Source organism: Coregonus clupeaformis, chromosome 20, assembly GCF_020615455.1.
Source record: "Coregonus clupeaformis isolate EN_2021a chromosome 20, ASM2061545v1, whole genome shotgun sequence".
In the NCBI taxonomy this organism is placed as follows: Eukaryota; Metazoa; Chordata; class Actinopteri; order Salmoniformes; family Salmonidae; genus Coregonus; species Coregonus clupeaformis.
The window spans coordinates 45119080-45233999 of record NC_059211.1 but is presented as its reverse complement, the minus strand read 5'-3'; the positions used below and the strand labels follow the sequence as shown (position 1 = coordinate 45233999).

Here is a 114920-nt window from a genome sequence, read left to right as displayed (position 1 = left end):
GCGCCCCTCATGGAAGGGAACAAAGTGAGCACCAAAATTGCACTTAAAATTAGTAGAGTAGTTTCATGTCTGTTTTCTATCGTTTCTCACTGAGCAGTGGTATTAAGACGTCATAACCACATAAGAAAATGTTTTCTGGATGCCTATTTGTTCAAATCATAAAACATCCTACTATAGGCTATGTATCTAAAGCTATTTCAGAAATTGTTCACAATAAAAGACTCAAGACAAGCATAGAGTATAGGAACACATTTTATTCCAATTTAAAACAGATACTTTTTCTTTCAAGGAGAAGGCTATGAAAATCATTTTCATGTTTGAATGAGGTTCAGGCAACAGTGGTTGAAATGAAACATACAAAAGAGAAATATGGCTAAAATACTGTAAATCAATAACCATTGGGACCCTTTTCTGGAGGGCTTTCCATTAATACCATTTCCTCCCCTTCCACCCCCAACAAACACATGCAATTAAAATGACATTTCTTTAAAAACAGCAGTTCATCATTAATTTTAAATACAGAATAAAATTGTCCTTTTTCATTCATTTTCATTTATTTATCTTAATCACATACTTAGTGTTTATTTGTTTTAAAAATTTGACCATGAAATACATAGGTCCTTTTTATGATTTTTCACATTGGCACTTGTTAAGAGTCTGGCTCTACAAACAAAGGGGATTGGCACACAACTTATTGTACATCATTTACATTTGGTATACTTAAAAAATAAAACAAAATACATTACTTTCAATTTATACACCACTAGACAAAGTTTATTTAACCTCTTATTTAAAAAAATCTATCATATTAAGTGGTCCTAAATACAAGTGTTCAGGTAATGTCAGACTTACAAAAGAAACAAAAAGATGCAAAGATAGCTTTTAGTATGTCTATGCATCAATCACATCAGTATCGATCTCAAGCAAAAGCATTAACCATCAAAAGTGTACACACATCTCATAGTACCGACAAACGTGCTTGTAAGTTGCATGAATGCAGGCAGTCCCATTGCTGCAGCGCAGGTTCAGTGCATTGACCCGGGAGAAATAAAATATTATAGATCAAGTAAGGGGAGAGAACAGCTGACATTCTAAAAAACACTATATTAATTAATTCACTGATGAATCCAACTGCTATACTATATTGCCCTTTCGGTACCTTCACTTGGCAAAGTATTACAATAAATAAAGCTGAAGTATAACAGGCTTATTTCAAGGGGAACTGAATGGAAGAGTGGTTGCAACTGTTTGTATATAATGCTATTCAGTCTACGGCATGAACTTGCTTCTAGTAGTGTATCCCTTCAACAAACCCCACAGTGCTGGTTTTAGTGCTGACAGTACTTCTCTTACTAGATATTGTGACGTTCAATTAGTGTGCTATTCAGGGTGGACATAACACTGAGCTACATACAACACACTGTCCATAGCTCACGTGGTGAAAACCAGGGTACTTGGTATAAACCGACACTGACTGTATGCCCAGAAAACCCATGGTAGCGTTCTCATATTTAACAGCAGGGGAGGGAGGCCTGCACTGGACTTTTTTTGTGTGTGTGTGGGGGCGGGGGGGGAGCTGAGTAACCACACAGCACATCATACACCTCAAACCCACTGGACCACAAGCTGATGCAGATGCCTACAGTGAAGAGAGTAAAAGGTCTACAATGAAACAAAAGAAACGCATATAATCACTTACTGGGGGGTTTACACACATGAAGAGAGCCCAGCATGAGTGTTGTGTGTAGAACTAAACCCTACTCTACCTAAGCAAGTAAACCACAGGTCAAAAGGGGATGGAGTGTGCTTCTTGAGGTAACAGAGCAGCAGAGAAGCTGTAACCACTAAAACAATTCAAAAACAAGCTGCCGTGGTGGAGATCTAAAGTACCAAAGGCAACATCATCTCAGTCCAGCCTGCCCTGGCAAGATACCTTCATACTCTTGAGAGAGAACTGACAACTTGCCCACAAGCTCAACCAAGACCATCCATTCTGGCAAATGCAATCAGGAACAAAAGTAAAATGTTCAAATGTCTAATTAAGTCGAAAGCCGCATCTGCAGTTCATCATATTTCTGCTTTAAACGTACACTTCTCAAATAATGCGGTATAGAAAGTATTGGCTGTGGGAACATTAATTAAAGGCCATCAAATGCAAGTTGTGCAGCACCAAACAACTCTCTACCATCTCACAAGCTCCCTTCACGACAATGCCACATTCACTCGTGGCTTGGCCAAATTACAAGGCATTACAAAATGTCCAACATGTTTTAAACTTTTGTAATGCAATACTTTCCACCTCCAGTAAAAGCAACATTTATAGATGTTTCCATTAGTTGCACCAACCATTCAACAACTCAAGTTTATGTTATGAGGCAATGTAGAGGGAAGGTACAATTTTGATTTTTCAGCCAGGCTAGTATACAGTGGACATATTAGTAAAGGGGACTGAAGAGTGCTCTCAGGGGAGACCCAAACCAACATTATGGGCAAAACATCCCTAGGTTGCAGTTCAATGTACTTGTAAATGCACAGTTAGATCTTAAAACAGAGCACAGACATAACTTGGCAGGGTAAGTGCTTGACATGTAGACTGAGAAATACTTGGGCACCCTACATCCCTTTCTGCCATTATTTTTGGCACCAAAAATACAAGATATGAACAACAAGTCTGTCATGATGATAACTCTAAAGTTTTTCTGTTAAGTTTCACCTAACCATTCTAACCCGAAGCTCTTTGGAGTGCAAATAGCACTGTGGCAATCAAATGTCTTTCTAGAAAATACCCGTCATGGTCATTCTTAGTGTACAAAAGGTCAAGCATAGAAACATGACTAGCAGGGGATGTAAATAAAACTATCCACAACAATGGAGTAAAGACACGCTGAAGAAGACATGATTCGTGACATGAGTGGCAGGTGGAAACGGAAGAGCACACTGAAGATTGGCTGAGACAGGCAGCTGTGAGATCCCCATCACCTTGTGGTTTTACTAAGCTCTGCTCTGGGCCCAAACAGGCTGTTAAAATTTTACAGGCAAATAGCCAGCAGAATTCATCCTCCAATGCTAACTGGCGTCCCTGGACAGTATGCACTCTGAACCTGTGGCAATGGCCTTCCACCTGGCGTCAACACACCCCAACACTGGCTCCCTGATTCATAAAACCACTTTAAAATTGCACCTATTGCTCTATATCATCCATATAGTCATTTCATTCTCTGTCAACTTTGCTAGTAGTAGCCCTTGTAATGAAAACTCACCTGAATTACGTTGAAGACAAAATAGCAAATCTATTGACATATTGTTAGCTATGGAATCTTAAGAACTATCAAGCAAGAGATAAGATATGGGATTAAAAAACAAAAAAACAATACCAGACAAAAATCTTAAATTACAAAAATGCAAGCATGGACCAGTTAAAACTTCAACCACTGATAAGTGTATTTTTTATTTTCCTATTTGCATAAAGCGCCAACCCTAAATGGAAATTCATCTTCTCAAGCATTTCAAAACTGAAACGGAACAGAACTGCAACAACAAAGTATGAAGTCTCTAAAGAAAGGTAGAACCCTCCCCCATCTGATGGACACACTTCGATGGAAGCAGAGAGGAAGAGTCAGACTATCAACAACATCTAGAGATCTGGTCCATAAATTAGACAAATAAAAAAATATTTTTTACTCTTAATAATAACTAGTTTCTCAAAATATTGGCCAAATAGGAAACAAATATCTAATACCTTTACAAAAAGAAGCTGTACTGACATTGTGTGTGGAGGACCAACTTGTGACTTAAGTTAGCTGGAAAGCGGTAGTAGCAATAGTAGTAATCAATAAACTAAAACAATTCTTAATATACACAGATCAATTTACTTCATCTCTCCCACCCTTGCTCTGTCTGTGTGTGAGCATCCACTTGATTGTATTACACACACTTTTTACATTCAACAGTGCAAGGTGACTTCCAGCCTGGGGTTAGGTGTGTTTTTTCCACACACCTCAAAAGACCATGTAAGAGTAGAGCTTCCCACCACAACTCAGCATCACCTGTCCCTGCTCTGATGAAATTCTATGCAGTTACCCACAACCCCCCATAGACTGGCGGGTCCCCAGCCCCCACTCCTACCCTGTAGACAGACCCTGCAGAGGGTGAAGGGGGGGACACCAGTTTTTTCCTGTTCTCCTAAACCTCAGCTCATTTCTCCTTCCTTTAAATCACACCAGCCACCAAATCAAAACAGACCTCTACCTACCCACCCCCAAGCCCCCCCCCTCCCTTCCCCTGCTTCTTTAAGAGGGGTGACCCAGAGGCCTGAGCCGCATCGGTTGACAAATGAGAGCTGTCAACCACCCAGGCAGGTCAGGGCAGCCTCCGAGCAGATGTGCGTGTGTATGTGTGTGCGTGTGTGTGCCATCAGGAGGGACGTGGGCTGCAGTGGGAAGGGAAGAGAGGAATGGGGGGGGATGAATGGAGCTGAAAAAACACACCCAATTAAACCATAGACAAGAAGCAGGAGGATGTTGGGGCCAGGGGTGGATAGATGTTGGGGCCAGGGGTGGATGGGCCTGGGATCTTCTACGTATGTGTGATCTAGTGTGTGTGTGTTTATATGTATGTTGGTGCATGAGTCCACGTGTGTATGTTAGTGCAGGTGTGCAGATCTGTGTACTGTTTAATTGGTTGGTGTATAGATGTGCACTCTGCTGTGCGTGGGCTGCAGGTCTCTCTCTCAACTTCTCTCTCTCACACCAGGTTGTACTCTTTGAGGTTGAGCTGCAGGATGGTGTCTTTGACTGCGGCGAACACAAAGCGGATGTTCTCGGTGTCCGTGGCGCAGGTGAAGTGGGAGTAGATGATCTTGTCGCTGTCCGGGTTCAGGTCCACAAACATCTTCAGGATAAACTCCCGGCCCGCCTGGGCATCTCTCTGGGGACCTGGGGGTACACACACACACACACACGAGTGAATGCGCGCATACACACACACTTATTCCAAAGCTACAGGCAACGGGTACACATCACTGTGTCCCTGTGCTACCGGCAAACACACATGACATCATTTCAAATTGAATGGAAGAGATGTTACACATGATCTCAAAAAGTAAGTGATTTAAATCCAAGAAAGAAAATAAAGTAGGTGGCCAGTACGATGCATAAAAACTTCAGTTAACTATTTACAGGTAATATATACAGAGAATACATATAGAAAGGGGCAGATCAGCCTATGGTATATCATATCAGGACAGACTACTAGAGTCTTCAGGCAGCAATGTGGACGGAAGCTGACGTGTCTCTAGAAATAGAGGTGGGGACAATGTAAACATTACGACAGGAAAATAAACTATATACAAAATACGTACAATGTTATCAAGTCAATGTATAAAGGCAACATGAATAATAGCGCACAAGAACATATACAAAGTGAGTGCATAAAAGGAGGGCCTATTTGAATAGCGTGCGTGAAAGGCAGCTTATGCACTGGTGTGTAAAACACATTCTATATAAAGACGCACATAATAGGGGTTATCAAAAAAGTCAGTGGAACAAGGAAAAACACAAGGCTATATGGAACAACTTTACTCATTCTGAGAAACAAGCCTTTAACAATCTCCAGAATGACACCTCTATAGTAACCCGCCCAGCGGACAAGGGAGTGGCTGTTACGGTACAAGACTACTCCGTCTTTAAGACTGAAATACTCAGGCAATGGAATGATCAGACATTCTATAAAAGACTTACTACAAATCCCACAAAACAGCTTTTGGCTGAAATTGAACAAACTCTCACTGAGGGCCTGCGCAAAGATGAAATCACCAAAAGAGAACAGATTCCGGCTCCACGCCGGTAATCTACACAGTCCCTAAAATACACCAAAAAAAATCTGAATCCCTGGACGACCGTGTCAGGCAATTACTCCCCTTTGGAACCAGTCACAATTCATGGACTACTACATCAAACCATACATACAACGTCTGTCCTCCTATGTGAGAGACTTGTCTGACCTTATCTTACCTGCAATAGAGCCCACCCAATACACACGTCGTCACTCTGGTCTCCTTTGATGTTGAATCACTGCATATCAACATCCACCAAAAATGTTTTGAAAAGGACTTCTACCTAAAATGAAAATGAGTTGCAATGGGTGCTGCTATGCATTTGAAAGATAGTGTTTGAGCCCCAAGTCAACCCTTTCCTACCGAACGTCATGGGTTGGTACAGATATATTGATGACATACTGATGCAGTGGACAGGTAGTGACCAATAAACTTTGACTTGATTTATAGAAAAGAAACCGAACAAACACATTACTATTGGTTACCAGCTACCACCCGAGCACACAAAACAAATCTCCGTCGGGCAGTTTGCTCGTCTCAGGAGACTGTGCTCGGACAGAAATTAGTTCATTGAAAAAGCCAGTGACATGAAAGTAAGGTTTACTGAGATTTTTGTGACAAATCACTCGCTCAATGCTAAACCTCGTTTAGATCTATTATTGAATAATGTGGCTATTGAGGAAGTTGAGGAGACTAAACTGCTGGGTGTAACCCTAGATAGCAAAATGTCATGGTCAAAACAGACTCAATGGCTGCTAAAAATGGGAAGAGGTCTGTCCATGATATGGCGTTGCTCTGCCTTCTTGACATCTCAGTCGACCAGACAGGTCCTACAGGCCCTAGTTTTGTCACACCTGGACTACTGCTCAGCTGTGTGGTCATGTGCAGCAAAGAAGGACATAGGTAAATTGCAGTTGAACAAATCAGCACTTATCGCACAGATGTACACGGACGGAAAGTTTCAGTAACATGCATGTCAGTCTCTCCTGGCTCAAAGTTGCATGACTATTGGTCTTTGTGCGAGGTATTGATGTGTTGAAGGTACCAAACTGTCTGTTCAAGCAGTTGGCACACAGTTCGGACACTCATCGGTACAACACAAGACATGCAACCAGAGGGCTCTTCACAGTCCCCAGGGTCCAGAACAGAGGCTGGGAAACGCACAGTATTAAATAGAGCCATGACCACATGGAACTCTGCCACCCCAGGTAACTCTAGGTAGCAATAAAACCAGTTAAAAAAACCAGATAAAAGAACACCTTGCTGCACAAAGGGGACTGTGAAGAGACACAGCCATTTTATATATCTTGTATTGTAATTTCCACTGTACTATGTATTAGACCTAGATATTGTGTACTGATATGTAGGCTGTGTGTGACATTTTAAATGTATGCATTTCAGTCCTTGACTAATAATGTTCTGTACTATGCATTATGTCATGTTTCATGTGGACCCCAGGAAGAGTAGCTGATGCTTTTGCAGCGGCTAATGGGGATCCTAATAAATACCAAATACCAAAATGTAATAAAATCAGCATACAAGAGAGTGCTGTATTCACACAGACATACTGCTACAACCAAGAAAAAAAGTATCCAATAATCCCCATGCCAACAAAATATGAGTCCTACACAAACATTGGAGTGAAACCTTCATTGATAAACCCCTTTGTGGTAGGCTTGGGAGGTATACCGTATACCAGGGTATTTGGAAATAGCCACGGGATGGTTTTTCAATACCGTCAAACCTACTTATTTGAAGTTAAATACATTTGAATTTTTGTAACTCCTTTTTAAGTTAATACCTGCAGTCAACTTGTGCAATACATTAGGAGATAAAGCAGATTGCGTTCATTTCACCCGTCACATTATTTTACATTATGAAGCTTAACACAGTTCCCCAGAACAGATGAGCCAGTTACGTGTTTGTTTGTAAATAGCACAACGGGAGAAAGCGGGAGCTGGTGAGTCCAGCTGTGTATTTGGTTTAACTTGCTAGTTATCTAAGTAAGTGGCTGAATTAATAAGGAGACGGGCCATCATATAGTGTTATCTTTCTGCCCTGTTTGAGAAGTCAAAGTGCTTTAGATGAGTTATCTGTACAACTGCCAATGCTATCTTGATTTCTTTGCGGGGTTTTTTGGGCCGCTCAGTCTGTTCCTCCCCCCTCTTCTCGGAGTCGCTAGGTCCGTTGCCCTAGCGACTCCACAGACACAGCGTGTACACATGCTGCTCCATAACCAGTGCTGTTCTTCCTTCAGACAAGCATGAGTCAAAACTTTGTTCATTTGCATAATGTATCTTGTTCACATTTGCTTGTAAATGTCCAAACTCACCAAAAATGACTTTCAGTAGCTACTACCTATACTTGTATAACTTTATGAGCTGGATTGCCTGTCTTTGCAATTAGTTTATTTTCGTTGGCACTCGTTAGCAGTTGTGCCTCCTGATATTACATACACAAACGTATATGAACACCCCTTCAAATTTGTGGATTCGGCTATTTCAGCCACACCCGTTGCTGACAGCTGTATAAAATCGAGCACACAGCCACGCAATCTCCATAGACAAACATTGGCAGCAAATTTGGCCTTACTGAAGAGCTCAGTGACTTTCAACGTGGCACCGTCATAGGATGCCACCTTTCCAACAAGTCAGTTGGTCCAATTTCTGCCCTGCTAGAGCTGCCCCGGTAAATTGAAAGTGCTGTTATTGTGAAGTGGAAACGTCTAGGAGCAACAACGGCTCAGCCACGAAGTGGTAGGCCACACAAGCTCACAGAACGCGACCGCTGAGTGCTGAAGCGCGTAAAAATTGTCTGTCCTCGGTTGCAACACTCCCTACCAAGTTCCAAACTGCCTCTGGAAGCAACTTCAGCACAAGAACTGTTCGTCAGGAGCTTCATGACATGGGTTTCCATGGCAGAGCAGCCGCACACAAGCCTAAGATCACCATGTGCAATGCCAAACGTCGGCTGGAGTGGTGTAAAGATCGCCGCCATTGGACTCTGGAGCAGCAGAAATGCGTTCTCTGGAGTAATGAATCACGCTTCACCATCTGGCAGTCCGATGGACGAATCTGGGTTTGGCGGATGCCAGGAGAACGCTACCTGCCCGAATGCATAGTGCCAACTGTAAAGTTTGGTGGAGGAGTAATAATGGTTCGGGCTAGGCCCCTTAGTTCCAGTGAAGGGAAATCTTAACGCTAAAGCATACAATGACATTTTAGACTATTCTGTGCTTCTAATTGTGGCAATAGTTTGGGGAAGGCCCTTTCCTGTTTCAGCATTACAATGCCCCGTGCACAAAGCGAGGTTCACACATAAATGGTTTGTCGAGATCGGTGTGAAAGAACTTGACTGGCCTGCACAAAGCCCTGACCTCAACCCCATCGAACACCGTTGGGATGAATTGGTATGCCAACTGCGAGCCATGACTAATTGCCCGAGCAGGTGTCCACATACTTTTGGTCAAGTATTGTACCATAGGCTTATCTGCTCCTTTCCATATGTAGTCTCTGTATATATTACCTGTAAATAGCTGACTGAAGTTTTTCTGCATCGTACTGGCCTCCTACATTACCTGCTATAATTTAAATGCAGAATAATTATAGACTGTAAAGCATGTTCTACCTATTTGGCTAATGGATGGTGTGAATGTGTATTGCACTGCAGTTCATTGTCTAGCCACATGGTGTCCCTATATACTAACAAAAGAACATTCAGGGCCGTTTTCATGCCACCTTTCCTAAAGACTGACATTTTTTTAAATGAACAATGTTACAATACAGAAATTACTACAATATGCATTATATTTGACAATTTGCCTCAGTAGCTGCCATGGTACTGGACATGGCCACATTGGCCAGTGCAGAGAGTTAGTAGATAGGATAGGATAAAGGTAAAGAGCAGTTTACCATCAAACTCAGGGAAGTAGTCAACCAGGTGGGAGTAGATTATCTTCTCCTCCAAGAGGTCCTTCTTGTTGAGGAACAGGATGACTGAGGAGTTCTGGAACCAGGGATATGTGATGATGGTCCGGAACAGAGCCTTGCTCTCCTCCATCCGATTCTGACAGAGAAAAAGGAGGGAGGGAGAGAGAGATCGGGACAGAGAAAAGGGGAATGGTCAGAACATGCTTAACCCTTTGATGCACAACCTACGGAACCTACACCTTTGCACAACGTGGGCCTTTTACTTGGTTTATAAAAATGTGTGGACAAATACTGACCAACATGATAAATGAGACCAATCAGACGGGTTTTAATGAAAAAACATATGTTTTTATATTCTAAGCATTTGAAAATACGCCAATTATCATTAGCATTTTGTTTCTCTAAAATCAACCAATCCATTGGCCCTAAAAGTAAATGTTCTCTTTTCCTATGAAGAAATTACCCTTTAAATTATTTAAGCTTGGCCATTGTGGAAATGTGCAACACAACTGCCCTGCACACCGCTATTTCAGTATCCAGAATCCACATATGGATGCTTTTTTGATGTCATTTATGAGCTCATACACTTCATGACCAAAAGTATGTGGACATCTGCTCGTCGAACATCTCATTCCAAAATCATGGGCATTAATATGGAGTTGGTCCCCACTTTGCTGCTATAACAGCCTCTACTCTTTTGGGAAGGGTTGGAACATTGTGGTCCTCTGTAGCTCAATTGGTAGAGCATGGCGCTTGTAACGCCAGGGTAGTGGGTTCGATCCCCGGGACCACCCATACGTAAAAATGTATGCACACATGACTGTAAGTCGCTTTGGATAAAAGCGTCTGCTAAATGGCATATTATTATTATATTATTATTGATGCGGGGGACTTGCTTTCATTCAGCCACAAGAGCATTAGTGAGGTCGGGCACTGATGTTAGGCGATTAGGCCTGGCTCGCAGTCGGCGTTCCAATTCATCCCAAAGGTGTTCGATGGGGTTGAGGTCAGGGCTCTGTGCAGGCCAGTAAAGTTCTTCCACACCAATCTCGATAAACCGTTTCTGTATGGACCTCGCTTTGTGCACGGGGGGCATTGTCTAGCTGAAACAGGAAAGGGCCTTCCCCAAACTATTGCCACAAAGTTGGAAGCACAGAATCGTCTAGAATGTCATTGTATGCTGTAGTGTTGGCTGAAATAGCCTAATCCACTCATTTGAAGGGGTGTTCACATACTTTGGAATATATATATAGTGTCTTATTCAGAGACACTGGTTGATTTATCCTGATGCTCCAGAACTTTTTTATAATTTCAGTCAGTAGTTTTGAAAGTGGTGCTCACTAGAAAAAACAGGTCCCCCTTGTGTGTACTACATCACATTGTGTACTAAGTCATCCATTTCATATGATATGTTACGTCCAATTCGTATGATATGTTACAAATCTAATTCGTTTGACATGTTACTCATTTGTTGTGATTAAGATCCTGGACTGCATCTTTAATTTCAGTTCTAACAAAATAGTCCATCTTTCACCACATTAAAGTGGATTTAGCCTGCATATCACTCAATTCAGTGTAATTTGAAATGCCTGACTGCTCGATAAAATCATAATGATACTGTCCAGTGGAACAATCATACCCTTACTGAAAAAAACAGGCTTCTGGCAAACAGTTGTGGCCAATCTTTAGCTAATTTGCTAATTTTCACATGCAAATTAGTTTTGTGGCAAACTGTTGCAGCAAATTTGAGGCGACTTGTGAACTTCTGGCAAACAATTCAGGGAATTTTGTGGCGCACATTCTACTGTTTGCTGTAAAGGATTATGAATATGCAAATTTATCAGGTTTTTAGTTACTTTGAGTATTAACAACATTACAATGTCTGATCTACATAAACCAAATCACATAACTTTAAATTAACTTTCTTTTCACAGAGAAAACGAAACATACCAAATATACTAAACAACATGTATTCAATGTATTAAAGGGATACTTCTGGATTTTGGCAATGAGGCCCTTTATCTACTTCCCCAGAGTCAGACAAACTCATGGATACCATTTTTATGTCTCTGCGTGCAGTTTGAACGCAATTACTAACTAGCATTAGCATAATGACTGGAAGTCTACGTCATGCTAGCAGATACCATAGCCTTCCAACGCTAGTTAGCATTGGCTCGCAAAACTACCATCAACTTCCTTCATACTTGACATAGACATAAAATTGGTATCCACGAGTTCATCTGACTCTGGGGAAGTAGATAAAGGGCCTCATTGCCAAAATCCTGAAGTATCCCTTCAACAGATAAAAAAAATCCAATACAACTTTATCCATCTCACAATGAAAACATTATGCCAAGTGGTACAATATTAACCTTGAAATCATCAGAATGTTAATGAATTAAAGGTCAAAGACTGAATATTTCCCAAATCTTTATTTAATCTTTGTATGTAGCTACAACATTTACATGAGAGAAATGTGAACACTATGGGTATGTTAACCTTAGGATGTTTAAAGGGGCAACTACAGAATGTACATAAGCCAAGTGATAAGTGAGCAATGAGCTTTCAACCAGTGGAAGTTCAAAAGAGAATGAACAAAATGTAAATAATTAAAAGATAAACAAAATCAAACCCAGTTCAGAACTATTGCCTTTTTGAGTGAACTTTGTAGATGGCGGCCCTTTGGAAGTCCTTTATCCAAATTGTTGAATGCATGCAATGAAAACACAAACCATTAAGATGTTGAAAGATATAATTTCTATTTTGGCATCTTTAAAGGTAGAGTCAGCGGGCTAACTGGCAGGTTTCTGCCTTGTGCTATATAAACAAATGATGTAGCTAGCATAAACTGGGACTTAGGCCTACTAAATCTACCTTTAAATGTGTGGCCAACTGTTCCTAGACAGCTACAGTAGTTTGCATCAACACAATTGATGCAAACGAATTAACTAATTAAGACCTTTATTCTAGACTGAGGATTTCATCATCAAGAGCCAGTGGTCTTCTTCCTGACTCAGATGTACAAGGCTTGGTTAGAAGAAAAGCAACATAAAATTGAGTTATGCCTAATATGGCAATTTACATTAATTTTGCAAAATGAATTATTAACTTACATCAAGGCCATGCATGAAAGAATTGATCTTGTGCACACATTTCTCTATCCTCAGTTTAATTGAAGGCCACAATATGTAACTGACTGCCTTGTAACTGATTGCTTCTAGAAAGAAAGCGGACTAACGATCAAGAACAGCTAGCTAATAGTTTAGCAATGATGATCTAATTGTTCCAAGGAATGAATGTATAGGCACATTTCTTTTGAAAAGTACATGCATTTGCTTACCTTATCAAGCTTAAAGACGATACACTCATTTATCACAAAAAAATTGTGTTTGAGTGAGTGCACCACAAACATCTTTCCAGGGTGTTGATGCATCCTCTTCCAACACCACGGGGTAGGGGAAGGGTATTCTTCTGCAAAAATGAAGTTTTGCTTTGATGTCAAGTCAGCTTATATTGTTGCTACCTTAGCTGTTGTGCTATCTAACATGCTAACGCTACTGAACTGTGACACTAGCATTATCTTCACCTAAAAATATAAGTGTTTAAGAAATCCAACAAATCATTAGTTAGCTAGCGAGTTATCACATTAATTGTGCAAAAATATGATAGATAATGTTAGCTAGCCAGCCAGTCAGTGGCGCTGACTTGTTGAAACTGATAAAGCAACAAAATGTTTCACTCTATCCTATAAAACATGACATATTGCTAACTAGGCATCAATTAGCTAAAGCAATTAAAAAGTTTATTGGGAATTTTAATTAATAAGTTACACTCACCGGACAACTTTGGTAGTTAGATCACTTGGTTTCCACTTCCAACAGATTTTTGTTCTCCCCGACTGGTCGTCAACAGTTACTGGTATTGGAACTCGTGTTCACCAGAAACTACTTCTGAGTGGTATACAACGAAGCAAGCGAGAACTACTCAGGCTTTTATAAAGCTAGCCAGCTTCAGCTAGCTTCACATTCCAGGTCAGGCTTGTAACTGCGCATGCATGTCGCACATGGATAGTTGAAAGCCGAACTCTTCATTAAGTCAATGCTGAAACATCAATCCATGAGCGAGTCAGTGCCACCTTTTCCATTTGTGCCGAAATCTAAATGCAAATTCAGGAGGCTATGATGTGAAATAGGCTTTTAGAAGTGCCGTCTTGATTTGATTACTTATCGTCATGCAGTCTTTGGTGTGATTTAGTGTATACAAGCACCTTTTTATCCACTCCTATCGATAAAATCATTGTATTAAGTCATACAAAAGTTTTACTGTGCATGAAGTTTCAAATGCAAAATCGGTCATTACTAAATGTGTAATGTGATAGGTATTTTAACATTACTTATATTTTAACCCCCCAAAAAACATTTGATTATATTTCAAATCAGTCATCTTCCTCAAATGAAGGGAATGAATATGACAATCTTTGCGAGAGGGAGGGAATCTGATTTCACTGATTTCATAAATGGAGTTAGCCACAAGTTAGCCTGCCCCAGAGTGGTTAGTTCAGAGCCCTATACCACGAATACAGTTTGAGGAGTTAGCGAGGTAACTTTGGTCAACTCTGAACTCAACCTGGGACAACCGGTACCACGAAAGCGGCTCACCTTTTAGCCAGGTATATTTCTATGACAACGAATCCTTCAGATCTAACCTCCACTAGTGACAATAAATACTGCATTATATGTGCTTAAGGTTTTCCGCAGATTCACCACTTGTGGCAAATATTTGCAAACTATTTAGTTTGCTGTAAATTTGCGGGACGTTTGCAGCAACAAATTCATTTTTTTAAGGGACAGCTTTCAAAATATCATTGTACCCTAGAGCCCCATTTACAAAGACACCCAAGGCATTTCTAGGAAATAAAGGTGGGTAGTGATGAGATGTATTACTCCCATCCCCCATTCTCCAAAAAGTTCACAATTCTGGGGGGGATGATTCAAGAAATATGCATAATTGGTGGCTTATGTGCATTTTAGGGTTAACTGTGCTCGTGAGTTAGATGTGGTCTGGTTTAAGTCTGTGAGAGCAGATCTTTGGCACCATTATATAATCCCATTCTCCCTAGCAGAGAAACACATCCTGTCTGTGTGTAAGGAGGAGGGCCTGTTCTGCTGCTGCTGTGACATGTTTACTGTCAGATCAGGTAGATCCAGTGGTGAAAGCAGAGCACGAGGGTGTGGTTATCTCTACCCTACCTGATACTCTGCTCTGCCTGGCAATGTAGCGCAGTGCTGTATGAAACTCTGTTTTATGACCCATCAGACAGTTTGTTGTTCCAAACCAGCTCCCTCCAATGACTAAACAGCCTGATCATATTATCCTAATTTAATCTGGAGATGCAGCCAAAGGGACACCAGCAAAATGGAAACCAAAACAAAATGCAGACTCGTACACAAACAAGCAGGATGTGCGGTCATAATATCAAGAAGCCACTACCTATCAAATTATTGTAAATAAGAGACTAAAGGCGTCCACATACATACAGTGAGGGAAAAAAGTATTTGATCCCCTGCTGATTTTGTACGTTTGCCCACTGACAAAGAAATCAGTCTATAATTTTAATGGTAGGTTTATTTGAACAGTGAGAGACAGAATAACAAAAAAATCCAGAAAAACGCATGTCAAAAATGTTATGAATTGATTTGCATTTTAATGAGGGAAATAAGTATTTGATGGTACATGGCGCCGTCCATCGTCCCTTTGATGCAGTGAAGTTGTCCTGTCCCCTTAGCAGAAAAACACCCACAAAGCATAATGTTTCCACCTCCATGTTTGACGGTGGGGATGGTGTTCTTGGGGTAATAGGCAGCATTCCTCCTCCTCCAAATACGGCGAGTTGAGTTGATGCCAAAGAGCTCCATTTTGGTCTCATCTGACCACAACAATTTCACCCACTTCTCCTCTGAATCATTCAGATGTTCATTGGCAAACTTCAGACGGGCATGTATATGTGCTTTCTTGAGCAGGGGGACCCTGCGGGCGCTGCAGGATTTCAGTCCTTCACAGCGTAGTGTGTTACCAATTGTTTTCTTGGTGACTATGGTCCCAGCTGCCTTGAGATCATTGACAAGATCCTCCCGTGTAGTTCTGGGCTGATTCCTCACCGTTCTCATGATCATTGCAACTCCACGAGGTGAGATCTTGCATGGAGCCCCAGGCCGAGGGAGATTGACAGTTATTTTGTGTTTCTTCCATTTGCGAATAATCGCACCAACTGTTGTCACCTTCTCACCAAGCTGCTTGGCAATGGTCTTGTAGCCCATTCCAGCCTTGTGTAGGTCTACAATCTTGTCCCTGACATCCTTGGAGAGCTCTTTGGTCTTGGCCATGGTGGAGAATTTGGAATCTGATTGATTGATTGCTTCTGTGGACAGGTGTCTTTTATACAGGTAACAAGCTGAGATTAGGAGCACTCCATTTAAGACTGTGCTCCTAATCTCAGCTCGTTACCTGTATAAAAGACACCTGGGAGCCAGAAATCTTTATGATTGAGAAGGGGTCAAATACTTATTTCCCTCATTAAAATGCAAATCAATTTATAACATTTTTGACATGCGTTTTTCTGGATTTTTTTGTTGTTATTCTGTCTCTCACTGTTCAAATAAACCTACCATTAAAATTATAGACTGATAATTTCTTTGTCAGTGGGCAAACGTACAAAATCAGCAGGGGATCAAACACTTTTTTCCCCTCACTGTAGGTTTGGTTTTCTCCTAGCAGAACTCTGCTAGGCAAAGTGAACGTCTGTGCTCTCATACTACCTTAAAATACCTTTGCTTGATAAACGAGAAAAATGCGGCAATATTACGGTTTGTCCTTCTTGAGACGCTGTATCAACAACATAGCCAGTACAATTCCTCAAATTAGTCAGAATTCATCTAAGATAATTTAAAAAATCTGTATTAATTCACTTTTTTTTGTGGGTGTGCGCGTTCCATCTCACCTCATTGTCAGACTCCACCAGGACCTGGTCATACTCGCTGAGGGCCACCAGGAACATGATGGACGTGACGTTCTCAAAGCAGTGGATCCACTTCCTCCTCTCTGACCTCTGACCCCCTACATCCACCATCCTGATTAGACAGGACCAGGATGGAGAGATGAAGGGCGGAGAGAAGTATTCAAAATTAGGCTCAATTCAGGCATTGATGCCATGTTAAAAAAAAGTTTTGGGTGGTAAACTAGGGCATCTAACTAAATCAATTGGTCAAAGTAAAGGAGATTGTAGGTTAGTCCTGTTATCACCTTTTCGGATTCATAATGCCCAACATCTAGCAATGAGGATGGCTAACTGTCATACAAAGCAAACGTATAATGGATATCAGGGAATTAAAAGGATTGTTAAATTGGGAAATTACTGCATTTTAGGTACAGTTGAGAACAGCACTCATAATGCAAAAAAACAACATCAGTGCAAAGAAGCATTCAAACACACAACTATTTAGAAAACATGACCATGAGGACATTATGTTCATTTCTGGTCAGAGGCCTCATTTATAACGGTTGCGTACATTTCACACACAATTTCACACAAAATGCGCCATTTCTGAAAAGTCTGTACAAAAATATTGATATTTATAAACTTGGCGCACGCCATACTTACGCATGTTTCCAGTTATAAAATCAGACCTGTCGTAAAACTGTGCGTGCGTGAACAAGCATTGAAACTCCGCCTGGAAAACGCCTCCATTTACCATTTATGGTGAAAATAACGCCCTTGATTTGCTGTATAATTTGGAACTATTGGCATTAGGACATGGCATGCAAAAGACGAATTGTTGTTCAATATTTAGTTTATCAATAGATTATTGGGTTTTCATGTCCTGCCTTTGTATAGGCTCTGAGATTAATTAGGCAATGATGTCACGCTCATATTGCACAGCAATACTGTAGCCTACCCATACTGTCAAATATTTTATATAAGCTAACGGTCTATTTACTGGCTTGGCAGAATGTTTGAATCTTTAGCAGTAATTTGCTGTATCTGGAAAAGGACTGTCTCCGTTTCTTAAAGAGAAAACAATTGCAAATTGTCATGGACCTGTCAGCAGAACGTTTGAATTCAACAATGTTTTGCATAGACTTTTCCTCCAACCTAAATATGATGGACTGCCTGTGAATTCTGAAACATTGTAGGGCAGGCTACACTTTTTTTCCTAAAATTACATTACTTACAGTAGTTAGTTCTATTTCTTGTGTGTTTTTGTTCTCCTTTACTTTTTATAGTAGGCCTACTACTGATATTCATTACTGCATTGTTGGGAAAGAGCAAGCAAGAAAGGCATTTCAATGTACTTGTGCACGTGACAAAAACTTGAAACTTGATACATAGGCCTACTTCAATGTATAAGATCAGCTGTTAAATTCGACTGTATACCTGTATTATAAACCGCATTGCCTATGATACTGCAAAACTTGAAACACATAGCCAGCCTATCTATTTACTAGGTCAAATTAAATGAGAGATGCACATGGTCCTTTGTTTTATGGCTCCTTCGGGAATATGAATCCATCACTACCAGAGCTCCTTGGGGGATATGAATCCATCACTACCAGAGCTCCTTCGGGAATATAAATCCATCACTACCAGAGCTCCTTCGGGAATATTAATCCATCACTACCAGAGCTCCTTCGGGAATATGAACCCATCACTACCAGCTCCTTCGGGAATATGAACCCATCACTACCAGAAAAGGTGAGGAATATATTCTGCAATGGTTATGAAAAAAATATATTTTAAAGATTCCTATGTCTAATTATTTTAGATTTTAAAAAATTATCTAAAACAAGAATGGTTGCATTCTTGTTAATCTGCTTTTAGGAATAAGCTTCTCATCATATCCCCAATTTGCACAAAATACTTACTTGCCAGCTTGCAATACAATAACATTTCAACCACTAGCAGATGTGCGTACGTATGGTCTAAAGTTTGCGGGGAGGTGAGCACATTCTCTTGTCAAGTATTTTTTTAAATAAATGCCAACCTTTGAATGATAACTGACGCATGCACATTTTGGGGTATATTTTGTATGTATGCACGGTTTATAAATGAGGCCCCAGGATTGTCAGTTAGGCAGTTATATGTTAACATACGAGAATTAAACATACTGTACATATAAACATGCACTATCCTGTCAATAACTCAACAACAATTCAGTTTGATAACTTCTTATGCACTAATGTAACTTGCAGTACAGTAAATCAAAGGTGCAAGGAGGGGTTAAACGACCCAAGTTGAACCAAAAAGGAAAGAAGATAAAAATGTGCACTGTGCAGAGCCATATCCGTCTCCCAGCCCGTTCCCAGCTAAGTGGATGCAGGTGTGCCGTTGAGGCCAGATCGGCAGGAATTCACCCTCTTGGAAGCAGCACCTAGTCAGCCAGTGACTGTTCAGATTCAGAGCACAAGCCTAGAAGCAGTGTGGGGAGGGTAGGCCAGCGGTGAGGAGAGGGGATAAGAGGTAGAAGGGGAGGATACAGAGGTGGAAGGAAAGAATACAGAGCGATGGGAAGAGTGGGAGAGCAGAGGGCACCTCTATGATGGCTGCCATGATCCCTCATCACAGATCAAGTAGGGGTACAGAGTGGAGGCAACGATTTGGGAATTCCGCTAGTTGTTTTTGAAACATTATTTTCATGGTTGTGGTTGAATTTTGCATCCATAAATAATCTGATCCATCAATTCAGCAATGATTTTGTTGATGGGAGAGATCTATTAGCCTTTATCCATGTTATTAGAGGAGGATCAGGGCTTTGTTTCTTTCCTAGCGAGCAGCAGCTACCTCCGTCTGTCCCTGGCTGGCGCTGCTGCAAAGTGAGAAGAGGGGCGTTGATAAATGGGGGCCTCTAGAAGCGCCTGCCTAAAATAAAGCTCCTTCAGGTCAGCTGACCTCCTTTCCTGTAGCAGGGATGAGTGACCTACTTAGCAGGATAAGCTCTCCTATGGAGGATGAGCCCAGAGAAATCATGATATTCTCAACCACTTCAAAAGGCAATTAAGAAAGGGAAGCGCTGCGGCCGAACGCAGAAGACGCATGTTTGTCCTCATGAATGCCTGCCTTGTGCAGCTGCTGTGAGTAGTGAGATACCCCCTCACTCTCACACACACACAAGGGGTTGGGGTGGAGAGGGGCTCCTTACATCACAAGTCTCTACCGATCTGACTAGCTAAATATTCTCAATGACATTTAATTGCGGATTCTCTGGGTTCTCTCTACAATCCTGAGGAATATCTCTAATATATTATTATATAGGCTGCATGTCCTTAAATACTGCTGTAGTGATTCACAACCTATTCATCCATCCAGTAGCAGCAGTAGGGTGGAGGATTGGAGAGATCCTCTTGAGTCCAACCTCATTGTGGGCCTGGGAGTTATTTCCAGCGCTGCAGCGCGTAGGAGGGGCTGACATGCTGGCTTCCTATCGATTTGCACACTTTTGTAAATTGCTCCCATTTGCCGGATCCATCTCCATCTCTCAATCTCCTCAACATCATCCTCTTTGAGGAGGAGAGAGCCGTTCTACACCGTGGTGCCCAGTGATCAGTCTCTTCCCCTGGCCACATCCAGGAGGATTCCCCCCTCCCCTCTACTGTCCTGGCCCAGACTACAGTAACAGGCAGCATGGCTGGTTATGTCATACTGATACCAGACTGGTTATAGTCCTGGAGTACACGGTTTCTCAACATCCCTGTTATGATGACCATTGCTTCAGATGACTAGCTGACATTTAGCTCATCATTTTACTTCATCCAGTATTGTACCATGCAAAGCAAGGGGCTGAGGTGTCATTCAGTGTACATCTTGAGGATCACATAGCAACAGCTGAGAAAACTTGATGAGCCTGAGACAATTATTATGGAGATCAAAGCAACATTGAGGAATGAAATGAAGCAGCAGGTGAATCAGTGATATAATTTGTTTATGTTGATCTTGTGAGGGAGAGGATGATCTCCAGTCATACAATCAATAGAACATAGAGTGATCAATGTTCTTGGATGTGATCACAACGCAGTCAACATGAATATTGAAAACAAAAAAAATATCATAGGGAAAACAAAACACTGGGGTAGGTAGGGAAGGGAGTTAGGAAAAGTGTGAATGTCTTTCTACCTGAAAATGATGCTTTGCAAGTCGAAAGGGTATTCAATGATCCCTGTGGTGGGGATGCGAACCCTAAGCACATCTTGTTGGGTTGGTAGATAGTTTGGTTCGGCAATACGATCCAGATCGCTTAGATAGCTAGAGACGGGGAGAGAGAGAGAGGATCGACAAAAAAAAGAGAGAGAGAGTGAAGCATGGAGGGAGAACCCATTCCTGAGAGCCCTGGGGTTTGACACCTCACCTGCCACCTCTAGCACCCATCATCTCTCAGAAAGTTAGTACAGTCCCTGATGGCATCTCTCAGAGATCTTGCCATAACCTTTCCCATTGCGCCTTAATTCTATTGGGTTCAAATTGAGCCAGTCCAGAAGTCTGGACTAAAGACCCTCTCATCTTTCTCAATTTTTGGTTGTAGTTAGTAGTTGTGATTTGTCCTAAGACAACCTCAGAGCTGCTGATCGTGAGTTAGGAGTCTCAGAGAGTGTGCTACCAGGACCCAAGGCTGTGCGGCCAGCAGCAGTGGCGGGCGGTGGAGACATTACAGTGGCGAGGTAGAGGCAGCACTTCAGACACCAGTACCTGAAGATTATATTCTCCAGGTCAAAAGGGTACTCAATGATGCCAGTAGTGGGCACTCGAACCCGCAGCACATCCTGCTGAGTGGGCACGTACCCCACGGTCGCTATTCGCTCTAAATCTCTAAGGTAACTGTGGAATGAAGGGGGACACATGACACGTGTGTGCCTGATGCTGCACAATCACCTGCACACATGCATACAGACATACACACACACACAATCTCTTTCTCATGTACACAGAACTATATACAGACACCACATGCAGCACATTTTTATACAGTGCATTCGGAAAGTATTCAGACCCGTTGACTTTTCCACATTTTGTTACATTACAGCCTTATTCTAAAATGAATAAAATGTATTGTTTCCCTCAATCTATACACAATACCCCATAATAACAAAGCAAAAACATGTTTTTAGAAATGTTTGCAAATGTATTAAAAATAAAAAAAACAGATACCTTATTTACATAAGTATTCAGACCCTTTGCTATGAGACTCGAAATTGAGCTCATGTGCATCCTGTTTCCAGTGATCATCCTTGAGATGTTTTTACAACTTTTGCCAAAAGGCACCTAAAGGCTCTCAGACCATGAGAAACAAGATTCTCTGGTCTGATGAAACCCAGATTGAACCATTTGGCCTGCTGAATGCCAAGCGTCACGTCTGGGGGAAACCTGTCACCATCCCTAAGGTGAAGCATGGAGGTGTTAGCATCATGCTGTGGGGATGTTTTTCAGCGGCAGGAACTGGGAGACTAGTCAGGATCGAGGGAAAGATGAACGGAGCAAAGTACAGAGAGATCCTTGATGAAAACCTACTCCAGAGCACTCAGGACCTCAGACTGGGGTGAAGGTTCACCTTCCAACAGGACAATGACCAAGACAACACAGGAGTGGCTTCAGATCAAGTCTCTGGAGAGACCTGAAAATAGCTGTGCAGCGACGCTCCCCATCCAACCTGACAGAGCTTGAGAGGATCTGCAGAGAAGAATGGGAGAAACTCTCCAAATACAGGTGTGCCAAGCTTGTAGCGTCATACCCAAGAAGACTCGGGCTGTAATTGCCTTCAAAGGTGCTTCAACAACATACTGAGTAAATGGTCTGAATACTTACAGTACCAGTCAAAAGTTTGGACACACCTACTCATTCAAGGGTTTTTCTTTATTTCTACTATTTTCTACATTGTAGAATAATAGTGAAGACATCAAAACTATGAAATAACACATATGGAATCATGTAGTAACCAAAAAAATATTTTATATTTGAGATTCTTCAAAGTAGCCACCCTTTGCCTTGATGACAGCTTTGCACAATCTTGGCATTCTCTCAACCAGCTTCATGAGGTAGTCACCTGGAATGCATTTCAAATAACAGGTGTGCCTTCTTAAAAGTTAATTTGTGGAATTTCTGTCCTTCTTAGTGCGTTTGAGCCAATCAGTTGTGTTGTGACAAGGTAGGGGTCGTATACAGAAGATAGCCCTATTTGGTAAAAGACCAAGTCCATATTATGGCAAGAACAGCTCAAATAAGCAAAGAGAAACGACAGTCCATCATTACTTTTAGACATAAAGGTCAGTCAATCTAGACAATTTCAAGAACTTTGAAATGTTCTTCAACTGCAGTTGCAAAAACCATCAAGCGCTATGATGAAACTGGCTCTCATGAGGACCGCCACAGGAAAGGGAGACCCAGAGTTACCTCTGCTGCAGAGGGTAAGTTCATTAGAGTTACTAGCCTCAGAAATTGCAGCCCAAATAAATGCTTCACAGAGTTCAAGTAACAGACACATCTCAACATCAACTGTTCAGAGGAGACTGCATGAAATCAGGCCTTCATGGTCGAATTGCTGCAAAGAAACCACTATTAAAGGACACCAATAATAAGAAGAGACTTGCTTGGGCCAAGAAACACGAGCAATAGACATTAGACCGGTGGAAATCTGTCCTTTGGTCTGATGAGTCCAAATGTGAGATTTTTGGTTCCAACCGCCGTGTCTTTGTGAGACACAGAGTAGGTGAACGGATGATCTCCGCATGTGTGGTTCCCACCGTGAAGTATGGAGGAGGTGTGATTTGCTGGTGACACTGTCAGTGATTTATTTAGAATTCAAGGCACACTTAACCAGCATAGCTACCACAGCATTCTGCAGCGATACGCCATCCCATCTGGTTTGCGCTTAGTGGGACAATCTTTTGTTTTTCAACAGGACAATGACCCAACACACCTCCAGGCTGTGTAAGGGCTATTTGAAAGAAAAGCAGCCAACAAGTGCTCAGCATATATGGGAACTCCTTCAAGACTGTTGGAAAAGCATTCCAGGTGAAGCTGGTTGAGAGAATGCCAAGAGTGTGAAAAGCTGTCATCAAGGCAAAGGGTGGCTACTTTGAAGAATCTAAAATATATTTTGATTTGTTTAACACATTTTTGGTTACTACATGATTCCATGTGTTATTTCATAGTTTTGATGTCTTCACTATTATCATACAACGTAGAAAATAGTAAAATTTAAGAAAAACCCTTGAATGAGTAGGTGTGTCCAAACCTTTGACTGGTACTGTATGTAAATGTGATATGAAAAGTTTTTTTTTTTTTTTACATATGCAAAAATGTCTAAAAAACAGTTTTTGCTTTGTAATTATGGGGTATTGTGTGTAGACTGAGGAGAAAAAAAAACAATTTCATCCATTTTAGAATAAGGCTGTAATGTAACACTGTGGAAAAAGTCAAGGGGACTGAATACTTTCCGAAAGCACTGCACATATACATTTCTAAACAAACTATGTTAGTAGCAATAATAACAATTCACACAAGCCTAGGTGCCAGACCATTTCTGCATTCAACAAGGCTACATGGCTGCTTTGCCAAGACAACGTTAAGCTGGCTAGAGCAAAGACAGACTGGCACTCAGGTTCATAGTTCACAGTGTGATAAAGCTGAATAAGGACGAGACCTGAAAACTCTATCATGTAACCTGGCATGTAATGTAAGAGAATGGATGTGGGAATCAATACCGTATACATTAATATAGAGTATTATAGCTGTATCTCCTTACTCCTCCCTGAACTAACGGTAGGCAGTTTTGGTTTGTAACAATTATCACTAACCGTAGTTTGGGGGAGAGAATTTAAAACGGAAGATGACTAGTAGCTAAAAAAACACGACAGTTAAGTAACACAACATCCTAAAATGGTCCTTGTAAAAAACATTTGGGTTCATTTTTACAGTCCTGACTCCTGATAACCTTTTCAGAGTCATACAAATATAGAGTAGTCTAATCACTACATTGATTGCGAGTCATATTACTTACTCTGCATTTTAGGGCTGAATAAATCGAGACCTACATCTACATAACAAACATGCCATTCTGGTCTCCACAGGTTAGTTCAACTAGAACTAAGGTGGAGCAGGAGGAGAAATGTTGCTGTCTGTTCTTTATCTTTCCATCCTTCTATCTTTCATTGTTCCCCCCCCCCTTTCTTTTGGTCTCCCTCACTTTCACTTTCTCAAACCACTATTTATCAGACATAGATGATATTCACTACTTCAACTTAAAAATAAATAACTAAAAACATTCTCAATCTCTCCCATTCTAACTCTTCTACATCTCTAACCACTGTAGCAGTTGTGTGTGTGTGTGTTTAAGTCAGGAGTAGACTTACTATTTGGTGGAGTCCGAGAGCTGATATTCACGCCTGCGGTCATAGGCCTCCTGGATGCCAGGGTCTGTCCACAGTATCTTTATTGCACTGATGTAGGGCTGTTCGAAAGAACACACCTTCTCCACGTCCACCTCGCGCACCAGCAGCGCGTTGGACTGGGGGGAGGAACAGGGGAAAGAAGACAACAGGTTAGGAACATGGAAGGAATGGTGGAAGGTGGAAAGCATCATCCACATTTACTGTAACAGAATTCCACAATAATTTAGTAATTTCTTTATTCAGATCGAAAGTATACAGCACAAGATAGGACATATAATTTCCTATTATTTGCATCAACAGCGATGTTAAAGGAAGATAACCTTGTGTTATACTGACAGAATGTTCTCGATATGATTTAGGGCTAAAGACAGACTAGTCTTTCAATAGATACATCCAGGCTTCTCCTCAGCAGTGACTTAGTATCCATACCAGGACAGAACAGATTGGAGTATTAGTCCATTATGTTTTATGGCATGGTTTACGGCCACATTTATGGTCTATTTGAATATGGTTTGCATTTGATGATGCAGACATACAAGCTGTGGCTGGACAATTCAATGCTGAGATTGCCAGCTAACAACGTTTGCCAGTTAGGTGTCCTATGAGTGGATGAGAATTCAGACAATGCCAGAAGGTAGTCGTCTGTAGCTTTTGGTGGAATATTCATGGCCTAGGCCACTTTGGTGAATTTGCGAGGCATGCAAGACAAGACATTGTGAGACCAAGACATATGAGGACGGTTCTTTCTGCTTGCCCCCTCCACTCTCTCCATCGCGCTGGCTCACCTGCTCTTTCTGCTCGCTAATGATGCGAGTGTGTGTTCAGTCTTTGGTCCGTTGCGTGTAGAATATCCTAGCCCCAGCATTACTGAATTGCCGAGACATTGCAAGCCAAGAAATTTTGCGATACAGCATTCCATTGCGAGATACAGCTTTTGATTGTCGATAGATAGGCCTAGTGCACAGTTCTGACTTTCTGCCTGCTGGCCAACCTGCCTATACAGTGCCCCTCCCCCCGAAAGGTTGCTGGTTCGAATACCATAGCCGTCAAGGTGAGAAATCTGTTGACGTGCCTTTGAGTAAGGCACTTAACCCTAATTGGCATTAACAGCGGCCTGCATGTGTGTTGCTTTTTCTGAGTTCCAGAAAGAGAAGTTAGCTGGTCGGAGCACAATTAGATTAACCCAAGGAGGGATTGCAAAGCCCAGTAGTCTTTTACCCAGTGGGAAACATGGCTATTCCAGTGCTGCTAGTTCTGATTAGATGGGAACAAAAATAGGCAAATGATTAGATGGACATTTACAGTGCCTTCAGAAATAATTCATACCCCTCGACTTAATCCACATTTTGTATTACAGCCTGAATTCAAAATGGATTAACTTAATTATTTTTCTCACCCTTCTACACACACAAACACTACCCCATAATGACAAAGTGAAAACATGTTTATAGAAATTTTTGCAAATGTATTGAAAATGAAATACTGAAATATCTCATTTACATAAGTATTCACATCCCTGAGTCAATACTTTGGCTGCGATTACAGCTGTGAGTCTTTCTGGGTAAGGAAGAGTTTTCCCACACCTGGATTGTGCAACATCTGCCCATTATTCTTTTCAAAATTCTTCAAGCTTTGTCAAATTCGTTGTTGATCATTGCTAGATCATTTTCAGGTCTTGCCATAGATTTTCAAGTAGATTTAAGTCAAAATGGTAACTTGGCCACTCAGGAACATTCACAGTCTTCTTGGTAAGTAACTCCAGCGTATATTTGGCTTTGTGTTTTAGGTTATGCAGTAATGTGTTGTATTTTATTTGCCCCAAACATAACACTTTGTATTCAGGAACAAAAAGTTAATTGCTTTGCAACATATTTTGCAGTATTACTTTAGTGCCTTGTTGCAAACAGGATGCATATTTTGGAATATTTGTATCCTTCTTTTCACTCTCAATACATTCAGTATTGTGAAGTAACTACAATGTTGTTGATCCATCCTCAGTTTTCTATCACAGTCATTAAACTCTAACTGTTTTAAAGTCATCAATGGCCTTATGGTGAAATCCCTGGGCAGTTTTCTTCCTCTCTGGCAACTGAGTTAGGAAGGACGTCTGTATCTTTGTAGTGACTGGGTGCATTGATATATTATCAAAGGGATATTCAATGTGTGCTTTGTTTATTTACACCTATCTACCAATAGGTGCCCTTTGCAAGGCATTGGAAAACCTCCCTGTTCTTTGTGGTTGAATCTGTGTTTGAAATTCACTGTTTGACTGCAGGACCTTACAGATAATTGTATGTGTGGGGTACAGAGATGAGGTAGCCATTCAAAATCATGTTAAACTCTATTATTGCACACAGAGTAAGTCCATGCAACTTATTATGTGACTAGCACATTTTTACTCCTGAACTTATTTAGGCTTGCCGTAACAAAGGGGTTGAATACTTATTGACTCTACAAATTAATTAAAAAAAGAAAAGTGGAAATTTCTAAAACATTATTCCACTTTGACATTATGGGGTATTGTGTGTAGGCCAGTGACAAAATAAAATCTAAATTCAATCAATTTTTAATTCAGGCTGTAACACAACTAAATGTGGAAAAGTCAAGGGGAGTGAATACTTTCTGAAGGCACTCCCCTTGACTATAAATCAGTCTCCTCTATTCCAAAAACACTGAATCTTAGGGGTCGATTCCTAGCGGAATCGAATCTTGACACTGAGAAATTGGAGTCGGCGTGCAAGGAGTTGAGGAATCAATTATTTTGGATTCGACTCTCCAACACTACGTCATCGTCGTTAACAGTTGGAAAATGGCAGAGAAAGGCAAGTGACAGCAGCAAAGTCCTGTATGGCAATTCTGGCTAAATAAGAAGGAAATGCAAACTATACAAGCTGGAATGGACGTACAGTAATGGTAGTACAGGTGCAATGCTTAACCATCTGAAAGGGACGCCGTGAGACCAAACCGATGCTTGCAGCAGCACAGCTACATTGTGAATACACGTGGTATTTTATGATTTTTTTGTGTCGTTTTATTGGAACATTGAGAAAAGAAAAAGTATGTTTAAACGTTTAGAAAAATTGTCAATTTGGCACATCCCTAGCGCATACATCAGCAGCCAATGACCCATTCAAAAACTACTGTAAGGGCCACTAACCATTTGCTGCTCACATACAGTGCATTCGGAAAGTATTCAGACCCCTTCCCCTTTTCCACATTTTGTTAAGTTACAGCCTTGTTCTAAAATGGATTAAATAAAAATATTTTAAAAAATCTCACTACACTAAAAATAAATAAACAGAAATACCTTATTTACATAAGTACTCAGAACCTTTGCTATGAGACTCAAAATTGAGCTCAGGTGCATCCTGTTTCCATTGATCATCCCTGAGATGTTTCTACAACTTTATTGGGGTCCACCTGTGGAAAATTATATTGATTGGACATGATTTGGAAAGGCACACACCTATTTATATAACGTCCCACAGTTGACAGTGCGCGTCAGCTCAAAAACCAAGCCATGAGGTCGAAGGAATTGTCTGTAGAGCTCCGAGACAGGATTGTGTCGAGGCAAAGATCTGGGGAAGGGTACCAAAACATTTCTGCAGCATTGAAGGTCCCCAAGAGCACAGTGGCCTCCATCATTCTTAAATGGAAGAAGTTTGGAACCACCAAGACTCTTCCTAGAGCTGGTCGCCGGGCCATACTGAGCCAAAAACCTGATGGTCACTGACATAACTCCCAGAGTTCCTCTGTGGGGATGGGAGAACCTTCCAGAAGGACAACCATCTCTGCAGCACTCCACCAATCTGGCCTTTATGGTAGGGTGGCCAGACGGAAGCAACTCCTCAGTAAAAGGCACAACAAGATTCTTTGGCCTGAATGCCAAGCGTCACGTCTGGAGGAAACCTGGCACCATCCCTACAGTGAAGCATGGTGGTGGCAGCATCATGCTGTGGGGATGTTTTTCAGCGGCAGGGATTGGGAGACTAGTCAGGATCGAGGGAAAGATGAACGGAGAAAAGTACAGAGAGATCCTTGATGAAAACCTGCTCCAGAGCACTCAGGACCTCATAACGCTTCCCATCCAACCTGACAGAGCTTGAGAGGATCTGCAGAGAAGAATGGGAGAAACTCCCAAATACAGGTCTGTCAAGTTTGTAGCGTCATACCCAAGAAGACACAAGGCTGTAATCACTGCCAAAGTTCCTTCAACAAAGTACTGAGTAAAGGGTCTGAATACTACATTTACTTCCCCATAAATGTGATATTTCCATTTTTTATTAAAAAAAATTGCAAAAATGTCTAGAAAGTTTTTGCTTCGTCATTATGGGGTATTGTGATGAGGGCCAAAAACACTTTCAACAATTTTAGAATAAGGCTGTAATGTAACAAAATGTGGAAAAAGTCAAGGGGTCTGAATACTTTCAGAATGCACTATAAGTGATCTCTAATGTGGGGTCTAGATATAGGCCTACATAAGGCTATAATAATAGAAGACATTTCGACTAACAATGTCTTTGTCCAATGAGTGGACCCCTATCCCAATCCCTTCTCCCTATCCCCCAGCCAGACTCACCTTGTTCTGTTCATACTTGTACTGGATCTTGAGGGTCTCGGAGGCCCGGATCATGGACTGCATGGAGGTGAAGATGTTCTGATAGACCAGCTTGGTGAAGCCCCTCTTGTCCTCGTCGGTGTAGCCCGTCCCGTGGATGATGCGCATCTGTTTGATGAAGGTGCTCTTGCCACTTTCGCCAGTGCCTGTGGAGACACAGGACATAACACAGGTTAGACAGAGGTTCCCAAATGTTTTCAGTTTGAGTGCAGTCCACTATCCAAGACCCAGCGATACCAGAGTAAGTGAGTGGAGCGGAGCTGGAGCGGAGTGTGCCAAATTTGACTGGAGCGCGAAGCGATATTCCCAAAGGCCGGAGCGACGGCCTTCTCGCCTGCTCCAATTTCGCTCCAGTAGCGCTCACTTCACAAGCTCAGGGCAGGCCCGGCCCAGCATGCATTTGTAGTCTGCTTGTGTGCTGCTATAGCCCCTTGCTTTAGCTACTGTCATGGAGTTCGCTAAATATATTCATAAAGAAACTGATAAAACACACAGGTGCAAAATCAAGGTGACTTACAGTGAGGAAAAAAAGTATTTGATCCCCCTTACCCAGAAAGACTCACAGATGTAAATCGCTGCCAAAAGGTGTTTCACAAATTATTGACACAGGGGTGTGAATACCTATGTACAGTGAGGGAAAAAAGTATTTGATCCCCTGCTGATTTTGTATGTTTGCCCACTGACAAAGAAATTATCAGTCTATAATTTTAATGGTAGGTTTATTTGAACAGTGAGAGACAGAATAACAACAAAAAAATCCAGAAAAACACATGTCAAAAATGTTATAAATTGATTTGCATTTTAATGAGGGAAATAAGTATTTGACCCCTCTGCAAAACATGACTTAGTACTTGGTGGCAAAACCCTTGTTGGCAATCACAGAGGTCAAACGTTTCTTGTAGTTGGCCACCAGGTTTGCACACATCTCAGGAGGGATTTTGTCCCACTCCTCCTTGCAGATCTTCTCCAAGTCATTAAGGTTTCGAGGCTGACGTTTGGCAACTCGAACCTTCAGCTCCCTCCACAGATGTTCTATGGGATTAACGTCGGGAGACTGGCTAGGCCACTCCAGGACCTTAATGTGCTTCTTCTTGAGCCACTCCTTTGTTGCCTTGGCCGTGTGTTTTGGGTCATTGTCATGCTGGAATACCCATCTACGACCCATTTTCAATGCCCTGGCTGAGGGAAGGAGGTTCTCACCCAAGATTTGACGGTACATGGCCCCGTCCATCGTCCCTTTGATGTGTTGAAGTTGTCCTGTCCCCTTAGCAGAAAAACACCCACAAAGCATAATGTTTCCACCTCCATGTTTGACGGTGGGGATGGTGTTCTTGGGGTAATAGGCAGCATTCCTCCTCCTCCAAACACGGCGAGTTGAGTTGATGCCAAAGAGCTCCATTTTGGTCTCATCTGACCACAACACTTTCACCCAGTTCTCCTCTGAATCATTCAGATGTTCATTGGCAAACTTCAGACGGGCATGTATATGTGCTTTCTTGAGCAGGGGGACCTTGCAGGCTCTGCAGGATTTCAGTGCTTCACGGCGTAGTGTGTTACCAATTGTTTTCTTGGTGACTATGGTCCCAGCTGCCTTCAGATCATTGACAAGATCCTCCCGTGTAGTTCTGGGCTGATTCCTCACCGTTCTCATGATCATTGCAACTCCACGAGGTGAGATCTTGCATGGAGCCCCAGGCCGAGGGAGATTGACAGTTCTTTTGTGTTTCTTCCATTTGCGAATAATCGCACCAACTGTTGTCCCCTTCTCACCAAGCTGCTTGGCGATGGTCTTGTAGCCCATTCCAGCCTTGTGTAGGTCTACAATCTTGTCCCTGACATCCTTGGAGAGCTCTTTGGTCTTGGCCATGGTGGAGAGTTTGGAATCTGATTGATTGATTGCTTCTGTGGACAGGTGTCTTTTATACAGATAACAAGCTGAGATTAGGAGCACTCCCTTTAAGAGTGTGCTCCTAATCTCAGCTCGTTACCTGTATAAAGACACCTGGGAGCCAGAAATCTTTATGATTGAGAGGGGGTCAAATACTTATTTCCCTCATTAAAATGCAAATCAATTGATAACATTTTTGACATGCGTTTTTCTGGATTTTTTTGTTTGTTATTCTGTCTCTCACTGTTCAAATAAACCTATCATTAAAATTATAGACTGATCATTTCTTTGTCAGTGGACAAACTTACAAAATTAGCAGGGGATCAAATACTTTTTCCCCTCAATGTACAAAGACAAGGACCACAACTAAAGAATCATAGTGGAATCTGAAAAGACATATCTCGAAAGCATGGTGTACTTACTACATGCACATGCTAAAATAAAGGAACAAGGTGGGTAGCTAATGAAGTGTGCCATTGTAGCAAATAATTTATTTTAAAAAAAAATCAGATCTCTTAAAAGTTTTCATTTTTTGTTCCATTATCTATACAATAGGCCAATAGCCCTGGCATATTCCAACTTAAGGCCCTTTCCGTTTTGATTAGGCTATTTTGCCCAAAAACCATTTGGGCTACCTATAGAAAAAGCCAACAACTCTGCATCCCTGTCCATCCTGACAAGATTGGGCAAAATGGTGTTTAGCATCCCCAATGGCTCTGCAAGCACGGAGAGGATATTCTCCGCTGCTGGCCTGCTCTCCAGGCACCATCGCATGAGCCTGAAGCCACAGACACAAAGGCACTGTAGACTGAGCCTAATAAAGCATTTTTCGTTTAATTTGTATTTAATTCTAAGTAAGTCACAGTCTATGAGCAATTTATAGACTATAATGATTGAATACAATTAAAATGTTGTTTAAATGCTGAGCGCTTAATATCTCTGACTCCCTACCAGCCCAGTGTGTCGCACTTGCAAATTCTTCACAATGTATTTCTTTGTAGGCTATAGCCTTGAAATAATTGAAATAATATAGCCTAAATAATTCATTTCCGTTCCTTCTTAGGCTCCCTGTCTGGCTCCTGACCTATTTAGAGTGTTTATATGCTGTTTAATATGACTTGTAGCCTATTTGAAATGATGAGCGCGTGTCCCATGCGACAAGTGCACCATGCGACAAGTGCATGGGACTGATAGCATCCAGAGGGATACTTTGTGCAGGAAAACAGTACCCAAGTTACTTGTGCATTGCCAAGAGCTATACATTCTACAGTAACTAATGTCTGGCACCATGCAACATCTTATCAGATGAAGAAAAAAATATGTTGGATGGACGGTCAATAACAGCATTTTCTGGGTCCCAGTGGATGTCCCAAATATTTTGTATCTTTATTTGGACATTTCTAACTGCTGTATCCAACAATGGTACATTTGGGAATGTCGAGTCCAAACCACATAAAGTATAGAGAACGGTTAAGTATGGGTAGAGCACTACCCTGCCTCCCACCTCCCTCTCTAACAAACCATCTCCTCTCCCAGTACCCAGGCTGAGTCACCACAGCTTCAGCAGCTCTCCTCTGACTCTCTTCCTGTTCCTTTCTCCTCCCCTCCCTCCCTCTCGCCCTCTCCTCAGTGCGAGTACTACCCGCTTCCTCTATTTGCTCTGCAACCTTTGCACACATGCCAGGCTGGAGAGCAACATGAAATAGCTCATTGCATAACGTATTTTCTTTGTCTCCGTAGACTTGGCTGCATGGCGGCTGCTGCAGCTCCTTTCAGAGCTCAGTGGGAAATGTACTCTCTAGCACCATCTTAAATGCAGTTGGTTTGGAAGAGAGTTCTTCAGAGTAGCTACCGAGTTCAAAGCGGTTGAAACGAGGCCATTTCATGCTCTGAGAAAAAAGGCAATAAAACACCACATGTAGGCTAACAAAGGATAGGCCTAGTGTTAGGTGGATGGATTTTGAGGACATAAGCCTTTCTTTTGGACATTGTCCAATTTGACCATTTGCCAGCCAGGGTCTCTCCTATATTTCATCTGGATTTATTTGACGGCAGTTAATAAAGGAATGATCAGTAGGTATATAATGTGTGTGTGCTGCAGTACTGTACGCTTTACTCTCCTCTCTCTGACAAAGCTGCATTGATGAGTGTCTGAGAGCCCTGACGGGTGTTGGTCTTCCTCAGAGGATCTCTGCTCCTCAGTTAACTAGGTCAGGCCAGACAGAGTTTCCTACAGACAGTCCGACTTCAATGAAAAGGGTCACAATTAGCCTCACACACGGCCCTGGAGACCTCGCTCGCTCACTGACTCCTACTGAATGAAGAGAGGAACCTCAGACACTCAGTGGAACCCTGGAGCCTGCCCTGGGAGACGGGAAGTGAAGGAACATTGTACCATTGTCCTGATGTCATACCAGGTACTGTGTGGAGTTACAGATTAGAAGAACTGGACAAGGCATGAGCAATCAATAGAATCAGGTGGACGGATCGCAGCGGTTGGATTTCCAGGATAAGCGCAGAAGGCACACACTGAGACCTCAGTCAGGAGTGAGGAAATTCTGGGAGGCAGTATACAATCCGGTGTTATTGTCCTCCTTCCTCAGTTCAAACACACAGCTATGTTACCTAATATCTAGGAAACCATCTACAAATCACCACTAGCACTGTTGCTACACTAGCGTTGATGTAAATTTCTAGTTACCATGGCAACTATTCTATTATTAATGCTTTTAGAAAGTCCTACATGTAACTCAAAATACCCAGTGCACTGCCCACTGAAATCATTTAAAGGCAACTGTACAATGCACCCGTTTATTGATAAAATATTACAAACCAACCACATTTACTAAGGAATAAATCTGCTCCACGGTTCTTTCTCCATGTTTATTTAGTTGGTATTAGACTTGGTTGCCAGAGCACGACTGTAAAGAGGCTTACTTGCTATCAGCTATGAGTACTTCTGGTAATTAGCCTTCTTCTAGTATAATGCTAACCCAGTATCATGATAGGCCTGTAATTATTACGTAATTACCACATCACCATGGACTTCCTGAGTAAATACCATGTAATAAGTGGCCTGTAAAATATTAAAATGTCAGCAAAACTTCAAACACGGAGGAAGAGCCCTCTGACTCACTGTCAGTGAAGCAGAGATGTCACACCTGGCACCAATCCCAGGCCTCACCCTCCATGAATAACCATTAGCTTGAAGTGACTAAATCAAATTAAATGGATCCATTTTGACCGGTGGTGGCAGCAGAGGGCCACGGGATGCATTTCCGCTCCAAACAAATGGAGGGCAATAACTTGAGGCTGAGGTTGGCTTCCTTTCCGAGGAGAAAAACTCAAGAGGAGAAAAATAACTGCGCAGTAAGTGTGACAAAGTCGAGGAGTAAGGCCCAGTTTTGTAAATGATTCTCCAAAATGTTCCCCTGCGATGCGATTAGGCAGCCAGCTCAGCAGAATGTCACTGGGACACTGGCTGGATACGAGGCCCCAGGCTGTGCTCACAGGGAGCCTTCTCTGGGTTAGGCGGCTAGCAGGCCGGGTTTTAAAAGGAACTCAAAACCCTAACACTTGGTTACCCACCCAGCCGGGGAGATTTGCATTTAGGATTCCCCTGTCTTGATGTTGAACAGCTGCTCCGGACAAGTCTAGCAGTAGTGAGATATAACATTCTTCCTTATTCATTTCCTGTGACCCTGTCACAAGATGATCCCTCCCCTCCCCCAGTCCCTCCCCCCCAGGCTGCAGTCTTCCGACCGAATGACAGTCATTTCTCCAGTGCCTTCAGGAGGGAAGTAGGGAGTGGATCAGAGGAGACTGGGAGAGATCGCCATCCGGGTGGATCTGCCTGTCTGTCTGCAGCAGATTCTGTTCTTTCCGCTGACTGGAATCAGAGGAATAATCTGAGTGGGCAGACCGAGAGAGGGAGAGCAGCTCTATTCCAGTTTGGAGAGCACTCCACATTATTTTCCATCTAAAGGACGTACAGTGCCTTCAGAAACTATTCACACCCCTTGACTTTTTCCACATTTTGCTGTGTTATAGCCTGAATTTAAAATGTATTTAATTTAGATTTTTTGTCACTGGCCTACACACAATACGCCATAATCTCAAAGTAGAATTCAGTTTTTAGAAATTTTACAAATTAATAAAAAATTTAAAGCTGCAATGTCTTGAGTCAATAAGTATTCCACCCCATTATTATGGCAAGCCTAAATAAGTTCAGGAGTAAATATTTGCTTAACAAGTCAGAAAATAAATTTTAAGAATAGTGTTTAACATTGTTTTTGAATGACTGCCTCATCTCTGTACCCCACACATACAATCATCTGCAAGGTCCCGCAGTCGAGCAGTCAATTTCAAACAGATTCAACCACAAAGACCAGGAAGGTTTTCCAATGCCTCGAAAAGAAGGGCACCTATGGGTAGATGGGTAAAAAAAAAAAAAAAAAGACAAGAGGAATATCCCTTTAAGCATGGTGAAGTTATTAATTACACTATGGATGGTGTATCAATACACCCAGTCACAACAAAGATACAGGCGTCCTTCCTAACTCAGTTGCCGGAGAGGAAGAAACCGCTCAGGGATTTCACCATGAGGCCAATGGTGACATTAAAACAGTTACAGAGTTTAATGGCTGTGATAGGAGAAAACTGAGGATGGATCAACAACATTGTAGTAACTCCACAATACTAACTTAATTGACTGAGTGAAAAGAACACAAATATTCCAAAACATGCATCCTGTTTGCTACAAGGCGATAAAGTAATACTGCAAAAAATGTGTCAAAGCAATTAACATTTTGTCCTGAATACAAAGTGTTATGTTTGAGGCAAATCAAATACAACACAGTACTGAGTACTACTCTCCATATTTTCAAGCATAGTGGTGACAGCATCATGTTATGGGTATGCTTGTAATCGTTAAGGACTGGGGAGTTTTTCTGGATAAAAAAGAGAAGAAAAAGAAAAAGAAAACGGAATGGCGCTAAGCACAGGCAAAGTCCTAGAGGAAAACCTGGTTCAGTCTGCTTTCCACCAGACACTGGGGGATGAATTCACCTTTCAGCAGGACAATAACCTAAAACACAAGGCCAAATCTATACGAGTTGCTTACCAAGAAGACAGTGAATGTTCCTGAGTGGCCGAGTTACAGTTTTGATTTAAATCTACTTTAAAATCTAGGGCAAGACCTGAAATTGGCTGTCTAGTAAAGATCAACAACCAATATGACAGAGTTTGAAGAATTTTGAAAATGCAAATGTTGCGCAATCCAGATGTGGAAAGCTCTTAAGAGACTTACCCAGAAAGACTCACAGATGTAAATCGCTGCCAAAAGGTGTTTCACAAATTATTGACTCAGGGGTGTGAATACCTATGTACAGTGAGGGAAAAAAGTATTTGATCCCCTGCTGATTTTGTACGTTTGCCCCCCATGGAGGTGGAAACATCATTCTTTGGGGATGCTTTTCTGCAAAGGGGACAGGACGACTGCACCATATTGAGGGGAGGATGGATGGGGCCATGTATCGCGAGATCTTGGCCAACAACCTCCTTCCCTCAGTAAGAGCATTGAAGATGGGTCGTGGCTGGGTCTTCCAGCATGACAACGACCCGAAACACACAGCCAGGGCAACTAAGGAGTGGCTCCGTAAGAAGCATCTCAAGGTCCTGGAGTGGCCTAGCCAGTCTCCAGACCTGAACCCAATAGAACATCTTTGGAGGGAGCTGAAAGTCTGTATTGCCCAGCGACAGCCCCAAAACCTGAAGGATCTGGAGAAGGTCTGTATGGAGGAGTGGGCCAAAATCCCTGCTGCAGTGTGTGCAAACCTGGTCAAGAACTACAGGAAACGTATGATCTCTGTAATTGCAAACAAAGGTTTCTGTACCAAATAATAAGTTGTGCTTTTCTGATGTATCAAATACTTATGTCATGCAATAAAATGCAAATTGATTACTTAAAAATCATACAATGTGATTTTCTGGATTTTTGTTTTAGCTCTTTGGCATCAACTCAACTCGCCGTGTTTGGAGGAGGAGGAATGCTGCCTATGACCCCAAGAACACCATCCCCACCGTCAAACATGGAGGTGGAAACATTATGCTTTGTGGGTGTTTTTCTGCTAAGGGGACAGGACAACTTCACCGCATCAAAGGGACGATGGACGGGGCCAAATCTTGGGTGAGAACCTCCTTCCCTCAGCCAGGGCATTGAAAATGGGTCGTGGATGGGTATTCCAGCATGACAATGACCCAAAACACACGGCCAAGGCAACAAAGGAGTGGCTCAAGAAGAAGCACATTAAGTTCCTGGAGTGGCCTAGCCAGTCTCCAGACCTTAATCCCATAGAAAATCTGTGGAGGGAGCTGAAGGTTCGAGTTGCCAAACATCAGCCTCGAAACCTTAACGACTTGGAGAAGATCTGCAAAGAAGAGTGGGACAAAATCCCTCCTGAGATGTGTGCAAACCTGGTGGCCAACTACAAGAAACGTCTGACCTCTGTGATTGCCAACAAGGGTTTTGCCACCAAGTACTAAGTCATGTTTTGCAGAGGGGTCAAATACTTATTTCCCTCATTAAAATGCAAATCAATTTATAACATTTTTGACATGCGTTTTTCTGGATTTTGTTGTTGTTATTCTGTCTCTCACTGTTCAAATAAACCTACCATTAAAATTAGACTGATCAATCAGCAGGGGATCAAATACTTTTTTCCCTCACTGTAAATCAGATCTTTCTGTATTTCATTTTCAATAAATTTGCTAAAATTTCTAAAAACATGTTTTCACTTTGTCATTATGGTGTATTGTGTGTAGAAGGGTGAGAAAAATAATTAAGTTAACCCATTTTGAATTCAGACTTTAACACAAAATGTGGAATAAGTCAAGGGGTATGAATACCTTCTGAAGGCACTGTAAATGTCCATCTAATCATTTGCCTATTTTGGTTCCCATCTAAAAAGAACTAGCAGCACTGGAATAGCCATATTTCCCACCGGGTAAAAGACTAGTGGGTTTTGCAATCCCTCTTTGGGTTAATCTACCTCTGCTCCGACCAGCTAACTTCTCCCACTGGAACTCAGAGAAAGAGACACACATCGAGCAAGCAAAACACATGCAGGCAGCTGGTGATGCCCGACAATGCAGACAGACACACATCAGACAATGTCTTGAAGGGTAAGGCTCTTCTAGGCCACAAGGGGTGGCCTAGCCCCATATCTTGTTGTGTAATAGTGCCTTACCCTTCAAGACATTGTCTGATGTGTGTCTGTCTGCATTGTCGGGCATCACCAGCTGCCTGCATGTGTTTTGCTTGCTCAGTGTGTGTCGCTTTCTCTGAGTTCCAGAAAGAGAAGTTAGCATCATCACCTAATCCTACTGAACTTAACCTTTGGATGGACTCATTCCCTGACATCCAGTAGTTACAGGGATATAGGGAGGATCATACACGGATACATAAGCGTGAAGTAAGGTTTTAAGGATTTCACAGACTGCCACATAACTGTCGAAACTCTGGGTGTGTCACTGTTTGCTCAACCAACAGAGCAGACAAACAGGTTAGAACTAGAAGTACCAGGCCATAGCCTTTCTTTCGCACAGCGAGTACAGCTAGCCTACATTTTACTGCCCAGTTAACATCAATGAGCAATTTCATACCAACTACACAATTTCTTATGCTCGCGGTATGTTCATTCATCTGATCACATCTGTTCTGCTCAGGATGGTCTAGCTGCTCCGTGACAGTGTGTAAATCACAACCATGTCTAAATGTGTAACTTCCATTTTCCTGTGAGCCTACATTTAATTGGAACAAAACGAGCGAGCCTCCCTTTGTGAAGCACTGTAGTTACAGTGGCCGAGAATATGAGTGAATGCAATACGTGTGCAGGTGAACCTATAATACAGTTATCCTTTAAAGCGACACGTAAAGGATAATCAACGAGGGGCTATGCATTCTGTGGAAAATAATGAATTGACGTTGAAGGTGTGTTCCATGACGCTCTCGCGGAGTGTTGATTATCCCTTTTATACCATGGCTATAATTTAAAACACATTTGCAGCTAGAAATGTGTTCAACATCCACTGAAGTAGCTAGCAAGTTTACTAGATAGCTACAGTACTTGCCATGGTCTCGTCACGGTATCATTCATCCGCCGCCATCACCTCATGTTTCAGCATGATAATGCACGGCCCCATGTCGCAAGGATCTGTACACAATTCCTGGAAGCTGAAAATGTCCCAGTTCTTACATGGCCTGCATACTCAGACATGTCACCCACTGAACATGTTTGGGATGCTGCTGCTGCTACGCGCTGTTTATTATCTATGCATAGTCACTTAACCCTTACCTACATGTACATATTACCTCAATTATCTTGACTAAACTGTACCCCCGCACATTGACTCGGTACCGGTACCCCCTGTACATACCCTCGTTATTTTAATTTTATTGTGTAACTTTTTTTAAACCTTCGTTTATTTTGTCAATATTTTCTTAACTCATATTTTTCTTAAAACTACATTGTTGGTTAAGGGGTTGTAAGTAATAATAATAATAATAATAATAATAATAATAAGCCATTTAGCAGACGCTTTTATCCAAAGCGACTTAGTCATGCGTGCATACATTTTTGTGTATGGGTGGTCCCGGGGTTCGAACCCACTACCCTGGCATTACAAGCGCCGTGCTCTACCAGCTGAGCTACAGAGGACCACATAAGTAAGCATTTCACGGTAAGGCCTACACCTGTTGTATTCGGCGCTTGTGACAAATACAATTTTATTTGATCAATGTGTACGACAGCGTGTTCCAGTTCCCGCCAATACCCAGCAATTTCACACAGACGAGTGGGACAACATTCCACAGGCCACAATCAACAGCCTGATCAACTATGTGAAGGAGCTTCGCACTGCATGAGGCAAATGAAGGTCACACCAGATACTGACTGGTTTTCTGATCCACTCCCATATTTGTAATATGTCGTGTCAAATCCATAGATTAGGACCTAATACATGTATTTAAATTGACTGATTTCCTTATATGAACTGTAACAATCTTTGAAATTGTTGCGTTTATTTTTTTTGTTTAGTGTATTATGTGACATGGAATTTGCATGGTGATAAAACTCTCATGCAAACACCCGCTCTCATCTCATTGCAGCCACCACCAGTTAACATTAACACAGCGATAATCAGAGGTGGTACCAAGTCGCTATTATTCGAGTCACAAGCAAGTCTCAAGTCACAAGGTCAGAGTCTCAAGTCGAGTCCCAAGTAGAACAGGTCGAATCTCGAGTCAATCCAAGTCTTGCATTCTAAGAGCATGTTTTTTTCAAGTGAAGTCAACAACAACAAAAATCTATAAATGCAATAACTTGTTCAACTACAAATCTAGACCTTGGGACTATAAGGTTCTATCTGATATTTTTGTCAAAAATGAGTTAGTGACATATAATAGATCTTCATATGTTTGTGAAGTTAGATTTGTGAAAAGGTGCATTTTAAGTGGACATTTTGTTTTTTTACTACAAAGTTCTATCTGCATAAACCCATTTGAACTTGACGCTATAAGGTTATATCTGCAATCCAATCACAAATCTGAACACAGAATACAGACGGACCAATCAGAACACATGTCTGTCATCTCCCCCAAGTACAGTCTAGGCTAGTCTAGCCAGCAATAACGACACGCAAGCAAAAAATACAACACCGTCAGAAAGCTTACAATAAATGATTGTCACATCGTTGTTCAGTGATGACTAATTCGTCTGATGATCATAATACATTCAATGTATTTGATGTGTTCTGACTCTTCGTAAAATAGTGTTATTCTATAATTTATGTATTCAAATAGCTACAGTCTTCTTAAACTGAACATGTCTAATTCAGAAGTGTCAGATAGCACTTTATGGCTGTACCCAGATTTACATTTCAGAGCCATAATGTTCCATCTGCGATTGAACCCCCCTAAAAAAAAGAGATTGTCTCAGGATTTTCATACTCTGTACTTTAGGTACCTTTATGGTGAGGACCTTAATGGGTTATGAAAGAAGAATTCACTACAAAACAGTTCTGAGATTTGGGATGTGAAAACTTTGATGCTCAATATCTCAGAACTATGCCTTGCGCAGATACAGTGCCTTCAGAAAGTATTCACACCTCTCGACTTTTTCCACATTTTGTTGTGTTACAGCCTGGATTCAATTTAGATTTTTTTGTCACTGGCCTACACACAATGCCCTATAAGGTCAAAAGTGGAATTGTGTTTTTCTAAATGTTTTCAAATTAATAAAAAATGAAAAGCTGAAAGTATTCAACCCCTTTGTTATGGCAAGCCTAAATAAGTTCAGGAGTAGAAATGTGCTTAACAAGTCACATAATAAGTTGCATGGACTCACTCTGTGTGCAATAGCGTTTAACATGATTTTTGAATGACTACCTCATCTCTGTACCCCACACATACAATTATCTGTAAGGTCCCGCAGTCGAGCAGTGAATTTCAAATACAGATTCAACCACAAAGACCAGGGAGGTTTTCCAAAGGCTCGCAAAGGGCACCTATTGGTAGATGGGTAAAAATAAAAAAAGCAGACACTGAATATCCCTTTGAGCATAGTGAAGTTATTAATTACACTTTGGATAGTGTATCAATACACCCAGTCACTACAAAAGATACAGACATCTTCCTAACGGAGTTGCCGGAGAGGAAGGAAATCGCTCAGGGATTTCACCATGACTTTAAAACAGTAGAGTTTAATGGCTGTGATAGGAAAAAATGAGGATGGATCAACAACAACGTAGTTACTCCACAATACTAACCTAAATGACAGAGTGAAAAGGAAGCCTGTACAGTAGTGGTCACCAACCGGTCGATCACAATCGACTGGTCGATCTCCAAGGCGTTCCTAATCGATCACCAAACATTTCTGTAAAAGAAAATAAAGCCTTCCATTCTTTTATTTGTTTTTCATGCTGTTGGTGGTAGGGTGCACTTGATTCAGCAGCCCTAGTGCCGGGAAGGCAAAGTATTCCCATTTTGAACCATTTCATGTGTCTGAAGGTAGAACTACGCCTACCCGGTAGGCCCAGACAGCAAATCAAGGGAACCTACAGGCCTACCGCTGGCCAATCAGATAGCTCATATCACCGTGTCTGCACAGTTTCCTTTGACATTTTCTTCCACTTTGATAGAGTATTTTGTTGACCAAAAATGACAATTAAATCCACGCTAATCCCCCTTTGTAACGCAACAAAATGTGGAAAAAAGTCAAGGGATGTGAATACTTTCTGAAGCACTATAGAACCTTATAGTCCCACGCAATGTTCCCTCCAATGTTTTTTGGCACTGAGCAAATTTCAGGTGAGCGCAAACTTGAACATTGTGAAAGTTATTTGCAACTTCCAGCGCGTGTTTACTGTGAACACTGAGGCTGTACCCACTTTAAAGTTACATGTAGGCTACTGTGGCTATTTGATCATAATGTAGGCATACCAGAGTGGCCTACCATCAACAACAATGGAGCTAATGCATCCCATAACATTTTAACATGGAAATAGCTGTTCTTTCATTTAGCCTACAGTAACGGCCAATGTGTGGTGTTCAATGTTGGCCTACATTCCATGACAGTTTTAGAAAAAAACATGCAGGGCTTGACATTAACCGGTTTATCCACTTGTCCTTCAGACAAGGAGGTGACTAAAAATGTTGTGTTTGATGCAAGAAACCACTTTACAAAATAAAATATACTATTATTACAGAGAATCAGACAAATTATGGTACCCTCTGCCTATTGGCTACTTAGATTATTCAAGCCTGTCTCAAAATACAACACTGCCCCTTTAAGACAAAAAAAAAAGCATCCCTTACCTGATTCGCTTATCAAAGATATATACGTTTAGTGCTCTTGTAGGAAGCAATAACTCCCCTATTACTGACTACAAATGATCTATAACTGGGCTAATAAAACTCACTAACTAGCAAAGGATATGAACAAAATGTGCACAAATGGCTACATGCAGCTCTCGCTTTGATCTCAAAACAAGTGCATCTACTCACGACCACTCATGCTGTAAACACAGTCCAGGTCAAAGTAAATGGCACAGATCCATTTACACTACCGGTCAAAAGTTTTATAACACCTACTCATTCAAGGGTTTTTCTTTATTTTTACTATTTCCTACACTGTAGAATAATAGTGAAGAAATCAAAACTATGAAATAACACATATGGAATCATGTAGTAACCAAAAAAGTGTTAAACAAATCAAAATATATTTTATATTTCAGATTCTTAAAATAGCCACCCTTTGCCTTGATGACAGCTTTGCACACTCTTGGCATTCTCTCAACCAGCTTCATGAGGTAGTCACCTGGAATGCATTTCAATTAACAGGTGTGCCTTGTTAAAAGTTCATTTGTGGAATTTATTTCCTTCTTAATGCGTTTGAGCATATCAGTTGTGTTGTGACAAGGTAGGAGGGGTATACAGAAGATAGCCCTATTTGGTAAAAGACCAAGTCCCTATTATGGCAAGAAAAAGCTCAAATCAGCAAAGAGAAATGACAGTCCATCATTACTTTAAGACATGAAGGTCAGTCAATATAGAACATTTTAAGAACTTTGAAAGTTTCTTAAAGTGCAGTCGCAAAAACCATCAAGCACTATGCTGAAACTGGCTCTCATGAGGACCGCCACAGGAATGCATGCAAGACCCAAAGTTAACTCTGCTGCAGAGGATAAGTTCATTAGAGTTACCAGCCTCAGAAATTGCAGCCCAAATAAATGCTTCACAGAGTTCAAGTAACAGAATTCTCAACATCAACTTTTCAGAGGAGACTGTGTGAATCAGGCCGTCACGGTCGAATTGCTGCAAAGAAACCACTACTAAAGGACACCAATAAGAAGAAGAGACTTGCTTGGGCCAAGAAACACATTAGACCGGTGGAAATGTGTCCTGGTCTGGATTCCAAATTGGAGACGTTTGGTTTCAACCGCCGTGTCTTTGTGAGACGCGGTGTGGGTGAACGGATGATCTCTGCATGTGTATTTCCCACCGTAAAGCATGGAGGAGGTTGTGTTATGGTGTGGGGGTGCTTTTCTGGTGACAATGTGATTTATTTAGAATTCAAGGCACACTTAACGAGCATGGCTACCACAGCATTCTGCAGCGATACACCATCCCATCTGGTTTGGGCTTAGTGGGACTATCATTTGTTTTTCAACACGACAATGACCCAACACACCTCCAGGCTGTGTAAAGGCTATTTTACCAAGAAGGAGAGTGATGGAGTGCGGCATCAGATGATCTGGCCTCCACAATCCCCCGACCTCAACTAAATTGAGATGGTTTGGGATGCGTCGGACCACAGAGTGAAGGAAAAACAGCCAACAAGTGCTCAGCATATGTGGGAACTCATTCAAGACTATTGGAAAAGCATTCCAGGTGAAGCTGGTTGAGAGAATGCCAAGAGTGTGCAAAGCTGTCGTCAAGGCAAAGGGTGGCTATTTGAAGAATCTCAAATAGAAAATATATTTTGATTTGTTTAACACTTTTTTGGTTACTACATGATTCCATATGTGTTATTTCATAGTTTTGATGTCTTCACTATTATTTTACAATGTAGAACCCTTGAATGAGTAGGTGTTCTAAAACTTTTGACCGGTAGTGTATGGCAATGGTCTATTTGCATATAGGGCTACTGCAGCTCTGATTGTTTATGCCACACCGGTCTGTGTAGAGTACGGGCTGAGTAGTGCATGTCAATACAATAGAATCCTACTCCGATGCGTTCTCCCCTACAACAAAATCTCTTGCATAGTTTGTTTTGTTATGTAGTATTGAAAGTGGCTAATAGTGCATTGATTCGATCACAATTGCCACAGTACAGATGTATTCATTAAATAGTACCCGCAAAACACCAGTCTCAACGTCAACAGTGAAGAGACGACTCCGCGATGCTGACCTTCTAGGCAGAGTTGCAAAGAAAAAGCCATATTTCAGACTGACCAATAAAAAGAAAAGATTATGATGGGCAGTCTGAGATGTGGCTTTTTCTTTGCAACTCTTCCTAGAAGGTCAGCATCCCGGAGTCGCCTCTTCACTGTTGACGTTGAGGGTACTATTTAATGAAGCTGCCAGTTGAGGACCTGTGAGGAGTCTGTTTCTCAAACTAGACACTAATGCATTTGTCCTCTTGCTCAGTTGTGCACCGGGGCCTCCCACTCCTCTTTCTATTCTGGTTAGAGCCAGTTTGCGCTGTTCTGTGAAGGGAGTAGTACACAGCGTTGTACGAGATATTCCGTTTCTTGGCAATTTCTCGCATGGAATAGCCTTCATTTCTCAGAACAAGAATAGACTGACGAATTTTGGAAGAAAGTTATTGTTTCAGGCCATTTTGAGCCTGTAATCGAACCCACAATTGCTGATGCTCCAGATACTCAACTCGTCTCAAGAAGGCCAGTTTTATTTCTTCTTTAAATCAGCACAACAGTTTTCAGCTGTGCTAACATCATTTCAAAAGGGTTTTCTAATGATCAATTATGCCTTTTAAAATGATAAAACTTGGATTATCAAACACAACGTGGCATTGGAACACAGATGGTTGCTGATAATGGGCCTCTGTACACCTATGTAGATATTCCATTAAAAATCAGCCGTTTCCAGCTACAATAGCCATTTACAACATTAACAATGTCTACACTGTATTTCGGATCAATTTGATGTTATTTTAAATGGACAAAAAAAATGATTTTCTTTCGAAAACAAGGACATTTCTAAGTGACCCCAAACTTTTGTACAGTAGTGTACATTTAAATTATTTTATTGGGCTGATGGTGCCTGCATCTGATGGTCAGTCTCAGCAGAGGGAGAGAGCAGCAGACTGAGGGTCCGCCTCTCAACATCCCTCCACTCTCTTCCAGATTATGGCGAAACTCGAGTTGCACCGCATTATTTCTGCCTCATGCACAAATTCATGTTGTTAAGCCTATGAAGATAGAAAGTGAAATATTCCTCGATATTAAAAAAAGACCCAAGCCGCTAATAACGCAAGCCTATAGAAACACGTTCCTACTCATTCATTACTGCTGCAGTGCTTCTTGTAGCGCTGAGTGGAAATAGGAAGAACGCGCATTTTATGGCTTATAAGTGCTGAGTAAGAACTTTAAACATGAACTCACAGCATATCTTTGCTGTATTCATTGACAGTGTCTCTAGTCATGGTTTTAAACGTTTTGAAATCTCACAGTATCAACTTTGCTGTAGCTTTCTTCTATGCCTGCTAAATTACTGCAGACACGGTCATCTGAGCCATCCAATTGGCCAGCAGTAGGCCTATAGTGCACTTGATTTACTCTAGAAATCAAGGAGAAAGTAGGGTGCAGAGGCACCAGACAGGAAGATGTGAATTGGTTCCAGCTTGTGGAAAAAATAGGAACAAGGCTTTTTCGTTGGGTTTTTTACAGAAATGTTTGGGGATCGAACAGGAATGCCTTTGAGATCAACCATTAGATCGCGATCCTCTAGGAATGCCTTTGAGATCGACCGGTTGGTGTCCACTGCCCTAGAAAGTTGAGTGAAGTTCAATTTCGTACTTCTCTCTCTGGGCTAATATTACTGCGCGGCAGTCTCGAGGCTACTGCGCGTGCGCAGCTAGAGGGAGCATTGGTCCCAAGGTCAAATCTTTGTCAATTTATTGAGGCTACCAAACAGCCCGTTTCATTATTTTGTCTACAACACATTTTGATTGTAATAATTAATTTCAACAAATTTCAAATGAAATCTTCATAAGTAAATTATAAATTTCAAGCAATATTTACATACCGTAAACAGTTAAATATCTTGATCACCAAACCATTTTTGGAGCTGCATATCTATGTATGGCAATCCTCTCCGTACAATTTTACATTTGCGCTGCACGCGATCCTATAGCTGTACAGCAAATCGGCAACCCCAAAAAGGAGTGGTTCAAAGCTTGTGAACCCTGTGCACGCACATGCACACAGGGAGAATACACGCACAATCGCTGCGCAAATGTAGCCCGTCATTACAACAATAAAAGATTATCCATTTTCTAAATGCAAGATACAGAAATAAACTGCGTTTTACACCTGCATTTTATGATGAAAGTCATTCATGTTAGCAGTCAATATCAACTAGGGATATCATGTCACATTGTCACTCCTCTGGTGTCCAGAACAATCAGGAGCATATGGCTGGCTAACTGTATGCAGCGGGTGTTTCGGGATCGGATGGAAAGCATGAACTGTCTGTAGCCTTTTTCCTTCCTCACAAATATCGTAATAAATTTGCCAGAATATGTTACATCTTCATCCCAGTAAGGTAGTGCGATGTTACAGCCATCTTCAGACATATAGCCAGTAACACCACTGAGGTATATAATTATAAACCCACCCAAACTAGGCCTATCTGAAATATGAAAATCATTAGTGAAATCACCAGGTAGCCTATTGTTCTGGCAAAAATGAATCCGTGGGAGATTGGTGAACTGTATTTTAGATGGATAATATTAATGTAGGTAGGCTACAAGCGCTTTCTGGTCACTAATCTGGATGTGAGACCGCATTTGCGCGCCAATGCTGATGACTGGTCACTGATCAACAGTCAAGACAACTTTTTGGTTCTGAAGTACAAATGAGATGTTTTTGAAACAAGAATTTGGTGCGATGCCATATACCTATGTTAGTAACCAGATCAAATAAGCAAAGGTACAAATATAGAATATAAATGTAGGCTAAATGTAGCTTATGAAATAATGTATGAAAAAAAAGTTTTACAAAATAATAAAATCACACTCAAGACCACCCAAAATGTTCTCACTGCGCAAGCTCACCCGACCTGTGTTGACAGTTTGCTGGTCCAATCAAAGGGCCGAGTGTGTGTTCCTCTAGTCAATCGTTTTTTTTGCCGAAACGGTCTCTGGCTGCCTAATCCATGGAGACTCTGTACTACAAAATTAGTGACAAAACGTTACAAAACCTAGCCAGATCATTTCAAGTCAGTCTCAAGTCTTGAAGCTTCAAGTTGAAGTCAAGTCTCAAGTTATTTTATATCAATTAGAATCTAAAGTCATCAAATTAGTGACTCAAGTCCAAAGCTCTGGCGATAATACAACACATTGAAAAAACAATGCCACTTCCCATCTCAAAGAGCGAGGCACACCACTGTATATGCAACACAATATTATGAGTTATCCCTCGTGGAAGAATGAGCTCACCCATTGCGGGCAAAGGTGTACTTGTATACATTTACATTTAAGTCATTTAGCAGACGCTCTTATCCAGAGCGACATACAATTAGTGAGTGCATATATTTTTATTTTTCATACTGGCCCCCCGTGGGAATCGAACCCACAACCCTGGCATTGCAAACACCATGCTCTACCAACTGAGCTACATCCCTGCCGGCCATTCCCTCCCCTACCCTGGACGACACTGGGCCAATTGTGCGCCGCACGGTCTCCCGTTTGCGGCCGGCTACAACAGAGCCTGGATTCGAACCAGGATCTCTAGTGGCACAGCTAGCACTGCGATGCAGTGCCTTAGACCACTGCGCCACTCGGTACACCTACCTGAGGCATCCTGGTTCAGGATTAACATGTTGCTAAAATTTCCCACCTCCCATTAATAGCTGGGGGGTGAACGTCTTAAAATGTCCCATTGATGGTTGCCTTATAGATCAAATCAGGTGACACTCATTTTGATGGTAGCACCAGTCAGATCACACATGCAAGACAATTCAGTGCATTCAAGAGAGCCGGGCCATAATTTATGGCGAGTGGGACTACTGCTACACAAATGTAAATCAAATGCATTGTAAATCAAATTTACAGCTAGGTACAAGCCATTTCAGATTTCTAATAAACTCATGTGTGGGTCATTCGCAGCTATGGATGTGTCAATGACGCAGTTTAGAGGCAATCCGGTTCTCAACAGTGGTGTGTACTGTAGGGAGATCATACATAATGCATGTTGAATCATACGAGAGGAGAGAGATCTTTGGGTGTGCCAAAAAAACAAAAACACGCATGTCGTAACACCTGATCTCCTGTGCATCTCAACAGATGCTGTATGTGCATATTAAATAGATCACCAGCCAAAAAACACAGAATTAACATAAAGTGCATTCGGAAAGTATTCAGACTATGACTCTTAATATTTTGTTACGTTACAGCCTTATTCTAAAATGAATTTAAAAAACAATTTCCTCATCAATTTACACCCAATTCCCCACAATGACAAAGGGAAAACCGTTTTTTTTTAAATTATTTTTATGTTTTTAAATTAAAAATAAACAGAAATATCTTATTTACATAAGAATTCAGACCCTTTGCTATGAGACTCAAAATTGAGCTCAGGTGCATTGTGTTTCCATTGATCATCCTTGAGATGTTTCTACAACTTGATTGGAGTCCACCTGTGGTCAATTCAATTGATTGGACATGATTTGGAAAGGGACACACCTGTCTATATAAGGTCCCACAGTTGACAGTGCATGTCAGAGCAAAAACCAAGCCATGAGGTCGAAGGAATTGTCCGTAGAGCTCAGAGACAGGATTGTGTCGAGACACAGATCTGTTGAAGGGTACCAAAACATTTCTGCAGTATTGAAGGTCACAAAGAACACAGTGCATCCATCATTCTTAAATGGAATAAGTTTGGGACCACCAAGACTCTTCCTAGAGCTGGCCGCCCGGCCAAATGGAGCAATCGGGGGAGAAGGACCATGGTCAGGGAGGTGACCAAGAACCCAATGGTCACTCTTACAGAACTCCAGAGTTCCTATGTGGAGATGGGAGAACCTTCCAGAAGGACAACCATCTCTGCAGCACTCCACCAATCAGGCCCTTATGGTAGAGTGGCCAGACGGAAGCCACTCCTCAGTAAAAGGCATATGACAGCCCGCTTGGAGTTTGCCAAAAGGCACCTTAAGACTCTCAGACCATGAGAAACAAGATTCTCTGGTCTAATTAAACCAAGATTGAACTGTTTGGCCTGAATGCGAAGCGTCACATCTGGAGGAAACCTGGCATCATCCCTACGGTGAAGCACGGTGGTGGCAGCATCATGCTGTGGGGATGAACGGAGCAAAGTACAGAGATATCCTTGATGAAAACCTGCTCCAGAGTGCTCACGACCTCAGACAGGGGCGCAGGTTCACATTCCAACAGGACAACGACCATAAGCACACAGCCAAGACAACGCAAGAGTGGCTTCGGGTCAAGTCTCTGAATGTCCTTGAGTGGCCCAGCCAGAGCCCGGACTTGAACCCAATCGAACATCTCTGGAGAGACCAGAAAATAGCTGTGCAGCGACACTCCCCATCCAACCTGAAAGAGCTTGAGAGGATCTGCAGAGAAGAATGGGAGAAACTCCCCAAATACAGGTGTGCCAAGCTTGTAGCGCCATACCCAAGAAGACTTGAGGTTGTAATCGCTGCCAAAGGTGCTTCAACAAAGTACTGAGTAAAGTGTCTGAATACTTATGTAAATGTGATATTTCCGGGGGGCGTGTATGTGCAAAAATGTCTAAAAACCTGTTTTTGCTTTGTCATTATGGGGTATTGTGTGTAGATTGATGAGGGGAAAAATACAATTTAATCCATTTTAGAATAAGTAACGTAAGAAAATGTGGAAAAAGCCAAGGGGTCTGAATACTTTCCGAATGCACTGTATGCCCTATCAAAGTAAATATTAGAAGCTGGGGGTGAAATCCAAGCAAATAAATTAAGCTATCACTTCCCTGAGCAGAGCACAGTGAGTGTGTGTTGAGAATGACACCAGCCCTAGAAATATCTAGGGTAGACCCGACTCAGTCACATAACGAAAGCACTGGTCATCACTGACACAAGCAGCAACCACATCCAATAAAGGTGTGCATCTCTGGACTTGTACCAGAGTTTCCCCTGAAATAACTCAGGCAGGACAGGATTCCCAAATTAGCCCTGTTTTCCCACTATATGTATGTCTTCAGTTGGTTTCAGCAGAAGCCTTTGATGTTTACAGGCCTGGATGCTGACTCAGGGATCACTGTGCTCTGCCTGAGGAAAAAATAGGGAAACACTGAATTTGAACTGGATACAAAGCAGAGCAGAGGATTTCCTCTGTTGATCTGGGTAATGTTTAGAGTGACAGTGCAGTGGGGTGTGTTCATGTGTGTAACAACTTGTGGCCAGGGAGGGAGATCGGTAGCCCCTCAGGGCCTCTCCCAGGGAAGAAAACATTATTTTTACTGGCACACCGGGAGGTAGGCACAGCCAAGGAAATGGCGGCGGAGGGGGTGGCTGCCGTTTTATGGAGTCTTAACCAACCGTGTTTTTGTTTTTTTGATTGTTTACAACTTATTTTGTACATAGTGTTGCTGCTACTGTCTCTTATGACCTAAAATATCTTCTGGACATCAGAACAGCGATTACTCACCTTGACCTGGATGAATAATTTTTCTTTAATGAGTCAGACGAGAGGGATTTGCTCCAGACACCTGACAGGGCCCTCATCCCCGTCATTCGCAGTAGAAAGAAAAGGAGATATCGCGGAAAGAGATCGGGGTGCCTGGTAAGGATCCGGCGACGAGTGGCTAATCTGCCTTTGCCATCGATACTATTGGCCAATTTACAATCGCTTGATAATAAAGTGGACGAACTACAAGCACGTATATCCTACCAACGGGACATTAAAAACTGTAATATCTTATGCTTCACCGAGTCGTGGCTGAACGACGACATGAATAACATACAGCTGGCGGGTTATACACCGTATCGGCAGGATAGAACAGCAGCCTCTGGTAAGACAAGGGGTGGTGGTCTATGTATATTTGTAAACAACAGCTGGTGCACGATATCTAAGGAAGTATCAAGGTTTTGCTCACCTGAGGTAGAGTATCTCATGATAAGCTGTAGACCACACTATCAACCAAGAGAGTTTTCATCTATATTTTTCGTAGCTGTCTATTTACTACCACAAACCGATGCTGGCACTAAGACCGCACTCAATGAACTGTAAACGGCCATAAGTAAACAGGAAAACGCTCATCCAGAAGTGGCGCTTTAATGCAGGGAAACTTAAATCCGCTTTACCTAATTTCTACCAAAAAACTCTAGACCACCTTTACTCCACACACAGAGACGCGTACAAAGCTCTCCCTCGCCCTCCATTTGGCAAATCTAACCATAATTCTATCCTCCTGATTCCTGCTTACAAGCCAAAAAACTAAAGCAGGAAGCACCAGTGACTCGGTCAATAAAAAAGCATATGCTAAGCTACAGGACTGTTTTGCTAGCACAGACTGGAATATGTTCCGGGATTCTTCCGATGGCACTGAGGAGTACACCACATCAGTCACTGGCTTCATCAATAAGTGCATCGATGACGTCGTCCCCACAGTGACTGTACGTACATACCCCAACCAGAAGCCATGGATTACAGGCAACATCCGCACTGAGCTAAAGGGTAGAGCTGACGCTTTCAAGGGGAGGAACTCTAACCCGGAAGCTTATAAGAAATCCCGCTATGCCATCCGACGAACCATCAAACAGATAAAGCGTCAATACAGGCCTAAGATCGAATCGTACTACACCGGCTCCGACGCTCGTCGGATGTGGCAGGGCTTGCAAACAATTACAGACTACAAAGGGAAGCACAGACGCGAGCTGCCCAGTGACACGAGCCTACCAGACGAGCTACATTTCTTCTATGCTCGTTTCGAGGCAAGTAACACTGAAACATGCATGAGAGCATCAGCTGTTCCGGACGACTGTGTGATCACGCTCTCCATAGCCAACGTGAGTAAGACCTTTAAACAGGTCAACATTCACAAGGCCACAGGGCCAGACGGCTTACCAGGACAAGTACTCAGAGCATGCGCTGACCAACTGGCAAGTGTCTTCACTGACATTTTCAACCTCCCACTGTCTGAGTCTGTAATAGCCAACATGTTTCAAGCAGACCACCATAGTCCCTGTGCCCAAGAACACTAAGGTAACCTGCCTAAATGACTACCGACCCGTAGCACTCATGTCTGTAGCCATGAAGTGCTTTGAACGGCTGGTCATGGCTCACATCAATATCACAGAAACCCTAGACTCACTCCAATTTGCATACCGCCCCAACAGATCCGCAGATGATGCAATCCCTATTGCGCTGCACACTTCCCTTTCACACCTGGACAAAAGGAACACCTATGTGAGAATGCTATTCATTGACTACAGCTCAGCGTTCAACACCATAGTGCCCTCAAAGTGCATCACTAAGGTAAGGACCCTGGGACTAAACATCTCCCTCTGCAACTGGATCCTGGACTTCCTGACGGGCGGCCCCCAGGTGGTAAGGGTAGGTAACAACACATCCGCCACGCTGATCCTCAACACGGGGTTCCCTCAGGGGTGCGTGCTCAGTCCCCTCCTGTGCTCCCTGTTCACTCATGACTGCATGGCCAGGCACAACTCCAACACCATCATTAAGTTTGACGATGACACAACAATGGAAGGCCTGATCACCGTCAAGACAGCTTATAGGGAGGAGGTCAGAGACCTGGCCGTGTGGTGCCAGGACAACAACCTCTCCCTCAACGTGATCAAGACAAAGGAGATGATTGTGGACTACAGGAAAAAGAAGAGGACCGAGCACGCCCCCATTCTCGTCAACGGGGCTGTAGTGGAGCAGGTTGAGAGCATCAAGTTCCTTGGTGTCCACATCACCAACAAACTAACATGGTCCAAGCACACCAAGACAGTCGTGAAGAGGGCACGACAAAACCTATTCCCCCTCAGGAGACTGAAAAGATTTGGCATGGGTCCTCAGATCCTCAAAAGATTCTACAGCTGTACCATCGAGAGCATCCTGACTGGTTGCATCACTGCTCGGCCTCCGACCGCAAGGCACTACAGAGGGTAGTGCGTACGGCCCAGTACATCTCTGGGGCCAAGCTTCCTGCCATCCAGGACCTCTATACCAGGCGGTGTCAGAAGAAGGCCCTAAAAATTGTCAAAGACTCCAGCTACCCTAGGCATAGACTGTTCCCTCTGCTACCGCACATCAAGCTGTCCAGGAGCGCCAAGTCTAGGTCCAAGAGGCTTCTAAACAGCTTCTAGCCCCAAGCCATAAGACTCCTGAACATCTAATCAAACACTCCGCCAACCCTGATGTTCTAGCAGTGTCTGAATCCTGACCACCAAAAATTCAGACATTTCCATCCCCAACTACAACATTTTCCATCTAGATGGAACTGCCAAAGGGGGCGGAGTTGCAATCTACTGTAGAGATAGCCTGCAGAGCTCCATCATACTATCCAGGTCTGTGCCCAAACAGTTTGAGCTTCTACTTCTAAAAATCCACCTTCCCAGAAATAAGTCTCTCACTGTTGCCGCTTGCTACAGACCCCCCTCAGCCCCCAGCTGTGCCCTGGACACATATGTGAATTGATTGCCCCCCATCTATCCTCAGAGTTCGTACTGCTTGGTGACCTAAACTGGGATATGCTTAACACCCTGGCCGTCCTACAATCTAAACTAGAAGCCCTCAATCTCACACAAATTATCAAGGAACCTACCAGGTACAACCCTAAATCCGTAAACATGGGCACCCTCGTAGATATCATCCTGACTAATTTACCCTCTAAATACACCTCCGCTGTCTTCAACCAGCATCTCAGCGATCACTGCCTCATTGCCTGCGTCCGTAAAGGGTCCGCGGTCAAACGACCACCCCTCATCACTGTCAAACACTCCCTAAAACACTTTAGCGAGCAGGCCTTTCTAATTGACCTTGCCCGGGTATCCTGGATGGATATTGACCTCAATCCGTCAGTAGAGGATGCCTGGTTGTTCTTTAAAAGTGCTTTCCTCTCCATCTTAAATAAGCATGCCCCATTCAAAAATTCAGAACTAAGAACAGATATAGCCCCTGGTTCACCCCAGACTTGACTGCCCTAGACCAGCACAAAAACATCCTGTGGCATATTGCATTAGCATCGAACAGCCCCCGCGATATGCAACTTTTCAGGGAAGTCAGGAACCAATATACAGAATCAGTTAGGAAAGCAAAGGCTAGCTTTTTCAAACATAAATTTGCATCCTGTAGCACTAACTCCAAAAAGTTTTGGGACACTAAAGTCCATGGAGAATAAGAGCAACTCCTCCCAGCTGCCCACTGCACTGAGGCTAGGAAACACTGTCACCACAGATAAATCTACGATAATCGAGAATATCAATAAGCATTTTGCTACGGCTGGCCATGCTTTCCACCTGGCTACCCCTACCCCGGCCACCAGCTCTACACCCTCTGCTGCAACTTGCCCATGCAACACCTCCTTTGGCCGCCATTCCTTCCAGTTCTCTGCTGCCAATGACTGGAACGAACTGCAAAAATCTCTGAAGCTGGAGACTTATCTCCTTCACTAACCTTAAGCATCAGTTGTCAGAGCAGCTTACCAATCCCTGCACCTGTACACAGCCCATCTGTAATTAGCCCATACAACTACCTCATCTCCATATTGTTATTTATTTTGCACCCCAGTATCTCTATTTGCACATCATCTTCTGCACATCTATCACTCCAGCGTTAATACTAAATTGTAATTATTCTGCACTATGGCCTATTTATTGCCTTACCTCCATAACTTACTACATTTGCACACACTGTATATAGATGTTCTATTTTTCTATTGTGTTATTGACTGTACGTTTTGTTTATCCCATATGTAACTGTGTTGTTGTTTTTAATCGCACTGCTTAGCTTTATCTTGGCCAGGTCGCAGTTGTAAATGAGAACTTGTTCTCAACTGGCCTACCTGGTTAAATAAAAATAAAAAAGGACATCCCGGCAGCCAAACCCTCCCCTAACCCGGACGATGCTGAGCCAATTGTGCGCTGCCTCATGGGTCTCCCAGTCACGGCCAGCTGTGACACAGCCCGGGATCGGACACGGGTCTGTGGTGACGCCTCAAGCACTGCGATGCAGTGCCTTAGACCGCTGCGCCACTCGGGAGGCCCAACCCGGGATTAGTTTAAAAACGGCCCGCGACATGGTTTGTGAAACTATATAAAATGCGCGCCAATCCCGATAGAAAGAAAAAAAGGCATTTCTGGTAATATGGGTCATATTTTTTTTTTTTACCGTTTAGGCTAGAGACAAGTCCTTTTCTTTGCTGTAAAGCTGCAAGCATGCCTGTCACGAAGCGGTGCACCATTTTCCCTCTGACACTCAGAGGCTGCATGACAGTGAACTTTCAAAGTATACTCATACTGGTCTGTGCTCTTCGGTATAAAACGCGCTGAAATGACAAAGTATCAACATTGCTCGCTTTGCGCACTGCTCCAATGTAACAAATGTACAGATCTAACATAAGACTTATCAGGGTCTGCAACCTCGCTCACCATCACGGCAAAATTATATATTTTTAAACTGATGAAGGAATAGACGCAGACGGAGTGAGGGCTGGTAGGGGATACGGCTGGCTGATTACAGCTGCCAAACGTGATATGCGCATTAAAGTGAAGTGGATATTATTGGACCTGCAAATACAAGAGACTAGTGGCTGTTGCTTAAATTCAACTGAATTTATAAACAAAACTGACTTTACCAACATTTTATGTTGCGTCAGAAGGTTCTTTAGATAGGTAGGGCTGAAAATGTTGTTAGTATCATATGAAAACGGTAAATTGCCGGTAACAGGCTACACGTGGAGTCGGCAACTTTTCACGTGGTACAGCAAACTTTCTCAAGTGGAATGCCAATGTATCTTACCATTTCTACCGATCTGTGTGCCAGTTATTGTTTTCACATGCACATTTTCATGAAACTGTTTCATTAAAATTTATAATAACGTCTTTGTATCTCAAAATCATTGTCATGTGGTTAATCAAAATTCTATCCAAATCTAAATGATCAACCTAAAAAGTTATTAATATTGCCAACTATGTAAAAATAACCTATAAAGCCAACAAATAAAAACATTGCAGCCTGCAGGTAGAAAATATCCTGATAAAAATAAACTTGCTATGCATGGCCTGTGTGCAACGAACTTGAAACATTGTATCAACTATTAACTTGGGTCCAGCCAGAAGCTAGTGCTAGCAACATTGTATAAAATATTCTGGGCCTTCAGTTTCCTGGGCCAGTGAGCTCTGGACAGACAAAGCTGTAGGCTATTTGCGCAAGGAATAAGAAGTATCAGGTTTAATGACGTTTCCACTGGATCAGTGCATTACATTCTTCCCTTTCACGCCGAGTGGTTATCGAAAGGCAGAGAGCTGGATTTTTTTTCTCCAAATACATTGAGGAACTATTGTCATTCTCAATGGATGTAAAAACAGACTTTGTTTACTTGCTGTTTGAGGTGAAGAAAACATTACTATGAGAAGCGCTACAGCTCATTAGCAGTGGCGCGTTAAGCCAATCAGAAATACTATCAGATCCCCAAATGGGCACATTTAGATGCCTACATTTGCGTGCAGGCCAGGTAGTCTATAGGCCTACTTCTATGCGTAATCAGGTGCGCGTCCTTCCTCAACATTGACAGGAGCGCTCCAAACAAAAGACAATTACTAAATTGACAACTTGTAAATGGAATAAAATAAACCAAAACTTGTTTCTCACAAGTGTAGCATAGGTTGTGCGCTCTGCAAACAATGTGTCCACTCCGACAATGAGAATGGTAAAAGACTGAAATAATAATATACTGAGTGCACAAATTGGCGGGAGAGAGCGCATTCTGGAGAGAGGTGTCTTGTGCATCTTAGCCACACTCCCCTTCTTGAACTGCGCCATCCCCGCGGCCTCCGCAATGGATTAGTTCACTGAGATGGGCGCCAATAAGACAGGTGTCTCGTGTCATAAAAAAATTAAATTAAAAAAAGATTTAAAAACACACACAGCCTTCAGAAAATATTCAGACCCCTTCCCTTTTTCCACATTGTTACGTTACAGCCTTATTCTAAAATAGATTAAATAAAACAATTTCCTAAGCAATCTACACACAATACCCCATAATGACAAAGCAAAAACATGTTTTTGGATTTTTTGCAAAAAATAAAATAAAACTGAAATCCCTTATTTACATAAGTATTCAGATCCTTTGCTATGAGACTCGAAATTGAACTCAGGTGAATCCTATTTCCATTGATCATCCTTGAGATGATTCTACAACTTGGAGTCCACCTGTGGTAAGTTCTATTCATTGGACATGATTTGGAAAGGCACACACCTATTTATATAAGGTCCCACAGTTGACAGTGCATGTCAGAGCAAAAACCAAGCCATGAGGTCAAAGGAATTGTCCGTAGAGCTCCGAGACAGGATTGCGTCGAGGCACAGATCTGGGGAAGGGTACCAAAACATTTCTACAGCATTGAAGGTCCCTAAGAACACAGTGGCCTCCATCATTCTTAAATGGAAGACTCTTCTTAGAGTTGGCCGGCCGGCCAAACTGAGCAGTCGGGGTTCTCCAAGAACCCGATGGTCACTCATACAGAGCTCCAGAGTTCCTCTGTGGAAATAGGAGAACCTTCCAGAAGGACAACAATCTCTGCCACACTCCACCAATCAGGCCTTTATGGTAGAGTGGCCAGACGGAAGCCACTCCTCTGTAAAATACATGACAGTCTGCTTGTAGTTGGCTAAAAAGGCATCTAAAGGACTCTCAGACCATGAGAAACAAGATTCTCTGGTTTGATGAAACCAAGACTGAACTCTTTGGCCTGAATGCCAAGCATCACGTCTGGAGGAAACCTGGCACCATCCCTACAATGAAGCATGGTGGTGGCAGCATCATGCTGTGGGGATGTTTTCAGCAGCAGGGACTGGGAGACTAGTCAGGATCGAGGGAAAACTGAACGGAGCAAAGTACAGAGAGATTTTTGATGAAAACCTGCTCCAGAGTGCTCAGTACCTCAAACTTGGGCGAAGGTTCACCTTCCAACAGGACAACGACCCAAAGCACACAGCAAAGCCAACGCAGGAGTGCCTTCGGGACAAGTCTCTGAATGTCTTTGAGTGAACCAGCCAGAGCCTGGACTTGAACCCGATCGAACATCTCTGGAGAGACCTGAAAATAGCTGTGCAGCGACGCTCCCCCGCCAACCTGACAGAGCTTGATAGGATCTGCAGATAAGAATGGGAGAGAAGGTGTGCCACGCTTGTAGCGTCATACCCAAGAAGACTTGAGGCTGTAATCGTAAATTTGCTAAAACATCTAAAAACCTATTTTTGCTTTGTCATTCTGGGGTATTGTGTGTAGATTGCTGAGGGGGAAAATGTATTTAATCCATTTTAGAATAAGGCTGTAACATAACAAAATGTGGAAAAAGTCAAGGGGTCTGAATACTTCCCGAAGGCACTGTACGTACGTAGGTTACATTTCTCACAATAGTCCTATATAAAACTGTGGGATAACTACAGAGGATATACACTACATGACCAAAATATGTGGACAGCTGCTCGTCGAACAATCATGGGCATAAATATGGAGTTGGTCCCCCTTTGCTGCTATAACAGCCTCCACTTTTCTGGGAAGGATTTCGACTAGATGTTGGAACATTGCTGCGGGGACTTGCTTCCATTCAACCACAAGAGCATTAGTGAGGTCGGGCACTGATGTTGGGCGATTAGGCATGGCTTGCAGTCGGCATTCCAATTCATCCCAAAGCTGTTTGATGGGGTTGAGGTCAGGGCTCTGTGCAGACCAGTCAAGTTCTTCCACACCGAACTCGACAAACCATTTCTGTATGGACCTCGCTTTGTGCACGGGGGCATTGTCATGCTGAAACAGGAAAGGGCCTTCCCCAAACTGTTACCACAAAGTTGAAAGCACAGAATAGTGTTAGAATGTCACTGTATGCTGTAGCGTTAAGATTTCCATTCACTTGAAATTTTACAAACTCACTTGTTGGAAAGGAGGCATCCTATGACGGTACCACGTTGAAAGTCACCGAGCTATGGAAATTGCATGGCTGTGTGCTCGATTTTATATACCTGTCAGCAATGGGTGTGGCTGAAATAGCCAAATCCACTAATTTGAAGGGGTGTCCACATACTTTTGTATATATAGTGTAGCAGGGTCATTCTTGAATTGCGGTGGCATTCGGGCATGGCATTTTGGAAGGAGTGCCACCAGTATGAGTAGTAAGACCAATGAGAGTAACACCAATACAAATTTGAAGTAATTGAGGATATTCTTAAATGGAGGCCACAGACGCTCAAATCTAATTTACTAAAGTCATATTGTTAATCCTTTTCCTTCATTTAAATGACACTTTTTATTCAGACACCAAATTATCAATGGAATCCTCACATGTATGACATACTAAAAGGGTGTGATTAGGTAATAACTTTTGGTAATATAGACCCCTCCCCTGTTAACAGCTTTCCACTGGAGGGAATCCTCAAGGTCCTTGTTTATCTTTGCAATGACTGATTTAAGGCATTAACACAAATGACAAAACTTAGGGACACATTTGTATTGGGCATACCATTTCAATTCAATCACTCCTACACCATTGTAAAAAATACTTTGGAAGCTAAAGAAATGCATTTATGTCTACAGATGTTTGACACCTTAATGCATACTTTTAATCTACACTGCTAAAAAAAATAAAGGGAACACTAAAATAACACATCCAAGATCTGAATGAATGAAATAATCTTATTAAATAATTTTTTCTTTACATAGTTGAATGTGCTGACAACAAAATCACACAAAAATTATCAATGGAAATCAAATTTATCAACCCATGGAGGTCTGGATTTTGAGTCACCCTCAAAATTAAAGTGGAAAACCAAACTACAGGCTGATCCAACTTTGATGTAATGTCCTTAAAACAAGTCAAAATGAGGCTCAGTAGTGTGTGTGGCCTCCACGTGCCTGTATGACCTCCCTACAATGCCTGAGCATGCTCCTGATGAGGTGGCGGATGGTCTCCTGAGCGATCTCCTCCCAGACCTGGACTAAAGCATCCACCAACTTCTGGACAGTCTGTGGTGCAACATGGCGTTGGTGGATGGAGCGAGACATGATGTCCCAGATGTGCTCAATTGGATTCAGGTCTGGGCCAGTCCATAGCATCAATGCCTTTCTCTTGCAGGAACTGCTGACACACTCCAGCCACATGAGGTCTAGCATTGTCTTGCATTAGGAGGAACCCAGGGCCAACCGCACCAGCATATGGTCTCACAAGGGGTCTGAGGATCTCATCTCGGTACCTAATGGCAGTCAGGCTACCTCTGGCGAGCACATGGAGGGCTGTGTGGCCCCCCAAAAGAAATGCCACCCCACACCATGACTGACCCACCGCCAAACCGGTCATGCTGGAGGATGTTGCAGGCAGCAGATCGTTCTCCACGGCGTCTCCAGACTCTGTCACGTCTGTCACATGTGCTCTGTGTGAACCTGCTTTCATCTGTGAAGAGCACAGGGCGCCAGTGGCGAATTTGCCAATCTTGGTGTTCTCTGGCAAATGCCAAACGTCCTGCACGGTGTTGGGCTGTAAGCACAACCCCCACCTGTGGACGTCGGGCCCTCATACCACCCTCATGGAGACTGTTTCTGACCGTTTGAGCAGACACATGCACATTTGTGGCCTGCTGGAGGTCATTTTGCAGGGCTCTGGCAGTGCTCCTCCTGCTCCTCCTTGCACAAAGGCGGAGGTAGCAGTCTTGCTGCTGGGTTGTTGCCCTCCTACGGCCTCCTCCACGTCTCCTGATGTACTGGCCTGTCTCCTGGTAGCGCCTCCATGCTCTGGACACTACGCTGACAGACACAGCAAACCTTCTTGCCACAGCTCGCATTGATTTGCCATCCTGGATGAGCTGCACTACCTGAGCCACTTGTGTGGGTTGTAGACTCCGTCTCATGCTACCACTAGAGTGAAATCACCGCCATCATTCAAAAGTGACCAAAACATCAGCCAGGAAGCATAGGAACTGAGAAGTGGTCTGTGGTCACCACCTGCAAAACCAGTCCTTTATTGGGGGTGTCTTGCTAATTGCCTATAATTTCCACCTGTTGTCTATTCCATTTGCACAACAGCATGTGAAATTTATTGTCAATCAGTGTTGCTTCCTAAGTGGACAGTTTGATTTCACAGAAGTGTGATTGACTTGGAGTTACATTGTGTTGTTTAAGTGTTCCCTTTATTTTTTTGAGCAGTGTATATTATTTGAGCTAAACATAAAAAATACAACTATTTTCCTTGAAGTATATATTTTTTGATATTACTAATGTTACGGTCCCGACTACAACAACAAATATGTAATTTTGTCCTTGAAACATTTAATTGAAATACTGTAGAATTCCATTCATTCCTATGGAGGACTGCTCCTACTGGGGAGTGCCAATATGGCCGACCGGTGGCATCAAAGCCTCTCAATGGCCAATAGATAGCATTAGCAACCCAGGTTTTATATACACTAACCAAAAATATAAACGCAACATGTTAAGTGTTGGTCCCATGTTTCATGCGCTGAAATAAAAGATCCCAGACATTTTCCATACGCACAAAAAGCTTATTTCTCTAAAATTTGGGGCACATTTGTTTATATCCCTGTTAGTGAGCATTTCTCCTTTGCCAAAATAATCCTTCCACCTGACAGGTGTGGCATATCAAGAAGCTGATTAAATAGCATGATCATTACACAGGTGCACCTTGTGCTGGGGACAATAAAAGGCCACTAAAATGTGCCGTTGTCGCAACACAATGCCACAGATGTATCAAGTTGAGGGAGCGTGCAATTGGCATGCGGACTGCAGGAATGTCACCAGAGCTGTTGCCAGAAAATTGAATGTTCATTTCTCTACCATAAGCTGCCTCCAACGTCGTTTTAGAGAATTTGGCAGTACGTCCAACCAGCCTCACAACTGCAGACCACATGTAAACCTGCCAGCCCAGGACCTCCACATCCGGCTTCTTTACCTGCTGGATCATCTGAGACCAGCCACCCTGAAAGCTGATGAAACTGCGGGTTTGCACAAACTGTCAGAAACCGTCTCAGGGCTAATTGTTATGGTATGTATGGGCAGGCATAAGCTACAGACAATGAACACAATTGCATATTTTCTATGGCAATTTCAATGCACAGAGATACCTTGACGAGATCCTGAGGCCCATTGTCATGCCATTCATATGTCGTGCTGCATGAGGCAAATGGTGGTAACACCAGATACTGACTGGTTTTCTGATCCACGTCCCTACTTTTATTTTTACGGTTATCTGTGACCAACAGATGCATATCTGTATTCCCAGGCATGTGAAATCCATAGATTATGGCCTATTGCATTTATTTCAATGGACTGATTTCATTATATGAACTGTAACTAAAAATCTTTGAAATTGTTGCATGTTGCGTTTATATTTTTGTTCAGCATACATCATTGGTTGAGACACAACATGCCCTTGAATACAGGGTGTCATATCAAGCATAGAAATATAATATAATGAATAGGATGGACCCATCCCTTCAGACCACTGCAATTTAGCTGGTAGGCTATACCATTTAATTTTTTTAAGCATTGACCTTCTAATTACTACTACAAAGATGACCGCCGGTTTACCCACCATCTAATCTCAACTTAAATTGGTCATGTCTATTATGGCGTATTGACAATATAATTTAAAACGACAGATATTCCCATTCAAATCAACATTCTCTAATGTGTGAACCTCCAACCATCTTTGTGGTACCATTTCAAAGTTGACATTTTGATTTGACTCCCGTTTTAGTACTTTTTTTTTTGTCATTTAGCAGACGTTCTTATCCAGAGCGACTTACAGTTAGTGAGTGCATACATTTTTCATCCTTTTCATACATTTATCAGCCAAAACATGACTCTTCTCCCCCGATTGCAACAGCATGTTGTGTCTCAACCGATGCACAACACAAAAACCTTAGATGATGTAAAATAGGGTCCAACCTACAACATATGCAAATATGAAATCAATTTAAGTTTTACGCTTTTCAGATAATTAACGTTAAAAAGAAACAAAATCTTTAATGATTTATTTTCTCCAGAAAATATAAAATAGTTTAAAATATATCAAATCAACCATTTTATATTTTCCAGTGATGAAGACATGGGTGTATGGTGGTGGGGTATGCAATGGGTCAAATTTGAACACCTTTATCTCTTGAATGTAGGTCCAAAAACTCATTTTCTGAGCACTTCTACAATGGGCAAATATGTATGGAAGGTTTCATTCAATCAAAAGGAGTGCTATCAAAAAGTGATTGAATTTAAATGAATTCACCCTATCTACAGTGGCTTGCAAAAATATTCACCCCCCTTGGCATTTTTCCTATTTTGTTGCATTACAACCTGGAATTAGAAATTGATTTTTGGGGGGTTTGTATCATTTTATTTACACAACATGCCTACCACTTTCAAGATGCAAAATATGTTTTATTTTCAGGGTCATTGTCCTGCTGGAAGGTGAACCTCCGTCCCAGTCTCAAATCTCTGGAAGACAAACAGGTTTCCCTCAAGAATTTCCCTGTATTTAGCGCCATCCATCATTCCTTCAATTCTGACCAGTTTCCCAGTCCCTGCCGATGAAAAACATCCAAAGCATGATGCTGCCTCCACCATGCTTCACTGTGGGGATGGTGTTCTCGGGGTGATGAGAGGTGTTGGGTTTGCGGCAGACATAGCGTTTTCCTTGATGGCCAAAATGCTCAATTTTTGTCTCATCTGACCAGAGTCCTTCTTCCATATGTTTGGGGAGTCTCCCACATGGCTTTTGGCGAACATCAAACGTGTTTGCTTATTCTTTTCTTTAAGCAATGGCTTTTTTCTGGCCACTCTTCCGTAAAGCCCAGCTCTGTGGAGTGTACGGCTTAAAGTGGTCCTATGGACAGATACTCCAATCTCCGCTGTGGAGCTTTGTAGCTCCTTCAGGGTTATCTTTGGTCTCTTTGTTGCCTCTCTGATTAATGCCCTCCTTGCCTAGTCTGTGAGTTTTGGTGGGCGGCCCTCTCTCTCAGGTTTGTTGTGGTGCCATATTCTTTCCATTTTTTAATAATGGATTTAATGGTGCTCCGTGGGATGTTCAAAGTTTCTGATATTTTTTTATAACCCACCATGATCTGTACTTCTCCACAACTTTGTCCCTGACCTGTTTGGAGAGCTCCTTGGTCTTCATGGTGCCGCTTGCTTGGTGGTGCCCCTTGCTTAGTGGTGTTGCAGACTCTGTGGCCTTTCAGAACAGGTGTAAATATACAGAGATCATGTGACAGATCATGTGGCACTTAGATTGCACACAGGTGGACTTTATTTAACTAATTATGTGACTTCTGAAGGTAATTGGTTGCGGCAGATCTTATTTAGGGGCTTCATTGCAAAGGGGGTGAATACCTATGCACGCACCACTTTTCCGTTAATTATTTTTTAGAATTTTTCGAAAAACAAGTTATTTTTTTCATTTCACCTCACCAATTTGGACTATTTTGTGTGTTCATTACATGAAATCCAAATAAAAATCCATTTAAATTACAGGTTGTAATCGGTCTGACCACCTCCACAGACGGACGGGGATGTTTTGAATCTGTGCTGCAGCCGTTTGTAGGTGTGTTAGCCGATCACAACATGGATGTATTTGAGGCCAATGGGACGCAAAAAAACAGGCATGGTACACATTTGTGGAACAAAGCCCATGAAGGGATTGTCATCTGAATGGTTTGTGAATGTGATTGGTGTTCAGAAGTTATTTTTAATGACAGGTGTAGACTCAGCCCAAAGCCATTCATTAAAATGTGAACAATTTGCCCAACTTTGACCAAATCCCTGGAAACCCATCAGTTCCCAAAAGCCACCCTCAATCCAGATATAGGTCAAACACAATATTCTCTCCTGAATTTATCTGAAACAAAAACACAAAGATTTTGAACAGTTGCTAGAATAAAGGTCAATAAGAGTCACAAGGCAATCATGCCCCTGTTGGCTTATGAATTGGCAATAACTCTTCCAGAGTTAATAAGGCAGTGGACAAAAAAATAAATCAGTGGCTGGCTATGTTAAACTATTAGTATGCTTTATAATGCTCCTTGACAGAAATCAGCTTGTACGAAGACCTTGATGATCCAGGTTATCCGAATTAAGGCCTATGGTTTTAACTCATTAAGAATTAGGCTTCCAAACAAATCTCATTAGCACAGAGAAGAACCAATTAAGATGTGCAATTATGATCAGCAAATAGAGGGCAACCGGTAGTTCCAAGTTTGTGTAAAGACATTGACCGATTATTTCTGAACTAGTTTAACACATTCTGGAGCAGGGAAAATCAAACTGATAATGTAGCAAAATATAGCCTATAGGGCTAGAATTTCAGTAACACCTTCAAAATACATTTACCAGCATAAAAAATAGGCCTAGTCTAACACTTCATTCTTGAGCACCAAGAATATGACCTGGCAAAGTTGGCCAAGCAACAGCTTTTGAAGTACAAAAAGATTGCTTGTCAAAAACATACAATGTCCGCTCCACAAGCATTTGTGATGACCCAAGCTGTAGTGCTGTGTAAGACATGTCCATGCTGGTATTCATACTGTACATTGGTCACTCCTTGTGGAAGTCAGCTGCTATTACTACAGCAACCTTCCGGATCAAATCAGCCGTTACTAGGGCCAGGAGTTTTACCTAACACCACCAAGAAATATTTTGGTTTCTAGTTATAAGTTATCGGGTAAAGTGGTCAGGAAAAACCTATGGCCCTAGTTACCATTACCAATGGGTTAAAGTAGGCTACTTCATTACCTACTACACTCTGCCAATATACACCGCTCTGTGTGTAATAGAAAAGTGTGAAGATTAAGTATGTTGTGTGTGATGCCTCTATCTTGTCCAAGAAGCCTCTTGTTGTCTTTTTACAACTATGTCATCAACCTGACAATATTATTAAAGTACCACAGTAGCAGTCATAATACCCATAAAACCTAGCGGTCAAACACGTAAATGGTTCCGATCATTTTTCTACCATTTATTTTTCCCATAGGAAATGTTAGAAACAAATCAAATAAGGGCTGTGTTTTGTGTAGGCTTACCCTGGCATGACGTTTTGATAACCGTGTAAATCTCTCCCGGACATGGTGACTTATCAATATATTTGCCTGTATTTACCCCCAAAAAATTTATAAAAATTAGCTGCTAATGTGGCTATCACACAGAACTACAAAAGCCTGTCTCAAGCTTCACGTCACGCACCAGGGCCATGATGATCTGGACCAGACTGCCGAATCAAGACAAAAGGTAAGAATTTCCGGATTAACTATCTACATTCAGAAAGTATTCAGACATCTTCCCTTTTTCCACATTTTGTTACATTACAGACTTATTCTAAAATTGATAAAATATTTTTTTCCCGCACCCAATAATGACAAAGCGAAAACAGGTTTTGAAATTTTTGCAAATTTATAAAAATAAAATACAACAATACCTTAATTACATAAGTATTCAGACCCTTTGCTATGAGACACGAAATTGAGCTCAGGTGCATCCGGTTTCCATTGATCAGCCTTGAGATGTTTCTACAACTTGAGTGGAGTCCACCTGTGGTAAATTGATTGGACATGATTTGGAAAGGCACACACCTGTCTAAATAAAAAGGTCCCACAGTTGACAGTGCATATCAGAGCAAAATCCAAGCCATGAGGTCGAAGGAATTGTCCGTAGAGCTCCGAGACAGGATTGTGTCGAGGGACAGATTCTGGAGAAGGGTACCAAAACAATTCTGCAGCATTGAAGGTCCCTAAGAACAGTGGCATTCTTAAATGGAAGAAGTTTGGAACCACCAAGGCTCTTCCTAGAGCTAGCCGACCGGCCAAACTGAGCAATCGGGGGAGAAGAGCCTTGGTCAGGGAGGTGACCAAGAACCCGATGGTCACTGACAGAGCTCAAGAGTTCCTCTGTGGAGATGGGAGAACCTTCCAGAAGGACAACCATCTCTGCAGCAGTCCACCAATCAGCGCGTTACGGTAGAGTGGCCAGACAGAAGCCACTCAGTAAAAAGGCACATGACAGCCCGCTTGGAGTTTGCCAAAAGGCACCTAAAGGACTCTCAGAATATGAGAAACAAGATTCTCTGGTCTGATGAAACCAAGATTGAACTATTTGGCCTGAATGCCAAGCGTCTCATCTGGAGGAAACCTGGCCCCATCCCTACTGTGAAGCATCATGCTATGGGGATGTTTTTCAGCGGCAGGGACTGGGAGACTAGTCAGGATCGAGGCAAAAATGAACAGAGCAATGTACAGAGAGATCCTTGATGAAAACCTGCTCCAGAGCACTCAGGACCTCAGACTGGGGTGAAGGTTCACCTTCCAACAGGACAACAACCGTAAGCACACAGCCAAGACACCGCAAGACAATGTCCTTGAGTGGCCCAGCCAGTGCCCGGACTTGAACCCGATCGAACATCTCTGGAGAGACCTGAAAATAGCTGTGCAGCGACGCTCCCTATCCAACCTGACAGAGCTTGAGGATCTGCAGAGAAGAATGGGAGAAACTCCCCAAATACAGGTGTGCCAAGACATGTAGCGTCATACCCAAGAAGACTAGAGGCTGTAATCGCTGCCAAAGGTGCTTCAACAAAGTACTGAGTAAAGGGTCTGAATACTTATGCAAATGTAAAATGTCAGTTTTTCTTTTATAAAAACCTGTTTTTGCTTTGTCATTATGGGGTATTGTGTGTAAATCGATGAAGGGGAAAAAAACAACTAAATCCATTTTTGAATAAGGCTGTAAAGTAACAAATGTGGATAAAGTCAAGGGGTCTGAATACGTTCCGAATGCACTGTAATGTCACCTAAATTTAGAAATTAATAAATTGGCTGAATTTGTTTAAATGGACAATTCTGTGAACTGTAGGCCTACCTGTTATCTAGCTAGCTAGCTCATGGCTAGCTAGTTAGCAACATTAGCCTGGCTAGATGGCTACATTAGCCATATATTTGTTTAACCATTTAAATACATGAGAAATTCAGAAAAACTAGTTTGTAAACCAACAATCTAGCTTGCTAGTTAACTAGCTAGCCAACTTTACTTAGATGGTGAAGCTAGGCATTCTTGATAATGTTTGCGTCTGTGGGTGAGGAGTGGGTAGCCTACTTTAAGTACTACTTGACATGTAGCTACCCTAGCAAGCTGTATTATTTTGGTCTGGCTTTTTGAGAGGTTTCAGAGATGGACTGATTAGCATCCTCTCGAGTCAACAGTGTGCTTACTGTACTGCGGGAAGCCATTGATCAGTTTGCCGTTGCCCTCTGGACAGCAGATCATTAGTATAGCTAGTAGGCAAGGTTATGTAACCTTATTTAGTCATACCTGCTATGGTGGGTTTTAAATTAATTGGTATTCACACTTTTGCTTTTGAGGTAGAATTACTGTCATGTTATCGATACCAAATTGCAAACCTTATTTGCACCATCGCTATACCAAAACCAATGGATGTGCCTGAGTCTTATCACCTCTCAACTAGGTAAGCTGTTTCCACCTGGAACACTATTCTCCTGCTTTGGTCTGTTTAAGTCATTGCAGGAAGTCCTGAAGAGCAGGAGTGTGTGAAGGGTTTTGTTCCAGCCCAGCTCTAACACCCAATTTAAATAATCAACATAACAAATCACAACGAACTCCTGAGTGGCGCAGTGGTCTAAGGCAGTGCTAACTGTGCCACTAGAGATCCTGGTTCGAATCCAGGCTCTGTCGCAGCCGGCCGCGACCGGGAGACTCATGGGCGGCGCACAATTGGCCCAGCGTCGTCCAGGGTAGGGGAGGGAATGGCCGGCAGGGATGTAGCTCAGTTGATAGAGCATGGCGTTTGCAACGCCAGGGTTGTGGGTTCGATTCCCACGGGGGGCCAGTATAAAAAAATAAAAATGTATTCACTAACTGTAAGTCGCTCTGGATAAGAGCGTCTGCTAAATGACTAAAATGTAAATGATGTAAAAATGATAGGCTATGATTTGTAATCAGGTATAAGCTGGGCTGGAACAAAATCTTATACACACTCCTGTCATTCAGATCCAGACCTGTCCAACCATTACTCTGTACTATGGGTACAATTGGGGAAGATTCATTTAGATGGTATTGATATAATGCATGCGCCACTCTCAAGTTGAAGTTGACTGATGCCAAGGCGGCGGCTGCTAAGAAGAAGGGAGCAGATGCGGACGAGAAGACTGCAGCCATGGCAGCACTAGTCCACACCTGCCCTGTCAGGGGAGTAGTATTGGTTGGTTCTGTATGTGCCTTTAGGTTCCTCTCCACGTGTAGGCTATTGTCCTGGTATACACTATCAGTCAAAAGTTGACACACCTACTGATTCAAGGGGTTCTCTTTATTTTTACATTGTAGAATAATAGTGAAGACATCAAAACTATGAAATAACACATATGGAACCATGTAGTAACCAAAAAAGTGTTAAACAAATCAAAATATATATTTTATATTTGAGACAGTGTAAACCACCATGTTGTCATCAAAATGCTTAAGTTGTATTGTGTATGGCTCAATTTGTGGAAATCCTGTGATCACTCATCGTCTTTAAATGTTGTGACTCAAAGACACTTGACCCCGATTTGAATACTGCAACTGAGACAGAATGACGTTGAGGGCCACACACTGAGACCCCGAGTATGACTGGACGTGGGCCGGATATTTGTGACAATCGACCCAAAAAGGGGTGCAGAAGCACACCAGCACCCCATTTTATGTTTATTCAATGGCCAACCATCCCTCTAGCTCTCTCTTATTCCACACTATTCCTTTTATGCCCCATGGACCCTCAACTTCAGACACTTTGGAACTCTCCATTTTATCTCTATAAACCCACCTTACCTTCACCCATTTTCCCTATGCTGCTTCCTTCACTTGTTATCAAATCAGGAGAAGAACATCTAGACTCAGTAACATGTTTAAAAGTGTTGTGGTGTACTGTTTTTGCCAACAACAACAAAAATCACCTTTGTAATGCTGTCCTCCTCCAGCGTATTCTGGGGCTCAGACCGAATGCAGTGGTAAATGTGCTGCTCACAATTGACAGCAGCAAAATGGACCTAAATGAACCTAAATTGACAAGGATGTTGATATAGCTGCATTTAGGCATGGCTTCCTTGTTTTGAGTCTGTTAAGTGTGTTTCTCATTCTGCTGGAGTTGACCTAGTATTTTATATTAAACCTACCTTACGCATCCAGTTGTTTCTCCATTTGTAACTCACCACCAAAAATCCCAATATGCTGTTTTACATTTTGTTATTTCTGCTGGTCTAATTCCTAAAATGGATAATAATAGTTCATATGGTGCTCTTCGATGTCCCAGGTTTGTGGCATTGATGAATAAATCATTTAATCTTTACTTCAAGTCAAATGTTTATGACCACGATTCCATCTATAGTTTGGAAGGAGATCAACTCTTACTACAGTAGCAACTAGCAAGTATATTGTTTTATTCAATAAGTAGCTGTTGGTATGGTCTTGCTAGGGAAATTTAATTGAAGTGCTGTCTTAGACGTTCTGCAGAGTTGTTTTGAGGAGTTGTTTGAGGAAGGAAAGAGAGGAAGGCTCCACACCACTCTCTCACTTGAGTATCTTACCTAGTTATTTTATGATGATCTCATTTTGCCCTTTTGTAGCTTTGGCAAGTATGTGTTTCCCATCCCAGTTCACTCCTCTCCCTGTAGGTTTTACATACGCTCCCCACCCGTGGCTGCAACCTTTCTAATTTAGTGTACCCTGCGCACACAACCCACGTGGAATTCCTAGTCTCCGGCTGTGTTTGGAACTGTCGATCACCAGTCAATAAGGCTGAGTTCATCTCAGCATGTTGCCCTTCAGTCCCTACACTTTTGGGCCCTGACTGAGACATGGATTTCCCCAGAGAACACTGCTACTCCAGTTGCTCTCTCGTCATCTGATTATGTTCTCTCAGACTTTCTCTTCTCCCCCTCTCACCTGTCTAACTCCTCATTTGAATTCCATGCTGTCACTTGTTCACTCAAGCTTAACATTGTTGTCATCAATCACCCACCAGGTGCCCTTGGCGAGTTTCTCAATGAGCTTGACACCTTGATAAGCTAATTTCCAGACGATGGCTCACCACTCATCGTACTAGGTGACTTTAATCTCTCGACGCTAGACTTCAATTAATTTCTTTCCACCCCTCTTTCCACTCCTTTCATATTTTGACCTTACCCTTTCCCAATCACCTCCCACTCAAGGCAGCCAATACGCACAGCATAATTTTCACTAGAGGTTGTTTGCCTACCACGTGCTTTCACTACTGGTGTCCACCAGGCCTCGGTTCTAGGCCCTCTTTTCTTTCTACACCAAGTCACTCGGCTCTGTCATATCCTCACATGGTCTCTCCTATCATTGCTATGCGGATGACACAACTTCTCTTCTCCTTACCCCCCTTCTTACACCCAGGTGGCGACGCAGTGACTCGTTCATGCTCTAAAACATCCGTAGAGTACGACCTTTCCTCACACAGGAATCGGCGCAGGTCCTAACCCAGGCACTTGTCATCTCTTGTCTAGATCAGGGTTTCCCAAATTGGGTGCACATTTAGTTTTTTGCCTAGCACTACACAGCTGATTCAAATAACCAAAGCTTGCTAGGGCAAAAACCAAAACGAGCACCCAGGGTCTACACTAGTGCAACTCTGTTGGCTTGGCTCCCCACTTGTGCCATCAAAACCCTGCAACTTATCCAGAATGCCGCAGCCCGCCTGGTGTTCAACCTTCAAAGTTCTCCCAGGTCACCCCCACTCCTCCGCACACGCTACTGGCTTCCAGTCGAAGCTTGCATCATCTTCAAGACCCTGGTGCACCTCCTTACCTTCAGGCTATGCTCAAACCCTACATCCCAACCCGAGCACTCCATTCCGCCACCTCTGGTCTCTTGGCCCTCCCACCCCTATGAGTTAATCTGGCTTTGAATCTGCAACAGAGCAGGTCAACAAGTTAGTTCTGAATTGCTTTAATACAGCATTGCATTCTGACACCATGAATTTAAATAGATTTCACCTCGTTCATATAGTTGGCGGAATTTATAAGGGATTCAATATAGACCACTGGCTGAAGGAGAAGAGGATCTGCTACAAATAAGGGTATGTTGCTAATATCATCTAGGTAGGTAGCATGTTAGCTTCTTTGCAAAAAACAAGCCTAGTATTCATGGCACATTGTAAATATGACTGCTACTAGGATAGTTTTCAGTACAAGACAATACCAAATGCATAAATATGCCAATAAATATTAGTTAAGTAAAATATGGAAGAGTAAATACAAATCTTGAATACATCTTTCGTTTTGGATCAAGGTTGCTAGTAGCTAGCTAACAGCAAAGGTGTCAGCAAGAGATGGTGTGCAGGCGATTGCAGGGATTTGTAGTCTTGCATGATGTCTACTTTGATGCTAATTAGCATTTTCGAATCAAAGTAAATGGCGCTGAATATATTGATAAAAGTCAACTTGTCCAAGAGATATTTTCACGGTTTTCAAAACGTCACACCAGGGAAAGCCTACATGAAACACAGACCTTGTTTGAAGTGGTTCTAAATTCCCCTATGTGAAAAATGATTGGTGAAAAAACAATTGGAACCATTTCTGTGTTTGATTGCTAGGTTTTATGGGTATTATGACGCGTCCAAAGTGGGGCTCTATTTGGTGGGTGCTTATGTTTGTCTTATGCACTATGATACAGCTCAGTTATGTCAGCCCTGGAGGCTTCATGTAGAATCCTAAAAAGAAATGTTTATTTGTCACATGCTCCGAATACAACAGGTGTAGACTTTCCCGTGAAATGCACGAGTCCTTTTCAAACAATGCAGAATTGCTCTCACAATGCCATCCAAATCATAAAGTCAAATCGCTTTACATATCGGATAACGTAGGGAAACTTGTGGTTTACAGCAGCAGCAGGGCTGTAATGTAATTGGGGTCAACTTGTTTTGCATACTATAAATGTTTATACAGCAAATACAACCCTGTCATATCATTTACGCCCTGATGAATGGTATCACTTCAGCAATGATGCATCATTGACTCCGACATTTAAAGCCATCACATAATTTACCAATCCCAATAATTGAAGATTTCAAGCATCCATCCACTTAATGAAATGATGGGAAGGTGTGTGTATGGAGAAAGAATGGTTTAATGCTACTGTACCCAACAAAAGCAGTTTAAGTTCCCTCCTCGCGTCTCGCTTGTCTCGGCGGAGCTGCTTATCGATCTCGGCGTTGATTCGTTTGGACTCCTTCGCCTCCTCGGTCAGGCAACAAGCCATCATGGATTCTAAAGTCATCACAGCAGTATTTAAAAGCCCGACTTGAATGGGGCGCCCACACCTCACACTTAATAGCAAATAACTGTCCCAATCCCCTTTGAAAATCTGAATGGACAGTCCAAGGGTAAAAATAAATAAATTAGTGGTGTGTACGCAACAAATGTAGCCAGCTAGCTACGAAGTTTGGCCTCTTGACGAAGTTTGGCCTCTTGAAGACGCCTGTGCGCGAGCTAGCATTGGGCAACTACACCAAATATGACAGCTTGCAAGTTTCTAATCAAGACAGATACAGCTAGCTAATAGGGCCCAGCTAAACTCGATAGTACCTAGCCAGCGACAATAGCTGAATTTGCTAGCTAGCTCTTCAGTCAACAGGATAGTTAGTTAGCTAACTATTTTTGCTTTTCTGTCCAAAAATGACCAATATCTTTCTAACCAAATGTCGTAGTTGTTCTCTAGCAACGCCTCTCCCAACGCATCTAAATTGCCGTGTGCTTACCAACCCAGGTCCCGGAGACAACGCGACAAACTTGGCTGCCACATCTGTACAGTCTCTCCTGCTATGCCTAGCCGCCCCAGAACCAAGACCATAAAACGTCCGAGTAGTGACAAAGAGCGTATGTGAAACTGTCCATCAGCTAGCTAACTAAATCGCTAACTAGCTGTCAAACGGCAAAACACGACGAATATAAAAAATTATAGCCGCAAGTAATACTCTGAAAAAACACCCCTTCGCTTTATCTAGCTAGGATAACAAACTACTGTACTGTAGCTAGCTAGTGTTGTATTTGCTAGCTGTGACCACCTAGCTAACTAGTATGGCTAACGTTAGACTGCTGGCTAAAATTGATAGCTAGGCAGGCTAGCTAGCCATATATGACACTTAGTTAGCTAAAACTCCCAATTTGGCTAACGTCCTTCATTGTGGTATCATCCTCCAAAAATGTAGGTAGATTCAAACAATCAAAAATTTATAAAACGCTAGCTGACAGCAAAAGGGGCATTGCCTTGTCTGTTTCGTGCGTTTATCGCCCTTTTAAAATGTTTTCCTGATGATCGCGCGTCAATCTGGGTGTGATATACACTCACTACCTTTTTGCTGGCGACACTTGGGGGAAAAAGTCACTGACAGAGCGAAAGCAAATCAAAACAGAGAATGAGGGTGGTTAATCACAACTGAATGGGTGGGGTTTAAACGCTGTCTGTGCGGGCTGGTTTAAAAACTGGCAAGTTTGTTAGAGAAACCGACAAACCATAGACTTAGGTAGACATCGCATTTCTGTCCCATTATGACATCTGTGAGAGCACTGGCAGCGCCAGAGAGATAGAGGCAAGCAAGAGGGTCCACTCGCTCCCGCTGTCCACGCGGGAATACAGCTATAAGCAGACTGCCTGCCTTCCAGCCTTTGGGACAACGACTCCCATTGTTAGGCCAGTGACCATCTCGTCATTATATACAGTATCTCTGGCAGCGCCATTGAGGCCATCTCATTTTACATTTTAGTCATTTAGCAGACGCTCTTATCCAGAGCGATTTACAGGAGCAATTAGGGTTAAGTGCCTTGCTCAAGGGCACAGACAGATTTTTCACCTAGTCGGCTCTGGGATTAGAACCAGCGACCTTTCGGTTACTGGCACAACGCTCTTAACCACTAAGCTACCTGTTACCTAAGCTACCTGAAGTAGCCAATTTTCTTCTTTGAGTTGGCAAACCAACTGAAAGGGTGCATAATGCCACCTGGAGTGTGTTGTTTGAACAGGTATAACGCCAAGGTTGGCGCCACCTGCAGTTATGGAATGTTTTACTGCCACCTGCAGTTATGGAATGTTTGCTCACGAGTGTAATTCATTGGCTGATCCCTCCTGGTGATCTGGATGGAATTATGTGATCCTTCCTAAACCCATAGGAAGTCCCACCCAGTTGACTACTTAAAAATAGTGAAAGTCCTCAATCGGTTTTTGGTACTAGAGCCCTCTATCTATCTCTATGCGACAAAATATATTTCCTTTCTAGGCGTGTCAACCACAGATCCAGAAATTTGACTGGATGGACAACACCCAACTTTTGTCAAACGTCTATAGCTAGCCTACTCAGCTGTTGCAAAAGTAGCCCACAAATGTTGCAACTTTATGGTTGGTACAATTCAACACCTGAGGAAGACAGATATGCATTGCTAACATTTTATAGAGAATTAAAGGTATAATACATATTGGTTTCCTTACCATGTAGGCCTAAGCACTCTATGGACAATGTAAGACAGCAATGCTTTGTTTTTGTTTACCGGGCCACTGTTTCCAAATGCTGCCCAAAACCAATGCGAGTAAGTTTTTCGCATTTCATGTCCAAATCTTCTTAAAGTGACTGAAATTGGTTGTCTAGCTCAATGAAGTTGCTTCATTGATGATTTGGACATGGAGTGTGGAATCAAAGCATGGATTGCTGTCGTACCTTGTCCACAGATTGCCTACAGGGTGTAAGGAAAGCAATACGTCCTTTTGTAATTTGGGTGAGCTATCCCTTTCATCAGAATTATTTTTCTAATTCTCATCTGCTATCTATTTGCAGTTCTCTACTGTATGTTTGTTTGGACTATCTGCATTGACGCTATCTTGCAGTTACTATGCATACTCACAAGACTATATATACTGTACACACTCACTCACTCACACACACTACACTGACACTCTCTCATAAAACCCACACACATTCACATACACTACATACACACACACATAACACACACAATCATACCGACACAACACACACACACTTTCAAACTCATCATATGCTTCTGTTACTCTGTTCTTTATTCTTACTCTTATTATTATCTATTCTGATGACTAGTCACTTTACCCTGCCTTTATGTATATATCTACATCAAATACCTCGTACCCCTGCACATTGATCTGGTACTGGTATTCCCTGTATATAGCTTAATTCTTGTGTATTTTATTCCTGTTGTGTTACTATTATTTTAAAACTCTGCATCGTTGGGAAGGGCTCATAAGCAAGCATTTCACATTAAAGTCTACATCAGTTGTATTCGGCGCATGTGACAAATAACATTTTATTTTATTTGATCAGTTTGAAATAATTGTTTTATTTTTGGAAAATATTGGGCTTGGCATTCAGGTAGGCAATATTCCCGACTCAGCCAGGACTGTGATGTCCATGTCTGGATATAATCACATGATGATAATGGCTTATAAATAGGCCAATCCTAATTCTGTTGTGTATTTATTTATGTTCAGTACAGTAGCCTAAAAAAAACTTGGTGCTCTACAGACTACTATATGCTGGTGGTGTATCAATATCGCAACCTTTTGTGATGAAGTTAGATTTTCAGTTCACCTTCTTCTTCTTCTTCTTCTTACACTGAACAACAATGTAAACGCAACAATTTCAAAGATTTTACTGAATTACAGTTCATATAAGGAATTCAGTCAACTGAAATAAATTCATTAGGCCCTAATCTATGGATTTCACATGATTGGGAATATAGATATGCATCTGTTTGTCACAGATACCTTAAAAAAAAAAGTAGGGGCGTGGATCAGAAAACCAGTCAGTATCAGGTGTGACCACCATTTGCCTCATACACGTCGATCCAGATTATCTCAAACATGCTCAATGGGTGGTGACATGTCTGAGGAGTATGCAGGCCATGGAAAAAAGGGGACATTTTCAGCTTTCAGGAATTGTGTACAGATCCTTGCGACATGGGGCAGTGCATTACCATGCTGAAACATGAGGTGATGGCGGCGGATGAAAGGCACGACAATGGGCCTGAGGATCTCGTCACGGTATCTCTGTGCATTCAAATGCAATTGTGTTCGTTGTCCGTAGCTTATGCCTGCCCATACCATAACCCCACCGCCACCATGGGGCACTCTGTTCACAACTTTGACATCAGCAAACCGCTACCCACACAACGGCAGTAAATCTGTCTGCCATCTGCCCGGTACAGTTGAAACCGGGATTCATCCGTTGACATACTGCCAAATCTTCTAAAATGACATTGGAGGCGGTTTATGGCAAATTTTCTGGCAACAGCTCTGGTGGACATTCCTGCAGTCAGCATGCCAGTTGCACGCTCCCTCAAAACTTGAGACATCTGTGGCATTGTGTTGTGTGACAAAACTGCACATTTTAGAGTGGCCTTTTATTGTCCCCAGCACAAGGCGCACCAGTGTAATGATCATGCTGTTTAATCAGCTTATTGATATGCCACACCTGTCAGGTGGATGGATTATCTTGGCAAAGGACAAATGCTCACTAACAGGGATGTAAACAAATTTGTGCACAAAATTTGAGAGAAAATACATTTTTTGTGTGTATGAAATATGTATGGGGATCTTTTATTTCAACTCATGGAACATCAGACCAACACTTTACATGTTGCGTTTATATTTTTGTTCAGTATACTTTCTTTATCCATATGTTCAGATCCTTCTGACTCATTATTACTGATAATAATGGCACTCAAAACCGTATGACACCAGTGCCACTCAGTCTCCATTGCTATATTGTGTGGGAGGCAAAATAGTTATAATGGCCCTCTGATGATAGCACTGACGAACTATTGCAACTATGGGCTGGCTATGGCCCTAGTACTGCAGAGAAGTATCAATACTGTGACTGCTGTATGGCTCAGTTCCACTGAATTAATTGACATTCTGTACATTATTAGGGTATCGTGCTTCTCACGTATACATGTATTATGTATTACATCTGCAAACTTGTTTGAAACCATAATGAAAGTGAAAGCAATAGTTTGGATTCCAGGCACAGCCATGCATACAGAATACAAACACAGAGCAAATGGTACTGTACTTGATGTAGCAACGTGCATTATTGATTGATTGATTTCAGTGTGTGTCACACACACACATGCCCATTAGCCTTATTTGACAACAATCCTCTTACTTCTTTGCAGTGTAGAATTTACTAATTGAGCTGATTGGTGAAATGGAGCAATGCACAGTCACCACTGCTGTAGGCCAATAAAGTTGAGGCAGGTGTGACACCATGTGGACAATGAAGGTAGTTGCAAGTTCTGAGCTCTACTTTACTTCATAGATGCATCCTTCTATTCTAACAGACAGAGAGAGGGTGAGTGCTTGGTTTCCACCATTTTGCCTTTATTTAACTGATAGTGTTAGTTCACTGATAACCTTAAAGAGGCAATCTGCATTTGCTACATCCATTTTGGGACTTTGAAATTAATGATATGTACCCATTGATTCTAGAAGAATATAACAGTATGAGCTTAGTTCAACTGTTGTATTCCATCAGAAACCAAAATATAAGCTTGTCTTATCCCAATGTTTGTAAGCAAAGCAAATGTAAACAAACACTATATAGCCTCAAAACATGGTTAAAACTATAATTTTGATAACATGGATGGTAAGTCCTTACAAGCACAGCTCTGTCTATTAATTTTAAGTTGTTACATTTCTCCAGCCCCATCCCTCAGCTTTTTACTGAAACAGGGGCAGGGAGGACGCTTTCTTATTGTTTCAAATGCTGATTGCCGCTTTAAAGGCCAAGTGCAATCAAAAACGTGATTTGCCTGTTTTATATATATTTCCATACTATGAGGTTCGAATAATACTGTGAAATTGTGAAAATTATGATAATGCCCTTTTAGTGTAAGAGCAGTTTGAAAAGACCGCCTAGATTTCAGCCTGTTTTTGTGGGAAGGAGTTGTGGCCTGCCTGGTGACATCACCAGGCGGTAAATTAGTTAATAGACCAATAACAAAGAGCGTTTCAAACCCTGCTGCCAATAACAGCTAGTTTTCAATTTCCCCCTCGCCACTCAGACCACTCCCAGACAGTCTTCGCAAAATTCTTGCTTGAGAAATGTTTGTTTCTTTTTGACCATTTAAATTTAAAACAATCACAGTAAGGTACTTAATTGTTACCCAGAAATGATTTGATATTGAGATACAAACGGCCGTATTGGACTTTTAAAGAAGTAGCCTTGCTTCTTCCCACTACTTTCTGAAAGCATGATTTGCTGAACTATCACATACACTCTGTAACGTATATGCTAGGAGTCAGGAAGCAGCTGCAGAAGGTGAGTTTAATAATGAGAATAAGCAGATAAACAAAACAGGAGAAGTGTACTGAATGTGAACAAAACCAATACTGCCTGAAGACTGAGGCTACTGAGGGCTAAATAAAGGGGAAGTAATCAAGGTAATGATGAAGTCCAAGTGTGCATTACAATGGGGTGCAGGTGTGCTTAATGATGGTTGCCAGGTGTGCGTAATGTGGGTTGCCAGGACCGGTGGTTAGTAGACCGGCAAAGTCGAGCGCCGGAGAGAGGGAACGGGAGTAGGCGTGACACACTCAACGGACAGTTTATTAGGTACACACATCTAGTACCGGGTTGGACCCCTCTGCCTCCAGAACAGCCTGAATTCTTTGGGCATTCTACAAGGTGTCTGAAATGTTCCACAGGGATGTTGGTCCATCCTGGTGCGATGGCATCACGCAGTTGCTTTGGGATGACAGCAGTACATTCATGCTGCGAACAGCCCGTTCCATCTCATCCCAAATATGCTCTATTAGGTTGAGGTCTGGGGACTGCGCAGGTCACTTAAGTAAACTGAACTCGCTGTCATGTCCCAGGTGATGTTTTTCCACTCTTCAATTGTCCAATGTTGGTGATCACATACCCACTTGAGTCACTTCTTCTTGTTTTTAGCTGATAGGAGTGGAACCCGGTGTGATCGTCTGCTGCAATAGCCCACCCGTGACAAGGATCGACGAGTTGTGCGTTCGAGGTTCCGTTCTGCACACCACTGTTGGATGCGCCATTACTTGCTTGTTTGTGGCCCGCCTGTTACCTTGCACGGTTCTTGCCATTCTCGAACAGCCCGTTCCATCTCATCCCAAATATGCTCTACACGATTCTTGCCATTCTGCGAACAGCCCGTTCCATCTCATCCCAAATATGCTCTATTAGGTTGAGGTCTGGGGACTGCGCAGGTCACTTAAGTAAACTGAACTCGCTGTCATGTCCCAGGTGATGTTTTTCCACTCTTCAATTGTCCAATGTTGGTGATCACATACCCACTTGAGTCACTTCTTCTTGTTTTTAGCTGATAGGAGTGGAACCCGGTGTGATCGTCTGCTGCAATAGCCCACCCGTGACAAGGATCGACGAGTTGTGCGTTCGAGGTGCCGTTCTGCACACCACTGTTGGATGCGCCATTACTTGCTTGTTTGTGGCCCGCCTGTTAGCTTGCACGATTCTTGCCATTCTCCTTCGACCTCTCTCATCAATTAGCTGGTTTCGCCCACAGGACTTTCACTGACTGGATGTTTTTTGTTTGTCGCACCATTCTCTGTAAACCCTTTTAGTGTAAGAGCACTTTTGTGCGTGAAAAGCCCAGGAGGGAGGACGTTTCTGAGATACTGGATCCGGCGCGCCTGGCAACAACGATCATACCATGCTCAAAGTCTCTTAGGTCACTTGTTTTGCCCATTCTAACATTCAATTGAACAGTAACTGAATGCCTCAATGCCTGTTTGCCAGCTTTATATAGCAAGCCACGACCATGTGACTCACTGTCTATAGTAGCGATCAATTTTCATGAATGGGGTAGTGTACCCAAAACTGTCCGGTGAGTGTATGTTCAAACATTATTACATTTGAAATGAAAATGCAAATATCCATTTAAAATCCATGAATGCATCTTTATTGTTTTCACAAAATAAATGCCTTGACGTAAGTCACGTAATCTAATTATGTAGTCATCAATCTCCTCACATGTTATTGTAGTCTGTGTGAGTGGACTCCACTCAATACACAGGGCGGGGCAGAGGGCAACAAAGCAAAGTTGAACCACAGATAATCAGGTGCAGTAGTAGGGTAGGGTAGGGCGCTATGCAATAGCAACATAGATTGCAGACAGAGGCAGGTGCAAAATCCATGAAATTGAAATACCAGATTATAATTGTTCTGTGATAAATCCTTTATAATGCCTTGTTTTATGGGACATATTGGCTACCTCATTCCATTTTCCACAGATAGGGAGGATAGGTTGGGTAGCTCCCCTAGGCAGTAGCTCATACTGCCTGAGCTGAGTTCCCTCTTGCAGTTGCTTCTTCCATGCACTCATCCCTGCCTTTGGGTTATCACAATTGGCTCATCATTTCTCATATTAGGCAGAAAGAAGGGGACTTTCCTGTTACCGTCAGTCCCCACCCCCTCACCATATCTCTCTTTCTCCCCCTCCCTTTCTCAGCAGTGGCTCACCTCACCTTGTTCCCATGGCAATGTTGAGCTCAGGCAATCCTAATATCTGAGACCTAGTGAAGAGTGCACGAAATCCCTGAGTAAAACCGGTTCTGCCTGCTGAGACAAAAGATTGACATACAGAAAGTTAGAAGGAGAGGAGTGACAAATAAACTACCTGTTGTGCCATTCATCTTACACCAAAAACACCTTTAGAATGACTAATCTATGTCTATTGACACTTATGAAAGATTAGTTTGGCATAGGAAAATGATGAGTAACTTACTCCATAACAAAGTCTGAAAGGATGTCTATACGTCCCTGACAGATAGGGAAGGGACTTTTTCCATTCACTTTATACATTTAAAATTCTCATGGGACTGTGGCAGGCTGATAGAGGGATATTGGCCCTCCTGTAGCTCAGTTGGTAGAGTATGGTGCTTGCAACACAAGGGTTGTGGGTTCGATTCCCACGGGGGGCCAGTATGAAAAATGTATGCACTCACTAATTGTAAGTCGCTCTGGATAAGAGTGTCTGCTAAGTGACTAAAATGTCAATTGGATAACACACAAAAAAAAAAAAAAAAAAATGAACCTCAGTCGAAACTTTATCTGCAGTGAGGTAGTCCATGTCACTCAAGGCGCATTCCATTGACTGAGAGGTGTTTTCACCAAACGACATACCCTGCATATTCTACCGAACACGTAGTAGACTTAAACAAGGATCTGCTTATGTTTGAGACTAAATGTTATTGAAACTGGGAAATACTCTGCTGTGCTTCAACGAAACGATCGTACAGTTAAACAAAATATTATAGGAACACTGGGAGAATGGATCGCGCACAACGAAAGTCTGATGTATCTGCTTTACAATGGGTGTGACATCTTGAAGGTAAATCATTTTTGATTAAAAAAAATACTACTTATTTGTTTTTAATAACTTCTTTGTTTGTTCGTGACCGGAATTGTCATAGGTTTTCTGACAGGAAAGTCCCCTAATTGGGCTTTAATTACCATAATAAAAAAGGCTATCAAAAAGTTGAGTAAAATAATTCTGTGTCACCCATTTCTGTTTTTGACACTCATTTGGGTTTCAATGATATAAAGACCAGCAAAATGTGTCGGTGCAATTATTGCACATTATGCAATGATCGCGTTTTTGATTCTGAAAAACATAAAAAATACCTACTTTAAAAACATAGGCTAGTTATAAAAAAACGTTCTGAGAATTACAGTATTGCTAAGCATGAGAAGTATATTATACTAATTTATAAACAATTCTCCTACCTATTTTAGTGAGTTCGACATGGCGTGCTGGAAATGGTGCCGTCGGACCTGCGTTTGTTGCCTGGACGATGAAGAGAGGAGGACCATCGCTATTGACAAGGAGATTCAGAGGATTCTCCGACAGCAGAAGAAGAGAGAACGCAAAGAAATCAAAGTTCTTTTACTCGGTCAGTAGCTCCATCTTCTCTCTTCCGACTTGAAATACATTAGGCTATGTTTATTATAGCATATACACAAGGGCCATTGTTCATTGCTGCCATTACAAAAAAAGGGTTTTCTTCCTTCACTCTTAGGTTTAATAACGTATTGTTATTGAATAACGACAGACCAAAAGCCATATGAAATGTAAGCCTTCTGAAAGTGTCCAGAATGGGCAATGACTTCGACTTTTCATCCATTTAAACCAACAATGAGAACAAAAAAATGATTCATTCAACAAAAACAAAGATCTTTGAGAAAGAGGCAAAGCCAAAAAAAAACATTCATATTTTGAGAAACATGCAATGCCATTTATTATTTGAGGACACCTGGACTGGGAGTGTAAAATAAACTTAGTGGGTGAGGAATGCATGAGGTATACACCTCTCTAAGTCTAGGGCCTATTTTATGTAATTACTAAGGAAAGACAAATATGTTAAGCATGTGTTGACATGTTAACATTTGAAGAATGAGAGAGATGGGGTCATGAAATACTTACAAAGTAGGCTACTCTGTGAAATAAAAACTCAATCATTTGATGAAAGGGAAATCAAAGGCGGTAAAATGTTTTGAGATTTTTGGTTCCAATGGATGATCTCTGTATGTGTAGTTCCCACCGTAAAGCATACAGGAGGAGGTGTTATGGTGTGGGGATGATTTGCTGGTGACACTGTCTGTGAATTCAAGGCACACTTAACCAGCATGGCTACCACAGCATTCTGCAGTGATACGCCATCCCATCTGGTTTGGGCTTAGTGGGACTATCTTTTGTTTTTCAACACGACAATGACCCAACACACCTCCAGGCTGTGTAAGGGATATTTTACCAAGAAGGAGAGTGATGGAGGTTTGTCACTAGGCAGATGGCTGGTATCGCTTGAAAGCATGTGTGAGGTTTTGATGAGTTGCCGAATGCGAATGTTAATTGTGTAATGATGTCTCTGACTCTTCAGCGGATCAACACTTATTGTAACATTGCATTGTTTAATAAAAATTAAAAAAACATCCTTTGAGAAGTGTTCTCCTTTCTGACTCTCCTCTGGGCTATGTGTCCTCAGGCACAGGGGAGAGTGGGAAAACCACCTTCATCAGACAGATGAGGATCATCCATGGAAGTGGCTTCTCTGAGGAGGAAAGACGGGACTTCACCAAGCTCATCTACCAGAACATCTTCACGGCTGTGAAAGCTATGACCCAGGCCATGACCACCCTCAGATTGCCCTATGCCTACCCAGAGAATGAGGTCAGGGTCTGGTGGCATACCGTACATACTGTTCAATCAAACTGACCTTTAACCATTAGTGAAAGGCACCCTCTGTAGCATCTATTTACAAAACACATTATACACAAAACACATTATACACATGCTGTTTCTGTGTTTTTGATTTGAGAGGCTTTCACTGATTTTTCTTTGACGCCTGTGGATCAGACATTAAAACCAATTAAAGCCCCTCTATCTACCCTCAGATGAATGCCAGGTGTGTGCAGGATGTGGACACAGTGCAGGTCACCCAGCTGGACCGTGGCTATGTGGACGCCATCTGCCGTCTCTGGGCCGACCCAGGCCTCCGTGTCTGCTACAGCCGCCGCAGCGAGTATCAGCTGCTGGACTCCACAGAGTAGTGAGTTCTCTCTCTCTCTCTCTCTCTCTCTCTCTCTCTCTCTCTCTCTCTCTCTCTCTCTCTCTCTCTCTCTCTCTCTCTCTCTCTCTCTCTCTCTCTCTGTCTGTCTGTCTGTCTCTCTCTGTCTCTTTGTCTCTGGCTCTCTCTCTGTCTGTGTGTGTGTGTGTGGGACATATTTACTAAGCATTTGCAAAGATTGCACCTGTTTTTTCAGTAGATGTTTTTTGCTTCCTTGGTAAAATGTAAGTATGTAAATATAAACTTGTATACTTGAATAATCAAAAACAATTAAATATAAATGTAAGTTTCATTTACAACACAGTGTCCTTCATTGTATACTGTCCTTATCAACTGCAGAATCCATAATGTCCATTGGAGGGGGCTAGTTGACAAATAAATACACATCAAGATCTCAGCCATGTTGAAATGACATTTCCACAAACAACCATCTTGTCAGGCACCATTCATTTGATTTCATGTTATAAAATACACAGCCACAATGCAGATTGTTTCTCACTCTCCACCCATTATTGAAAGCTACCCGATAGTAAAGTTTAGTTTCCTTTTAGAATGAATTTGCTAATTAAGTTGAAATGGAATACATTGATACAGACAAAGTCAACAAGTTGACATCAGAGTAGCTAATGCATCACATTATGAGAAAATGAATGGAAAGGACTCATCTCAATCACTGCAATACTGTTGGACTGCCATGTGTTCCTGACGTATCTGTCCGTACCTGTCCTCTCTCTCCTTCTCTCTGATCTCTCAGTATTTACTCAGCTAGCTCTGCGTCATTATAGCAGCATAATAAGAAACATGCACATAGTCAGTCAACATCCAATTAATGACAGGGTGTATCAACAAAAGCCATGAAAACAATCATCCCAACACAGTGGTAAAGACTCCATGTCCCTTTGTCTAATTTCCAAGCTCAATTCGAAACTAAATTTGTGTTGATTGTTGTTGTATACAGTTAATATTACATGTCTCATGTACAGAACATGACAGATAGAATGAACTTGCGACCACCATTGTCATTACCACGGGAAATATAATTACAGTGGGGGAAAAAAGTATTTAGTCAGCCACCAATTGTGCAAGTTCTCCCACTTAAAAAGATGAGAGAGGCCTATAATTTTCATCATAGGTACACGTCAACTATGACAGACAAATTGAGGAAAAAAAATCCAGAAAATCACATTGTAGGATTTTTTATGAATTTATTTGCAAATTATGGTGGAAAATAAGTATTTGGTCACCTACAAACAAGCAAGATTTCTGGCTCTCACAGACCTGTAACTTCTTCTTTAAGAGGCTCCTCTGTCCTCCACTCATTACCTGTATTAATGGCACCTGTTTGAACTGGTTATCAGTATAAAATACACCTGTCCACAACCTCAAACAGTCACACTCCAAACTCCACTATGGCCAAGACCAAAGAGCTGTCAAAGGACACCAGAAACAAAATTGTAGACCTGCACCAGGCTGGGAAGACTGAATCTGCAATAGGTAAGCAGCTTGGTTTGAAGAAATCAACTGTGGGAGCAATTATTAGGAAATGGAAGACATACAAGACCACTGATAATCTCCCTCGATCTGGGGCTCCACCTAAGATCTCACCCCGTGGGGTCAAAATGATCACAAGAACGGTGAGCAAAAATCCCAGAACCACACGGGGGGGACCTAGTGAATGACCTGCAGAGAGCTGGGACCAAAGTAACAAAGCCTACCATCAGTAACACACTACGCCGCCAGGGACTCAAATCCTGCAGTGCCAGACGTGTCCCCCTGCTTAAGCCAGTACATGTCCAGGCCCGTCTGAAGTTTGCTAGAGTGCATTTGGATGATCCAGAAGAGGATTGGGAGAATGTCATATGGTCAGATGAAACCAAAATAGAACTTTTTGGTAAAAACTCAACTCGTCGTGTTTGGAGGACAAAGAATGCTGAGTTGCATCCAAAGAACACCATACCTACTGTGAAGCATGGGGGTGGAAACATCATGCTTTGGGGCTGTTTTTCTGCAAAGGAACCAGGACGACTGATCCGTGTAAAGGAAAGAATGAATGGGGCCATGTATCGTGAGATTTTGAGTGAAAACCTCCTTCCATCAGCAAGGGCATTGAAGATGAAACGTGGCTGGGTCTTTCAGCATGACAATGATCCCAAACACACCACCCGGGAAACGAAGGAGTGGCTTCGTAAGAAGCATTTCAAGGTCCTGGAGTGGCCTAGCCAGTCTCCAGATCTCAACCCCATAGAAAATCTTTGGAGGGAGTTGAAAGTCCGTGTTGCCCAGCGACAGCCCCAAAACATCACTGCTCTAGAGGAGATCTGCATGGAGGAATGGGCCAAAATACCAGCAACAGTGTGTGAAAACCTTGTGAAGACTTACAGAAAACATTTGACCTGTGTCATTGCCAACAAAGGGTATATAACAAAGTATTGAGAAACTTTTGTTATTGACCAAATACTTATTTTCCACCATCATTTGCAAATAAATTCATTAAAAATCCTACAATGTGATTTTCTGGATTTTTTTTTCTCATTTTGTTTGTCATAGTTGACTTGAACCTATGATGAAAATTACAGGCCTCTCTCATCTTTTTAAGTGGGAGAACTTGAACAATTGGTGGCTGACTAAATACTTTTTTCCCCCACTGTATATCACATTTTTCTCTCACTCTCTCTCTTTCTCTCACTGTTTTTTGCTCTCTCTTTTTACCTCTCTCTCTCTTTCTGTCTTTCTGTCCTTTTCAGTTACATGACCAATCTGGACCGCATATCTGCCCCAGACTACATCCCCACAGCGCAGGACGTGCTGCGGGTTCGATTCCCCACCACTGGCATCCATGACTACTCCTTCACCGTGAAGACCATCACACTCAGGTGGCCACACTCTCACTCATATCACTCAGATCACTCACCCTGGACTCACCCAGATGTCAAGGGAACTAATGGAACACCATAGCTGCTGATGAAATTGTGGACTACATAGAGCTGGGAAATATAGACAAAAAGTCATATCACGATATATTGACCCATTTTGCTCAATAATGATAAATCCAATGGTAAATATATACAGTGCATTCAGAAAGTATTCAGACCCCTTGACTTTTTCCACATTTTGTTACGTTACAGCCTTATTCTAAAATGGATTAAATGGTTTTTTCCCTCATCAATCTACACACAATACCCCATAAAGACAAAGCAAAAACAGGTTTTTAGACATGTTTGCAAATGTATATATATATTTTTAAAAAATCACATTTACATAAGTATTCAGACCCTTTACTCAGTACTTTGTTGAAGCACCTTTGGCAGCGATTACAGCCTTGAGTCTTCTTGGGTATGACGCTACAAGCTTGGCACACCTACATTTGGGGAGTTTCTCCCGTTCTTCTCTGCAGATCCTCTGAAGCTCTTTCAGGTTGGATGGGGAGCATCGCTGCACAGCTATTTTCAGGTCTCTCCAGTGATTTTCAGGTCTCTCTTCAGCTCTCTCCTCGTCTGACCATGTGTTTTCGCATACCCCAAGAGCATCTGGTCAGCGGGGTGGTGGCACAGGAATCCTCATCTCTCCCAAGTGGACATTCTCTCTTTTTCCCCTGACCCATCTGTCTATCTCCTCATTTGAATTCCATGCTGTCACAGTCACTAGCCCATTCAAGCTTAACATCCTTGTCATTTATAGCCCTCCATGAACTCTCCCTTGGAGAGTTATAATAATAATAATATGCCATTTAGCAGACGCTTTTATCCAAAGCGACTTACAGTCATGCGTGCATACATGAGTTCATCAATGAGCTTGACGCCTTGATAAGTTCCTTTCCTGAGGATGGCTCACCCCTCACAGTTCTGGGTGACTTTAACCTCCCTACGTCTACCTTTGACTCATTTCTCTCTGCCTCCTTCTTTCCACTCCTCTCCTCTTTTGACCTCACCCCTCTCACCGTCCCCCTACTCACAAGGCAGGCAATACGCTTGACCTCATCTTTACTAGATGCTGTTCTTCTACTAATCTCACTGCAACTCCCCTCCATGTCTCCGACCACTACTTTGTATCCTTTTCTCTCTCGCTCTCCTCCAACACTACTCACTCTGCCCCTACTCAGATGGTAATGCGCCGTCACAACCTTCGCTCTCTCCCGCTACACTCTCCTCTTCCATCCTATCATCTCTTCCATCTGCTCAATCCTTCTCCCTCCAATCTCCTGATTCTGCCTCTCCTCCCTTTCTGCATCCTTTGACTCTCTATGTCCCCTATCCTCCCGGCCGGCTCGGTCCTCCCCTCCTGCTCCGTGGCTTGACGACGCATTGCGAACTCACAGAACAGGGCTCCGGGCAGCCGAGCGGAAATGGAGGAAAACTAGACTCCCTGTGGACCTGGCATCTTTTCACTCCCTCCTCTCTACATTTTCTTCCTCTGTTTCTGCTGCTAAAGCCACTTTCTACCACTCTAAATTCCAAGCATCTGCCTCTAACCCTAGGAAGCTCTTTGCCGCCTTCTCCTCCCTGCTGAATCCTCCTCCTCCTCCCCCTCCCTCCTCCCTCTCTGTGGATGACTTCGTCAACCATTTTGAAAAGAAGGTTGACGACATCCGATCCTCGTTTGTTAAGTCAAATGACACTGCTGGTCCTGCTCACACTGCCCTACCCTATGCTTAGACTTCTTTCTCCCCTCTCTCTCCAGATGAAATCTTGCGACTTGTGACGGCCGGCCGCCCAACAACCTGCCCGTTTGACCCTATCCCCTCCTCTCTTCTCCAGACCATCTCCGTTGACCTTCTCCCTTACCTCACCTCGCTCATCAACTCATCCTTGACCACTGGCTATGTCCCTTCCGTCTTCAAGAGAGCGAGAGTTGCACCCCTTCTCAAAAAACCTACACTCGATCCCTCCGATGTCAACAACTACAGACCAGTATCCCTTCTTTCTTTTCTCTCCAAAACTCTTGAGCGTGCCGTCTTTAGCCAACTCTCTTGCTATCTCTCTCAGAATGACCTTCTTGATCCAAACCAGTCAGGTTTCAAGACTGGTCATTCAACTGAGACTGCTCTTCTCTGTGTCACGGAGGCTCTCCGCACTGCTAAAGCTAACTCTCTCTCCTCTGTTCTTGTCCTTCTAGACCTGTCTGCTGCCTTTGATACTGTTAACCATCAGATCCTCCTCTCCACCCTCTCCGAGTTGGGCATCTCTGGCGCGGCTCACTCTTGGATTGCGTCCTACCTGACCGGTCGCTCCTACCAATTGGCGTGGCGAGAATCTGTCTCCGCACCACGTGCTCTCACCACTGGTGTCCCCCAGGGCTCAGTTCTAGGCCCTCTCCTATTCTCTCTATGTCACGATCGTCGTAGGGAATAGACCAAGGCGCAGCGTGATGAACGAACATGTTTATTTACCTTTAGTGATAAATACTGACAATGAACAAAACAACAAACGACTCGTAACGTCCTAGGTAACATAGACCAACACGGAACAAGAACCCACAAACACAAAGGGAAAAACAGACAGTTTAAATATGGCTCCCAATCAGAGACAACCAGCCAAAAGCTGACACTCGTTGCCTCTGATTGGGAGTCACTCAGGCCAACATAGAAATAAACAAACTAGAACTCCCAACATAGAAATACACCACATAGAAAGAACACACCCTGGCTCAACATATAGAGTCCCAGAGCCAGGGTGTTACACTCTATACACCAAGTCACTTGGCTCTGTCATATCCTCACATGGTCTCTCCTATCATTGCTACGCAGACGACACACAATAAATTTTCTCTTTTCCCCCTTCTGATAACCAGGTGGCGAATCGCATCTCTGCATGTCTGGCAGACATATCAGTGTGGATGATGGATCACCACCTCAAGCTGAACCTCGGCAAGACGGAGCTGCTCTTCCTCCCGGGGAAGGACTGCCCGTTCCATGATCTCGCCATCATGGTTGACAACTCCGTTGTGTCCTCCTCCCAGAGTGCAAAGAGCCTTGGCGTGACCCTGGACAACACCCTGTCGTTCTCCGCTAACATCAAGCCGGTGACCCGATCCTGTAGGTTCATGCTCTACAACATTCGGAGAGTACGACCCTGCCTTACACAGGAAGCGGCACAGGTCCTAATCCAGGCACTTGTCATCTCCCGTCTGGATTACTGCAACTCGCTGTTGGCTGGACTCCCTGCCTGTGCCATTAAACCCCTACAACTCATCCAGAATGCCGCAGCCCGTCTGGTGTTCAACCTTCCCAAGTTCTCTCACGTCACCCCGCTCCTCCGCACACTCCACTGGCTTCCAGTTGAAGCTTGCATCTGCTACAAGACCATGGTGCTTGCCTACGGAGCTGTGAGGGGAACGGCACCTCCGTACCTTCAGGCTCTGATCAGTCCCTACACCCAAACGAGGGCATTGCATTCATCCACCTCTGACCTGCTGGCCCCCCTACCTCTGCGGAAGCACAGTTCCCGCTCAGCCCAGTCAAAACTGTTCGCTGCTCTGGCACCCCAATGGTGGAACAAGCTCCCTCACGACGCCAGGACAGCGGAGTCACTCACCACCTTCCGGAGACACTTGAAACCCCACCTCTTTAAGGAATACCTGGGATAGGATCAAGTAATCCTTCTACCCCCCCTTACCCCACCCCCCAAAAATTAAAAATAAATAAAATAAAAATAAACATATTGTCAAGTGGTTATCCCACTGGCTATAAGGTGAATGCACCAATTTGTAAGTCGCTCTGGATAAGAGCGTCTGCTAAATGACGTAAATGTAAAAATGTAAATGTGATGTTCGATCGGGTTCAAGTCCAGGCTCTGGCTGGGCCACTCAAGGACATTCAGAGACTTGTCCCGAAGCCACTCCTGCGTTGTCTTGGCTGTGTGCTTAGGGTCATTGTCCTGTTGGAAGGTGAACCTCTGGAGCAGGTTTTCATCAAGGATCTCTCTGTACTTTGCTCCGTTCATCTTTCCCTCGATCCTGACTAGTCTTCCAGTCCCTGCCGCTGAAAAACATCCCCACAGCATGATGCTGCCACCACCATGCTTCACCGTAGGGATGGTGCCAGGTTTCCTCCAGACGTGACACTTGGCATTCAGGCCAAAGAGTTCAATCTTGGTTTCATCAGACCAGAGAATCTTGTTTCTCATGGTCTGAGAGTCCTTTAGATGCCTTTTGGCAAACTCCAAGTGGGCTGTCGTGCCTTTTACTGAGGAGTGGCTTCCGTCTGGCCACTCTACCATAAAGGCCTGATTGGTGGAGTGCTGCAGAGATGGTTGTCCTTCTGGAAGGTTCTCCCATCTCGACAGAGGAACTCTGGAGCTCTGTCAGAGTGACCATCGGGTTCTTGGTCACCTCCCTGACCAAGACCCTTCTCCCCTGATTGCTCAGTTTGGCCGGGCGGCCAGCTCTAGGAATGAGTCTTGGTGGTTCCAAACTACTTCCATTTAAGAATGATGGAGGCCACTGTGTTCTTGGGGACCTTCAATGCTGCATAAATTTTTTGGTACCCTTCCCCAGATCTGTGCCTCGACACAATCCTGTCTCGGAGCTCTATGGACAATTCCTTCGACCTCATGACTTGGTTTTTTCTCTGACATGCACTGTCAACTGTGGAACGTTATATAGACAGGTGTGTGCCTTTCCAAATCATGTCCAATCAATTGAATTTACCACAGGTGGACTCCAATCAAGTTGTAGAAACATCTCAAGGATGATCAATGGAAACAGGATGCACCGGAGCTCAATTTCGAGTCTCATAGCATAGGTGCTGAATACTTATGCAAATAAGGTATTTCCGTTTTTGTTATTTTTTATGCAAAAATGTCTAAACACCTGCTTTCACTTTATTATGGGGTATTGTCTGTAGATTAATTAGGATTTTTTAAATGTTATCAATTTTAGAACAAGGCTGTAACATAACAAAATGTGGAAAAAGTGAAGGTGCCTGAATACTTTCCGAATGCACTGTAAATAGATATTTTTTTAAAGCACAGTTACTTTCCATAAGTTGCATGGCTCTAGACTTACCACTAAGAAGTAAGAAAATAAAGAAGTGTTCTATTTTATCTAACATGTTCCGGGAATGCATGGTTGCTATTCTGATGTGCAACATGTCAAAATAGCATCCAGAATGATGCGATTTGCTTGCATCTTTTTAGTGCATATTGGCCTATAGGCTATAGCCTATTCTACATAATTAACCACCTGATGAAGTGGGAACTCAAAACACCTTAGCTAAATAGCTAATTCTGAATATGAAATTGTTGCTAGCCTTGTAATTGATGTAGCCTTTATAGGCTACTTGATCTATTCACTGCCACAAATGCAGCATATTCCGTTTGTAAAGTGCTATAATTTCCTCAATATTGAGAGTTGAGAAATAATTGTTATACTCACAGAAAGCGAAGTCTCTCCTCTATTTAACTACATTTAATGTAGTTGTTTTAAAAACAGTGTTTTCCCCCGCAACTACATTGAAATGTTGCTCAACAGTCATATATGCATGTGCTTATCCTTCACTCTGTGTGCAAAGAGGGGAGTGGAACTGAGAGCCGGCATCGGCAGATAGGGACAGGGCAGATACTTTCATTGCAGGAAGCAGATTAATGCACATTACTGTTTGCCAAATAATGGTTTGAGATCCAAAAAATCTGCAGGAACATTGTATAGCCTAATCACCGAAAATTACGACATAAGCAAGATTGCTTCAGTAAGAGGTGGGCAATGTCGGTGATGGTAATTTTTCGGTTTATCGTCCCAAGTCTAGGACTAGACTATAGGCTCGCTGGCAGAGATATTGTCTGACTCTACCCTAGGTTGCTTTGGACACAGTGGAATTACAATCACATACAATCACTGAGAACTCACTCATTTCTTTTTGTGCCTTTGAACATGTCCATGCAATTGTTTTTTAGGAGACCTTCATATTATTAACATGAAAGGTCCAGCTATCTCCAGGTGTGGTGTTTTTCACTTCCTCTGTTGTGAAAGGTTAGACTGTAATTTGTCTCTGTAATCAGGCAGGCAGGATACAGTGGGATAGAAATGGTAAGGTATCAATTATGGCCTTTTTATAGCCAAATGCTCTTTGAGACTCATTTGCATGAGGACTTGGAAACTGAAACAGGTTTGATATGTGACAGCAGGAGAGAGAAGAGAGGAGTCTCGGTATACACAGGGGGATATGGCAGCCTCTCTCACAGTGTTAGCTACACCTCTATAGAGTACAGACACTCCTAACACTTTAACAACTCTGACCAGCTGCCTCGCCAAGACAAGGCCCCTGCCATGCGTGGCATCACAAACACCTTATTGATAAAAGGGCACAACAGTGTTTGTGTGTGAGATGAAAGATGCTCTAACAGGTGTTTTATCATTTTCTCTCTCTGTCTCTGCCTCTCTCTCTCTCTCTCTCTCCGGGTAGGATTGTGGATGTGGGTGGACAGAAGTCAGAGAGGAGAAAGTGGATCCATTGTTTTCAGGATGTGACGTCCCTCATTTTCCTGGCTTCCCTCAGCGAGTACGACCAGGTCCTGGAGGAGAGAGAGACTGATGTGAGCACCTGTCTGTCTGTATCTGTCGGGCTGACTGGCTTGTCTGTCTGTCTGTCTGTCTGTCTGTCTGTCTGTCTGTCTGGCTTGTCTGGCTGTTTGTCTGTCTAGCTTGTCTGTCTGGCCTGTCTGTCTGTCTTTCAGTCAAGTCAGTCAAACAGTCAGTCAGTCTATCTGTCTGTCCGTGTGTGACGTCCTTGGCCTTCAATGTAAGTCAAGGTTTTTCTCTCCAGAGGTTTTTCTGGCCATGGCCAACAGGTCTTACTGTTGCCTATCAAAACCTGCTGCCTTACCGCAATCTCTCCAACCCTCCCTCCTGACCAAGGCTCACTAAGCCGCTTATCTTTCCTGGACACTTTTTAGTCTCCCTCTAAATTCATTAACCCCCATCTCTCCCTCTTCTCCCCCCTCCTCTCCCCCTTCACTCCCTCTCCCCCCTCTCTCCCCCTCTTCCCCCCCAGCAGAAGCGTATGGATGAGAGCTTAGCTTTGTTCTACACCACCATCCACTCCCCTTGGTTCCTCAACACCTCTATCATCCTCTTCCTCAACAAGACAGACATCCTGGCTGATAAGATCCAGGCGTCCGACCTGCAGAAGTACTTCCCAGGGTTCACAGGTAGCTCTACACACACACACAGACACACTCAGATACACATACACACACTCTCACACACACTCTCTCACACACACACACACATCCCCTCACATTGAGCTGGTAGATAATAAGCAGTGTGGATGTAAACTTATCGAGCCACATTCTTTGGTGTTTCATTTTTCTTTCTCAAACCGTTAGAGATGTAGCTAACTGTGCTTCTGGCTGGAATAACAAAGACCTTATTTTAGAAAGTCATTTCAAACCTAGTGATATTTCCATTTCTCAGGGTGAGTTCTCACATGAATACATAACCATGCTGGCTATAGCAAAACCAGTAAACATAATGTTTTTTGAGTACCATTTATTCTTGTTTCAGCAAGGGTTGAATGTGTGATTGTTTTCATATTACTTCCAGGTGTATGGCGTGGGTACATAGTTTATGTTTAATGTGGTCCTGTGTGGATCAGGTGATATCTCAAAGCACCTGTACTAAAGTGGCTAACAATGTGCCTCCACTGATGTGGAAGGAAGGTAGCAGAGCCTCTCTGCCTATACCTCAGCTCCGCTCACCCTCTCCCCCGGCCTGTTGCCCATGGCAACCATAAATACCCTGCTCTTTGCATCATTAAGCTATCACTCCGGGCGTCTGTGGCGGGGGGTTGCGGAGACGTTGTTCTTTCCTTCATAAAGTCTGAAATTATTAGTATAGATTCATTCATATTGGCTGTTCGATGTACAGTTGCCATTTAAATGTTTTGTACTAAATGGTAACATTGTGTGATGGCTGCATTATTACATGAAAATCATTCAATATGTTCTATCTTGGGATTTTATCCTTTGCTTGTAATTTTTGTTTCTAATGGCCTCCCATTTCTCTCTTCCATATTCCCACATCTCCTGACCTTTTCTCTCCCCTCTCTCACTCTCCTCCCTCACTGTGGTTGTCTCCATCTCTTTCCTGCCCCTTGTCCTCCTCACCCCACACATGTAGGAAAGCGACGTGATGCTCAGGATGCTATGAAGTACATCCAGAAGATGTATGAGCAGCAGGCTCACTGCCGGGACAAGAAGGAAGATAGCAAGACGCTGTACCCCCACTTTACCTGCGCCACCGACACCAACAACATCCGCAAGGTGTTCAGTGACGTCAAGGACACGGTGCTCCTCAAGTCCCTCAAGGAGTATGGGGTGATCTGAGGGCCTGGGGACCCGCCTGCCTATGGGGCCACACTCAACCAACAACCACTCAGGGCAGAAGAGACTCTCCCTCCATCCCTCCCTCGCTCACTTTTCTCCTCTCTCTCAATCTCATCTCCAGTGGGGATGCTCTTGGGTCAAACCTTCTTATTACAGGAAGGAATCTCTCCCTGGAGAGCAGAACAAAATGGAGTGACTCCTATGACTCCTGTAACAGTAACCTGTGTTACACACACACACTCTGGTTGGTATTTTACAATGATGTGTGTAAGGGCTTGGAGATTTAGTGGCTCTACCAGTGATTGAAACTGGAATAGAGATGTCATGAAGTGCTGTGTCTCCATTATGTTAGTGATGACTTTAGCAGGTGGAGAGGAGAACTATATAGCCCCTCTATATCCCTAACACGACCCTGTTCATAGAAAATGCCTCTGATCTGGAGATCACTACAGAAGATTTGACTCTATCTGTGTGTTGAATTAACACTACTGTACACGCGTTGTAGCCATTACATAACACATAGCCAGTTCACACCTATGAGAAGTAGCCACCATTGAAGGCTTGTGTAACATTTTGTGTTTGGTTGGTCTTTTAATTGGTTTGCTTGGTTGACACCCGTATATTTTGTCGCTGGGTCTCAGATGTGAGATGTGATGCAGGCGAGAAATGTGGGAGTCGAGGCGTTTACTATGGCGGTGTCAGAAATCACATGATGTCATAATGGGTTCCCCTGACACAGTATGTTATGGAATGCAATGCTGTACTGTACACTGTTAGGATTCTTGGTTTGGTTCTTGGTGGATGCTTTTGTTTAGTCTCTTCCCCTAATGTGCCTGCCTTACGACCAATCACTACCTGCTATACATTGAGTTCATATGGGAACAACAACGCCGGTGAATCTATACATTAACCAACAAATGAGAGTGCTTAAGAGCAGCAGCCAAGTACGGGGTTATTAATAGCTGGCATGCATGCTGCTGTTAAAGCTGAAATGTATTAAAAGATCTCATTAAATTCCTAGGACCCTATTAGGGCTGCTATTAGGTGGCTGAGAGAGGCCAGTTAAAACGAACCCCTGGCATCGTGGGTGGTTCAAGTCTTGCCACTGTCTTATAGCTCTAAAAATCAACAGCAAAAAGTGTGGTTATGATGTAGTTATGATGTGAATGGTGATAGGCTGCAGCCTACGGTAGGGCTTTGATTTGAGCAGTGGAGTTTTATTATCCTCTCTTCGGGCTGGCATCAAAGGTTACACAGCAAAACAAGGATTCAATCATTGTGTCAAGATTATAAACAACAACTCATTATTCATAGTTGGCTTGACCTTTTACCCTGGTCCCCTATCAATATTTATGTTCAGTCAATATTTAGTTTAGCAGGCTCAGGCTGTGCTCAACTTGTTTCAAGTTCAGTAGCATTTTATATTGGATTTTATATTGTTGTAATTTAAGGGATATGGTCTCTATAAATACGAGTGTAATATCCATCTCAATATGTGTGAGTGGAGCAGGATGGAGTCTGTCTGATAATACAGGTATTAATATTCTGACCTGTGTGCATCACTAGAGCAGATGATGAGTGTGTCAGTGGAAAAGGACTTCAAAGTCAGATTAAAACTTCTTCCATTAAATTGAAGTCAGTAATTACAAATTGCAGGCATGGATCATACAATATGCATCTATTTTATCAAGGTTTGAGAATATTGCTTTGCTACAGTCTGAAGAATGTATACAGTATAAGGACTTGAGCTGTGTTTTCAAACTTTTTACTCAAATTGTTTTTTGGTAAAGGACTCTGGTCTGAATGTGCAACTAGTGTATAGCTATATTCCCCTGCAGAACTGAACATAGGCCCTGCTACCTGATGTTATGAATTATTAATTGAGTTCATCTTCTTTTGTTATATTAGACCACCTCATTAACAGCTAGTGTGACAGGAGGTATTGTACTGTATATATTACAGACTAACATAGGGAGAACTCTTATTTGGTGCAAATATTTTTTATAGATTTGGGCAGAATATGGGGAAATATTTTCTAATTAAAGTGATGTTTTGAAAAATATTCTGTTTATGTTGTGTGTTTGTGTTTTTCTTCAGGCTATGGTACTCGTTGGAAATATACACTTGTGTAAACATGTGTAGTGCTGCATACTGTAGCTTGTCTTGTTGATATACTCTAGCTTCCTGTCACTCAGCACTCCAAGGAGGAGTGGCTTAGCTTGCCTTGCTTTGGCTGCTGTTTTCATCCTCTCTTCTTCAAATAGTCATATAGGATCTTTAACCTGCCGTTTATCATTTCAATAAACCCCTGTGTGTGCTTAAGGTGCGGCCCGAGAGAGAACCTGTAAGGTCAGGTGTGTGGGTTAACAAACAGACAGCTGACTTTGGCAAAATAACTCAGGAACTCAGCCCTGAAAGCCAGCTTGTCTGTTAGTAAAGGAGGAAATTAGCACGTGTTTTTATGTCTTTTACGGCACACACTGATTGTTGACTTCTTCATACCGTAACCGTATCTGATGTTCTTCAATGTCCCATTGATATTATCTGCTTCTCTCGATGGTTGCTTATTTACTGCAATAGTGCAAGTCTGCCACTAAAACAAAAAGTCACCATGGGTGGATAGGCTTATGACTACTTATGTAACACATTTCAGGGTTTTGATTTGTTATTGTAACAATACTATACAATGTCACAACAATACCATGGTAAATAAGCCTGGGGCACAGATACTGTGTCTATGTACACACATAACCAAATAATGTTTCACTATATACAGTGTATTCGGAAAGTATTCAGACCCCTTGACTTTTTCCACATTTTGTTACGGTACAGCCTTATTCTAAAATTGATTAAATAAATACAAATCCTCATTAATCTGCACAAAGTACCCCATATTGACAAAGCAAAAACAGGTTTTTAGAAATGTTTGCAAAAAAAGAAAAAAAGTATAAGAAGTACCTTGTTTACATAAGTATTCAGACCCTTTGCTATGAGACTCGAAATTGAGCTCAGGTGCATCCTGTTTCCATTGATCATCCTTGAGATGTTCCTACAACTTGATTGGAGTCCACCTGGGGTAACATGAATTGATTAGACATGATTTGGAAAGGCACACACCTGTCTATATATGGTCCCACAGTTGACAGTGCATGTCAGAGCAAAAACCAAGCCATGAGGTCGAAGGAATTGTCCGTAGAGCTCAGAGACAGGATTGTGTCGAGGCACAGATCTGGGGAAGGGTACCAGAAAATGTCTGCAGCATTGAAGGTCCCCAAGAACACAGTGGCCTCCATCATTCTTAAATGGAAGAAGTTTGGAACCACCAAGACTCTTCCTAGAGCTGGCTGCCCGGCCAAACTGAGCAATTGGGGGAGAAGGGCCTTGGTCAGGGAGGTGACCAAGAACCCAATGGTCACTCTGACAGTGCTCCAGAGTTCCTCTGTGGAGATGGGAGAACCTTCCAGAAGGACAACCATCTCTGCAGCACTCCACCAATCAGGCCTTTATGATAGAGTGGCCAGACGGAAGCCACTCCTCAGTAAAAGGCACATGACAGCCCGCTTGGAGTTTGACAAAAGGCATCTAAAGACTCTCAGACCATGAGAAACAAGATTCTCTGGTCTGATGAAATCAAGATTGAACTCTTTGGCCTGAATGCCAAGCGTCTCGTCTGGAGGAAACCTGGCACCATCCCTACTGTGAAGCATGGTGGTGGCAGCACCATGCTGTGGGGATGTTATTCAGTGGCAGGGACTGAGAGTCTAGTCAGGATCGAGGGAAAGATGAACGGAGCAAAGTACAGAGAGATCCTTGATGAAAACCTGCTCCAGAGCACTCAGGACCTCAGACTGGGGCGAAGGTTCACCTTCCAACAGGACAATGACCCTAAGCACACAGCCAAGACAATGCAGGAGTGGCTTCGGGACAAGTCTCTGAATGTCCATGAGTGGCCCAGCCAGAGCCCGGACCGGAACCCGATCGAACAACTCTGGAGAGACCTGAAAATAGCTGTGCAGCGACGCTCCCCATCCTACCTTACAGAGCTTGAGAGGATCTGCAGAGAAGAATGGGAGAAACTCCCCAAATACAGGTGTGCCAAGCTTGTAGCATCATACCCAATAAGGCTTGAGGCTGTAATCGCTGCCAAATGTGCTTCAACAAAGTGCTGAGTAAAGGGTCTGAATACTTATGTAATGGTTTTTTATGAATTTTTTGCTTTGTCATTATGGGGTATTGAGTGTAGATGGATGAGGGAAAAAAAACTATTTAATCAATTTTAGAATAAGACTGTAACGTAACAAAATGTGGAAAAAGTCAAGGGGTCTGAAAACTTTCCGAATGCACTGTATACACACAAGCACATCAGAATCAATACATGTAAAACACACACACTCCGGCAGGTGACGGCGCTGTTACAGGATTGCAGGGAATGTGGGCGTGTGATGCAATGTCCCTGGTGACTGCCATTCTCACTCAGACAAGTTGACATTCTTTCCCACGGCTGGGTGCCCGTTGTATGTGTGTGTCATCCTACCAGAGAGTGACAGTGTGTGTGTTTGTGTGTGTGTGTGTGTGTGTGTCATCCTCTTAGAGAGTGCGACAGACCTATGGCAACCCTGCTGCCTCAGTCTCACAGCCCTATCAGCACCAGAGAGGTCTCGTTACAGCGTCCCATCACTCAAGCCCTGACACACTGCATGGGCTCTCACTCTCAGCCCTCACTCAACATTATAGTGTTCTTCTTCTAGGTTTATTCATTTCCATTTTCTAAACTTTTGATTCCAAAAACACATTCACATTTTTCCAGAATTCTGTCAGGACATTAAGATTGACAAAATGTTCTCAGAAAGCTACTGCTTTGATAATACAATGTGTTTTACCTTGTGTATTATGCAGTACTTAGAACTTGAACAGAGAACAGAAATGTTCATAATTAGATTTGTTTATTGACTCCTTTGTTTGAAAGATGTGTAATTATTTCTTTGGAGGTTCATATATCTCCTGCAGTTCTGCTTGCAAATTGATTTCTCATTAAAAAATGGTATTAGTTCATCTTTCATACATTGCCTATAGCAACACTGATTTGAGCTCGATTTTGGTATAATCATGGCTGCCTGTGCTTTGGTGATTTAAAGAGATTGATTTGTCTACTGTTGCAGTGCAAGCTAGAGTGGGATTGAAAAATATGGGGGATGTGATAGCAGGTGGGATGCACACAGCTATCCAAACTCATAAAGATGGATCTGTTTATTCAAACCTCTCACTGACACACATACGCACATTCATCTGCTCCTGAAATACCACTGCTATATTGATCAATCCCTCTCGGAGCCAGAACTAAGCACACACCATGGCACATCCATCTCCTTGCTCCCCTGTGTGTTGATAAAGGGCTTGTGTCAGGACTCCCCTCATGTTTTTCATCCCCAGCTGCACAGAACACGCTTCTAGAACACAGGTAGCTTTGTTATGTGTTGTGGAGGTGGAGGAGATGAGGCCGTAGCTCTGGCTGTTTGCTGTGTGGGTGTCTGTCTGTGTGTGTGTGTGTGTGTGTGTGTGTGTGTGTGTGTGTGTGTGTGTGTGTGTGTGTGTGTGTGTGTGTGTGTGTGTGTGTGTGTGTGTGTGTGTGTGCTGCTGTGGACTGGACTAGCTGATAAGAAACAGTCAAAGCCTCCCATTTTAATTAACGTCCCTCAAAGCAGATACACACCAGGTGCAACAGCTCTGAGGCATGAACACATACACAATACAAACACATAGACACATATGGATTCACTATATAAATAACAGATCAATCAGCTTGATGAACATTAATCTCCAAGAAATAGTATATCCTTTCAAATATTCTTCTTGCTTATTGATGGGAATAGAATTCTGAGACTGAAAGATTGCAATTTGTAGACATTGTAAATATTCTCCATTCACCCCCCAAAATAGCATTTCAAACTACTTTCACAGAGTGAAGCAAAGAAGCCTTTCCTCCACAGGTCTTTTTTCAATCATTTTCAGTAAATGGGAATAAGAGAAAATGGTTATCAACACCAAAATGTAATCAATTTGTCAGCATGGAATCAGCACTGTGTTGTTTCCTAAAACAGCACTAGCCTTGGCTGTGCCAGCTGGCCTGGGCTTTTGTGCCGGGGTTTACCCGTCACAGAGACAAAAGCTGGCCTGCAGTGCTAGGGGGAGTGGGAAGAAAACCCATCTGAATGCCCTGCATCGATAATCGACCAGCAGCAGCCCAACCTTTGCTTGACTAGGAGTGTACCCCACGCAAAAGAAAGGCTGTGGGCCAATAACCAATAACTGGCTCAGCGTGTGGGCAGGAACAAAACCCCACAGAAACACTATCTTTAGAAAGGCTTCTCTTCTAATCGTTCCCATAAAGTCTTCCTAGACCTTGTCCATCTGCTAATATCCCCTTCTTTGTTTCTTCTTCATTCTCCTTATTTGAGCCTATCAGGTGATTTTGTTTTGTTGTGGTGCTTTTTCACCCCTCTGCTCTGCACCATAAGTTGAAACGGCATTCATTAAATAGAGAGAAAGTGCTGTGGGCCATGGTTTATTTATATGGAGGAATAGCGGTTCGAACACAAATGAATTGCAGCATCTGGTCCCCTTTTGCCCCTCTGTGACTGATCCTCTGAGCAGGTGTCTATACTACTGCCGTGCAGACAGGCCATTAAGCACTATGTCCTGGCCCTGTCCTGGGGAGGCACACTGTTTCCATTGCAGCAGAGTGTCTGTTCCCACCACACCACAGCCTTTAAGGCAGCAGCTCTGCTCTAATATCTCTGTCTGGTCCCAGGCCTGTGGATCACCACATCAGGACACCTCCAGTCAGCAAACAGTATATGATTCGAGATTAAACATTTAAAAGAAAAGAAGGATTGCTTTATACTATTCCAGGTATTCCTTAAAGAGGTAGGGTTTCAAGTGTCTCCGGAAGGTGGTCAGTGACTCCGCTGTCCTGGCGTCGTGGGGGAGCTTGTTCCACCATTGGGGTGCCAGAGCAGCAAATAGCTTTGACTGGGCTGAGCGGGAACTGTGCTTCTGTAGAGGTAGGGGAGCTAGCAGGCCAGAGGTGGATGAACGTAGTGCCCTCGTTTGGGTGTAGGGTCTGATCAGAGCCTGAAGGTAAGGAGGTGCCGTCCCCCTCACAGCTCCGTAGGCAAGCACCATGGTCTTGTAGTAGATGTGAGCCTCAACTGGAAGGCAGTGGAGTGTGCGGAGGAGCGGGACGACATGAGAGAACTTGTGAAGGTCGAACACCAGACGGGCTGCGGCGTTCTGGATAAGTTGTAGGGGTTTAATGGCACAAGCAGGGAGCCCAGCCAACAGCGAGTTGCAGTAATCCAGACGGGAGATGACAAGTGCCTGGATTAGGACCTGTGCCGCTTTCTGTGTAAGGTAGGGTCGTACTCTGCGAATGTTGTAGAGCATGAACCTGCAGGATCGGGTCACCGCTTTGATGTTAGCAGAGAACGACAGGGTGTTGTCCAGGGTCACGCCAAGGCTCTTTGCACTCTGGGAGGAGGACACAATGGAGTTGTCAACCGTGATGGCGAGATCATGGAACGGGCAGTCCTTCCCAGGGAGGAAGAGCAGCTCCGTCTTGCCGAGGTTCAGCTTGAGGTGGTGATCCAACATCCACACTGATATGTCTGCCAGACATGCAGAGATGCGATTCACCACCTGGTTATCAGAAGGGGGAAAAGAGAAAATTAATTGTGTGTCATCTGCGTAGCAATGATAGGAGGGACCATGTGAGGATATGACAGAGCCAAGTGACTTGGTGTATAGAGAGAATAGGAGAGGGCCTAGAACTGAGCCCTGGGGGACACCAGTGGTGAGAGCACGTGGTGCGGAGACAGATTCTCGCCACGCCACCTGGTAGGAGCAACCTGTCAGGTAGGACGCAATCCAAGAGTGAGCAGCGCCGGAGATGCCCAACTCGGAGAGGGTGGAGAGGAGGATCTGATGGTTCACAGTATCAAAGGCAGCGGATAGGTCTAGAAGGATAAAAGCAGAGGAGAGAGAGTTAGCTTTAGCAGTGCGGAGAGCCTCCGTGACACAGAGAAGAGCAGTCTCAGTTGAATGACCAGTCTTGAAACCTGACTGGTTTGGATCAAGAAGGTCATTCTGAGAGAGATAGCAGGAGAGTTGGCTAGAGACGGCACACTCAAGAGTTTTGGAGAGAAAAGAAAAAAGGGATACTGGTCTGTAGTTGTTGACATCGGAGGGATCGAGTGTAGGTTTTTTGAGGAGGGCTGCAACTCTCGCTCTCTTGAAGACGGAAGGGACATGGCCAGCGGTCAAGGATGAGTTGATGAGCCAGGTGAGGTAAGGGAGAAGGTCTCCGGAAAGGGTCTGGAGAAGAGAGGAGGGGATAGGGTTAAGCGGGCAGGTTGTTGGGCAGCTGGCCATCACAAGTCGCAAGATTTCATCTGGAGAGAGAGGGGAGAAAGAAGTCAAAGCATAGGGTAGGGCAGTGTGAGCAGGACCAGCGGTGTCATTTGACTTAATAAATGAGGATCGGATGTCGTCAACCTTCTTTTCAAAATGGTTGATGAAGTCATCCACAGAGAGGGAGGAGGGAGGGGGAGGAGGAGGAGGATTCAGCAGGGAGGAGAAGGTGGCAAAGAGCTTCCTAGTGTAACGATCCCGGCAGTCTGAGTCGGGTCCTGTCTGTGGACTAGTTTTTCTGTTCGTGATCTCCAGTTTCCCGAGGGTTCGGGAACGCTCCGGGGAGCTCTCTTGATTTCCGCACCTGCATCCCATCAGCAATCTGCACACCTGGTCCTGATCATCACCCTTCTTAGGCTCTGGCCTAACATCCATTCCCTGCCGGATCGTTAGCCATGAACAGTAGGTTTACCAGAGTATCAGTCTTAGAGCCTAGCGTTAGTTTTGTTGTTTTTGCACCTTGTTGGTTGGTTGCTTACTTACCCCCGTTTTGTTCCATCTGCAGTCACCCGTCCGGAACCTTCATCCAACCTCTGCCTGGTGGTCGGCGGCTGCCGACCCAGGATGGGATCAACCACTGCACCCCCAACAACTAATCAACGCCGCCCGCTCTGTTCCCTGGATTATTCAGCATCACTCTTGAATTTGTAAATAAACACTCACCTTCGTTTCAACTTACCTTGTCCTGGTCTGCTTCTGGGTTCTGGCTTAGCAACTCGTGACACCTAGGGTTAGAGGCAGAGGCTTGAAATTTAGAGTGGTAGAAAGTGGCTTTAGCAGCAGAAACAGAGGAAGAGAATGTAGAGAAGAGGGAGTGAAAAGATGACAGGTCCGGATTTAGCAGAGGGAAGAGATGATAGGATGGAAGAGGAGAGAGTAGCGGGAGAGAGAGAGCGAAGGTTGCGATGGCACATTACCATCTGAGTAGGGGCAGAGTGAGTAGTGTTGGAGGAGAGCGAGAGAGAAAAGGATACAATGTAGTGGTCGGAGACTTGGAGGGGAGTTGCAGTGAGATTAGTAGAAGAACAGCATCTGGTAAAGATGAGGTCAAGCGTATTGCCTGCCTTGTGAGTAGGGGGGGACGGTGAGAGGGTGAGGTCAAAAGAGGAAAGGAGTGGAAAGAAGGAGGCAGAGAGAAATTAGTCAAAGGCAGACGTAGGGAGGTTAAAGTCACCCAGAACTGTGAGGGGTGAGCCATCCTCAGGAAAGGAACTTATCAAGGCGTCAATCTCATTGATGAACTCTCCAAGGGAACCTGGAGGGCGATAAATGACAAGGATGTTAAGCTTGAATGGGTTAGTGACTGTGACAGCATGGAATTCAAATGAGGAGATAGACAGATGGGTCAGGGGGAAAAGAGAGAATGTCCACTTTGGAGAGATGAGGATTCCTGTGCCACCGCCGCGCTGACCAGATGCTCTCGGGGTATGCAAGAACACATGGTCAGACGAGGAAAGAGCAGTAGGAGTAGCAGTGTTTTCTGTGGTAATCCATGTTTCCGTCAGCGCCAAGAAGTCGAGGGACTGGAGGGTAGCATAGGCTGAGATGAGCTCTGCCTTGTTGGCTGCAGAACGGCAGTTCCAGAGGCTGCCAGAGACCTGGAACTCCACGTGGGTTGTGCGCGCAGGGACCACCAGATTAGAGGGGCAACAGCCACGTGGTGTGAAGCGTTTGTATGGCCTGTGCAGAGAGGAGAGAACAGGGATAGACAGACACATAGTTGACAGGCTACAGAGAAAGGCTACAATAATGCAAAGGAGATCGGAATGAAATGAACCAAACATCTGGGAAAGCGAGAGAGCGGGGCCTCCCTCACACTCAAATATAACTCTCCCAACTTCCACTTTAGAAATTATAATTGTTGTAAACTACAGCGGTTCAATGTTTCTAGGAATAGACTCTAACTTAGTTTATTCAGCTAGCTAACTTGGTACACCGAATCATATGACGCCAAAGCCAACTAGCATGCCAGCCTCCAATAACACGGTTTAGCACCAATAATCGGTTACAACAAACCACCAGTGTGTTAACACGCCAAGCAGATCATTCGTGTCCGTGTCTAACGTTGTGTAAAGTTTTGGGGTAGTTTTGACAGTTTGAGTGAGTACGTCGTCAACTTATTCAGCCAGTTAGTTAGCTAGAATAGTTAGCATACTAGCTAGCCATTGCTCTCTGCCAACGAACTAACCCCTCCTCCCACGGCACGAACACACAGAGAGCCAAGCTAACGTTAGCTAGTCACCCATGTCCCAAATTCCCTTGAACGACTCTGGTTACCAGTATGTAAAAACAAAACAAAAATAAATGTAGGTTATAGCTTACCCTTAGTAGCTACTGTTAGCCAGTTAAGTGCAAAGCTAGCCACTGAATCGATTCAGCCAGTTCGCGTCAGTCCCAACGGAGAGAAAGCGTCTCCAAATATTAACGCTAGGTCATTCCAGCTATTGTTTAGTTAGCTATTCAGGTAGCTACATTTCGAGTACAGTAGCTACTAACTACCTAACGTTAATGCTTCAGATAATGAGGTTAGAAAAACAGCTGAATGGTAGGTAGCTAGCTGGCATAATTACAGGTACTCTTAATCGTGGAACAACATTGGAAACAACTATCGACAGTTGCTAATAGTTACCAGTAGCTACCCGCTAGCTCCAGGTAGTGAGTTAGCTAGCCTCGTGCTTCACCGGGCTCAGCCGAATACAATACTTACCTACAATAATTACCTACAATAACCTACAATAACTACCTAGATAAACTACCTACAATACCTAACTACAATACCTACCTACCTACAATCTAAATACATGGTTTAATCTTTACTCGACACCATATGAGCCAAGCTTACCTCCGGCCAGAGAGAGACACAACCTCACCCGTCGCTAACCTAATAGTCTCGCCCGTTGCCTCTCTTATCTAGTTCATGCCCCTGGTAATGGTATATCCCTTCCCGTGACACACACTTCTATCTGTCTTAATCACCTCCCACACAAAACAAAGTAGTGGGTGAAGTCAGAGCAGAGAGAAAGAGAGTGTTCTCTGTGTTCTCCTGTGTTCTGATGATGACGGCCCTGACTGTTGACACTGGAGCTAATGGAAAAGTATACACAGATCTAATTGTGCCATCAGAACGACTAGCAGGCATCACATCCAGATCAGGTCAGCTTGATGGGAGGGAGGGAGAGAGAGTCTGTTTTTATGTGCTCTCCTTTATGCCCCAGGGGACTCTGTGTCTGTTTCTGTCTGCAAATACACATAACTGACAAAATATAGGAAACACTTGAGTAAATGAGGGATACAAAATATATTGAAAGCAGGTTCTTCCACACAGGTGTGTTTCCTTAGTTAATTAAGCAATGAACATCCCATCATGCTTAGGGTCATTTATAAATACCCCACCATCAACAAAACACCAAATGATGGAATTTCTCGTGGAAGACTGGTCGCATCCCTCCAATAGAGTTCCAGACACTTGTAGAATCTATGCCAAGGTGCATTGAAGCAGTTCTGACGGCTCGTGGGGGCCCAATGCCCTCTGCTCAAGCCATGGGGTTCCATCCTGACTGTCACTCCATCTGTTGGAGCCTTGAAACACTCAAAACCTTCAACTCTAGCTGAAAATCGTAGTCCAGTCCTACTGTATTATAGGATTCTTGTTTGTTTTGCTTTTTTAAGCGCTTTGAGATTATTTTTGTAATAAAAAAGCGCTTTAGAAGTTGAATAAATTATTATTATGACACTTTATGTTGGTGTTTCCTTTATTTTGGCAGTTACCTGTAAATTACAGCTCTAGGCTTCCAGGGAACCAGGGATGGAAAGGAACGGTGTATGTGTGTGTGTGCCTGTGTGCATGTGCGTGTGTGAGTGCGTGTCTGTGACTCCGTTCATGTGAGTCCGTTTGACTGAAGTACATGCACATGTGTAGGAAGGTATAACTGTCTGAGATAGTGAGAGCCTCTCCATATCTGAGACGGTGCTGGGCTATATTGGATAACTCCTCCAATGTGATAGAAGTAATTATTGCACTCATCAGAGCATGCAGAAAATGAAGATAAAACTGTCCTCCTGAGACAGCTCTTCAACAATGATATCCAGTCTATTCTGAACAATTACTAATCCTAGTGAAATAAGAATGTGACTCTTTCTGAGTGAACTACTTGAATGGCAATTGAATTAGACACTTCTAGCACTCTGCTGATACATGCTTCTGCACATGCTCACACACTTAGCTTTCTTTGATCAAAGTGAGTATCTTGATTTGAATAGGCACCTTATGAGAACTCTAGTTGTTCGATATGAACATGACACAAATAAGCACAAAGGCTCATAGACATGAAAAAATCATCAAAGTGTCCCTCCCTCCCCCTCCTTGAGTGAATGAGTGAGTACATGAGTGAAGAACACTGGTGTCCGTCTTTGTGCAGGTGACTCAGAATAGTGTGACGGTAATGATAGATTCTGAGACTTGGTCAAAGTGGTGAGGATTTGACAGGGGCGTTCCATAGCCAGCACAGAGACAGTATCACAGCACATACAATATCTTAACACTACAGCATACAATGACATTCTAGACGATTCTGTGCTTCCAACTTTGTGGCAACAGTTTGGGGAAGGCCCTTTCCTGTTTCAGCATGACAATGCCCCCATGCACAAAGCGAGGTCCATACAGAAATGGTTTGTCGAGATCGGTGTGGAAGAACTTGACTGGCCTGCACAGAGCCCTGACCTCAACCACAATCGAACACCTTTGGGATGAATTGGAACGCCGACTACGAGCCAGGCCTCACTAATGCTCTTGTGCCTGAATGGAAGCAAGTCCCCACAGCAATGTTCCAATATCTAGTGGAAAGCCTTCCCAGAAGAGTGGAGGCTGTTATAGCAGCAAAGGCGGGACCAACTCCTTATAAATGCCCATGATTTTGGAATGAGATGTTCAACGACCAGGTGTCCACATACTTTTGGTCATGTAGTGTAACTGTGACTGACTGTACGGAAAGAAGAGGGACACAGTGGATCCAGAACAACACATACAGTGAGGTCCGGAATTATTGGATCCAATCAGTTTGACCCCTATTATTTTTATACACTCTTTTTTGCTCATCTTTATCAAGGGATCCAATAATTCTGGACCCCACTGAATTTGAATGGACATCATTTGCCGGAGCCAATTATGCACTCATAATAGCACACCTGGCTGCTCAAATCCAAATCCGGTCACGCATCTGGCTTTGCTAATGAGAACACATGCTTAGATTACCTGATGAGTAAGAACCAGTATTTACCAAAGATCACATCATCTGCTTCACTGTTGATGATAAAAACACCTGATCCACTGATACCTCCCTCCTCTCCCTTCTTGTTCTAACGTCATACCCAGTTGTTCATAAGCGGTGTAAATACCTTTTGTGGTGTTTTACCCCTCACAATTTACACTCATCTCACTCAAATCTGTCTAAATTTGGGGATGGTGACAGTAAGGCGGTGGCCTGTGTGCGCCAGTGGATCAGTGGATGGCAAGTGCTGCGTGTCTTATTTATTGCATACTAATAGCTGTTTGATTAGGAGGGGTGAATGAGGCTGACCTTTCCTGCTGTATCAAACCTGTGATGAGGGCCATACTGTGGGCAGCGGGACTAATTGTACTGGCGGTACGCCCTCATAACACACACACAAGCGCTCAAGCACACACTTTCTTTTGAACACACTTGCTGTTGAATACACAGACACCTGCACACACCTACACACAGTCGCACACTTAATCGAAACACACAAGCCCATCTTTGCAAAATAAGCCAAGGATAATATCTCATCACAAAGTAATTTTCCACTTGATGGAGCTGGGAGTGAGTCCCACTTGGTGTGCAGTGTATGTGTGTGTGTGTGTGTGTGTGTTTCATGTGGGCCTCAGTGGAGGCTGGTGAGTGGAGGACGGCTCATAGTAATACCTGGAATGGAGTGGATGGAATGGATTTAAACACGTTTCCATTACTATGAGCAGTCCCCCCCCCTCACCAGCCTCAACTGGTGTGCATATGTACGTGTGTGAGTTAAGATTGAGTGCAGCTGGGGTATTGAGGATGGGGACCATGGGGCTTAGATTAATGTCATTAAAGCAGGTGTAACAGTTACATTCTCTGTTCACTGTCTGACTCCTCTCATCTCCTCTGTCTATAACTTGTTCCTTTCCCTGTAGTTCTTGTCTGGGCAGATATGTGGCTGTGTGCCACAGAGCAAAGATCCCTGTCTTATTGTGGTTAGAACTATTGCAGATGAAAACCCATTCAGAGTAATCGGTTCTGAGAGTATCACTCTCAAACAGATACTCAGAGAGAGAAAGAAACTTGGATATAATTCCTCAAATTTCCCTTTAACGCTCCAAAAGTGGTGATACATGTACTGTAAACCCTAATGTGCTGTCATTACTCAAAACCTTTGAGGAAACTCAATGCACTTAATATATCTGAGTATAGTTACTTAAAGTGATAGTCACTGTGACCCTGTAGGAGGTCCAGATTTAAGTTGTATCAGCTTGACATTTTTGAGTAACACCCCCACTAAGTCACGCCTCCGATATACTTTCCCAGTGTGCCTTGCCTTTTCGAGTGAATTGTAGAGTTACCACCCATGACTGTATTTTGTTAGTGACTAAGACATGGTTGTTGAATTTGTTTATTTTCAGTCCTATGGCCTTCACCAAGCGAGTTCCTAGGTGAGTGTTATCATTATAATTAAACTCTTTATGACAGTGCATTACATATCTCATAAGGCCTTATATTTAGGGCCTAGCTTTACCCAAATACAGTGGCCTGAAACTCATGGTTTACAGGCCACATCAGCCCTGCAAGTAGGGTTGCAAAATTCCGGTAACTTTCCCCAAATTCCCAGATTTTCAAAAAAATGTTTTTTTTTGAAGGATTTCATGGAATCTTCCAACCTGGATTTCTGGAAAACCTGGGAAATTTAGCAGAATTTTGCAACCCTACCTGCAAGTCACATTATGCTGGCTTGCAAAGTGACTGGAATCCAGCCAGAGTTAGGAGATCCAACAGTTCACATTTTTATTCATCCACAACCTGCAATCATAATGACTTCCAGGGTTAGGAACAGTATTCGGAGACTACCGAAGCCATTTAAACTGGAACAACTATTTCAGTAACGGGTGCAAAAAAATCTACCACATAAACATTTTAAGTAATAATGACTTTTAATTTACTTTGAATTCAACTTACTGTAAGTATTTGAGTTAAAAAAATGCCTTGTGGTTTGTGTGGAGAGCAAGGTAAGAGCAAGGTAATCTTGGATATTATTCTCCCTATAGCTCTGGTAATCAAATCAAATCAAATCAAATCAAATTTTATTGGTCACATGCGCCGAATACAACAGGTGCAGACATTACAGTGAAATGCTTACTTACAGCCCTTAACCAACAGTGCATTTATTTTAAACAAAAAAAGTAAGAATAAAACAACAACAAAAAAGTGTTGAGAAAAAAAGAGCAGAAGTAAAATAAAGTGACAGTAGGGAGGCTATATATACAGTAAAATAAAGTGACAGTAGGGAGGCTATATATACAGGGGGGTACCGTTGCATAGTCAATGTGCGGGGGCACCGGCTAGTTGAGGTAGTTGAGGTAATATGTACATGTGGGTAGAGTTAAAGTGACTATGCATAAATACTTAACAGAGTAGCAGCAGCGTAAAAAGGATGGGGTGGGGGCAGTGCAAATAGTCCGGGTAGCCATGATTAGCTGTTCAGGAGTCTTATGGCTTGGGGGTAGAAGCTGTTGAGAAGTCTTTGGACCTAGACTTGGCACTCCGGTACCGCTTGCCGTGCGGTAGCAGAGAGAACAGTCTATGACTAGGGTGGCTGGAGTCTTTGACAATTTTGAGGGCCTTCCTCTGACACCGCCTGGTATAGAGGTCCTGGATGGCAGGGAGCTTTGCCCCAGTGATGTACTGGGCCGTACGCACTACCCTCTGTAGTGCCTTGCGGTCAGAGGCCAAGCAGTTGCCATACCAGGCGGTGATGCAACCAGTCAGGATGCTCTCGATGGTGCAGCTGTAGAATTTTTTGAGGATCTGAGGACCCATGCCAAATCTTTTTAGTCTCCTGAGGGGGAATAGGCTTTGTCGTGCCCTCTTCACGACTGTCTTGGTGTGTTTGGACCATGATAGTTCGTTGGTGATGTGGACACCAAGGAACTTGAAGCTCTCAACCTGTTCCACTACAGCCCCGTCGATGAGAATGGGGCGTGCTCAGTCCTCTTTTTTTTCCTGTAGTCCACAATCATCTCCTTTGTCTTGGTCACGTTGAGGGAGAGGTTGTTGTCCTGGCACCACACGGCCAGATCTCTGACCTCCTCCCTATAGGCTGTCTCATCGTTGTCGGTGATCAGGCCTACCACTGTTGTGTCGTCGGCAAACTTAATGATGGTGTTGGAGTCGTGCCTGGCCATGCAGTCATGGGTGAACAGAGAGTACAGGAGGGGACTGAGCACGCACCCCTGAGGGGCCCCCGTGTTGAGGATCAGTGTGGCAGATGTGTTGTTACCTACCCTTACCACCTGGGGGCGGCCCGTCAGGAAGTCCAGGATCCAGTTGCAGAGGGAGGTGTTTAGTCCCAGGATCCTTAGCTTAGTGATGAGCTTAGAGGGCACTATGGTGTTGAATGCTGAGCTGTAGTCAATGAATAGCATTCTCACGTAGGTGTTCCTCTTGTCCAGGTGGGAAAGGGCAGTGTGGAGTGCGATAGAGATTGCATCATCTGTGGATCTGTTGGGGCG

General features: G+C 43.0%; 2 protein-coding genes across 5 annotated transcripts; one reads left to right on the top strand and one right to left on the bottom strand.

Moving 5' to 3' along the window:
* Positions 1-4270: 4270 nt before the first annotated feature.
* LOC121533502 (guanine nucleotide-binding protein subunit alpha-11) lies at positions 4271-76165 on the bottom strand. Of its 4 annotated transcripts, none has more exons than XM_041839491.1 (8): positions 76077-76165; positions 74867-74992; positions 29774-29958; positions 25156-25310; positions 20927-21055; positions 16760-16889; positions 9745-9898; positions 4271-4934 (listed from the first exon to the last, which is right to left on the bottom strand). In XM_041839491.1, exons 2-8 carry the CDS (start codon positions 74985-74987, stop codon positions 4744-4746), a joined length of 1065 nt encoding a protein of 354 aa, XP_041695425.1. In that variant the 5' UTR covers positions 74988-74992; positions 76077-76165; the 3' UTR covers positions 4271-4743. The 4 variants fall into 4 exon arrangements, with proteins under 4 accessions (XP_041695425.1, XP_041695426.1, XP_041695424.1 ...); XM_041839492.2 differs by lacking the exon at positions 76077-76165 and adding an exon at positions 21497-21625 and having other exon boundaries at positions 74867-76069; XM_041839490.2 differs by lacking the exon at positions 76077-76165 and adding an exon at positions 75484-76069.
* A 7731-nt stretch (positions 76166-83896) lies between these two features.
* LOC121533500 (guanine nucleotide-binding protein subunit alpha-11) lies at positions 83897-99740 on the top strand. The gene is made up of 8 exons (XM_041839488.2): positions 83897-84127; positions 84532-84689; positions 85779-85963; positions 86188-86342; positions 89105-89233; positions 95758-95887; positions 96349-96502; positions 97473-99740. Exons 2-8 carry the CDS (start codon positions 84542-84544, stop codon positions 97676-97678), a joined length of 1107 nt encoding a protein of 368 aa, XP_041695422.2. The 5' UTR covers positions 83897-84127; positions 84532-84541; the 3' UTR covers positions 97679-99740.
* Positions 99741-114920: the final 15180 nt, after the last annotated feature.

Bases quoted from the DNA above. Each gene is read 5' to 3' on its own strand.
- LOC121533500 (XM_041839488.2), top strand. From the start codon at position 84,542: ATGGCGTGCTGGAAATGGTGCCGTCGGACCTGCGTTTGTTGCCTGGAC. The intron at 85,964-86,187 runs GTCAGGGTCTGG...ATCTACCCTCAG, and splicing joins ATGCCTACCCAGAGAATGAG to ATGAATGCCAGGTGTGTGCA. The intron at 86,343-89,104 runs GTGAGTTCTCTC...TGTCCTTTTCAG, and splicing joins CTGCTGGACTCCACAGAGTA to TTACATGACCAATCTGGACC.
- LOC121533502 (XM_041839492.2), bottom strand. From the start codon at position 75,002: ATGACTTTAGAATCCATGATGGCTTGTTGCCTGACCGAGGAGGCGAAG. The intron at 16,890-20,926 runs GTAGAAAGACAT...CTGTCTAATCAG, and splicing joins TTGCAAAGCATCATTTTCAG to GATGGTGGATGTAGGGGGTC. The intron at 9,899-16,759 runs GTGAGATGGAAC...TTTCTCTGTCAG, and splicing joins TGGTGGAGTCTGACAATGAG to AATCGGATGGAGGAGAGCAA.